The sequence below is a fragment of the Callithrix jacchus genome, chromosome 3, assembly GCF_049354715.1.
Source record: "Callithrix jacchus isolate 240 chromosome 3, calJac240_pri, whole genome shotgun sequence".
Lineage (NCBI taxonomy): Eukaryota > Metazoa > Chordata > Mammalia > Primates > Cebidae > Callithrix > Callithrix jacchus.
Genome location: NC_133504.1, coordinates 178,023,543 through 178,125,436, shown reverse-complemented (window position 1 = coordinate 178,125,436; position 101,894 = coordinate 178,023,543). Strand labels below are relative to the sequence as shown.

Here is a 101,894-nt window from a genome sequence, read left to right as displayed (position 1 = left end):
CAGAGATGGTCTTACCTGGCTAGTCCCATGAAGCACTCAGCTAGAGGAGAGTTTTTCTTTCTCATTTTCAATAATGTGGTTTATGATGAAAGACGTGCACAGCAATGGCAAGTCTGGGAGTGATAGGTGTTTGAAAAAACATTGAGCTACTATTTTGTGGTACCAGCCACACTCAGGAAGTAACACTCAACCACATTTTCTTGACCTGAGTGGAGATTAGTTGAGAATGTGTTTGATAGGTTAACAAATGTTGAGAAACATCCTGACATAGGACGTGTTACATATAACTCGTTTTGTGAAGATGATGCTCTTACTGGGTGTGTATCTTTTCTGAATGACTCAGGCCATCATCATGGGCTTGGGTTATTGTAACACCCAGCAGGTATATTGGGCTGTGGAGAGCTGTTAAGGGTGAGGTTTGGAGCACTAGTCACGTTTCTATGTGCACTGCACAGCTGTGCAGTGGCCAGTCAGATCTCTTTCCAAGATGCTCATCTGCTGGGGCTCAGGATGCACCCCCTCAAACGTACCATGGGAGACAAGATGCCACCCCAAAATACACTTCTTGGTGTTGTTCAGGTAAACTGCAGACACAGGAGTATCTCTGAAAAGCTGCCCCTTTAAAAGAAATTTATGTCTATTGTAAACTGAAATTTATGTTTCTTGTTAAAGAAATCTACATTAGTAGAACTATCTATATCAGGAAGAGTGCTGTTCCTAGACAACTTTTATGACTTTAGATACTTTATTTGCATAAAAGACAAACTTGTATTCACCTTGTATTTCCTCCCTCCCCTTCTCATAGCTTGTCTCTACCACCCCCAAGAAGCCCTGGGCTTCTCCTATTCCTTTCTGCAGCTCAGGCTGCTGTATCAGCTTCAATCATCTGGTCCTTCTTCAACTCATATTTTTGTGGTACCCCTGTGCCAACGTATGCAGTTAAACATTTTTTTTCTTGTTAATCTGTTATATGTCGATTTAATTTATAACACTGCTGAAGAACCCAGAAGGGTGGAGGAAGATCATCTGCTTCTCCCTTGCACGAACCGCAATGTATTTTTGTGGGCCCAAGGACAAATACCAGTTCCACTGTCCTAGTCCTGTGACCTTGGCTGAACAGAATGACTATTCTCCTGTCTATAAAGAGAACAAAAGCACATACCTCCCAGACTATTTTGAACAGTCATCACCCTGTTAAAGAAAACTTCTCCTCAATCCTATTGAGAAACATTAAATTTACCTGCCCCCATGGCTCCCTTGTGGAAGTTACTTTTAGTTTGTAATTAGTGGTAGGTGGGTAACAGCTGCCTACCTGGTATATGCCTGAGTTATGTGCATATGTAGAACACCTGTGTATTAATAAGAATCACCTGTCAAAGAGCAAATAAATACGTGGATGAATCTCTGCTCAGGGCCTTCAGTCCTATAGAGCTGTAAGCTTCACAGGCTCTCAGGCTGTTGGTCCCCAGGACAGATCCACTCTGTTGGCTACTGGGTGTCTGCCTCTCAATACCTTCAGCCCACCTGGGTGGGAGTCTCCTAGCTGAGCTGGTTCTTGGTACAGTCTCACTCCCTCTCCACCACTCCTTTCCATTAATAGTACAGAGAATCCTTTATAGGGAATTTCTTAAACATTAAATGTTTAATGTTTTAAAAACCCAATAACATCAGCATTTTTAATAACAATTGTTATTGTAAATTGACAATTTATAATTGTGTATATTTCCGGAGAATAAACTGATGTTATAATTTATAAATATAATGTACAATAATTAAATTAAGCTAGTTAACATATCCATCACCTCAAATACTTAGCATTTTTTCAACTTTTATTTTAGTTTCAGGGGCTACATGGGCAGGTTTGTTATACAGAAAAATTGTAGATCACTGAGGTTTGGTATACTAATGATCTCATCACCCTGGTAGTGAGCATAGTGCCTGATAGCTGGTTTTTCAGCCCTCCCTCCCCTCCTACCTTCTCCCCTCTAGTAGTCACCAGTGTTGATGATTTCCATCTTTATGTTCATGCATAACTCAATGTTTAGCTTTCACTTATAAGTGAGAACATGTGGTATTTGATTTTTTTTCCTGCGTCAATATGTTTAGGATAATGGCTTCCATTATCCTAAGCCATCATCCTCAGCTGCATCTTTTGCAGCTATATCCATGTTGCTGCAAAAGATGTGGATCTTTTGCATCCACAAAAAGGAATGAAATCATATCCTTAGCATTTTTTTTGTCATGAGCACATTTGATATTTACTCTCTTAGCAATTTGGTAATGTACAGTACTGTGTTATTAACTGTATTCACCGCACTGTGCGATAGATCTCAAACAAACACCCCTATTCCTCCTGAGATTTTTGTACCTTGTTCATCATCTCCCTAATACCCTCACCCTCCAGCCTCTAACTACCAGTGTATTCTCTGGTTCTATGAGTTTGATTGTTTTACATTCTTCATATAAGTGAGAATATGCAGTATTATTTAAGATCAATTAATTAAGTTTTAGTTTGTATAAAGCATTTGGTATCAATGCCTACTTCTATAAAATGGAGCAGAACAAAATGATTCCCACCTGAGCCACAACCTGCATGCTGGTGTTGTCTTCACTGCAGGTGGATCATGGAGCTGTGGCCTACACAGCTCAGTGCCTTTGGTAGGGAATGATGGCTAAGAGTCAATGCTTGGAATCAAGTGGACAAGGATCAAGTCCCATTTCCACCACATATATCTGTGTGTCCTCAATTCTTAGGTACCTATATCAAAACTATCTCCTGGCACATATCACAAAATATTAGGAAGCTCCAGCATTTCAGGGATGGGGAAGGACCAAGGAAAGAGCCCAGAATAACATCCAGATTATATCACTGGTCCACTATGAAGCCCACTACCCAGATTTCTGAGCAAAAGAACATGGATATGCTGCTCAAGGTCTGACTGATAGAACTCCCAGCAGTGGTACCTCTGAAAATGCTGTGTTCACCACACTGTTTTCAAATCTGTAAAACAGGTATAGTGAGAATATTTACTTCATTTTGAAGATTTGATAACACTGTGTGCAGCAATACCCCAGTATGGCATTTGGCACTTAGTAAATGCTCAGTTAATGTTTCCTCTTCATTTACTCCTTCATGTTCTTCTACCTTAACTTCTCCTTTATCTTCTTTTCTTTTTACTTACCTTCTTCTTTCTCCTCCTCCTTTCTTCTCACTTCTTCACTTCTCTTCTGTCCCCTTTCTTCTTCCTCATTCCTTCCTTCTCTTCCTAAGAGTTGATAAGAGGCAGAGTATGACTAGTTCTGCCAACGGAAACAATTTTCCCTGTTTCTAGGACAGGAGGTGTCATGGCATAGAGTGCCAAAGAGCTACTATTTAGTTGGATAGTATCATAAATTAATAAACGCTTAATACCCCTCTTACTCCTTTTTTCCCCCCCTCTACCCTCAGTGGCATCAAATCTGGAATGGGCTATCTTCATGTCAGATCCAGGAAAAATGGAGGGGAGATGCACTAGAGAATATAAACCCCATATGAGGAAGGATTTTGTTTAACATCTTTTTTTGCGATCTAATTTACATACATCAAGTTTACACTGAAGTATATGATACAGTAGTTTTTAGTATATCCAGTTTTGTGACTATCACAGAAGTTTAGAATACTTCTCTTAGCCCCAAGGAAACCCCATCCCTATTGGGGTGTCACTCCTCATTCCCCCGACATCCAGCCCTAGGGAATTTCTAATCTACTTTGTGTCTCTATGGATTTGCCTATTCTGGATATATCATGTCAATGGAATTACACAGTATGTTACTTCTTGTGACTAGCTTCTTACACTTAGCATGTTTTCAAGGTACATCCATGTTGTGGTATGTGTCAGCACTTCATTCTGTTTTCTGGCTCAATAATATTCCACTGTGTAAGCATATCACAGTTTGTTTATCCATTCACTAATTAAGGACATTTGGGTTGTTTCTGTTTTTCAATTACTATGATAATGCCTTTATGAACCTTCATGTACATTTCTGTGTGAACATATGTTTTCATATTTATTGGGTTGATATCCAGGAATGGAATTTCCAGGTCATGTTAATTCTGTTTAACATTTTGAGGAATTGCCAGATTATTTTCCAAAGTAGCTGAGGGCAGGGATTTTTATCTTGTTTGTTCATTGCTGATCCAGTGCTGACATATGGTAAACTTACAAGTATTTATTAAATAAATGGAATATATGAATTAATAGTTGTCTGGTAAAGATATAATTTTTCCGTATATATATATAAACATGAATAAATAAATATATACATCTGTAATATATGCATTATAGATGTATGTAGTGTCTCTCTCTTTTACTAGATAGGATCTCTGTTTTACCCAGGCTGGAGTGCAGTGGTATGATCTTGGCTCACTGTAGTTTCCACCTCCTGGGCTCAGGTGATCCTCCTACTTCAACCTCCTGAGTAGCTGGGGCCACAGGTGTGCACCACCATGGCTAGCTATTTGTTTTTGCATTTTTAGTAGAGATGGGGTTTCATCATGTTGTCCAGGCTACTCTCAAATTCCTGAGTAATCTGCCTGCATTGGCCTCTCAAAGTGCTGGGATTACAGGTGTGACCCCTGTACCCAGCCAACATATTTTTGTTTAAACATTACATATGGCATATGGCTTTTTAGAGTGGCAATTGATGTTTGTTAAGAAATGGAGTTTTAAAATTCTACTCTAGCTGTGCAGTCCTGGAAAAGAGTTTTTTTTTTTTGTGTGTGTGTGTTGTCCTCTGTGCCATTTTATAACTCAGAAAGAAAAAGAAATTAACTGAGCATGAAACTTAAGTGAGATAAAATTCTATGTGGCAATACACGTATACAATCATATAGGGAACATGTTAAAGTGCTAAAAAATAAGAAAGTAGTTTCTTTATTTTATCTTCCAGTCCGTTGCTAGCTCAGTAGCTAGAAGATGAAGGTTTAGGACATAAAATATGAGAAAATAATGCATGAATGACAATCTGGATGAAGTTGTAATTTTAGTTAATTTGCCATTCTCTCACTTTTGTCACCATATTTCTGTGGTTGAGCTTGCATGGTGGTGTGCATAGTGATCAGTTATGTTTATGTGATAGGAATTCTTTCTCCTGGATGGAATATACACACGCACAGAACAGACACCTTGTCTTGAAGATCTTTAAATTCCTGGAATCCAGCCCACAGTCAGGTAAATAGCAGAGGTTCAACACAGGTTTTGAGTGTAAGCAAATAAATGAGTGAGCATTTTTTACATGATTTTTATGTTTATGTGCTTTTTTAGATGGTTTTAATAATTTAAAACCATGCATACATAGGTGTGTATGTATGTATACAACTCTCGTTTATACACACACACACACACACACACATATATACACACACACACAAATAGAAGAATAAGTATAAACATGGTTTTCTTTAGGTACTATGATTATGAGTGGTTGTTATTATCTTGTTTATAATTGTGTATATTTTCTTATATTTAAAGTTTATTTTATTTTAAAATATTTAATTAAAAATAAGGATCGAATATATTCAAGGCATACAAGGTTATAGGAATCAAATTGACACATCCATCACCACCCACGTTGTATATTACGTTCTCTGAACTTACCTTATATCTGAAAGTTCATACTCTTTGACCATTTCCCCATTTCTGTCACTGCCAAGCCCCTGACAATTAACATTTTACTTGCTGCTATGAGTTTGGTTTTTTTAGAGTCCACATATAAGTTCAATCATACAGTATTTGTCTTTCTGTGTCAGGCTTATTTAGTTTAACATAATGTCCTTCAGGTTCATCCAAATTGTCACAAATGGTAGGATTTCCTTCTTTATTTATGGCTGAGTAAATTCTACTGTATCTATGTACCACAATTTCTTTATCTTTCATTCATTGGTGAATACTTAGGTTGATTTCTTGTCTTGGCTATTGTCATGAACTGAGATTATTTTCTTATTTCTTTGCAAAAAAACATGTATTGCACCACGAGTCAGGAAATATGTAATAAATGCATTTTAGAAAGGAAAAATAATTTATAGGTGCTTGATGATGTTTTTGACAATAAAGAGCTGAGTTACTTTGTTTGTATATGAGTTTTAAAGATCATAGCTTTAGAATATGTTTTAAAATGAAATAAATAAAAATACTATTTTAGAAGAATATTTATCCATGTATGTATAGAGGAGGAAAAAAATTAAAAAGGATGAAAATTTAAAGATAAGCTAAAATATGTATCATACAATATGGAGTTAAAATCTTAGGATATAAATTCTGGGAAAAATGTATACATAACACACAAAATATTAATATTAATTCTATTTATTTCTGAATTTTGAAGTTACAAATAGTTTCATTTTTTCTCTGTACTCTTATTTTTCAAAATTATATGTAGCCACACAATTGTTATTACAACCTGAAAAATTATTTGTAGAGCTTATTACTTTTTATGAAGGAATGTCTTTCTGAAATATACATTTGAACTTTGCTTTGATTACTATTTAGTAAAATATTAATAGGCAGAATTTTGCAATTTGTTAGAGTGAGAAAATTTACTCTCAGAAAACAAAACAAAATAACCAAGACATTCTTCCATTGGTAAATAGATAAATTATGTTACATCCAGACAAATGAATGCTATTCAGTGCTAAAAAGAAATGAGTTATCAGGCTGTGAAAAGACATGGAGGAATCTTAAATGCATATTGCTAGGTGAATGAATCCAATCTGAGTCTGAGGTTGCAGAGAGGAAGAGATGAATGAGCAGTTAAACTGTTCTGTATAATACTATAATGGTGTGTGGACATCACTCTACCTTTGTCAAAACCTCTAGAATGTACAACATCAAGAGTGAGCACTAATGTAAACTACGGGCTTTGGGTGATAATGACATGTCCATGTTGGCTCATTGTTATTAACAAATGTATCCCTCTGGGTGGGATGTGGATAGTGGGGGAGACTGTGCATGTGTAGGGAGAAGGGAGCATATGAGAACACTCTGTATTTTCTGCTGGATTTTGCTGTAAACGTAAAGCTTCTCTAAAAAATAAAGTAAGATTAAAAAAATCAGTGAATGATATTTAGCATTCCTACTTTCAATGAATTATATTTGGGCTTTCTTTTGGAATTTTTGTTTGCTTTTGTTTTTAGCTGGCTCTGAAAAATGCTGCATTGAGAAAGCATTTCACAGCTGCTTCTTAAATATTCAAGAATGTGTTCCTCCCCTCAGCTGAGATATTTGACCTTCAGCCTCTTTGTGTTAGAGTATAAGAATGGAAAGTATAATTGTCGCAGGGAATCAAGTAAACATCTTATTAGAAAATCTGTTGAGAAAATGTTGGCACAAGTTGGTGTTCTGGGTGTGTTTGAAATGCATATAAGGATTGGCTCATATATAAACTTTGTCCATGTATGATGGGCTAAATTTGGTATCAGAATAGGTTTTAAGATATATATATATATATATATTTTTTTTTTCCCAGCATCTATTTGTCCTGTTTCTGGTGATGACACCCTGAGTTTCCTCTGGAGAGCTGCCCATTGCTTTACTCTCACCCATATGGGGCTCCACTCCCAAGATCAGGCCCGCAGAAAGTGACTCAGACCCATTCTAATCAGAGCACCAACAGTGCTCAGACCCATTGTAATCAGAGCACCCACAGTGACTGGCTCACAAATGGGCTCAATGAGGACCTAGGGCAAGGAATTTCTTAAGTGACTAGAATGAGGTGGGGAGTGAGTGTGTGTGTGCGTGTGTGTGTGTGTGTGTGTGTGTTTTGCAAAGTGAGCATGAATTCCAGAGTCTCATTGCTTAGGCTTGAATCCCAGTTCTCCACTTCCACCACCAACCAGCTAGGTAAACTTGGAAAAGTCACTCTTCCTCTCTGGGCCTCAGGCCTCAGTCTCTTTCCTGTAAGATGGTGTCAAGAATACCACCTACCTCATGGTGGGGGTTCTTATGAGGATCGAATAAGTTAACTTTTGTGGGGTGTGGTATGGTGTTTGTCTCAACATTTTCACTTAGACACGTAACAGGCATCTTAAGCTCAACATACCCCAAATGAATTCTCCTCTCATAGTCTTTCTCTACTCTGTAAATGACAAGTTGCTCAAGCCAAAAATCGTGGAGTTATTTCTGACCGCTCTCATTATCTCTTTACTCCATCGGCAAATCCTGTCTGCTGTATCTTTAAAATATATTTAGAATTTAATTGCATCTGCTGATGCCAACCTAGTTTAAGGCACCATCATCTCTTGTCTGGAATATGGCACCATGGCTTCCAAAATGGCCTCATTGTTTCTATCCGCACCCACTTCCATTTCCATTCAACACACAGCCAGAGTGAGCCTGATAAAACATGTCAGGAGATGTCACTTCTCTATACTAGTGTCCAGCTATCTCTGGGTCCCTGAGGCACATACAATTAATTACATCTCTATTTTCATCTCCCACTTATTTGCTCCTTATTCTTCCTGTACCATGGACCTCTGCTGTTCTCTGAACACACCAGGCTTGCTTCTGCCTTAGGGCCTTTGCAATCGCTCTTCTCTGTCTGGAGCCCTGTTCCTCCAGCTTTCACCTCACCTTATGCAGACTCTTACCCAAGTGCCACCCTCTGTGTGAGACCTTCCTTGGTCCTTTGTTCAGAATTCCAGCCCTCCCCACAGTCCCAATCCTATTGCTTGCTGAGTTCCACCTCACATGAGCTGTGGTTTACTTACCTTGTCTATTATACATCTATTTCACTTTAAAATATAAACTTCTGGGGACTGAATTTGCTTAACTGCTATAAAGCCAGAACCTAAAACAGCTCAGTAAATATTTAATGCATGAATGGATGAATAAGAGGATGGAAGTAAAAAGAATTGCATTAAAGTGTGATGCTCATCAACAAATAGTTATACAGTGCCTTCTAAGCACCAGGGACTTACTAGCCACTGAGGATGCACCTGAGACTAAGATTGTTTGGTTTCCTTCTACAATCTAATAGGGGATGGAGATGGGGTGGCAAAATTGTACCAAAAAATCAGAAAGTATAGAATGCATATGGTTGTCCATGATATGAGCTTGTAATTCAGATGTGAAGGCCTGTAAAACATGTCTCAGATTTGGAGTGTCTAAGCTGTTACCTGAAGGTTAAGGAATAGTAACTGGGTGAAAGAGGCGGGGCAGTGGGAGAGCTAAAAAGTCACCAGATCTGTTAAGCTGCGGTCAGACCTAAGGGAGGATGTGGCTGAGAAGTTGACTTCTCATGAGCTCCTATCTTTACTCCGATTTTACTTAAATGAATATATATATATTTTTTTCCACTGAAAATATGTATATTTTCCATGAATATATATATGTATTTTTTCCATTTAAGTAAAGATATATTTTTCTATACTATTCTTTCTACTTCACCATGTACACATGGTTCCTGCCAGGCCATATCTCGTCTCCCAAATCGCCAGAGCCCAGACTCCAATACCAGCTCTCCACCCCCACTAGCTCTTTGAGCCTGAGCATCTTATGTAATCTCCCTGTGGCTCAGGCTTGCTGCAAGACATGTGAGTGTACATCAAGCCAAAAGCAGCCAATTTCCCTGGGAAAGCCTCTAGACATGAGGGTGCCGTCTGTCTTCAGTTCCCCCACCAGGTCAGCTCCATGTCCACAGGGCAATTGCTTGCTTTTGTTCACCAGAAATACCAAGTTCTCTGTCCCTAGCACCAGAGCCATGCCCAGCATGTGGCTGGCACTCAAGCGATGCCTGCAGAATAAACAACTGCCTCTCCCATGGTTCGAACTCAGCAACAACAGGCTGGACATTCACCAACAGATCCAGGGTCTTCATCGGATTCACCAGATAAAATCACCTGTCAACAAGCCAACAGCATCTTTTGCGCGTTTGCTGAGGAATAAGGGAGAAAAGAGAGATGCTACAATTCATTACCTAATTCTTGTTTTTTTCTTTCAGCAATAATTGCTAACATTTTTGAGTGTCAGGTCCTTTGTGAACAATACCCTCACAACACTGCCATCATGTAAACGTGATGATTTTCATACTGTAAATGTGGAAACAAAGGCTTACAGTTCTCAAAGGGGCTTTAGGGTCTGTAGCGGGAACTTCTGGAAACATGCTCTTGGGTGCAGGTCTGTGGCAGCTGTCAGGGAGCCTTTTTTTTTTTTCCCTAAGCCAAACTGTGTTTAGCTTTGTTAAAGATACTGTCTATCAACAGTCATGGTATTTCAACAGGACATGGGTAGACAATCATTAACAGTCTACAACAACTTTCGAACTTTCTTCTTCCATAAACTGCCAAAAATCAGGAAGCCACTGTAAAACCCATGAAATCTTCGACTGATGCTCTGAACAGGGAAAGTTTAGAGTGAAAGTTGACATTTCACATTTAGCGTGCTCTTTAACAACTTTTCACGAGCCAACCCTGACTTTCAGGAAGTGAAATAAAAATGGCAGAATTTATCTGAAGATCCACAATCTAGAATTGAATGGAACTGCTGCTCCTTTGAGGGGCACCATCTCAGAGGCCTCACTGGAAAGTCCAGACTGCCTGACACACTGGTAACCATTATTAGGGGTCAGGTCCCAACAGGTGTCTGGGGTTAAGGGAGTTAAGGCTATGCTGAAAGATGGAAAGGAAGAGGACGTAAAAATGAATGAATTTGTTTTTCCATACCATAAGGCTTTCGTGCCAAGGTGACCATGTGGTCAAAGTCAGGGAATCCCTCCTCCTGGGAACCAAGTGGAAGTCTTTCCAAAATAGAAGGGGGCTGGGCATGGTGGCTCATGCCTGTAATCCCAACGCTTTGGGAGGCCGAGGTGGGCAGATCATTCGAGGTCAGGAGCTCGAGACCAGCCTGGCCAATATGGTGAAACTCCGTCTCTACTAAAAAGAAAAATAAAAAAAATTAAAAACTAGAAGGGAAAGGTGTTTTCCCCACATCAGTCCAGTTTCAGAGACATTCTATTACTGACATATGCTCCTTCCTCCAAAAACAACAACAAAGTGTTCTGTGTACTAACAACATAGCTTTAAAAAGAGTAAAACAAAATTCTGATTTTCAGAACTTGATAAAAAGTAGTATTTCAAATTGTACAGCCACCAGAAGTACACAGTTTTCAAAAATGCACACACTCCCCTCAGCATCCCCAGCAGCTTCAGCTTCCTGTGCCTGGTCTGTTCAAGCATCTCCGTTTTCTGCAGGGTTAGCCCCTCCTTGCCAGCATCAGCTTTTCCCTTTTTTCCCTTTGGGTACCTTCTCTCCCTTCTTTGCAGGGGCCTTTTTAGGCTTCGGCTCTGGCTTTGGAGGGGCATGGTTGGCAGACAACTTGCAGATCTGCCATGCGGTTCATCCTTCACCTTGGTCTTATCTTCTTCAGCATCCCCTTCAGCCATTCTCTCGGGCTTGCTGGCACCGGCGGTGGGACGTAGGCATTGGGTGCGGGATGCAGCAGCTTGTGGGCTTTGGTTGGTCCAGGGATTGTTCTCTCCTTTTCTACACACTGCTCCTCTCACAAGGCTTTGAGAGTCACCAGGAAGCTCAGAATTGACCTGTTTTCTTCAGGGAGATCTTTGTCTCCTTCGTATATTTTGTGCCTCCTCAAGTCAAAATATCATCACAAAAAAGAATGGATAAATGCTGAATATCAAAAACAAAAGAAAAGCATGCTCATTGATGCCACACAGATCACACCTGTGACCTACTTCTTTCTAACAGATTCATGTAAGACAGCTGCATGATTTCTCCTCCCACATCATAAACCAAGCAAGGCTGCAGCTTGTATTTACTACTCTTTCTGTATTTCTTTTTTTTTATTTTGAGATGGAGTTTTGCTCTTGTTGCCCAGGCTGGAGTGCAGTGGTGCGATACCTCACCCAGGTAATTTTTGTATTTTTAGTAGAGACAGGGTTTCACCATGTTGGTCAAGATGGTCTCAATCTCTTGGCCTTGTTATCTGCCTGCCTTGAGCTCCCAAAGTGCTGGGATTACAGGCGTGAGCCACCATGCCTGGCCCTCTTTCTGTATTTTTAATGAAATAAGTATAAATAGAACTTGGCAGGATGCCTCAAAATGCTTTTAATTCACTCGGGTTCCTGCTCTTCCTTCTAGGCTTCCTTGTTTATTTAATCAGAGTAAAGATAGGGGTTCATGAGAAGTCAACTTCTCAGCCACATCCTCCCTTAGGTCTGACTGAAGCTCAACAGATCTCACCTTTTAGCTCTCCTGCTGCCCCACCTCCTTCACCCAGTTACTATTCCTTAACCTTCAGATGACAGCTTAGACACTCCAAATTCAAGACATCTTTTACAGGCCTTCATGTCTGCCTTACAAGCTCATATCATGGATAACCATATGCATCCTATACTTTCTGATTTTGGGGACAGTTTTGCTACCTCACCTCCATCCCCTACTAGACTGTAGAAGGAAACCAATCTTTGTATCAGGTACGTCCTTAAGTCTCTGTTACTTAGAGGGCACTGCACAACTATTTGTTGATGAGTATCACACTTTGACGCAATTCTTTTTACTTCCATCCCCTTATTCATCCATTCATACACTAAATATTTACTGAGCACCATGCACTGTTTTAGGTACTGGATATACAGCAGTTAAGCAAATTCAGTCCCCAGAAGCTTATGTTTTAAAGGGGAATAGACATATAATAGACAAGATAAGTAAACCATAGCACACGTGAGGTGATGGGGGGTAAGAAAGGAACTCAGCAGGGAGCAGGAAAAGGACTAGGGGGAGGGTCGCAATTTTGGATAAAGAACCAAGGAAGGTCTCACTCAATATTCGATCCCTGGACTAAAATATGAAAAGGAAATATATATTTAATTATATATTTCCTTATATATATCTAGAAAATGAATATAATATTTTGTAATCATTTTTAAAGCTATCAAAGATTAGGCTAAAAAGGAAAGATACCACCAAAATGTCAATGGTAGTTGGGCTATGAGGGGGAGCATTTTTCTTCTTTTCTCTATTTCCACTTTTTAAAATGTTTTTGCTGTTTTGTTTTGTGTTTTTAGACAGTCTCCCTCTGTCACCCAGCTGAAGTGCAGAGGGGCAGTTTCAGTTTATTGCAACCTCCACCTCCCAAGCTCAAGTGATTCTCCTGCTTCAGCCTCCCGAGTAGCTGGGGTTATAGCTACTTTTGTATTTTCAGTAGAGTCCTGATTTCACCATGTGGGCCAGGCTAGTCCCCAACTCTTGACCTCAAGTGATCTACCCACCTCAGCCTCTCAAAGTGCTGGGATTACAGGCATGACCCACCAAGCATGACTAAAATGTGATTTTTTAAAAAATTGAATGATTTTAAAACGACTAATGAAGTTGGCCAAAAAAAGAACACGTGTAATATTTATTCTAGAACCAGTGTATTTACTAACCAGCTCTGTGATCTGGAGATAGTCATGCCTCTTGTCCCCAGGTGTCCCCAAATCCACCCTGTTTTTCTCCCTAAAGTTCTGCTTAAATGCTGTTCCTCCTTTTTGCAAACCTTGCTTGCCCTTAACACCGTGCTGTAGTGTCACCGTCTTTTCAAAGCCTTCCTAAAAACTACTCCAATTCATGTGATTCCCCCTGTTTGCTACATCACCACTACAGTATTAGTGCTTATTTGTTGAGTACTTGCTAGGGGCCAGGCATTCAGCTAAGTTCTCTGTATACATTACCTGATTCAACTCTCAAAGGATTCAATAACAACGCCCACAGATATTTTTCAGCCTGTTCGACAGATGAGGAACTTGTTCTTCAGAGAATCTTTATTATTTGACCAAATAGTAAAGCCCACCCTGGCCCACCTGACCGCAAAGTGCCCTTAAGTGCTGTGCTATACAGGGATTCCTTAAAACCCATTTATTCTGTGCCCTCCATACTCAATACAGTACCTGGCCCATGGTGGGTCCTTAATATTTGTGGCATGAATGAATGTCAGAATATGCTGTTTTTCAAGCCTCAGTGCAGTATAACTATGCACAAATAAATCTGCAATCACGATATTACCATATGTTGAGTGTCTAGCCTGTTCTAGGTGTGTATATTATCTCAATTAATCCCCACTGCAACCCGATGAGTAGACATTGCACTGTACCCATTTTACAGATGAGAAAATAGAAATTCTAAAATGTTAGTAACTTGCCCTAAATCATATCACAGCAACAGGGTGTGGTAGGAAGACCTGGGTAGTTTCTTGTGCAGGTGTTATCTTCTTCCCTTCAAATATACCAGAGTGCTAGATGTTTGTAGCCAAGCATCTGACCTGCAGAAAGATAAGGTGAAAAATGAGAATGTTCACAACGAAGTGATGTAGCAGAAGTAAAGGTCTATGGATTTCCTTGAGGTTTTATTCACTCAGGTGTTCGCTACATTGCACAGGAAGAGGAACTAAATCTGAAGTTGCCCCAAATCCCTGATGATTAGTAATCAGAAATGAACACAAACAAACTTGAAACTGTAACTGTGTGAGTGTTGAAAAACCCACATTCTCAGGCACTGTCCCTCACAACTGGCATCATCCCTTTTGTTGGCAATATCTTCCAAAATTTTAAGTGCTTATACTTTTTGACCCAGGAAGTCTACGTTTAGGAGTGTATGTACTTGAACACCTAAAAATATATGCTACAAGAATATTTGTGGTAGCATCATGTGCCCATTTATATAGGTCTAGTTAAGTAAACTCTAGCATAATATACAATAGAATTCTAGGGGTCACCTAAAAGAATTTCGTAAGCAACATGTGCTGATATTTAATGTCTTCAACATATATTATATGTGAAGAAAGCCAGGTACACAACAGGGTATATCTGATGCTGTAATTTTTATGAAACAACAAAGATCTCTCTCTCTCTCTCTCTCTCTGTGTGTGTGTGTGTGTGTGTGTATGCTGCTTGTTCATTAAAATGGGAAGAGAGGAGTTCAGGGAAGAAGAAATAATTGTTTTCTGAATCTAGCACTTTGATCTATTTGACGTTTATTCCATGTATGTTTATCATATTTATTGTCAGAAACAAATAGCCTTTTCAAAGGGGTGTGTTTTACAGCAGGTCTTAGGTGTTTCATTTCACAAGCTAGAAAGTTATAAATTTCGTAAGATGGAAAGCTGAACTATAAAGTTCAGTTTTGTAAAGAACAGGTGGCAAAACTTCCTGCATGGTAACTGATTTTGAACCTTGTGCTATATATAGGCCTATAGCCCTCATGAAAGAAAGCACATGCCCAGAACGAGGAGGTAGAAGAAGGCAGGGAACCAGCAAGGTCAGAAATGACAGAATTGAATCCAGAGGCAAAACCCACATTTCTCAGTCATTCACAAACCAGTTTGTTCCGCCAGCATTTATAGACATCAACTTGATTCCAGGGTACTAAAAGAATAAATTTCAATTGCTGTCAACCTAGCCTTGTGCAAACTTCCGGTCTCCTGAGGAGGAAACACCTCAAAAAAAATTCTCAGAGTGTGCATTCCTGGGCTAGGTGGTCTAGACCAGAGCCTCTGAGATAGGCATTGTCTCAGGAGATCTGCTGGCATCTATGTTATTCAGCGAGAAGTGTGTACAACAAATTGCAGATAGAACCTAGCTTGGGAGCTGAGTGGGGTTAGAAAAAGCTTCCTGAGGATGTTGCATTAGAGCTGAGACACGAAGGGGCAGTAGGAATAAGCAGGGTGAGGGCATGACATCTGTGAAGGCCCAGAGGAAGAGGAGAGCTTGGGCTGGTTGGGGGCAGAGAGAAGGCCAGCAAGAGTGAAGACGCATAGGAGTTGTCGGGGACAGAGGTTCTCATGGCAGCTGGAGAAGCAGACCCAGGCTGACCGACAGGCTACTTGCCAGAGCAAGAGGGGAGGGAGCCAGAATTATGTTGTAAAATTTATGTCTTTAAAAGGGGTAGCTTGGAAAAAAAAAAAACCCCACCAGCCTGGCTGTGGTGTAGACAATACATGGAGGAAGGTGGAAAGAGTGGATTGGGGAGGATGGCGGGGAAGCTCTTCCTGAGTGAGAGAGGAGGTGAACTTTCTCTTGGACTAAGTTGGTGGTAGTGGAGATGAAGAAAATGGTTATTTAATGAATAATTTTCAGGCAGTAGGAACCAATGTCTATGTGGATATGTGGGATAAGGGGGAGGGAAGAGTGAAAGACTGAAATTTCTAGCTTGAGTAACTGAGGGAGATGTTGGCTCTTTTCATGGAAATGCCAAAGACCAGAAGAGGAGCTGGTTTGACAGAAAGATCAACAGTTCAGTTTTGAACACAGTGAGTCTGCATTGCCTATGAAAGCACTCAAGTACAAATGTTATCTTCTTGTATCAACTCTTTGGTCCCTTCAGGACCTTCCAGCCATGAGCTCTCCCATCTTTTCGTGATCTCTCACCCTCCTTTTGCCCTCACTTCAGTTTCTGTGGGACTTAGATGCAATGGATCATTATTAAAATCTCATCCTTGAGGAGAGTGAATGGCTTGAATCCAGGAGTTTGAAATCAGCCTGGACAACATGGTAAAACCCCATCTCTATGAAAAAATACAAAAAGTTAGCCAGGTGTAGTGGTGCATACCTGTAGTCCCAGCTACTTGGGGGAATGAGGCAGTAGGATCACTTGAGCCCAGGAGTTTGAGGCTGCAGTGAGCCATGATCTCAGCACTGCATCCAGAGCTTGGGTGACAGAGCAATACCCTGTCTCAAAAAAAAAACCCCAAAAAGCAACAACAAAACCCCACCAAAGAACAAAGAACAAAAAACAGAAACAAAGCAACCCACAAAACCCAAAACAAAACCCATCTTTGCTTAAAGTCTATACCTCCTTGATTTTTTTTCTCCATAATACTTACTGGTGTTAGAGGCTGAATGGTGTACCCCGCAAATTCGTATGTTGAAATCCTAACCCTCAGGACCTTAGAATATGACTGTATTTGAAGACAGGGTAATCGCTTGAAAGAGATAATTATGTTAAAATGAGGTCGTTAAAGTGAACCCAAATTCAGTATGACTGGTGTTCTTATAAAAAGAGGAAAATTGGACACACAGGAGTTCTGAGGGAAGACCACATGAAGACAGAGTGAGAAGACAGCCACTTACAAGCCAAGGGAAGAGGTCTCAGAAGAAATCAGTCTGATGACACCTGGATTTTGGACTTCCAGCCTCCAGGCCTGTGAGACGATATGTTTCTGTTGTTTAAGCCACCCAGTTGTGGCACTTTATTATGGTAATCCTAGAACACAAGTACATGCATCAAACTTCAACCCTGGCAAACCCAGCTCTTCTCACTTTCACCCTTTATTTAAGCAGTGGGGAAAAGAACACAACGTACTAACTGACCTTTAAAAAAAATTCCTGACCATTTGATGACACCCTGATAATCCACAGTCCATGTGCTCTCCTGGTCTCCTTCCAGGTTTACCAGCACCCACCCACTCTCAGAAGATGACTTTTTTTTTTCTCATTTCACTGAGAAGCAGCAGAAAAGGACATCCATATGTCATCATCACCAAATCCATGAACCTCCTAACCCTGAGAGCTGTGTTTTTCGTCTTTCTTCTGTGAGGTGGTGGAGCTCCTACCCACACTCTCACCTGTGCTTTGGATACCTCTCACCAATATATGAGTCCAGAAGTTCGAGACCAGCCTGGGCAACATGGCGAAACCCTGTTGCTACAAAATAAATAAATAAAAAACTAGCCAGGCCCACAGTGGTGCACACCTGTAGTCCCAGCTACTCGGGAGACCAAGGCAGGAGGATCTCTTGAGCTCAGCGGGCTGAGGGAAATTACTGGCACATTGTCAATTGTTGCTTGCCTACTTGGTCATCCCAGCATCCCACAAACACACTGTGATAATCTCACCTCAGAACAAAATACTCTCTCCTGACTGCCCAGCATCCTCTAGCCATGGCTTTATTTCTCTCTTCCATTTTACAGAAAAACTCTCCACATACACAAACTCCAGCTAACTTACTGATACCACCTCTCTTCTCACATAGTCTCCTGAACCTACTATAAATGGGCTTTGTCCTCATTGTTCCTCTAAAATGATTCCTCTTGTCAATATCATTAATAACTTTCAGGGTACCTTTTCTCTTGTCTCAGGGGTTACCCTCCCCCAGTTCTCTTTGATGAGGCTCTCTCATCTTTCTGGCCTCTGCTAGAGGACTGGCTCATGGCTGACACTCTGAAACTCTTCTTTTGTTTCTGCACACACTCTTCACAGGATTTTATGTATGCTCTTGGCTTTAAAAACTGTCCAAAGCTAAAGCCTCCCTCATTATTGCCCCCAGCATTAATACCTTGCCCAAACTCCAGATGCTTATACCCAAGTGGCTACTTGATGCCTCCTGTTCGGGGCTAATAGGCATCTCAAACTTAGCACATCAAAAACGGAATTCGTGATTTATTCCTCTTCCCAAGACCAAATCTACTTTACCTCCTGTTTTCCCATAGCTCCATAGTGCAGTGAGTTCTTTCCTTTGGTCAGTTACACATATAAAAAATCTTGGTATCATCTTTGACTCATCTCTTTCTTGCAAATACTACATCCAATTCATCAGCAAATCCAGCTGCTGCTACCTTCAAACTATATTCAGAATCCACCTTCTTTTTTCCTTTGCCATCTGTGTTACTGCTACTAGCTGTTCTCCATCCTTATCCTCCTACAATTTATTCTCAATACCAATGCCAGATTGAGCCTTTAAAATAATATACCAGATCAAGTCTTTTGGTGACCTTGAATGGGTTAAAAATAAAATATACATGAATGGGTTAAAAATAAAATACAAATACAGACACATAGACCAAAGAAACATAATAGAGATCTCAGAAATAAGACCTCACATCTACAACCATTCGATTTTTGACATACCTGACAAAAACAAGCAATGGGGAAAGGATTTCCTATTTAATAAATGGTGCTGGGAAAAATGGCTTAGCCATAGGCAGAAAATTGAAATTGGATCCCTTCCTTACACCTTATTTAGACATAATACTCAAGATGGATTAAAGATTTAAATGTAAAACCCAAAACTATAAAAGTCCTAGAAGAAAATCTAAGCAATACCATTCAGTACATAGGCATGGGCAAAGATTTCATAATGAAAATGTCAAAAGCAATTGCAATAAAAACAAAAATGACAAATGGGATCTAATTAAACTCAGGAACTTCTGCACAGCAAAAGAAACTATCATCAGAGTGAATAGACAATCTACAAAATGAGAATTTTCACATCTATCCATTTGACAAAGTTCTAATATCCAGAATCTTCAAGGAACTTAAACTAATGTATGAGAAAGAAACAAATGACCCCATTAAAAAGTGGGCAATGGACATGAACAGACATTTCTTAAAAGAAGACATTTATATGGCCAACAAACATGAAAAAAAGTTCAACACCACTGATCATTAGAAATAGGCAAACCAAAACCACAATGAGATACTATCTCATGCCAGTCAGAATGGCAATTATTAAAAGGTCAACAGATGCTGGTGAGGCTGTGGAGAAATAGGAACACTTACACTGTTGGTGGGAATGTAAATTAGATCAACCATTGTGGAAGACAGTGTGGGGTTTCCTCAAAGAACTAGAACCAAAAATATCATTTGACCCAGCAATCTCATTACTGGTTATATACCCAAAGGAATATAAATCATTCTATTATAAAGATACATGATGCATATGTTCATCGTAGCACTATTCACAATAGCAATGACATGGAGTCAACCCAAATGCTCATCAATGACAGATCAGATAAAGAAAGTGTGGTACATATACACCAGGGACTACTGTGCAGCCACAAAAAGGGACGAGATCACGTCCTTTGCAGGAACGTGGATGGAACTGGAAGTCATCATCCTTAGCAAACTAACACAGGGACAGAAAACCAAACACTACATGTTCTCACTTATAAGTGGGAGTTGAAGGATAAGAGAACACGTGGACGGACACAGGGAGGGGAACAACACACACTGGGGCCTGTTGAGGGAAGTGGAGGGAGGGAGAGCATTAGAAAGAATGGCTAAAACGTGTGGGGCTTAATATCAAAGTGAAGGATTGATAGGTGCAGCAAACCACCGTGGCACACATTTATTTACCTATGCATCAAACCTGCACATCCTGCTCATGTGTTCTAGAACTTTAAATTAAGTTACATTAAATAGATAAAAAGTAAATAAAATGCACAGTCCGAAAATGTCACCCTGTCCTACAGGGCCGTGGGTGATCTGGCCTCCTGCTACTTTCCAAACTTCTGATTTCCTCAACTCTCCAGCCTAACTACAGTTTGTCTCCTGCTGCTCCCGGAACAGGCCAAGGGCTTCTCTGCCTCAGTCTTTTCATCTGCCATTTCCAAATGTTTGCCCCAAAGGAGTTTGGTAATTTGATTGCTCACATTACTTAGGTCTGTTTGAATGTCACAGATGTTCTCTTAACCAAGAGGCAAGAAAAGCCACTTTATTATTTATTAAACTCCCACAAAGAGTGCAGTATTATTGTATGCCAGACCCTGCTTCAAACACATTCCACGGACTATAAAATTGCATCTCTGAGCAGCTCCATGGAGCTGGTAGTAACAACTTACATTTACTGGGTGATTGCCATGTGCCAGGTATTAAGCTAAACGTGTTGTAAACATTAACTCAATCCTCATAACAATCCCATGAAGTAGGTACTGCTATTATCCTGGCTTTACATCTGAAGCACAGAGAGGTTAAGTAACTTGCCCCATGTCATCCAGCAAGAACGAAATTTGAACCCAGAGCTTAGCTACTGCTGCCACTTGAGAGAAGGAGTCAGACTTGAGTCTTTGAAGGTGGTTGACCAGGCATTTGCCAGAGCTAAGAGGGAGAAGTAGGACACCCTTTTCAAGGCAGAGAGCATTGTGTGCACACAAGTATAGAAGCGGGCATTCCACCCTCATTCTTTCCAGGAAGCAAATGTGGCGCAGGTGTAAGGCGCACGTGGCTAAAGGGAGTTAACGGAGGGAGTATAAGGATGTACTGTCTGCCGCCTTAGGACACACCTGCAGAGGATTAAGGTGGCTGGTTCTCCGTGGAGGTGGAGTGGTTGGGTCACTGCACTGGAGCCTATAGTTGTTGGTCTTTTAAACTCTTATTGGTTTAACCAGCCACGGAACTCTGAGGCAAGGGGTTGGGGGTGGGAAGGGAAACAGAGAAAAGGCAAGTGAAAGAGAAGGGGAGGTGCAGTTTCAGAACCGGCCCGCCTTACCCCTGCTGCCTAGCCTCATCTTCGCCCAGCCGACCCCTCCTGGAGCCCTATGGCCAACTGTGAGTTCAGGCCGGTGTCTGGGGACAAACCCTGCTGCCGGCTCTCTAGGAAAGCCCAGCTCTGTCTTGGCGTCGGTCTCCTGTTCCTGACCCTCGTCGTGGTGGTCGCGGTGGTCGTCTCGAGGTGGCACCAGCAGTCCCAGCGCTCGCAGTGGGGAGGGCGGGGCACCACCGACCGCTTTCCCGAGATCATCCTGGAGCGATGCGTCGAGTACACTCAAACCCTCCTTCCTGAGATGAGGTGGGTCGGCGACTAAGGCGCACCGGTGGGCACCGTGGGGACAGGAGTGCCCCGCGCGCGGGGGAGCCTCCGGGATCGCCTGGAACCAGGCATCTACCGTGGCGGGTCAGCCGGAAGACCTCCGGGGGGGGGTGCCAAGTCGGGAGTCCCGGGCTTGGGGCTCCGCGAGCCGCTTGCAGGAGCAGCTGGCCTTGGCGCCCAGCGTGTCCACGGAGGGGGTGCTGCTCGGTGGCTCTGCTGCATAGCCAGTGAACACTTGGCACCGATTCCAGCCTTCTGGGCGAGGCGCCCAGAGCCCAGCCCCTCTCGGGGCTGCAGCCCACTCTCGGCGCGCTTAGCCCCGCTTCACCGCTTCGCGGACACAAAATAACTTGCAGGCGCAGGGGGTAGCTGGCATTTTCTTTCCTTCTTTTCCTCCTTTCCTTTCCTTTCCTTTCCTTTCCTTTCCTTTCCTTTCCTTTCCTTTCCTTTCCTTTCCTTTCCTTTCCTTTCCTTTCCTTTCCTTTCCTTCTTTTTTTCCCCTTTCCCCTTTCCCCTTTCCTTTTTCCCCTTTCCTTTCCTTTTTCCTCTCTCTCTCTCTCTCTCTCTCTCTCGTGACTGGCATTTTCATGGGGTTTCCGCTCGGTGTCTCTGACCAGAAAGTGCCCCAGACGGTTACAGAGGACGCTTGGTTACAGGGCTTGCAAAGCCTGTGGACAAGGAGGAGGGTGTGGAAGGGCCAAACCACGGAAGTTAGTTTTATTGATTTATGCAAAATAGCACTCCGATTCTTTTTGCGCGGCCTGAAATACATGTGACCAGAGAAGTAATTAACAAAACAACGTCAGTTTCTGAAAACTGAGAATATTACTTAGATGATAAGGCGCAGCAACGCGGTGAATCTGTACAAATCTTGGAAAAAACCACCACATGACTCTATGGGAGCTTCCAGGTTTCTCATGAGCCTTCTCAGCTACTAACCTCTCCTTAAGGGAACTGCTGTTTTGTCTTCGTTCCCAGGGCTCGCTTTCACCCGGAGGATTCATTTTCGTTGCCTGCGAAACGGAACAAGCGGGGAAGACAGGCAGGGAGAGCTGCTACTTTACGCTCTGTGCTTGCGATTGCAAAACCCCGCATTTAAACAACCCCAGGAAATGAGCGAAAAAGCTTCCCTCGCCTCCCCGTGCATACTCAACGGTTCTGGTTGCAAAAAAAAAAAAAAAAAAAAAAAAAAAAAAAAACCTTCACCTCTTGGGATTCCCAGTGTCCCGTTAGTCGTTTTGTTTACACATAATTAGATACGTAATGGAGAGAGAAACTAGAAGTTAAGGCGTTCCTTCAGGCTGCTCTGTAAAGTATGAAGTGAAATTCAAAGCAACCTCATGTTTATTTTCATCTTAATTTAGCAGTTAAAAAATGTTTTTTGGTTAATGTCCAATCATCTTTGGTAAATTCACGCTGTTAACTCCGTGAGCACACCCATAAGGCAAGCAAAATGCCACAGAAATCACATGACTTTTGATGCTTTTTATGTTTGTCAGGATGCGAGTTCAGTATTGAACACAGGTGTGTGCACACATATGCATATAGACATTTGTTCAACATATACATATGTATGTATGCATATTCAACTAAATATTAACAAATTAATACTTATTTAAACCAGAAGCCAGTTAAAATAGTTGACAGGATATATATTAGCCTGTTAATTTTTTGGTGAACTCATCTTTCCAAACATCTCATACTGTATACAGACACACACAACTCTCTCTCTCTCTCTCTCTCTCTCTCTCTATATATATATATATATATATATATATGTACATATAAATAGGTTAGTACTAATATGGTTTTTACTATGTGCCAGGCACTTAAAACTGTCAAATCATTTAGTCTTTTGACAACAATATGGCATAATTACTATTGATATTCCCATTTTACAGATAAGCAAACTAAGGTAGAGTTTCAGTAAATTGCCCAAGCTGGCACCAGAGACTGAACTCTTAGCCACTAAACTATACTATCTATATATGTTCCTATATAGGAACATATAGACTATATTGACTATAAAATGTACTGATTATGTCTAGAGAGTTTTGAAACAGAAAGGATGATAATAGAAAACAGCATCCGGGCACGGTGTCTCAAACATATAATCCTAGTGCTTTGGGAGGCTGGGACAGGTGGATCATTTGAGCTCAGGCATTCAAGACCAGCCTGGGCAATATGGTGAATTACTGTCTCTACTAAAAATACAAAAATTAGCCAGGCATGGTGCTGCACACCTGTAGTCTCAGCTACCTGGGGGACTGAGGCATGAGGATGGATTGAGCCCAGGAAGTTGAAGCTGCAGTGAGCTGAGATGGTGCCACTACACTTCAGCCTAGGTTACAGAGTGAGTCCCTATTTAAAGAAAAATAAAAGGAAAATAGGATTAATGAGTATGTTGAGACAACAGGTTTAAACCAAAACATATCCTTGGGTGCTTTAGGAGTATGAATGCTAGAGTCCCACTGCTTGGGTTTAAATCTTGGCTCCGTCACTGTGTGACCTTGGGCTAATTACTTAATTTATCTGAGCCACCCTGTTCTCAACTTTAACATGGAAGCATTAAATGTCGTACCAACCACGTAGGGAATTTATGAGAATTAAGAGGAATAATTTTAACATGTAACAAGTGCACAAAATGTTATTTTTTTGAAAACACTTTATCACAGATACTTTCCCACAGTCTTAAGTTTAGATGGAGACCAATCATTTAAAATGAATGCCTAGTATTATTTACTTAAATCATGATGCAGTAACTCAGTCCTCCAACAATGGAATTTATGTTGTTTCCACTTTTTTTTTTTACAATTATTCTTTTTTAAAATTATTTTGAGACAGGGTCCCACTCTGTCACCCAGGCTGGAGTGCAATGGTATGATCTCGGCTCACTGCAACCTCCGCCTCCTGGGTTCAAGCAGTTCTCCTGCTTCAGCCTTCCGAGTAGCTGGGATTATAGGCACATGCTACCATGTCCAGCTAATTTTTGTATTTTGGTACAGATGGGGTTTCTGCATATTGGCCAGGCTGGTCTGGAACTCCTGACCTCAAGCAATCTATCCACTTCGGCCACCCAAAGTGCTGGGATTACAGGTGTGAGCCACCACACCCGGCCTATTACTCTTTTCTTAACACTGGTCTTGAAGATCTTTCAATGTGAGTTCCTATAGATCTACCTCATTCCTTTTAACAGCTTGTAGTATTTCATGAACTAGATGTAACCATTTCCTACTGACAGGAAATTAGTTTATTTCCAACTTTTCAATCCCATTCATCCATCCAGCAGGTATCTGTTCAGCACCCACTATGTCCCAGGCAGTGATCTAGCTACTGAGGACACAAGAATGAACGACAAAGTTCTCACTCATGAAATTTTCACTTTAGTTGGGAGAAACATGATGCAACGAAAATCTTCATATATATATTGTGTGTACATGTGGGAGTATTTCTGTAGGATAGATTTCTAATGCTGAAATTGCTGAGTAAAGGGGGAGAATTGTGCATATTTAAAATTGGATTTTTCCAGATTCCAGGTATTCCAAATGCCCTCCGAAATAGTCGTGCCACTTTACTCTCCCATCATCAGTCTATCAGAGGGGATGCTTTCCCACAATCTCTTCATTGCTGAATATTTTCCACTTTTTTACTTAAGAGTAAAAGAGCATCTAATTGTTCCCTGAGTATAAGTGAGTCTAAGCATCTTGTATATGTTTATTTGTCATTTATTATTTTTTGTAATTTTCCTATCCAGATACTTGATACTTTATATTGAGCTGCTTATTTATTTCTTCTTATGGGAGCTTTTTATATATTTTAGACAACATGCATGTGCGCGTGCCCAAACACACACACACTCAGCCTTACAACCGCATCCCTGAAACCTTGACCTTGTGAACATGTCTTACTGGCAGCACCCCGCACTTGATCATTGCCTTAAGACTATTTCTTATTTTGATATTCTTTGGAAAGACTAGGAATGACAGTTTTATTTTCAAACCCAACAAATCCTCACATGGAAATGTTTGCTCTTGATTCTGCTTTTAAAAAATAAAGAATTCTTTTCTCTCCCTTTTTTTTTTTTTTTGAGACGGAGTTTTGCACTTGTTACCAAGGCTGGAGTGCAATGGCGTGATCTCGGCTCACTGCAACCTCCACCTCCTGGGTTCAGGCAATTCTCCTGCCTCAGCTTCCTGAGTAGCTGGGATTACAGGCATGCGCCACCATGCCCAGCTGATTTTCTGTATTTTTAGTAGAGATGGGGTTTCACCATGTTGACCAGAATGGTCTCGATCTGTTGACCTCGTGATCCACCTGCCTCGGCCTCCCAAAGCGCTGGGATTACAGGCATGAGCCACCGCGCCTGGCCCTCTTTTCTCTCTTTCTTTCTGTACCTTATCAGAAACAGCTAAAAGAAGTGAGTTGGGCCAGGCAGTGTGGCTCATGCCTGTAATTCCAGCAGTTTGGGAGGCTGAGGCAGGCGGTTCACTTAGTCAGGAGTATAAGACCAGATTGGCCAACAGGCTGAAACCCTGTCGCTACTAAAAATACAAAATTAGCCGGGTGTTGTGGCATACGCCTATAATACCAGCTATTCTGAAGGCCGAGGTGGGAGAATTGCTTGAATTTGGGAGGAGAAGATTACATGAGCTGAGCTTGCACCGCTGCTCTCCAGCCTGGGCAAGAGAGTGACACTTTGTCTCAAAAAACAAAACAAAACAAAACAGAACAGAAGTAAGAGTTGGCACTTTCAACATTCTGCCTGGAAATCTCCTTACCAAACCTACAAGTTCATTAAGTATATTTTCTACTCTCTGTATTGTGACAGGTGGCAATGTTACCAAACTTTCTACCAGGACGTAATACGGGCTGCCTTTCTTCTCATTGCCAACAACAATCTCCCCCAAGTCCATCTTGCCTGCACTAACAGCTTCCTTTATACCTCTCCTCTCCTGCCTGCCACACAGTCCTAGTACTAATGCCACAGCATAGTAGTCAGGGTCTCCAGAGAAACAAAATTACATAACATACTATAAATATATTACTGGAAAGAGATTTTGAGAAATTGGCTTATATCATTGTGGAGGCTGGCAAGTCCCAAATCTGCTGGACAGGCCAGCAGCCTGGAGACTCAGGGAAGAGTTGATGTTGCAGCTGGAGTTCGAAGGCAGTCTCTGGCAGAACTCCCTCTTACTCCTGGGACCTCCGTCTTTCTCTTAAGGCCTTCAACTGATTGGATGAGGCCCACCACATTATGAAGGGTAATGTGCTTCACACTGAGTCTCCTGATTTAAAATCTAAAAAACACCTTCACACCACAACCAGGTGTATTTGACCAAATATCTGGGTACCATGGCCTAGTCCAATTGACACTTAAAATTAATCATCACATACGTAGTTTAAGGTTTTGTTACGCAGCACCTCACTTCTTGGTATCAGTTTCTGTTTTGGTTATCAGTTGCTGCATAATCAACGACTACCCTAAAATTTAGTGACTTAAAACAACAATCATTTATTGTCTGTCATGATTCTGTGGTTTGACGGGGATCAGCTGAGTGGGCTGTTTCACTTGTTGTCAGCTGGGGGTGCAGGCATCTGCACAATTGTCTTGGCAGGAATGTCCAAAATGTCCCACTTACATTATGACACCTGGGCTCAGCTGGGCTGACTGGGCCTCCCTTCCTCTCTGCACTGCCACAGGGCCTCTCTCTATCCTTGTGGCCTCTCCACATGGTCTTTCCCTTGTGTAGGTGAATTTCTTCAAGGTTCTTAAACTTTTGAAAGTGGAGCCTGGCAGGCCCTCTCAAAGCTTCAGACCCACAAGTGGCACAGCTTCCCCCGCATGGATTCCATAGATTGAAACAATCACCAGACCAGCCCAGATTCAAAAGAAGGAGAAACAAACTCCAACTCTTTTTGGAGGAAGTAACAGAAATTTTGTAGACAGCTTCTATTCACATTTGGATGTGGTAGCATTTCTGTTTTCATTTTCTTCTGGTCTTTTGTCCTTCTATTGCACTTAGTGCTCTATTTTATTACCTTTTATCAATTCGCATATAAGATGATAATAATCTAATACATGCCTCCTGGAATGCCTTCTTGAGCCTAGGGACTTTTGTTTAGAGCTATATCTTGAGGATCTAGAATAGTGCCTGAAATCTAATAAGCATTACATATTCATTCGAAATAAATGAATGGTATCTAAGCCAGGGTATTAAAAATATATAATACAAACAAAGTCATAATAAATATACCTCCCCAGCGAACTATTTAATACCATTGCTCCTCAAACCCTCACTTCCTGTCTTGAGCATAGAAACTATTCATTTTTCCTTTGTGTAACAGCTCCTGAGTATTTCTTTATAGTTGTAGCACTTTATCTTCCTCACTGTCCCTTTCCTTGGTTTTCATTTTCAAAAAATCTCTCACCCTCACAAAACTCACTTTCTGCCAGTTTTTTAGAGCGGATAGGAGAGTACTGAAGCTTGTTCTTGGCATTACCAAGCTGATTATTTGAGTTGAACCAGAGGCATTACATGCAGAATATTCCTGAATAGATTACCCCTGGTTCTGCTGTCTCGAGGGCCACACACAGGAGCTACCTTCTGACCAAGATGGCTCTGGGCACATGAAGACACATGGTCAAGACTCAACAAAGCATATGCCGACTGCCAGCCCTGACAGCGTCTCGGTACTACGGGAGGGAGCCCAGTGTCTGGGTGATAGTCAGGACCTAGGTGATGTTAGGGATGGGGTGGGGCCTGCAGGAGGAAATGGAGAGCCAGCCCCTATGGGAAACTGGGCCTCTAGGAAGATATCCAGAGAGTGAAAGTTTAGTTCCACCAATCTCCTCGCCTTGGTGAAAACCAGCCCTCTCCATGGATGATGGTGATCGCGGGTACTGATGATAGCTGCATAGCTGCATCCCCAGGGATGGGAGCAGGCATTTCTGAGAACTCCCCTTATCCTTGCTCCAGGACAAGCTGGGGGCCCTGTGGGGAGGGACTATTTTATTCGCTTCTGCATTTCCAGTTGTCTAACACATTGCTCATCACCTTATAGTCTCTTAGGAGAAGCTTGCTAAAATGAGCTGCCTTCAGTCCACATCATGCTGGTTGAACATAAATAGAAATAGTGGGAGACTTAGAGAAAATCCTTCATCTGTCTTACCTTGTCTGCTAATGATCACTTCTGTGCCCACAATGACTACATTTTCTGATTCATGTTCATGTCAATTTCTTTTTTTTTTTTAATTTTCCTTCCTCTTCAAAATTTCTGGCAGGATTTCTCAGGAGCCAAGTCTCCATTTTTACTTCCCCATGCCTCTCATTTTAATGACCGTAGGATTTTCTTAGTGTCTACTCAGCAAAACTTGTTAGTACAAAGTATGTAAAATAGCAAATTTATGCAAACACTTAGCAAAGACTTAACTGTCTTCCTAGTGCTAGAGCGAGGCATGGGAGATTCACAAATGAAGAAACACAAGCATTGATTTCCAGGATCCTGCAGCGGGAGGTGCAGGAGGAACAGAGCAATGCAGCACCACATGTCCTGTAATGACAAAGAAGCCCGAACGCAGCCAAGAGGTCGCTGAGAAAGGAGCCATTGCTTCTGTGCTGTTAGCTCTGTGCTAGATTCTGCAGGGAGGTAAGAGATGTACCCCTATCAAACAAGAAAGACTATGTGAATTACTGAATATGTTAGCAGAGTGCCAGCACGATGCCACGGAGACACAGAAGCATCCCATGTGGTGGGGCAGAGTCATGAAGCACTTCATGAAAGAAATAGCATTTCAGGTTTTTCTTTAAAGGTAGAATTTCAAGAAGAGGGCACTCTGAAGAGTGTCTACTACCCTGTTGAGAGAATCCTGGGGATCAGATAAGATGCTACTGCCAGGGAAGATCAGCCAATTGATTGACCAAACCCTTAAACATTTAGGGATCTTGGGGAGGATTTTGTTGGTGAGAGGGTATGGACTTCATCTTGGCCGGTCCACACCTGGACCTTCTCAGCACACAAGAGAGTATGAGAGTGACCGTTTTGCAGAGGACAGAATCCTAGCATGATTTCCTCCTGGAGTGATGGGATGACCATCTGCTCAACAGCAGTGTCTCCGGTGAGACTGAGATTCTTTAGAGCGCCGGAAAGCATCATGCTCACCTGTATCTTCTCAATGCTTAGTGTTATGATTGAAGTCTTCCTTCAGTCCTACCTTTTGTTCTGGGGTTCTAAGAATCTTAGGTGCACCTGAGAGAGATTGAATGTGAAAGGGACAGTGAAACAAGCCTCCAGGGTGTGGAGCCTGGGTGCTGCTGTGGTTGTAAATGAGGAAGTGAGACCATAGGGCTGAGTTACCTATGCAAGGAAGGGTGGAGTGGAGTATTTATGCAAATTAGCTGATTGTGGAGGGCTTGGGGTGCTACCAGGATAGCAGGGAAAATATAGCCAGGGAATAGAATCTTCTGGAAGCAAAGGCTATTTGGAAGCCCCCAGAGTGGGTGAAAAGGCCAAGTGGGAGACAACAGATATACCAGGACAGGGAGAGGAAGAGACCTATTTCTGTGCCTTTTGGCCTCGTGTTTTGCTTCCACGTTACAGGTATGTCAGTGGAGCCCACTGCTCAAGACACATATTCACTCTTGTTCTGGTGCCATAATTAATAGGTGCAGGAAGTGGCGGGGTTTAGCCTGGAGAAAGTTTTTTTTTTTAACTACAGTGAACACTCCTGGCTTCTCCACTTCTTCCTTTCCTCTTTGTCTTCAAACTCTTGAAAAACAACTGACAAATGTCAGTTTAATTATTTTGGAGGGAAAAAAGTTGAGAATCAATGTTTTTGGGTTTCCTGCAATGTACTGGAAACTACATAGTTGGTTCTTGGTAAACTTTCTCTGAATTCTGTCAAGAAAGTCTCAGGATCCACATCTTAGTGTTGGAGAAAGGGACCCTGAGAGAGATTCAGTAATTTGGTGAGGTGCTATAGTCAGGCTGGCTATGTAATTTATAGTGCAGAATGAAGATGTGGGGCTCATTTTTCAAAAAGCAGGAAACAGCTTTTCCTTTCTTCCAGGGTCTCTCCCTCTACCTGCCATGGTGGAGTTTGGGTGCTATTTACTGTTGAACCCCATTGGGCACTTGCAGGACGGGGTGTCTCCTCCTTTTTCTGTAGACCTCACAGGTGAGTCCTGAGGCTGCAGGATCACTGGCTGCCTTTCAGGGAGCCACAACACCTTGTCTTTGTACTTCAGGAAAGATTATGAATCTCTGCAGGTAAAGCAGCAGAATGCCATGTCCTCTCCTGGTTGCCAGGACATGTTCTTTGTAGTTTGAGCTCACCTCTTCAACAATCACTTCTTAGAGCTGGGTCAGGAAGTATGCAGCATACGCTTGGCACTCCTAATACTGTGCCCATGGAGGGCATTGCTGATTGTTCAGAGTGTGTTGGATGAGCCTGATTCAGCCTCAGAGTCTTCCACCCAGCGCACCATGGAGATGCTACCAGTTTATTGGAGTTGTTCTGAGAGGCGACATTTTCTTGTGATTCTGCATTAGAATCACATTGTTTGTCAGTGTAAACAGGGAGACCTAAAATATTCTCCACCCCCAGGAAGAACCCATCATCACTCTCCGCAGTTTCAGTCCCAGGAGCTTATGTTCAAAAAAATGACTGACTCATGAGTGCAGGTCGGGGTGGCAGGATGAGGAGCCAGATGAAGAGGGTTGAGGGCTGAGGCTGCTTGGCTTCAACAAATCCGATGGGAAGTGGGGTGCATCCAAGCGTCCTCTGCTGATGAAGAACAGCCTTGTTGCAAGGGGGTAGGTGTGTGCTGTGTAAACACACATTGAATCAGAACCTGGAATAGTAAATAGGCAAGAATAACAGCTGGATTTGCCCAGCTCATCACCATTTAAAATCATTTTTCAAAAAGGTAAGAGCCTGGCTTTCATAGCATACAGAATCAACACACATCAAAGATTTATTTACTCATTTCTGAAGGAATCAGCAAAACAGTAAACTTAGGTCAAAGAACATTTTGAGGCACTGAGTAGACATAAAACTGATTAATGTTTCTCAGGGCAATAAAAAGCCATAAACTTTGGGGATTTCTTTTTTATGAGACAGAAATTATTTGTCTGCTTAACAGAAAAGATCTCCAAGCTGCCATCTAACTTCATAAAGTTTGAGTTATTAATTAATGGTAAATAGAAAAGACAAACAAAATATATGTTTTATCAGATAAATAATTCTTGGGAAACCTGGCAAACGGTGCCCCAGTGTGACTCTGAGAAGACATGCTACCCATCTTTTAGCCTTATTTTCACATTTTAGGTATTCTTGTAACATATTAATATGTTAATGAGTTAATGGATCAATGGGTTATCATTGGCATGAAATTGCAGGCTTTACAAGGAGGGAAAAGGGACTTGGGCTAGCACACTCACCCTCCTCACCGTGTGATGCCCTGTCCTGCCTCAAGACTCTGCAGAGTTCTTTTTTATTTAAAAAAAAAACAAAAACAAAAAAAAAAAAAGAAAGAAAAAGAGAAAGAAAGAGAAAGGAATGAAGAAGAGGAAAAAAGAGGAACAGGAGGAAGGAGAGAGAACGGGAGTGTTGCTTAATTGCCCAGGGTAGAATGCAGTCTAAAAATGGGTATTGGAAATCTCCCTTATACCATCAATTGTGCTTAATAATGGCCAACCAATATTTCATTTAAACCTGTGAGTAGGTATGATGTGGACTTGATAAGAGTGCATATCTTGTGTGTTTAAAGACTCTAAAGTTCTGATAAGCAAGAAGGCTGTCATCAGATGTACCCCCTAAACCTTGGACTTCTTAGCATCCATAACTGTAAGGAATTAATTCATTTTTAGAATAAATTACCCAGTTTCAGGTATTCTGCTATAAGCAACAGAAAGTGACTGAAACAGAAGGCTTTATTGGAAGGTGACATTTTAGCAAAGACCTAAGGAAAGAGGGAGAGCAAAACATAGAAACATCTGAGGAGAGCATCCTAGGTAAAAGGAATGATATGTGCAAAGGCCTTGAAAAGCAGCAAGCCAGCCAGTGTGTTCGGATCTTTCTCATGGAAAATTTCAAAGATATGTAAAACTAGGGTGAATAATACAGTTAACCCCTACTTACCCATTACCTGAGTTCAACAGCTATCAACATTCTGCTGTTCTTATTTCACCTATTTCCCACTTTAAAAAAAAAGTGTACTTTAAAGCAAATTCCAGGCTTTATATAATTTTGTCTGTAAATCTTTTAGTCTTTATCTCTAAATCTTTCAGTCTGTAAATCTTTCAGTCTGTATCCCTAAAAAGAACAGTAAAAAACACAACTATCATGCCATCATCCTACCTGATACAACTGAGTAATTTTCATACCATCCAATATTGACCATATGTTTAATTTTCCATGATTTTCTTTAAAATGTAGTTCAATAATTGATTTTTTTGAATTAAGATTTACAGATTGTTTTAAAAAGATATGTATCTTAAATTTCCTTTAATTTACAACCATTTACCTCCTCCATTTAAGAATGCGTATTAATTTATTCAACAGACTGGGCAATTCATCTTCTAGAATTTCCCACCTTCTGGGTTTGGACAGTTACATCCCTTTATCTGTTGACTGAGAGCTTGGCCAATGAGAATTACTTGAACTAGCTGATACATCCCCTTTTTCTGAAACGTTTTCTTTCCTTGAGTCTGTATACACTGTTGACTTCCAAATTTATGTCTCCAGCCCAGACCTCTCTCCAGTAGTGCTGCTTACCTTAGTATTGTGTTTTTATAACTTTCTGATCTTTTTAGTATCAAATGCTAGAAAATATATCCATTTTGAGAAAGAGACAAATTATGAGCTCATTGATAATTTCACTACAAAGTTTTTATTTAGCATTTTAATTTTATGCTTGTTTTTCTTTTACACTGAAAATCTTAGTTCCCAATGACATTAATATAATTATGTATTTACTTTATTTCCCATATATATGTTGTACCTAATTGTTTTTTATATATAAAACATTACATGTGTATATATATACATACATATATATGTATATATATACAATCGCTAATGAAATGTCTACTGATGATATCAGTTTTCTCTATGGTTCTTTTGGTCTTTGGGGTACAGGATTTATCCCACTAGTGATGTGTAGTCAAAATACTATGTACCACTTTCTGATGCCTTAATGAAAGAATCTCTCTGGCTGCTGCATTGAGAATAGATGGTAGCAGGACAAGGACATCAGCCTGGAAGCCACTTGTAAGCTCTTTAGTAATTCGGATAAGAGATGATTTTGGCTTGGATAGTAATGGATGATGTTGAAAAGTGGGTGGATTCTGGACATGTTTTGAAAGTAGATCCCATGTGATTTGCTATGGGCTTATATATGGAATGTGAGAAAAAAGAAGAAACAATAATGCTTCCAAAATTTTGGGGCAGAGGTACTGAAAAAATGAATTTCCATTTATCAGAGAGAGAATGACTGTGGTGAAGCAAGTAAGGAAGGAAGCAGCTGCTCGGCTTTGCGCATTCAATAACCCTCCCTTATCTAGGGTTTCACTTTCTGCAGTTTCACTTACCCATGGCCAGTCATGGTCTGAAAATATTAAATGGAATATTCCAGAAATAAACAACTCATGAGTTTTAAATTGAGCACTCTTCTGAGTAGCATGATGAAACCTCATGATGTCCTGCTCCCTCTGCCCTGGATGTGAATCATCCCTTTATCCAGCATATCCATGCTGCATATTTTACCTGCCTGTTACTTGCCTAAGCAAGTAGATGGCTGCTTGCTTAGTAGCCATCTCAGTTATCAGATTGAAAAAGCAGTACGTATACAAAGGGTTTAGGACTGTCTGCAGTTTCAGGCATCACTGGGGGACTTGGAACATAACCCTGGCAGGTAAGGGAGACCACTGTTTTAGTGGAGATGTTGACCAGAAGACTGGTTCATATGAGTATTGGGGTCCTGGAGAGAAGTCTGGGCTGGAGATACAAATTTGGAAGTCAACAGTGTATACAGACACAAGGGAAAAAAACATTTCAGAAAGAGTGGGTATAATCAGCTAGTTCAAGTGATTCTGATTGGCCAAGTAAGGTAAAGACTGGAAATTGACCAGTGGATTGGTGACTTGACAAGGTCAGTTTGGGAGGAGTGGTGTTGATGAAAGCCTATGTGAAACACATTCAAGAAAAAAACAAATGAGAAGAGAGAGGAATTGGAGACTGTTGCACATAAGCAACACTTGCAAGGGGTTTTGCTGGCCAGGAAAACAGAAACAGAAATGAAGTAGGGGCTGGAAGTTTTCCAAAACATGAAACTTAGTTTTCATAGAAAAAGTTTTTTTTTTTCTACTTATTCAATTTTGTGGACAATTAAATTATATAAGTAAAAGCAACAAACAGGAACATGTTTATAAATAGAAAAATAAAGTAGATAGAAACAAAAATTCTTGGGTGTGCAAAAGAGTAGTTTATTAGCTGTGTGGAAGACAATACTTGCTTTTATAGAGGAAATGAATAGTGCTGATTTAGTATAGTGAGTCAATTAAATAGTGAGTCAGTTAAATAGGTATCAGTTGAATTTTTTGAGGCATTAATTGCGTTTAGAATTGTCTAGGCATTATTCTTGCCATTAAAGGAAACTCTTAGAAATAGATCAGGTCAGGCCAGGCGCCTGTAATCCCAGCACTTTGGGAGGCCAAGGTGGGTGGATCACCTAGGTAAGGTCAGGAATTCAAGACCTGCCCTACTAACATGCTAAAACCCCATCTCTGCTAAAAATACAAAAATTAGCTGGGTGTGGCAGGCACCTGTAATCCCAGCTACTCGGAAGGCTGAGGCAGGAGAATGGCTTGAACCTGGGAGGTAGAGGTTGCAGTGAGCCGAGATCATGCCATCGCACTCCAGCCTGGGTGACAGAGAAAGACTCCATCTCAAAAAAAAAAAAGAAAAAGAAAAAGCAGAAGAAGAAGTAGATCAGGTCAGAAAACCACAAAGACAGTTTTCTGAAATAAGGGGGTGGTAAAAAATATGTATGTAAGATGCTGAGAAAAAAAAACAAAAAACTTAACGGTAGGTGAAAACAAGAATTAGTTTGTGTGTGTGTGTGTGTGTGTGTGTGTGTGTGTGTGTGTGCGCGTGTTTCACAGAAAGGGGCTGAAAGGGGAGGAATGGTAATATTCACAGTTTTATACTTGATCTTAATAGGGAGTAGGAGATTATAGTTTTTCAGCAAAATATTACAAGTAAATGTCTATTCTGGAAAAAGGGGATGATAAGAATCTTGTTTTTAAAGACCAAAAATGGTGAAAACTGAGGTCAGAAATGTAAAAAGTAAATGTAGCAAGAGGCTAACATTCTTTTTTCCTCTAATAACTCTTCTTTTTTTTTAATTATAAAAGTAAAACATGCCCATTATAGAACATTTAGATAAAAACAAAAATATAGAAAAGAATGTAAAATCACTTAAGCCCCAAAGTAGAATTCTAAATAGTGGAGAAAACTACAATTTAAAAAAATTAACAAGGAGATCCACAAAAGGAAGATATATACTTGCTTAAATGGACAGTCTCACCATAAGTATTCTTATAATTAAGTTTTTTCTATTATGTGATATTTTAAAAAATTGCTAAGCTCAATTGTGTGCTTCCTGCTAGAATGCATCTACCATGGTGCATCCACATTGTAGACAGTTATTCTACATTTTTGGTCTTTGGATGTTTTGAAGCAATTAGCCAAGTTTGATCTGAAGAGATGTTATCAATTTCCCAGGGCATATTTTTCCCTGGCCATGATCCATATTTGCCTCAATATTGTCCAAATGTTCATTTTCTCTTATGACTATCAAGCAAATATTTTAAAGTTATTTGTGAATTTGGCACTTCATAGATGAAATATTGTGAAATTCCTAATAAAATTGCCTCATTGATTATCTTGGTTCCTAGAAGAGAGAGTTTGAGTCAAATGGTCTGCAGCAGTGTCTAAGTTAGCAGTAATTAGATCTCCATGGGAATTCTTCAAGGGCAAAGAAGGACTGAAAACACCTTGTTGCAACTGAGAGAGACTTAAAACCACACACACACACACACAAAGCCATTTAAGATTTAGTTATTCACGTTTTGGGGACCTGCTTTTATGTGTTAATACTTCTATGTAACATTTTTTCAAAGGTACTTTTGAACCCCAGGATCTGAACATATCAATTTATCTCTGAAAACTGTACACTTTATATTCCCCAGGTCTGGCTTTCTTCATTTTTCCTGCTTGATGGAACTCCTTTTCCTCCTCCAATATCATCATATCCTCCTTCAGTATTTCTCCGTCAATCTCCTCTCAGTTTTTCCTTTTTAAAGTTGAAAATGTTAAATTATTAACATTTTAAACACACTGAAATGTTCATGGAATAGTAGTATAAATACCCATTTGCCCACCACATAGTTAACAGACAATAAAAATTTGCTGTATTTGTGTTAAATATTGTACATTGTTTCTAGTTTTTAAAGAAATAACATGTTACAAATAAAATCAAAATACCCCTTCCTCCAATTTCCTTTTCTCCTGTCTCAGAGGCAAATACTACTTCTTGTTTTTCTCATATCTTTTTAGAAATATTCTCTGCATATATCCACATATATCAGTATATTTTTTCCACACATAGTATCTCTTTTGTGTCTTACTTTCTTTTCATTCTACCATGTATGTTGATGATCAGTGTAGCTATGTTTCATTCTAATAATTGCATAGATTTTATTTTATGAATTGACTGTACTTTGGACTTATATCTATGAACTTTCAGATTGTTTTAAACCTTTGGCAACATTATAGACAATGCTGCAATGAAATCCTTCTGTATGTATACATGGGTGGATCTGTGTATAAGATAGAATTCTGGAAGTAGAATTGCTAAGTTAAAGCATATGCTACTTTGAATTTTGAAAACGTTGTCGAACTTCTCTTCACAAGGCAATTATCTTCTTGAGGCAATGAGAACTCCTATTTCCCCATACCCATACTACACAGAGTATCTTCAAATTTTCTGATTTTTATTTTTGCCAGTCTGATAAGGAGGGAATGTTACCTCAGTTTAATCTTTATTTGCATTTACTATGTGTTTTTGTCCTGTAGAGTGAACTTTGCTTTTCTAGCTAACAATATATTTTAGTGATTTTAATGACATCGCTTTTGAGATTTACCCATGCTAATATGTAAACTCTGGTTCATCAATTTTAAGTGCTACATAGTATCTTATTGAATGACCATACAACTCATTTATTTATTATTATCTATTTATTAATTAGTCTATTATCTTTTTGTCAGTTTTTGCTGGCATAAACAATGCTAAAACTACTTGTGCATATGATTTTTTTCTCAGTGTGTTTAACAGAAAGACTAAGGTGGAATGACTAAGGTTGTGAGGTGTGCCATCTTCACCTTACTGGGAGTGCTAGTGTGCTGCAGCTGCCATGGTAAAGTACAGCAAGCCGGGTGGCTTCAACAATAGCAGTGTACCATCTCACAGTTCTGCAGGCTGGAAGTCTAAAATCAAAGTGTCAGAAGAGTTGGTGCCTTCTGAAGGCTGTGGGAGAGAATCTGCTCCATGCCCTCCTCCAAGCTGCTAGTAACCTCAGGCATTCCTTGTCTTGCTGATGGTGTTGTCCCAATGTCTTCATATTGTCTTCTCTCTGTTTGTGTTTGTCTCTATGTCTAAGTTTCCTCTTTTTATAAGGACTCAGTCGTATGGGATTAAGTTCACCCTAATGACCTCAACTTAACTTGATCATCCGGAAAAGCTTATTTCCAAATAAGGTCATATTCTGAGGTACTGGGGGTTAGGATTTCAACATCTTTGGATGGGTAAAAGTCAACAAATAACAGCAGGTATACCAATTTAAGATACTTTTGGTTACAAGTCATAGAACACTCAACTGAAAAGATTTAAAGTATATTTTAAATTTTAAACAAATGTTTTATAGAGATGAGGTCTGACTTTGTTGCCCAGGCTGGTCTCAACCTCTTGGCCTCAAGCAATTCTCCCACCTTGATCTCCCAAAGTACTGGGATTACAGGCATGAGCCATAGTGGCTGGCCACTTTAAAATATATTTGACACATATAATAAGATATCCAAAAGTAGGGTGGTCAAAGGCTTGGTTCAGCAGCTCAGTGATGGCTAAGGCTCTTTCCTTCCACTCTTCCATTTTCCTGGGGTGGGTTTCAGCTTTTTTCACAAGGTTGCTGCATTATGTCCTCATATACCTGGAACAGAAGGCAGGGAGATGGGCAAGAATACACCCTCATTTCAAGTCTCTTTTCATCCCCAAATAACGTATTTCCTAGAAGCCCTCTTTCAATCCTCTCTAGGGTTCTCCTTAAATTTCCCTGGCCAGAACCAAGCCACATAATTATCCGAAACTCTAAAAGAGGCTTGAGAAATGAGACTTTGATATTTTGAATAATAATAGGAGATATACTTTCCCAATAGGGAAGAAGAGTAAAAGAAATCTTCTAGAGTAGGGAACCAACTGTGTCTGCCACATTGCATATGGCCAGATGGTCACCAAAATTGTTATATCACTTTATTTTCACAAAAGTGGTATAAAGTCCTCATTGCTATTCATTCTCCTCATCATTTGGAATTCTCAAATTTAAAAAAATTGCTCATTTCTTTGTTGTTTTATTTTTTTGCTTCTCTGATCATTAATACAAGTGATTATCTTTTTATGTATTTCTGGTTTCTTCTATAAAAAGCCTATTTTCTTTTCCTTTTTCTTATATTGAATTGTCTCTTTATACATTCAGGATTCCAATATTCTGTCACTTATGTGGATTGCAAATTTAGTCTCCCAGTCTATGGCTTAACTCTTGACTCTGTTGATCATGTTCCTTATCTTATTAAAGATTTAAATTTGATCAAATTTATGTTTTCTTTTATGGTTGTGCCTTTTGTATCTGATTTAAGCACTGATTATTGTGAGATCACAAAAGGGTCAAATATATTCTAAAAATGTTAAACTTTTGCTTTTCTTAGTTAGATCTTTTATCCACTTGGAATTTATCTTTGTGTGTAGTGAAATTAGGAAGCCCATTTCATTTCCCCCCAGATGGACAGTCAGTTGTGTGAGTGCTGTTTATCAAATAATCCATCCTTTATCAAGGGATTTATGATGCCACTTCTGTTGCATATTGGGTTTCTTTATGTATGTCAGTTTGTTTCTGTGCTATCTTATGTGTTTTATGGTCTGTCACTATACCACTGCCACGTTGTTTAGATTACTAATGCTTTGATACCAGTAGAGATGGTCTGCTTTCTATTACAGGAGACAAATTTATATTTTTAGGAAATTTATATAAATGGAATACATACTATGTACTCTTTTGTGTCTGACTTGTATGCCTTTGTCACGATGTTTTTGTGATTCATCCATGTTGTTGGATGTATTAATAGCTTGTCCCTCTTTATTACTGGGTCTATTGTGTGTATACATCACAATTTGTTCATCTATTTACCTGTTGATAGACACTTGGCTTGTATTCCCTTTTTGGATATGTGGAATATAGGTTCTATGAACATTAGTGTACAAGTTATTATATGGGTATACTGTCAGAGCAGGAGCACTGTCATCTTGGACAAACACCACCACTGTAAGTTCCAGCTCCCTTTCTAGCCTCATGTATTTCAAGGAAATCACTTCTCTTCTAACTACAAGCAGCCAAAAAGAGAAGACAGTAAAACACAGATAAAACAGCTTGGGCACAGAGGGAGGTGGAAGGAAAGTGTCTTGGGTAACTGGCAAACTTCACCATCATATAACGGGCCCCAGTAAAACAGTAGACCTTAATAAGCACATTCCTTTCCCTTCAGGTGCACTAAAATAGGGACGCTAAAAGCAGACCTCAGGGTGTATGCCTGCAGCTATAGAAAAAGGTGTAAAAACAGATACACAACTTTCCCTCCCAAATAAATACACACACACACACACAAATAAAAAAACCCACAAAAAGAGTCCAATCCTCTAATAAACTCCCACACTAAATCCTTAAAAACTCTTAGTCTGTAAGAGAATGTGCCTCCAACCTAACTTGGCCAAAAGCTCCTCTCAAGTTTGTTTTCTCTGAAATAAACTCATCTTAACTGGCAAGCCACCTTTCATGTTTCTTTCCTCTTTCTTTAATTCTTACACATACTGTTTTATTTCTCGTGAGTGAACACCCAGAAATAGAATAGCTGAGACATATGGTAGATAAGTTGATTAACTTTTTGAGAAATCACCAAACTGTTTTATAAAGCAGTTGTATAGTTTTACATGTATAGCATCAGTGTGTGAATATTCTAGTTGTTCTACACCCTTGTTAACATTTGGTATTGTCAGACTTTTAAATGTTAGCAATTTAAAAATTTGTAGTATTATTTTATGCTGGTTGTAGTTTGCATTTCCCCCATGACTAATCATGCTGAGGATCATTTCTTAGGCTTATTGAAGTATATGTTAAAATCTTTTGCCCTTCTTTAAAAATTAGGGGTTTTTTTTGTACGAATACTTGGAAAGCAAACAACATACTCCAGAATGACCAATGGGTCAACGATTAAATTAAGAAAAATTTTAAAAAACTTATTGTAAACATGTCTAATGAATAAAAATTGATACACAATATACCAAAATCTATGGAACACAGTAAAAGCAGTACTAGGGGAAAGTTCATAGTAATGATTGCCTATATCAAAAAAGTAGAAAGATTTAAAACAAACCACTTAACAGTGAATCTCAGGAAACTGCAAAAGCAAAACAACAAAACAAAACCCCCAAACTCCAAATTAGTAGAAGGAAGCAAATAATAAAGATCAGAACAGAAATAAATAAAATAGGTTGGAAAAGTGACATAAAAGGACAACAAAATGAAAAGTTGTTTAAAAAAAATGGACTAAGCATTACCTAGACTAAGAAAAAAGAAGGAAGACCCAAATAAATGAAAAAGGGGATGTTACAATTGATATGCAAAAATACAAAGGATCATAAGAGACTATTATGAACATCAATAAATTGGAAAACCCAGAGGAGATGGATAAATTTCTGGACACCTACAACCTACCAAGATTGAACCAGGAAAAAATACAAAATCTGAACCGACCAATAACAAGCTTTGATAAAAACAATAAAAAGTTTCCCAATTAAAAAAAAAACAACTTCAGGACTGGATGACTTTACTACTAAATTCTAGCAACTTTTAACACCATTTCTTCTCAAACTTTTCCAAAAAATTGAAGGGAAGAGAATTCTTCCAAACTTATTCTATAAGGCCAGAATTAGCCTGATACAAAAACCAAACAAGGACACAAAAACAACAAAAGAATACTGCAGGCCAGTATTCCTGATGAACGTAAATGGAAAGTTCCTTAACAGAATACTAGCAAAGTGAATCCAACAGCACAGTAAAAAGATTATTTACTATAGCCAGGAGGGATTTATTCCAGGGATGCAAGAGTGGTTCAACATATGCAAATCAATAAACATAATACATCCCATCAATAGAATGAGGACAAATACCATATGATCACCACAATAGATGCAGAAAAGCATTTGATAAGATTCAACATCCCTCCATGATAAAAACTCCCAAAAAATTAGGTTTAGAAGAAAGAACACATTTCATCTTAATAAAGGCCATATAGGCTGGGCGCGGTGGCTCAAGCCTGTAATCCCAGCACTTTGGGAGGCCGAGACAGGTGAATCACGAGGTCGAGACATCGAGACCATCCTGGTCAACATGGTGAAACCCCGTCTCTACTAAAAATACAAAAAATTAGCTGGACATGGTGGCCTGTGCCTGTAATCCCAGCTACTCGGAGGCTGAGGCAGGAGAATTGCCTGAACCTAGGAGGCAGAGGTTGCAGTGAGCTGAGATTGCGCCATTGCACTCCAGCCTGGGTAACAAGAGCGAAACTCCATCTCAAAAATAAATAAATAAATAAATAAATAAATAAATAAATAAATAAATAAAGGCCATATATGACAAATCCACAGCTAACATTGTACTGAACAGGATAATATTGGAAGTTTTTTCTCTGAAAACTGGAACGGGACAAGAATGCTCACTCTTGCTACCTTTATTCCCCAGTACTTAGTGCTGGAAGTTCTAACCAGAGCAATTAGGCAAGAGAAAGAAATAAAGGATATTCAGATTTGGAAGGAGTAAGTCAAATTGACCATGTTTGCAGATGACATTATCTTATATGTAGAAAAATCTAAAGACTCCACCAAAAAACTCTTAGAATTCATATACAAATTCAGTAAAGTTGTGAGATACAAAATCAACATATAAAAATCAGTAGCATTTCTATATACCAATAATAAACTATCTGTAAAAGAAATAAAGAATGGAACCCCACTTACAATAGCTATAAAAAAATAACCACCCACCTAGGAGTAAATTTAACCAAAGAGGTGAAAGATCTCTAGAATAAAAGCTACAGAACACTAATAAAATAAATTAAATAGGACATAAAAATTGGATAGATATCCCATGTTCATAGATTGGAAAAAAATTAATACTGTTAAGATTCTAGGCAACCCTAAGCAATCGACAGATTCAATGCAATCCCTATCGAATTTTCAATGACATTTTCACAGAAATAGAAAAAAATTATTAAATATGTTAGGAACCATAAAATACCCCAAATAGTCAAAGCAATTGTTTCATTTTATTTTATTTTTGAGACAGAATTTCCCTCTGTCACCCAGGCTGGAGTGCAGTAGCATGACCTCAGCTCACTGTAATCTTTGCCTCCTGGGTTCAAGTGAGTCTCCTGCTTCAGCCACCTCAGTAGCTGGAATTACAGGCATGCACTACCATGCCCTATTTTTAGCAGAGATAGGGTTTCACCATGTTGGCCAGGCTGGTCTCAAACTCCTGACCTCAAGTGATCCACCAGCCTCAGCCTCCCAAAGTGCTGGTATTACAGGCATGAGCCACTGCTCCTGGCCAAGCCAAAGCAGTTCTGAGCAAAAAGAACTAGAGGGATCACATTACCTTAAAATATACTATAAGGCCATAGTAAAACAGCTTTGTATTGGCATTAAAACAGACACATTAACCGCTGGAACAGAATAGAGAACCCAGAAATAAATTCAGATATTTATAGCCAACTGATTTTCTACAACAATACCAAAAACATAAACTGAGAAAAGGGCACCCTTTTCAATAAATGTTGTTGGGGAAACTGGATATTCATATATAGAAGAATGAAACTAGAGCCCCATCTATGATAATATACAAAAAGCAACTCAAAATGAGTCAAAGACTTGGACGTAAAACCCCAAATTATGAAATTACTAAGAGAAAACATAAGGGAGATGTTCTGAGCAAAGATTTTGTGGATAAGACCTCCAAAACATACGCAACAAAAGCAAAAATAGAGTAATGGAATTATATCAAACTAAAAATTTCTGTGCAGCAAAGGAAACAATCAACGGAGTGGTGTGACAAATTACAGAATGGGAGAAAATATTTGCAAATGGTTTCTCTGACAAAGAATTAATATCCGGAATATACAAGGTACTTAAACAACAGCAAAAAGCCAAATAATGTGACTTTTAAAATGGGCAATTGATCTGAACAGACATTTCTCAAAAGAAGACATCAAATGACCACTAAGTATTTGAAACAACGCTCTATGTGAGTCATGATTAGGGAAATGCAAATCAAAATCACAGTGAAATGTAATCTCACCCCAGCTAGAATGGCTATTATCAAAAAGGGGGAAAAAATAACAAACCTACCAAGGATGCAGATAAAAGGAAACTTAAAACAAATTTCAGCTTTTACTTTAGATTTGGAGGTTCATGTGCAGGTCTGTTACAAGGGTGTATTGCATGATGAAGAGGTTTTGGAGTATGATTGAACCTATCCCCCAAGTAGTGAGCATCGTATCCAACAGGTGGCTTTACAACCCTTCTAGTACCCAACAGGTGGTTTTGCAACCTTCCTTCCCTTCCCTCCCTCCTTTTGTACTCCCCACTGTCAATCATTCCCTTTCTTCATGTCCATGTATACCTAATGTTTAGCTCACACTTATAAGTGAGAAAATGTAGCATTTGGTTTTCTGTTTCTGTGTTAACTTGCTTAGAATAATGGCCTCCAGCTGCATTCATGTTGCTGCAAAAGACATGATTTCATTCTTCTTTTTAAGGTACATTCCATGGTGTATATGTACCCCCACATTTTCTTTATGCAGTCTACCGTTGATGGGCACCTGGGTCGATTCCATGTCTTTGCTGTTGTGAATAGTGCTGTAATCAACATGTAAGTGCATGTCTTTTTTTGGTAGAACAATTTATTTCCCTTTGAGCATATATCCAGTAGTGGGATTGCTAGGTTGAATGGTATTTCAGTTTTTATTAATAGTTCTTTTAGAAATCTCCAAACTGATTTTTCACAGTGGCTGAACTAATTTACATTCCCACCAACAGTGTATAAGTGACAAAGAAAATTCTCACACATTGTTGGTAGAAATGTAAATTAGCACAGCTATTATGGAAAGCAGTATGGAAGTTTCTTAACAGGCTAAAAATAGAACTACCATATGATCCAGTAATCTCATTAGTGGACTTATAGCCAAAGAAAATAAAATCATATGTCAAAGAGAGAACTGCACTCCCATCTTTACTGCAGTTTTATTTATAGTAACGCAGATATGGAATCCACCTAAGTGTCTATCAATAGATGAATAAAAAAAATGTGATATATATACACAATGGAATGCCCCTGTAAAAGAGAATAAAATCCTATCATTGGTGGCAACATGGATGAGCCTGGAAGACATTATGTTAAGTGAAATAAGCCAGGCACAGAAAGGCAAGTTTCATATATTCTCCCTTACATGTGGGAGCTAAAAAAGTCAATCTCAGAGAAGTAGAAAGTAGAACACTGGTTACTAGAACCTGAGAAGAGTAGGGAGTAAAGGGAGATAGAGATTGATTAATGAATATGAAATTATATATAGATAGGAAAAATAAATTTTAGTTATAGTGTTCTGTAGCATTGTAGGGTGACTACAGTGAACAATAATTTATTGTATATTTTCAAATACTGAGGAGAAAATTTTGTGCATTACCAGCACAAAGAAATGAAAAACTTTTGAGATGATGGATATGCCAATTACCTCAATCATTATGCATTGTATGCATGTATTGAAATGTCACCCTTCACCCCATAAATATGTGCAATTATATGTCATTTAAAAGTGATAAGAAAAAGTGCTCGCTTCAGCAGCACATATACTAAAATTGGAACAATGCAGAGAAGATTAGCATGGCCCCTGCGCAAGGATGACATGCAAATTCGTGAAGCGTTCCATATTTTTTTACAGAATCAATGCTATACCCATCAAGCTACCATCGACTTTCTTCACAGAACTGGAAAAAGCCACCATGAACTTCATATGGAACCAAAAGAGAGCCCACATAGCCAAGTAAATTCTAAGCAAAAAGAACACAGCGGGGGGCATCACACTACTGGATTTCAAACTATACTACAAGGCTACAGTAATCAAAACAGCATGGTACTGGTACCAAAACAGAGATATAGACCAATGGAACAGAACAGAGGCATTGGAGGCAACACAACATATCTACAACCATACAATCTTTGATAAACCTGACAAAAACAAGCAATGGGGAAAGGATTCCCTGTTCAACAAATGGTGTTGGGAAAACTGGCTAGCCATGTGCAGAAAGCAGAAACTGGACCCCTTCCTGACACCTTACACCAAAATTAACTCCAGATGGATTAAAGACTTAAACCTAAGACCTGGCACCATAAAAACCTTAGAGGAAAATCTAGGCAAAACCATCCAAGACATAGGAGTAGGCAAGGACTTCATGAACAAAACACCAAAAGCATTGGCAACAAAGGCCAAAATAGACAAATGGGACCTAATGAAACTCCACAGCTTCTGCACGGCAAAAGAAACAGTCACTAGAGTGGATCGGCAACCAACAGAATGGGAAAAAATTTTTCAGTTTACCCATCTGACAAAGGGCTGATATCCAGAATTTACAAAGAACTCAAACAGATTTACAGGAAAAAAACAAACAAGCCCATTCAAAAGTGGGCAAAGGATATGAACAGACACTTTATGAAAGAAGACATATATGAGGCCAACAATCATATGAAAAAATGCTCATCGTCACTGGTCATCAGAGAGATGCAAATCAAAACCACATTGAGATACCATCTCACGCCAGTTAGAATGGCGATCATTAAAAAATCTGGAGACAACAGATGCTGGAGAGGATGTGGAGAAAAAGGAACACTTTTACACTGTTGGTGGGAGTGTAAATTAGTCCAACCATTGTGGAAGACAGTGTGGCGATTCCTCAAGGCCTTAGAAATAGAAATTCCATTTGACTGAGCAATCCCATTACTGGGTATATATCCAAAGGACTATAAATCATTCTACTATAAGGACACATGCACACGAATGTTCATTGCAGCACTGTTTACAATAGCAAAGACCTGGAATCAACCAAAATGCCCATCGATGATAGACTGGATTGGAAAAATGTGGCACATATACACTATGGAATATTATGCAACAATCAGAAATGATGAGTTTGTGTCATTTGTAGGGACATGGATGAATCTGGAGAACATCATTCTCAGCAAACTGACACAAGAACAGAAAATGAAACACCGCATATTCTCACTCATAGGTGGGTGATGAAAAATGAGAACACATGGACACAGGGAGGGGAGTACTAAACACTGGGGTCTATTGGGGGGAAAAGGGGAGGGCCAGCGGGAAGGGGAGGAGGGGAGGGATAGCCTGGGGAGAAATGCCAAATGTGGGTGAAGGGGAGAAAGGAAGCAAAACACACTGCCATGTGTGTATCTATGCAACTGTCTTGCATGTTCTGCACATGTATCCCCAAACCTAAAATGCAATAAAAAATTTAAAAAAAAAGTGATAAGAAAAATTAGTTTTTTTGTTCTTATTATTGACTTGTAGGAACCTTATATATTCTGAAAACAAGTCCTTTTTCAGATGTATATTACAAATATTTTCTTTCATTTTGTGACTTACCTTTCCATTTTCTTTAATGGAAATGTTTAAAAAGCAAAGTTTAAAAAAAATCTAGTTAAGTTCCCATTTGTTATTTTTTTCTATGTGGCCTGTGCTTTACATCTCTGATCCATTTCTAGTTAATGTTGAGGGTAGAAGTAGGGGTTGATCTCATAGAATTAGTGAGTAGAAAGTACATTAAGCAGGGAGAGGTGATCAACTGTGCTGATTAATCATGTCTCTACCCAAAACCTTCCCCATTCTGGTTAATGGCAACTCCAACCTTCCAGTGTCTCAGGCATCAGACCTTGGGATTGTCTTGACTCTTTGTTTTCTGTAACATTTCCAAACCATTAGGAAATTCACAGTGAACCCAGAACTTGTTACTTGTCCCCATCTCTGCTGCTACCACCCTAGTCCAAATCACTGCACTTGCCCAGATAACACTGAAATCTCCATTTCTGCCTTTTCTCTCTGTCAGACTGCACTCAACAAAGCAGCCGGGGCAGTGCTATGAAACTTAAGTAATATCATGTACTTCTTGTGCTCAGAATCCTCTCTGGCTCCTCACTTCACCAGGAGTAGAAGCCAAATTCCTTAAATAGTTAATGAAGTCTCAGATCTGCCCTCTTTACCTTTCTGATCTCATTTCTGTCTATTACTACTTCCACTCATACTGGCTTCTTTGCTGTTTTTTTAAAATTTTTATTTCCATGTGGTTTTGGGGAACAGGTGGTGTTTGGTTACATGAGTAAGTGTTTGGTGGTGATTTGTGAAATTTTGGTGCAACCATCATCTGAGCAGTTACACTTTGTTGTCTTTTATCCCCAAATTACAGGCACTGGGATCTTTGTGATGCTTGTTCCTTCTGCCTAGAATGTTCCTGGGATGTTTGTGGACCTAAGTGTCTTGGCTTCCTTCAATTCTTTACTCAAATATGTCCACCCTATTTAATGCCACCCTATTTAATACCACTGACACCTCCTCTCCCATCACTCCTGATGCTCATTCTACTCTATTTTACCTTTTTTCCGTAGAACTTATAAATTTTTAGCATGCTTTATAACTTACATATTCATTATGTTTGTTGTTTATTGTAAGTCTTATTCCAGTAAAGTGTAAATTCCTAGAAGGACAGAGATCTTTGTTTTGTTCACTGATATACCCTACGTGCTCATAAGTGTTTCTAGCACCTAGCATGTGCTCAATAAATATTTTCTGGGTTGATGAATTAATGATTTCTAAGCTTTCCTTCAGTCTGAAGAGTAACTGATTTTAAGATTTTACTAAAATAATCCTAATTTCCTGTGGCTCTCACCAATCACTCACTTCTCCCACAAGGTGGCAGTCTTTACCTTAAACACAGGTTCTGGTAGCCTCAAATTTGAGACTTAATAGCCAAGTTAACCTGCTTGTTTTCTGTGAGCCCACACAGCCCACCCTATGGGACTTGACAGCTGTAAACTTCAAACAATGAGTGTAATTACCCCTCAAGATCTAAGTGCTTTTAGGCAAGAGGATTTAGGGTATGGGAATTTTCCCTGGAGAGAAGGTGAAAATTATGAAGGTGATGTTGCTTAGTTGACAGAGACTTTGAAACGTAGTTGCTCTTTGTGAGAATGGTATAGGTTTAGAAAGAGGTGCCAGCACAGAGGTATGACACCTGAAGTAGGCTGACAACCAACCAACTGGATTTAAACACCAAATATAGCTGTGTTTTCACCTCTTCCTGCCATGTGCCCTCTTACCTGATTCATTTTATCCCAGCACTTGGGAATAACTGTGCGCTAGTCTGGTCTTGAACCTGTTGTACCACCTGGGGAAGAAGAACTCTTCTCGGGCTCTGAGGTCCTCATTTCTCTTAAAGCCAATCCTGTTCTGCAGATAGGGCCATAGTTGTAAATTTCCTGCGGGAGGCAGCATTGTTAAGCAAAAAGAACAGAGTTTGGCAGGTAAGGCAGCTCTGCTACTTGGACAAGGTAATAAGCTTCTCTGGCTTTAGTCTCTTTATGTCTAAAACAGGGATGGTGCTAATACCTTGCCCGTGGACTAGTGTGAGATTTAAATGTAAAGTACTGGGCACACTGGCAGGTGGTGAAAGCTCTGTGGTGATCAGGCCTTTCCCTTTCTCCTGCTAGTGCTGCCTCCCTCTGAGCACCTGGAGTCAGTCTACCTTGGGTAGGTCAGAGAAGGTAGAAGGAAGTGGTGGGAGGTGAACTCGAGGGAGTGACACGCAGGGGGATAGGGTGAGTGAGAGGTCTGGGATCTGCTGGCAGGAGCAGAATTGTAGGAAAGGGGAGGTCATGCCATTGACCTTGATTCTTGGCATTCATGCCCAGTCTATGCTGTGTTGAGCCTCCAGGTCACCGTTTGAGGAGGCGAGCAGAAAACTGCTATCAGATCAAGGCTTCTCCAGCTTTCCAGGAAAACTTTCATCAGTAGGTTAGTTGTCTTGTTCAGAAGCTGATCACGGAGCTTCAGCCAAGCATAAACACTGATTATGGCAGCCTGATTGTCACAGTGCCTTTGATTTTTAGGAAATGGGACCTGAGATGTTCCCATTTCCTAAGACCCTCCAAGATTCTCCAACATTTGGTATAGTTGCTCAGGCAATTTAACAAGAAAATCAAAGTTTTATTATGACCCCTATTGTCATATATGCTTATCACAGAAAAAAATTGTGAATATAAGGAGGAGAATAGAAGGTCCCAAAACAACTGTACACTCCAACTGTCCACGGATGGCTATTCCTAAACATGGATTGAACAGTGTGGAGTAATTTCTCCAAGTTTTCTTTTGGAGAGACAATCACTGAGGATGCCCTGGTTTTAAAGTCTTAGGATGAAGGAATTATAGTTGAACAGTTCAAAACAATGTTATGAATTACTTTCAGATTTGTTTGCTTGATTGCATTAGCCTTGTCTGGGCCCTCTGGTAACTATTTGGTTCCACCATAGTGGCTGAGTCAGGTGGCTCTGAAAAAAGAGCAATTTAAGACAAGCTTCTCTTTCTCTATAAATATTGTAGAACAGCCCTCTGTTCTTAGAAGCGATGTTTGAGATGGCCTCTTGGGAGGCTGTCTGATGAAGTGGCTAAGGGTATGGGGTCTGGACTTGGGCAATGTAAGATGCAAATTCTAGCTGGGATATTCTAGTTGCAGAATTTTGGGGGAGTTATTTGGTCTTATGAGTTTATAGGTAAAATGGGGATAACAATAATAGGTTTGTGTGATCCAATGTGATGCCTGTAAAACACTTAGCCAGATGCCTGCGTGAAGAAAGTGCTTGCTAAATGCTAATTGTTGTGGTTGTTATAATTATTACAGTGATTACTCATTGCTGATTGTTGCCTAACTGGCTGTAAGAAATGAAAGTAAAGTAAGGCAGTAGCAGTGGAGGGAGGTGGTAGAAGGAATCAGGGGTCACTTGTGGCTTCTGGTTCTGCCTGAATTTAAGTGCCGAGGAAAACTCAGTTGAATAACTGGTGGTCTAACATTTAACTGCTGTGTGACCTTGAGCTAGTCACGTTTCCTTTATAAACTTTCATTTCCTCATTTGTGAAATGAAAGAGTTTTGTTAGATTACTTGTCGTCAACCCTCGTTGACCATTAGAATCACTTGTGAGACTTTTTTAGATATTCTAGGTTCTGGGGTCTTCCACTTTCCCCATTCTGACTTTGTGGGTCTGAAAGCCGGCACTGCATCTTTTCCAAAGCTCTTTGGGTGACCTTGAAGTGTGGCCAGAGCTGAGAACTTCTGAATAGGAGGATTTCCAACAGCACTTCGGGCTTAGGAAGGAGCAAATCACAGGCACAGAGTGAACTCTCAGGAACAGCTGCTGAGCCAACAATTGCTACACTCTGTCCCTGTCCCAACTGCAACACCTCTAGAACTCCCATGACTAAGGCTTCCAATTTTGGAACAGAAGAATCTTTGAAGAAAAATATTACTGAACTTTCAGAAATGACTCAGTCCTTCTCTGCTGCCTCTTTAGCTGGAAAGATCTGCCCCCATCCCTGTCTACTGCAGTTCCAATCCCTTTTTATTGCATCATACATATTTAAACCAACAAAAAAATCGACTTGCCCAACCAAGGTGAGGTGTTTGGTTTTAAGGATAAAACAAATAGCTTCATAAAACCTGCCCCCAATTTCTCATTGCCTCTCCTCATTTTCTCTTATATGTAGAGCACACTGAAAGCTCAGATTCTTGAGATGTAGAAAGGTCAGAGAGTGAAGTTACAAACTCTTCCAAGGTCTGTTTCAATTCTAATGCTCTATAGTTCTGCTCCATCTAAACAAGGAATTCTGTTAAATTTGAAACCTGGACTTTCTTGAATGCTGAGGTAATGTTTCTTGAAGTATGGTATATATATCTAAGAAGTATAAAAATAATTCTGGAGGTCTTTTAATTCTCTCTGGGATTCAATAAAAGTTTTGGTGTTTATATATGAAGACACTTATGAGAGCATCTGGTACCTGTAGCTGCTCTGCACATTAATCTCTCTTTCCTGCCAGACATTTTGTAGTGGAAAATTCTCTTGTTCTTCCATCTTCGTTTGCAAAGATGCTGCTAAGGAAAGACGTAGAAGAGTTTTGCGAGGGAGTTGGAGAAGTACCTGAGAAGGCCACTGCATTAATTAATGGAATTAAAACAAGATTCCTTAAAGTGAAATAGCTGCCAAATCTCTTTTCTCTAAAATGTCCACAATGGTGCCCCATAAATTTTGATTGACATTGAAGTGCATAATGTAATAAGCTTTCTTTCCTTAAATGTAATGTATGGAGAAAACCAGATTGATAATGGTTTCCTGGCATGGCTTCCAAAGGCAAGCGTGGATGAAGTGGAAATATGTTGCTCAGATATCGGAAAGAAACCACTGCTGAACTCTTCACTTTTTTGTGTATGACCCAATCATTCTCAAACCTAAACTTGCCTCAGAATTGCCTGGAGGGCTTATTAAAAGATGATCGTTGGATGCCACCCTCGCATTAATTAATTACACCTACAATTGTTCTATTTTTAAAAGGTCACATTTTAAGGTACTGGGGTGAGGACGTCAATCCTACTGAGTAGTAAGTGGTATCTCTTGGTTTTGATTTTCATTTCCCTAGTGGCTAATGATGTTGAGCATTTTTATATGTGTTTGTTAGCTATTTTTATATCCCTTATGAAAAAATGTGTATTAAAATACTTGGCCAATTTGTTAATTGAGTTGTCCTTTTATTATTTAATTATAAGAGCTCTTTATTATTCTGGATACAAGTCCTGAAACAGAAATAATATTTGCAAATATTTCAATCCATTCTGTGAATTTTGTTTTCACTTTCTTGTTGGTGTCCTTTGAAGGACATTATTTGCATTTCTCTAATGACCAGTGATCATGATCATAAGCTTTTTTTCACATGTTTGTTGGCCACATAAATGTCTTCTTTTGAGAAATGTCTGTTAATATCCTTCACTTATTTTTTTGATGGGGTTCTTTTATTTTTTTTCTTGTAAATTTGTTTAAGTTTCTTGTAGATTCTGGATATTAGACCTTTGTCAGATGGATAGACTGCAAATATTTTCTCCCATTCTGTAGGTTGTCTGTTCGCTCTGATGATAATTTCCTTTACTGTGCAGAGCTCTTTAGTTTAGATTCCATTTGTCAGTTTTGGCTTTTGCTGTACTTTTTTTTGGTGATTTAGTCATGAAGTCTTTGCTCATGACTATGTCCTGAGTGGTATTGCCTAAATTTTCTTCTACGGTTTTTATGGTTTTACATTTAAGTCTTTAATCCATTTGAGTTAATTTTTATATAAGATGTAAGGAAGGGGTCCAGTTTCTGTTTTCTGCATATGGCTAGCCAGATTTCCCAGCACCATTTATTAAATAGGGAATTCATTTACCATTGCTTGTTTTTATCAGGTTTGTCAAAGATCAGATGGTTGTAGATGTGTGGTGTTATTTCTGAGGCCTCTGTTCTGTTCCATTGGTCTACGTATCTGTTTTGGAACCAGTACCATGCTGTTTTGGTTACTGTAGCCTTGTAGTATAGTTTGTAGTCAGGTAGAGTCTTGGCTATACAGGCTCTTTTTTGGTCCCATATGAAATTTAAAGTAGTTTTTTCTAATTCTACAAAGATAGTCAATGGTAGCTTAATGGGAATAGTATTGAATCTATAAATTATTTCAGGAAGAATGGCCATTTTCATGACATTAATTCTTCCTATCCATAAGCATGGCATTATTTTCCATTTGTTTGTGTCCTCTCTTATTTCCTTAAGCAGTGGTTTGTAGTTCTCCTTGAAGAAGTCCTATACGTCTCTTGTACGTTGTATTCCTAGGTATTTTATTGTCTTAGTAGCAATTGTAAATGGGAATTAACTCATGATTTGGCTCTCTTCTTGTCTATTATTGGTGTCTAGGAATGCTTGTGATTTTTGCACATCGATTTTGTATCCTGAGACTTTGGTGAACTTGCTTATCAGCTTAAGGAGTTTTTTATGCTGAGACAATGGGGTTTTCTAAGTATACAAACATGTTGTCTGCACAGAGAGACAATTTAACTTTCTCTCTTCCTATATAAATATGCTTTATTACTTTATCTTGCCTGATTGCCCTGGTCAGAACATCCAATATTATGTTGAATAGGAGTGATGAGAGAGGGCATCCTTGTCTTGTGCCGGTTTTTGATGGGAATGATTTCAGCTTTTGCCCATTCAGTATGCTATTGGCTATGGATTTGTCTGAAATAGCTCTTATTTTGTGATATGTTCCATCAATACCTAGTTTATTGAAAATTTTTAGCATGAAGGGATGTTGAATTTTATCAAAGGACTTTTAGCATCTATTGAGATAATCATGTGGTTTTTGTCATTAGTTCTGTTTATTTGATGAGTTATGTTCATTGATCTGTGTGTGTTGAACCATCTTACATCCCAGAGATGAAGCTGACTTGATCATGGTGGACAAGGTTTTGATGTGCTGCTGGATTTGGTTTGCCAGTATTTTATTGAGGATTTTTGCATCTATGTTCATCAGGGATATTGGGATGAAATATTCTTTTTTTGTTGTGTCTCTGACAGGCTTTGGTATCAGAATGATGCTGGCCTCAGTTAGGGAGGAGTCCCTATTTTTCTATTGTTTGGAATATTTTCAGAAGGAATGGTACCAGCTCCTCTTTGTATCTCTTGTAGACCACATATTATATGGAATGATATGTATGGACTACCTGGCACATAATAGTTGTTTCCTAAATGAGATTCAAAAAAATAGTTATGTTCCAAAGATTTTTTTAACGTAATAATTCATGTTTTATTTTATTTTCTGTGTTTTATCTTACAGACATGTAGACTGTCAAAACATATGGGATGCATTTAAGGGTGCGTTTATTTCAAAACATCCTTGCAAAATCACAGAAGAAGACTATCAGCCACTACTGAAGTTGGGAAATCAGACCGTACCTTGCAACAAGGTAATTGGGGGCAAGCTATTGATTTTATAACTGGGGATAAAAACCAAAGGTAAAAATGCACAGGACCAATTATTTTTTATTTTTATTTTTGAGACAGAGTCTTGCTCTGTCACCAGACTGGACTGCAGTGGTGCGATCTCAGCTCACTACAGTCTCTGCTTCCTGCGTTCATGTGATTCTTGTGTGTCAGACCCCTGAGGAGCTGGGACTACAGGCATGCGCCAGCATATCCAGCTAATTTTCATATTTTTAGTAGAGGTGGGGTTTCACCATGTTGGCCAGGATGGTCTTGATCACTTGATCTTGTGATCTGCCTTGAGGCCTGCCTTGGCCTCCCAGAGTGTTGGGATTACAGCCGTGAGCCACTGTGCCCACCCAGTACCAAATTTTGATTAGAATGAGGAAGAGGAAAAATCCAGACATTATAGTGTGGGTGTGGTTGATAGGAATGGAATTTGCAGGCCACTGAGGGGCCATGATATAATCAAGATTTAGGACATCTGGAGAAAAGAGATAAGAGAGAGAAATGGGGACAGATAGATAGGAAAGGAGATTTAGCCAAAAATTAGGCAGAAAAAACCGAACATCAAACCCAACTCAAACAAACAAACAAATTAAACCAAACTATATAATTACAAAACTTTCCCCTGACCAATGATATTATTATTAGTAGTAATAATAATAGCAACAATGCTGAGTTACACTTGCAGAGTGCATTTTTTTTGCTTACAAAAGACTCTCCCAATCCTTATCTTCTTAGGCCTTCACAGCCATTCTGTGGAATGGGCAGGTCAGATGTCAGCATCCCCATTTCACCAGTGAGAAAACTGAGACTTGGTGTGTTTAGGTGACCAGTGTTGCCCAAATTTGGCAGGCTTGAAAGTGACCAGTTTAAATGTAAATGGTATGATACTTGGAGCCACAAAGGCCTGGATTCTAATATGTTGATTATATTGGAAAAGGTCTATCAGAGTGCACCTTTTCTGTAGCCAATGTTTAAGGCAAAATTCCATGTGCCTAAAATTATGTTTGTGAAGCCCTTAACTCCATCTACAAATTAAAGCCTCTCATTCCATTGTTGGTGAGCTGGAGTCATTGTGAAACTTCTCCATTCACCAGGCATGATGCCCTATGCAGAAAGTTGTCTGGAAAATGATAACCCAGGTTGACATTTGTCGAATAAGTGACTATGCAATGGATAGCATGCTAGGCAATTTACTTGCATTTATCTCAGTTAATCTCCCTAGCACCCCATGAGTTTATTTCAGTCATTATCATTACCATATTATAGGTGTAGAAAGTGGGGCTTAGTGATGTTTTGGTTGCTCAAGGTGAAACACCTAATAAGTGATGATAATGCTGGGCTTCAATAAGGACTGGAATCTTAGGGCCCATGCTTTAAACCAAAATCCTCCTCTGACTCCTATTAAGAATGAATGGGGGAAGGGGCAAGATGGCTGCATAGGAACAGCTCTAGTCTGCAGCTGCCAGTGAGACCGATGCAGAAGGTGGGTGGTTTCTGCATTTCCAACTGAGATCAGGAGATTCCCTCGTGTGTCTATACCACCAGGGCCCTGGGTTTCAAGCACAAAACTGAGCTGCTATTTGGGCAGACACCAAGCTAGCTGCAGGAGTTTTTTTCTTACCCCAGTGGCACCTGTAACCTCAGTGAGACAGAACTGTTCACTACCCCAGAAATGGGGCTGAAGCCAGGGAGCCAAGTGGGTTCACTCAGTAGGTCTCACTCCCATGGAGCCTAGCAAACTGAGAACCACTGGCTTGAAATTCTTGCTGCCAGTACAACAGTCTGAAGTCAACCTGAGATGATGGAGCTGTGTCGGGGATGGGTATCTGCATTACTGAAGCTTAAGGCGGTTTTCCCATGACAGTGCTAAGGAGGCTGGGAAGTCTGGGCTGGGTGTGGCAACATGGCTGGGGCCAGACTGCTTCTCTAGATTCCTTCTCACTGCCCAGGGCATCCCTGAAGGAAAGGTAACAGCCCTAGTCAGGGACCTACAGACAAAACCTCCGTGTCTCTGGGACAGAGCACCTGGAGGAAGGGGCAGCTGTGAGCGTAGTGTCAGTGGATTTAATAGTTTTTGTCTGCCAGCTCTGAAGACAGCAGCTGCTCCTGACAAGAGGAATTCTATCAGCACAGCACACCAGCTCTGCTAAGGGACAGACTGCCTCCTCAAGTGGGTTCCTCCTACCCCTGTGTCTCCTGACTGGGAGCACCCTCTCAACAGGGGTCAACAGACACCTCATACAGGAGAGCTTTGGCTGGCATCAGGCTGGTGCCCCTCTGGAATGAAGCTTCCAGAGGAAGGAACAGGCACTAATCTCTGCTGTTCTATAGCCTCCACTGGTGATACCCAGGCAAACAAGGTCTGGAGTGGACTTCCAGCAAGCTGCAGCAGCCCTGCAGAAGAGGTGCCTGGCTGTTAGAAGAAAAACTAATAAATAGAAAACAACAACATCAACATCAACAAAAAGAACCCCCCCACAAAAACCCCATCCAAAAGTTATCAACCTCAAAGATCGAAGGTAGATAAATCCACTAAGAGGAGGAAAAACCAGCACAAAAATGATGAAAATTCCAAAAACCAGAATGCCTGTTCTCCTTCAAATGATCACAGCTGCTCTCCAGGAAGGGCAGAAAACTCGACAGAAAATGAGATTGATGAATTGACAGAAGTAGGCTTCAGAAGGTGGGTAATAACAAACTCCTCTGAGCTAAAGGAACATGTTCTAACCCAATTCAAGGAAGCTAAGATCCTTGATAAAAGGTTATAGGAACTGCTAACTAGAATAACCAGTTTAGAAAGGAACACAAATGATCTGATGGAGCTGAAAAACACAGAATGAGAACTTTGTGAAGCATTAACAAGTATCAATAGCTGAACTGACCAAGTAAAAGAGAGGATATCAGAGATTGAAGAGCAACTTACTGATATAAGGTGTGAAGATGAGAATAGGAAAACAAAATGAAAAGGCATGAACAAAGCCTCCAAGAAATATACGACTCTGAAAAGACCAAACCTATGATTGATTGGTATACCTGAAAGTGACAGGGAGAATGGAACCAAGATGGAAAACACACTTCAGGTTATTATCCAGAAGAACTTCCCCAACCTAGCAAGACAGGCCAGCATTCAAATTCAGGAAATACAGAGGACACCACTAATATACTCCTTGAGAAGAACAACTCCAAGACAGATAATTTGATTCTTTAATGTTGAAATGAAGGAAAAAATGTTAAAGGCAGCCAGAGAGAAAGGTCAAGTTACCTACAAAGGGAAGTCAATCAGATTAATGGCAGATCTCTCTGCAGAAAGCCAGAAGAGAGTGGGAGCCAATATTGAACTTTTTTAAAGAAAGGAATTTTCAATCCAGAATTTTATGTCCAGCCAAACTAAGCTTCATAAGCAAAGGAGAAATAAAATGCTTCCTAGACAAGCAAATGCTGAGGGATTTTGTCACTACTGGGCCTGCATTACAAGAGCTCTGTAAGGAACCACTAAATATGTAAAGAAAAAATCAGTACCAGCCACTTCGAAAAGATACAAAAATATAAAGACCAATGACACTGTGAAGAAACTCCTTCAACTAATGTACAAAATAACCAGCTAGCATCATGATGACAGGGTCAAATCCACACAGAACAATATTAACCTTAAATGTAAATGGGCTAAATGCCCTGATTAAAAAACACAGACTGTCTAACTGGATAAAGAGTCAAGACCTATCAGTGTGCTGTATTCAAGAGAACCATCTTACTTGCAAAGACATAGATAGGCTCAAAATAAAGGGATGGAGAAATATTTACCAAGAAAAAAAAAACAGGGGTTCAATCCTAGTCTCTGACAAAATGGACTTTAAACCAACAAAGATCAAAAAAGACAAAGAAGGACATTACATAATGGTAAAGGGATCGATGCAACAAGAAGAGCTACCTATCTTAAATATGTATGCACCCAATACATGCACTCCCAGATTCATAAAACAAGTTCTTAGAGATTTACAAAAAGACTTAGACTCCACACAATAATAGTGGGAGAGTTTAACAGTCTAATATTGGTCAACATTGGACTGACCAATGAGACAGAAAATTAACAAGATATTCAGGACTTGAACTCAGCTCTGGACTAAGCAGACCTAATAGACATCTACAGAACTCTCCAACCCAAATCAACAGAATGTACATTCTTCTCACTGCCACATACACTTATTCTAATATGGACTACATAATTAGATGTAAAACACTCCTCAGCAAATGCAAAACAACAGAAATCATAACAGTCTCTCGGACCACAGTGCAATCGAATTAGAACTCAGGATTAAGAAACTCACTCTCAGCACTGCACAACTACGTGGAAATTGAACAACCTTCTCCTGAATGACTACTGAGTAAATAACAAAATTAAGGCAAAAATAAATAAGTTATTTGAAACCAATGAGAGCAAAGCGACAACGTACCAGAATCTCTGGGACACTGCTAAAGCGGAGTTAAGAGGGAAATTTATAGCACTAAATGCCCACATCAGAAAGCTGGAAAGATCTAAAATTGATACCCTAATATCACAATTAAATGAACTAGAGAAGCAAGAGCAAACAAATTGAAAAGCCAGCAGAAAACAAGAAATAACTAAGATGAGAGCAGGACTGAGGGAGATAGAGACATGAAAAACCCTTCGAAAACTCCACGAATCCAGGAGCTGGATTTTTGAAAAAATTAGTAAAATAGATAGACCACTAGCTAGACCCATAGAGAAGAAAAGAGAGAAGAATCAAATAGATACAATAAAAAATGATAAAGAGGATATCACTACTGATCCCACAGAAATGCACACTACCATCTCAGAATACTATAAACACCTCTATGTAAATAAACTAGAAAATCTAGAAGAAATGGATAAATTCTTGGACACATACACCATCCTAAAAAGAAACCAGGAAGAAGTCAAATCCCTGAGCAGACCAATAACAAGTTCTGATGTTGAATCAGTAATGAGTAGCCTACCAATCAAAAAAAGCTCAGGACCAGGTGGATTCACAGCCAAATTCTACCAGAGGTACAAAGAGGAGCTGGTACCATTCCTTCTGACAGTATTCCAAACAATAGAAAAAGAAGGACTCCTTTCTAACTGATTATGTAAGGCCAGTATCATCCTGAATACCAAAACTTTGCATAGACACAACAAAAATAGAATTGTCAGCCTGATATTCCTGATGAATATTGATGCAAAAATCCTAAATAAAATACTGGCAAAATAAAATCCATGTCCTTTGTAGGGACATGGATGAAGCCGGAAGTCATCATTCTCAGCAAGCTAACACAGGAACAGAAAACCAAACACTGCATATTCTCATAGGTGGGAGCTGAACAGTGAGAACACATGGACACAGGAAGGGGAACATCACACACTGGGACTGTTGGTGGGTAAGGTACAAAGGGAGGGAGAGCATTAGGACAAATACCTAATGCATTTGGGACTTGAAACCTAGATGATGGGTTGATAGGTACAGCAAACCACCATAGCACATGTATACCTATGTAATAAACCTGTATGTTCTGCACATGTATCTGAGAACGTAAAGAAAAAAAAAGATATAATAGATTCTGAGCAGCCAAGATGGCTGAATAAAAAAAGCTCTGGTCTGTGACTCCCCCTGAGAAGAATGAAAATGGTGAGTGAATTCTACATCTTCAATTGAGGTACCCAGGTTCTCTCATTGGGACTGAATAAATGATTGGTGCAACACATGGAGAGTGAGGAAAAGCAAGACGGGGCAATGGCTCATCAAGAGCCACATGGGGCAAAAGGTGCTCCCACCTGCAGCCAAGGAAGGGGGTGAGGGATTGTACTACCCTTCCCTAAAAATCACACTTTTCCCACAGATCCTTGCAATCTGTGGATCAGGAGGTCCCCTTGTAAGCCCATGCCGCCAGGGCCTACGGTCCCAAGCACAGAAGTGGTCAGACTCACAGTGGCTGGTGGGGTAGGGGACAGCTCAAGCAGGCACTGACACATAGGAGTTTTTGCATACTCTGGATCTGGGAACTCCAGTGAGGCAGGATATCCACCCAATTCAATGGGAACGGGGCTGAAGCCAGGGAGTCAAATGGCCTTACTCAGTGGTCCCCGCTTCCACAGAACCCCGCAAGCTGAAACCCACTGGCTTGGAATCCCCTTTGGCCAGTGCAGCAGGCTGGAGACTATCTAAGAATGAGTTCTGGTTGGGGAGGGAAAGCCTCCATCTCAGCAGCTCCAGTCTACCGTTTTCCTCTGCCGCCGGCACCAGAAAGACTTGGCAGTTTGGACTGGGAGCAGTTCCCCACAGCACAACACAATAGCTGTGACAGTTCATGGCCACACTGCTTCTTTAAGCAAGACTCCAATCTCTTCCCAGCCAGGGGTTTATGGACAGAACTCTGATCTCCCTCAGAGGAGCCCCTAGGAGGAGGGACAGCTGAAGTGTCATGGGTCAGTGGTCTTAGTATTTTCTGTCTACCAGCTCCGGAGCATTAGGGCAGCCAGGATGAGGGGGATTCCCTGGCACATCACACCTGCTCCACCAAGGACAACCAGACTGCTTATTTCAGTGGGTCCCTGATCCCATTCCTCCTGACTGGGTGAAGCCTCCAAAAAGGGGTCTCCAGACACCTCATATAGTGGCTTCTGGCCAATATGAGGTCAGTGCCTTTCTGGGACAGAGCCCCAGAGGAAGAAGCAGGCTGCCATCTTTGCTATTCTATAGCCTCCACTGGCGATACCTTCAGGTACAGGAGGAACCCAGGTGAATAGGGCCTGGAGTGAACCCCCAGCAAACTGCAGCAGCTTTATGGCAGAGGGGTCTGACTGCTAAAATAAAAACCAACAGAAAGCAACAACATCAATGAAAAAGATCCCACAAAAAACCATCCAAAGGTCAGAAGTCTCAAAGATAAAAAAGGTAGATAAACCCATGAAGATGAGAAAGAATCAGCACAAAAATGCTGAAAACTCAAAGAGCCAGTGTGCCTCTTCTCCTCCAAATTATCTTAACACGTCTCCAGCAAGGGCACAGAACTGGGCTGAGGCTGAGATGAATGGATTGACAGAATAAGCGTCAGAAGATGTGTAGTAATGCACTTCACTGAGCTAAAGGAGTATGTTCTAACCCACTGCAGAGAAGCTAAGAACCATGATAAAACATAGGAGCTATTAACCAGAATATCTAGTTTCGAGAGGAACATAAATGGCCTGATGGAGTGAAAAACACAACATGTTTGCTTCACAATATAAACATAAGTATCAATAACCTAATAGACCAAATGGAAGAAAGAATATCAGAGGTTGAAGACTATGTTGCTGAAATAAGACAGGCAGACAAGATTACAGAAAAAAGAATGAAAAGGAACAAACAAAACCTCTGAGAACTATGAGATTATGTAAAAAGAACTTATGACTAATTAGGGTACCTAAAGGAGACAGTAAGAATGAAACCAAATTGGAAAACACACTTCAGGATATCATCCAGGAGAACTTCCTCATCCTAGCAAGACAGGCCAACATTCAAATTCAGGATATCCAGAGAACCCCAGTAAGATATTCCATGAGAAGATCAACCCCAAGACATAATCATCAGATTCTCCAGGTCACTTACAAAGCGGAGACCATCAAACTAATAGCAGACCTCTCAGAAGAAACCCTACAAGCCAGAAGAGATTGGGGGCCAATATACAACATTCTTAAAGAAAAGAATCTTCAACCTCAAATTTCATATCCAGTCAAACTAAGCTTCATAAATGAGGGAGAAATAAAATCTTTTTCAAACAAGCAAATGCTGAGGGAATTCATCACCACAGGCCTGCCTTGCAAGAGCTCTTGAAGAAAACACTAAATACGGAAAGGAAAAACCATTATCAGCCACTACAGAAACACACTGAAGTACACAGACCAATGACACTGTGAAGCAACTACATAAACAAGTCTTCAAAATAACCAGCTAGCACCGTAATAACTGGATCAAACTCACACATAGCAATATTAACATTAAATGTAGATGGACTAAATTTCCCAATTAAAAGATATAGAATGGAAAGTTGGATGGAGTCAAGATCAATTGGTGTACTGTATACAAAAGACCCATCTCACATGCAAAGACACACATAGGCTCAAAATAAAGGGATGGAGGAACATTTACCAAGCAAATGGAAAACAGAAAAAAGCAGGGGTTGCAATCCTAGTTCATGACAAAACAGTCTTTAAACCAACGAAGATCAAAGAAGATAAAAAAGGTATTACATAATGATGAAGGGCTTAATTCAACAAGAAGAGCTAACTATTATAAATATATGTGCACCCAATACAGGAACACCAAATTCATAAAACAAGTTCTTAGAGACCTACAAAGAAACTTAGACATCCACACAATAATAGTAGGAGACTTTAACACCCCACTGTCAGTATTAGACAGATCATCAAGACAGAAAATTAACAAAGATATTCAGGACCTGAACTCAACTGAGGATCAAGTAGACCTGATAGATATCTACAGAACTCTCCATGCCAAATCAACAGTATATATATTCTTCTTGGCACCACATGCCATTTACTCTAAAATTGATCACACAATTGGAAGTAAATTACTCCTCAGCAAATGCAAAAGAACTAAAATCATAACAGTCTCACAGACCACAGCACAATCAAATTAGATCTCAAGATTAAGAAACTCACTCAAAAACACACAATCACATGGAAATTGAACAACCTGCTCCTGAATGACTCTTGGGTAAATAATAAAATTGAGCCAGAAATTAATGAGTTCTTTGAAACTGATAGTAACAAATAGACAACATATCAGAATATCTGAGTCACAGCTAAAGCTCTGTTAAGAGGGAAATTTATAGCACGAAATGCCCACATCAAAAAGCTAGGAAGAGATCAAACTGACATCCTAACATCACAATTAAAAGAACTGGTGAGCCAAGGAAAAAAAATCCCAAAGCTAGCAGAAGACAAGAAATAACCAAGCCCAGAGCAGAACTGAAGGAGATAGAGACACAAAAAGCCCTTCAAAAAATAAATGAATACAGGAGGTTGTTTTTTGAAAACAATTAATAAAATATATAGGCTGCTGGCTAGACTAATAAAAAGGAAAATACAGAAGAATCTGATAGATACAATAAGAAATGATAAAAGGGATATTACCATTGACTCCACAGAGGTACAACTGTCAGAGAATACTGTAAATAGCTCTATGCAAATAAACTAGAAAATCTAGAAGAAATGGATTAATTCCTGAACACATACAGCCTCCCAAGACTGAACCAGGAAGAAGCTGAATTTCTGGATAGACACGTAACAAGTTCTGTAATTGAGGTAGTAATACATAGTCTACCACCAAAAAAAAAAAAAAAAAAAAAGAAAGAAAAGAAAGGAAAAAGCTCAGGACCAGACAGATTTACAGCTGAACTCTACCAGAGGTACAAAGAGGAGCTGATACCTTTTCTTCTGAAACTATTCCAAAAAATTGAAAAGGAGGGACTCCTCCTTAACTCATTTTATGAGGCTAGCATCATCCTGATACCAAAACCTGGCAGAGATAAAACAAAAAAAAGAAAACTTAGGGCCAATATCCCTGATGAACATCAATGCAAAAATTTTCAATAAAATACTGGCAAATTGAATCCAGCAGCACATCAAAAAGCTTATCTACCATGATCAAGTTTGCTTCATCCCTGGAATGCAAGGCTGATTCAACATAAACACATCAAGAAACGTAATTCATTACATAAACAGAACTAAAGACCAAAACCACATGATTATCTAAATAGTTGCAGAAAAGGCCTTCAATAGAATTCAACATCTCTTCATGTTAAAGCTAGGTACTGATGGAACATATCTCAAAATAATAAGAGCCATTTATGACAAACCCACAGGCAATATTATACTGAATGGGTAAAAGCTGGAAGCATTCCCCTTGAAAACTGGCACAAGACAAGAAAGCCCTCTCTCATCATTCCTGTTCAACATAGTATTGGATGTTCTGGCTGGAGAAGCAGGCAAGAGAAAGAAAGAAAGTCTATTCAAATAGGAGGAAAGGAAGTCCAGTGGTCTTTGTTTACAGATGCCATGACTGAATATTTAGAAAACCCCATGTCTTAGCCCAAAAATTCCTTAAGGGGATAAGCAACCTCAGCAAAGTCCCAGGATACAAAATCACTGTGCACAAATCACAAACATTCCTATACACCAACAACAGGCAAGCAGAGAGCCAAATCATGAATGAACACCCATTCACAAAGGGAATAAAGAACCTGGAAATAGAGCTAACAGGGGAAATGAAGGACCTCTTCAAGGGCAATTACACTCCACTGTTCAAGGAAATCAGAGAGGACAAAAGCAAATCAAAAAGCATTCCATCCTCATAGGTAGGAAGAATCAATATTGTGAAAATGACCATACTGCCCAAAGTAATTTATAGATTCAACGCTATTCCCATTAAACTACCATTGACATTCTTCACAGAATTAGGAGAAACTAATTTAAAATTTATATGGAACCCAAAAGCTCATATGGCCAAGACAATCCTAAGCAAAAAGAACAAAGCTGAAGGCATCATGCTACCCAACTTCAAACTATACTACAAGGATACACCAAAATAGCACGGTACTGGTATGAAAATAGACAGACCAACAGAACAGAGTAAAGATCTCAGAAATAAAACTGCCCATCTACAGCAATCTGATCTTTGACAATCCTGACAAAAACAAGCAATGGGGAAAAGATTCCCTATTTAGTAACTGGTGCTTCAGAACTGCCTAGCCATACCCAGAAAATTGAAAAAGAAACTATAAAAAGGAAAAAGATCATATCCTTTGTAGGGACATAGTAGAGCTGGAAGCCATTATCCTCAGCAAACTAACACAGAAACAGAGAACCAAACACTGCATGTTCTCACTTATAAGTGGGAGCTGGAAAACGAATACACCGGGAGGGAAAAACACATACTGTGGCTTGTCGGGGTAGGGGTAGAGGGAGTGAGAACATTAGGAAAAATATCTAATGCATACTGGGCTTAATACCTAGGTGATAGGTTGATAGGTGCAGCAAACCACCATGCACACATTTACCTATGTAACAAACCTGCGCATCCTGCATATGTACCCCAGAACTTAAAATTAAAATTAAAAAAAAGAATGAATAGATTCATGAAATATAATTCTGAAATTTGACTCTCTGTACCTTTAAGATGGACCCTTAAATTTAAAAAAATCTATTGTATTTTTTTTTGATAGAAGTTAGGGAAATTGGAAGGGGTTATATAGTTCTTAAAGAATCAAAGAGTACATCTTCCTGAAAATAGCACATAGACAAAGTTTTTTTGGAAATAACCTTAGGAATATTGGAACTCTCTAATGCCACCTCCAGATGTGATCCCATGTTGATTATAAGGTTTTGATCAGTGGCTTTCAGACTTTTTTTGACTCCAACCTAGAATAATAAATTTACTTACAATGTGATCTAGAAAGCGTGCGTGCACACACACACACACACAGACACTCTCTCTCTCTTCCCCACTCTCCATCACACAGAAATCATTGATGCCTATAGTTCTTACTCTAAGTGTGATTTACTCTGATATGCTCGGTTTTCTTTCATTTACAAAACTGTGTATTTATTTATTGACATGCTAAACTGATCTTAGTAATAGATTGTATTTATTTTTTCTTAGACTCTTCTTTGGAGCAGAACAAAACATCTGGCCCATCAGTACACAGAGATCCAGCGGGACGTGTTCACCCTGGAGGACACACTGCTAGGCTACCTTGCTGATGACCTCACATGGTGTGGAGAATTCGAGACTTCTGGTGAGGCTCTGGGCCCTGTGTGATTGCCCAGGGATATGAAGGGTATACAGGGTGAGTTCTGCTAGGGGCCCTGAATGATCAGTGTGGAGGACAGCGCCACAGGCACCCACCCTGAAGCCATCAGTACTTGTCTTAGTCCATTTGTGTTTTTATAAAGGAATACCTGAGGCTGGGTCACTTACAAAGAAAAGAGGTTTATTTGGCTCACAGTTCTGCAGGCAGTACAAGAGTAGGGCACCAGCATCTGCTTCTGGTGAGGGCCCATGGCTGTTTCCACTCATTCAGAAGGGGAGGGGAGCTGACATGTGCAGAGATCACATGGTGAGGGAGGAAAGCCAAGAGAGGTTGGGGGAGGTGCCAGGCTCTTTGCAATGACCAGCTGTCCTGGAAACTAATAGAGCAAGAACTCACTCGTTACCACAAGTACAGCACCATGCCATTTGTGAGGAATTATGCTATTTATGAGGCCCCAGCTCCAACAATGGGGATCAAATCTCAACATAAGGTTTGGAGGGATCATATCCAAACTATTGCACTACCCTTAATGGCAACTCAGGCTGATATAAAATAGCATTCTCTGTTTTCTTGAAAAATTGACTTCAGAGTTTAGGATTGCTGATTCCCTTCTATTGAGTGCTCACATAGCCTGCTTCTGAATTCTTGGTATTTTGCTCTCTATAAGGGCATCACTCAGGCCCAAAGAATTCTAGAACAGGATGAGGTCTCAGTGGGATCTAGACCAAGGTCCTTGCTCTTCAGAATCATCACAGTAGCCATGGACTGGACTCTTCCATCTCAGGCACTGGTTTGCCATTATTTTTTCAGATGTAGCCTTATCCTGCCGGAAAGACTCAATACCTCACCATGGGAAGGGATTTCCTACAACCAAAACCCTATTGCAGTTTTAACTTCCTTTTTTCTCCTTTTGTTTATATGGTAGATATTTTTACTTTATATAGTTTTAGTCTTATTTTTACTACTTTTCATTGTTTTTAAAAGCTTGTCTTATTATAGCTTTTTCATCCCAGGTTTGCATTACTTTCAAATGCAAAAATAAAGTACAATTATTTGAAAAAAATACTGGTACATTACAGAAATGCATAAAAGCAAAAAGCAAATGTCACTTTGAATTTTCCCACCACCTCCTACCTCCACATCACTTCTCAAAGGATAACTATTGTCAATAATTTGATATAGATTTTTCCAGACTTTCGCCTATGCCAATGTAAACATATATATTTAAAATGTACACATACCATTGTGCAACTTGCTTTATTCATTTAAAATTAGTTGGTATAAAGATAGCTATATTCTTTTAAAAGGCTTTATCATTAAGAATCCTATTAATGGACATTTAGTTGCTTTAGTTTTTGTTGCTATCATACCACTATTGTAAAAAACACTTTAGTGTACACACACACACACACACACACACCCCTGCATACTTGAAGGATAAATTTTTATGAATGAAATTTCAGTGTTAAAGTATAAATTGTAAAAGAAACCAATAACATGTCATTTAAAATATGGTAACTATTTATACCCTTATCAAGAGAACATATGAGGCCAGGTGCACTGGCTCATGAGTGCAATCCCAGCACTTTGGAGGTCAAGGAAGGAGGATCACTTGAGCCCAGCAGACTGGCCTGGGCAACATAGTAAGACCCCATCTCAATTTTATACTAAAAAAAGAAAAAAAGAAGAATGCATATGAGATAATTTATTTGCCTATATCCTCATGAATACTTTAATATTTTTGGCCCATTTGAGAAGAAATTAATACCTCAATTTGGTTTGAACTTCTTTGATGGCAAGGCTATTATATATATATATATGAACAGTAGATTTTCTATTTCTTCTGTAAGCTGGTAGTTCATATATTTTAACCATCTGTAGGGGATATCTTATTATTTTCTTGTTGGTAGAAGTTTTCGATAAATTAATAAGAGTATATGTTGAGCACTTACAAAGTGCCAGCATTCCATGTGCTATGTAAGTAGTCACTCATTTAATCCTCTCCAGCCCCATGAGGTCATATGATGATCCCATTTTAGAGATGAGAAGTCTGAGGCATGGAATTAAATAACTTGCCAGCCAGTAAGCGGCAAAGCAAGAAGCAAACTCGAGATTGACTCGAGAAACTTTGCTCTTAACTGCCGTGTTTTTCTACCTGCTTTCTGGCTCAGGTAGGTGAGCCAGAAAATAGGTGGCAAACCTATTTTTCTTATTTTGAACTTTCATAGTGTTTACAGTCTGTCTTTTGCCACAAGAAATGCAGAAAACCTGTCCATTCTCTTCCTTATAGCTTCTGTGTTTCATATCTTCCTTAAAAATATTTTCTTAGATAAGGATTCTTCTGTATTTTCACCTACTGCTTTTACTTTCACAATGTTTAAAATATTTTTCCTATTTAAATCTGAGTCTTCCCACTTAGAATATGGTATGTAAATATGTTTCGTCATTAACTTTTAAAGATTTTATAGTTTTTTTCCATGTCCCATGTTTTCCTTTTTAAATTTCCCTTTTAATAATGACTGTTTTATTGGTCATTCATTTAACATTTTTAGCTTTTAAATGTAGTTCAGTAAACTTCTTTCCTTTGGTTTTATTTCTCAATTTGTTACTTCAATTTTTCTTGAAATAAAGTAGAGAAAATGAAATAATCTGTTTTTAAAAATGGATTTATTTACATTTCAGAGTTCTTTATTTTTGCCTTCTTTTAAACTGAATTATGTATATGTAGTTTTATTTATCTACATTCTAATACTTTGGCCTAAATTTCTAATTTCTTTATTTTATAGATTGTCTTTCAAGTTCCTGCCATATATATATTTATTTCATTTTTATCATAAGTTGACAATTCATAATTGTATATATTTGTGGGGTGCAAAATGAATTTATAAATACAATGTGGAATAATTAAATCAAGCTAATTAACATATCCACCACCTCAATTTTTTTTGTTTTTAAGACAGGGGTCTCACTCTGTCACCCAGGCTGGAGTGCAGTGGTGCAATCACGGTTCACTGCAACCTCAACCTCCTAGGCTCAGGTGGTCCTCCCACCTTAGCCTCCTAGGTAGTTGGGATTACAGGTGCATGCCACCACACTTGGTTAATTTTTTGCATTTTTTAAGAGACAGGGTTTTGCCATATTTCCCAGGCTGGTCTCAAACTCCTGGGCTCAAGTGATCCACCCTCTTCAGCCTCCCAAAGTGTTGAGATTACAGGTGTGAGCCACCATGTCCAGCCTCAAATACTTGTTTTTCATAGTGAGAATATTTGAAGTTTACTCTCTTAGCAATTTTGAACTGTACAACACACTATTATTAACTGCATTCACTATGATGTGCAATAAATATTTTTTAAAATCCTTTCTCTCTAACTGAGATTTCATTCTTTTTAACCATTATCTCCCCATTCCTTCCAACTTCTGGTGTCTGTATCCACCATTCTACTATCTACTTCTATGAACTTGATTGTTGTAGATTCTATGCATGTTAGGACACACAGCGTTTGTCTTTCTGTGGGTGGCTTATTTTGCTTAACATATTGTTCTCCAGTTCCATCTATATTGTCAAAAGTAACAGAATTTCTTTCTTTTTAAAGTCTGAATAGTATTACATTGTGTACATATACCACACGTTATTTATCCATTCATCTGTTGATGGACTCATGTTGATTCCATATCTTGGCTATTGTGAAGAGTGCTGCAATGAACATGGAGGAGCAGCTATCTCTGACAAACTTATTTGAAATCTTTTGGGCAGATACCTAGACGTAGGATTGCTGGATCATACGGTAATACCTATTTTTAGCTTGTTGAGGAACTTTCATCACGTTTTCCATAATGGGTTTACTAGTTTACTTTCCCAATAGTGTACAAATAATCCCCTTTCTTCACATTCTTGCCAACACTTGCTATCGTTCCTCTTTTTCATTATACCTTTCTGACAGGTATGATATGATGTCTCATTGTGGTTTTAATTTGTATTTCCCTAGTGATTAGGAAGGTTGAGCATTTTAAAATATATTCGTTGGACATTTGTATGTCTTTTGAAAAATGTCTATTCAGGTCCATTGCCTACCTTTAAATTGTTTTTTTTCCTTGTTTTTGAGTTGTTTGTGTTTCTTATGTATTTTGATTTTGTTTGTTTTTGTAATTTTTAGTTTTTATGGGTACATAGTAGGTGTATATATTTATGGGGTACATGAGATATTTTGATAGAAACATGCAATGCATAATAATTGCATCATGAAAAATGAGGTATCTTTCCCCACAAACATTTCTATTTTGTGTTACAAACAATTTAATTTTACTCTTTTAGTTATTTTAAAACAGGGGTGTTCAATTTTTTAGCTTCCCAGGGCCGCATTGGAAGAATTGTCTTGGGCCACACATAATATCCACTAATACTAATGATAACTGATGGGCTAAAATAAATTGCCAAGAAACTCCTAATTTATAAGAAAGTTTATGAATTTGTGTTGGGATGCATTCAGAGCTATGCTGGGCTGCATGAGACCTATGGGCCACAGATTGGACAAGCTTGTTTGAAAAAGTACAATGAAATTATTATTGACTACAGTTACCCTATTGTGCCATCAAATAATAGATCTTATTCATTCTATTTTTTGGTACCCATTAACCCTCCCAACCTCCACACAATGTCTCACTATGCTTCCCAGCCTCTTGTAACCATTCTTCTATTCTCTATGTCCATGAGATCAGTTGTTTTGATTTGTTAGATGCTACAAATAAGTGAGAACATGTTACGTTTGTCTTTCTGTGTCTTGCTTATTTTACTTAACATAATGACCTCCATTATGCAATGAGTTGCAAATGATAGGAACTCATTCTTTTTAATGGCTGAATAGTACTCCATTGTATATAAATACCACAGTTTCGTTTTCCATTTATCTATTGATAGACATTCAGCTTGCTTCTATATCTTGGCTATTGTGAACAGTGCTGCAATAAGCACGGGTGTGCAGATATCTCTTCTAGAGACGGATTTTCTTTATATACCCAGCAGTGGCATTGCTGGATCATAAAATAGCTCTATTTTTATTTTTGGAGAAACCTGAAAACTGTTCTCCATAGTGGTTGTACTAATTCACATTCCCACCAACGGTGTACGATGGTTCCCTTTTCTCCACATGCTCATCACTATTTCTTATTGCCTGACTTTTGGATGAAAGTAATTTTAACTGGGGTGAGATGATATCTCTTGACAGTTTTCATTCGCATTTCTCTGATGATCAGCGATTTGAGCACCTTTTCATATGCCTGTTCGCCATTTGTATATCTTCTTTTGAGAAATATCTACTCAAATATTTTGCCCATTTTTAATTGGATTATTAGACTTCTTTCCTATAGAGTTGTTTGAGTTACTTAAATATTCTGGTTTTAATGCCTTCTCAGATGTGTAGTTTGCAAATGTTTGCTCCCATTCTGTGGGTTTTCTCTTCACTTTGTTGATTGTTTCCTTTGCTGTGCAGAAACTTTTTAATTTGATGTGATCCCATTTGTTGATTTTCGCTTTGGTTGCCTGTGCTCGTGGAGTATTGATCAATAATTTTTTGCCCAGACAAATGTCCTGGAGAGTTTCCCCAGTGGTTTCTTGTAATAGTTTCATAGTTTGAGGTCTTAAATCTAAATATTTAATCTATTTTGGTTTTATTTTTGTATGTGATTTGAATTAGGGGTCCAGTTTCATCTTTATCCATTCAGCCACTCTGTGCCTTCTGATTGGAAAGTTTAGTCCATTTATATTTGATGTAAATGTTATTATTTATAAATAAGGACTTACTCCTGCTATTTTGTTATTTGTTTTCTGTTTGGTTTGTGGTTTTGCTTTGGTTGCCTGTGCTCACAGGGTACTGCTCAATAATTTTTTGCCCAGACAAATGGCAAAAAATTCTCTTTCTTCTTTCTTTCCTTTCTCTTTTCCTTTTATGAAGGTGATTTTTTTTTTCAGTTTTCTGCTTTTTATTTCTTGTGTAACTTTTGTTGTATGTTTTTGGGGTTGAAGTTACCATGAGGCTTACAAATGGTATCTTATAACCCATTATTTTAAGTTGATAACAACACAGTTTGCGTAAAGAAACAAACAAGCAACAAACAGAAAGCTAATGAAAACTCAGTATCTTAACTTCATTCTTCCACTTTAAAACTTTTGTTGTTTCTATTTATATCTTATTGTACTGTATATGTCTTGAAAAGTTATTATAGTTATTATTTCTGATTGGCTCATCCTTTAGTTTTTCTACTTAAGACAAGAGTAGTTTACATACCATAGTTACAGTGTTAAAACATCCTGTGTTTTTCTGTGTACTTACTATTGCCAGTAAGTTTTGTATCTTCAGATGATTTCTTATTGCTCATCAACATCCTTTTCTTTCTAATTGAAGTACTCCCTTTGGCATTTCTTCTAGGACAGGTCTTGTGTTGATTAAATCCCTCAGCTTTTGTTTGTCTGGAAAAGTCTTTATTTCTCCTTCATGTCTGAAGGATATTTTCACTAGATATACTATTCTAGGGTAAAAACTTGGTTTTTTTTCTTTCGGCAGTTTAAACATGTCATGCACTCTCATCTGCTCTATAAGATTTCCACTGAAAAGTCTGCAGATGTATTGGAACTCGATTCAATGTTATTTGTTCTTTTTTCTTGCTGGTTTTAGGATTTTTTCTTTATTCTGGGTCTTTGGGAGTTTGATTATTAAGTGCCTTGGGGCAGTCTTCTTGGGTTAAATCTGCTTGGTGTTCTATAACCTTCTTGTACTTGGATATTGATGTCTTTCTCTAGATTTGCAAAGTTCTCTGTTATTATCACTTTAAATAAACTTTCTACCTGTATCTCTTTTTCTACTTCCTCTTTGAGGCTAATAACTCTTAGATTTGCCCTTTTAAGGCAGTTTCCTAGATCCTGTCAGTGTGCCTCATTGTTTTTTATTCTTTTTTCTTTTGGCTTTTCTGTCTTTGTGTTTTCAAGTAGGCTGTCGTCAAGTTCATTCATTCTTTCTTTTGCTTGATCAGTTCTGCTTTTAAAAGACTCTGGTGCATTCTTCAGTGTGTCATTTGCACTTTAGAACTCCAGAATTCTACTTGATTCTTTCTAATTATTTTCTTCTCTTTGTTAAATTTATCTGATAGAATTCTGAATTCTCTCTCTGTATTATCTTGAATTTCTTTAAGTTTCCTAAACACCTCTGTTTTGAATTATTTGCCTCACATATCTCTGTTTCTTCAGGACTGATCTCCGATGTCTTATTTAATTCATTTGGTGAGGTCATGTGTTCCCGGATTGTCTTGACACTTGTAGATGTTTGTCTGTGTCTAGGCATTGTATTTACTGTAGTCTTTACAGTCTGGGCTTGTTTATACCTGACCTTGGAAAGGCTTTCCAGATATTCTAAAGGACTCAGATATTGTGATCTATGCTGTATCTGCTGTAGGGGGCCCTGCAAGCCTAGTAATGCTGTGGGTCTTGCACACACTCATAGAGGTACCACCTTGATGGTCTTGGACAAGATCTGGAAGAATTCTCTGGATTACCAGGTAGAGACCCTTTTTATATTCCCTTTACTTTCTCCCAAACAGAGTCTCTCTCTTTTTGTTCTGACCCACATAAAGCTGGGAATGGAGTGATACACTTCACCACAACTAGGACTTTGCTGGGCTAGACCTGAAGCCACTACAGCTTCAGGTTGAAGCCACCTGAACTCCTGAGCAGATGTCCAGCCTTGAACCTTATAGCTAGCAGAATAATGAGTCTACAGCACTGGGTCTTGCCCAAAGTCTGCTGTAACTATTTCCTGGCTACCATCTATATTTGCTCAAGGCTCTGGGCTCTACAATCAGTAGGTGACAAATCCAGCCAGACCTGTATTCTCTTCAGGATGGCAAGTTCCCCCAGGCCCTGGGCTGGTCCAGAGGTGCCATCCAGGAGCCGGGGACTAGAGTCAAAAACCTAAGAAGTCTACCTACTATTCTATTGTACTGTGGCTAAGCTGGCATTCAAACCCCAAGACACAGTCCTTCCCATGCTGTCTTCCCCTTTCCTAAGGCAGAGGAGCCTCACCTCATGGCTACCACCAACACAGGCCCACAGGGAGTACTGCCAGTATTCTGCGAATATTCCAAGGCTCAAGGGCTCTTTAGTCAGCTGTGGTAATCCTTCCTGGCCTGGGACTCACCCTTCAAGGGAGGCAGCTCCCCTCTGGCCCAAGGCTGGCCCAGAAATGCTATCAAAGAGCCACATCCTGGAATCAGGACCCCCAAGACCAGTTGGTGTTCTACCTCTCTCTGTACCTGAAGCCAGCAAATCTCAGAGTATCACCCAAGGACCATGACATATGAATTAGGTATCACTTCTGTTTTTTCAGGACCCAAGGGCTCTTCAGTTAGCAGGTGATGAATCCTGCTAAGACTGGGTGCTTCACTTCAAGACAGCAGGTTCTCTTCTGGCCTAGGGTGTGCTTAGAAATGCCATCTGGGAGACAGAGCCTTTCCAGATGGCTTTGTAACTCTCACCAGTGCCTTATCCTGTGGCTGAGCTGGTATCCAAGGATGCATGACAAAGTCCTCCCCACTCATCTGTCTCCTCTTCTCAAGCAGAAGGAAGGGGCCTTTTTTGGATACATGAGCTGTGCAGCCTGGGGTTAGGGGAGGAGTGATGCCAGCACTCCCTTGGCTACCCTGGCTGGTGTCTCAGTAGGTCACATGTGCCACTGGCTTTGAGCTCAGTTCAGCATTATGACTCGCTTAGGAGTTGCAGTCCTGTGGCCTTGACTGCCCTTTAAGTTTATTTAGAGCCCCAGGACACTTTAGTCTGCAGTAGTGAGGCTTGTGAAAACTCAGGTTTCTAATGCTGGGGTTGACAGTTCCCTTCTGGCTAGGGCTGATTTAAATGTTCCCTCTGGGGATAGGCATCAGTTTGGTCTGGTATTGCTTTCTGCTGTGACAGGGAACCACCGAGTTCAACGCTTCACATTTGCTATGCTCTTCCTCTCCCTAGCACACAGAATCCCTCTCCACACCAAGCAGCTATTGCTGGGGGATGGGAGAGGGGTGGCACTGGTGATTTAAGACCATTCTGTCTACCTCTTCAGTGCCTCTTACAGTGACATGAAGTTAAACCCAGGTACTATAAGTGTTCCCCTTGATTCTTGGTTCTTATGAAGGCACTTTTCTTGTATAGATAGTTGTTAAATTGGTGTCTTGTAAAGGGCACGTTTGGTGGAGCCTTCTATTCCTCCATCTTGTTCCACTCTCAAGTCTGAGTTCCTTATATATTTTGGATATTGACCCCTTATCAGATGTATGGTTTGCCAATATGATCTCTCTATCCATAAATCAAGTTTGTCTTTTTTATGCTGTTAATTATTTCTTTTGCTGTAGAGAAGCAATTTAGTTTGATGTAATCCCATTTGCTAATTTTGCTTGTGTTGCCTGCATTTTAGAGATCAAATGCAAAAAAATTATTGCCAAGACAATTTTTTTTGTAGTGTTTTTCCTATGGTTTTGCTGAAGTTTAGATATTTGATCCTTTAGACTTAATGTTGATATTTGATCCCCAATGTGAGGAGGTGAGGCCTAATGGGAAGTGTCTGGGTCATTGGGGCAAATCCCTCACAAATGGCTTGAAGGGCTTGTGCTGTCCTTGTGGTAATCACTGAGTTCTCACTCTCTTGGTTCCCATGAGAGCTGGTTGTTTAAAAGAGCTTGACACCTCCCCTGTCTTCTGCTTCCTCTTGCACCATGCGATCTCTGCACACACTGATTCATTTTCATCTTCTGCCACGAGTAGAAGCCGCTTGAACTCCTGAGCAGATGCCCAGCCTTGAACCTTATAGCTAGCAGAATAATGAGTCAAATAAACCTTTTTTTTAAATAAATTACCCAATTCTGGGTATTCCTTTATAGTAACATAACAGACTAACAAAGTTTTTTTCTAGTAGTATTGCAGTTTCTGGTCTTACATTTAATTGCTTAATTTACTTAAATCAATTTTAAATTTAAAGTTTATATAAACTTTTTGGTTGACTTTTGCATATGATATGAGATAAAGGTTCAATTTTATTGTTCTGTGTGCTGGTATTCAGTTTTCACAGTACCGTTTATTGAAGAAATTTTTCTTTTCTCATTGTATATTCTTAGCACCTTTGTAAAAAAAAATCAATTGACCATTCATTTATGAGTTTATTTTGGGGTTCTCTATTCTGTTCCATTGGTAAACATATGTGTTTGTATGGCCAGTTAAAACACCATGCTGTTTTGATTACTATACCTATAGTTTGAAATCAGGTAGTGTAATGCCTTCAGCTTTGTTCCCTTTGCTCATGATTACTTTGGCTGTTTTGTGTGTGTGTCAGTGGGTTCACGTGTATTTTTTAATTGCTTTTTCTATTTCTGTGAAAAGTGATATTGGAATTTAGACAGAGATTGCATTGAATCTGTAGATCTCTTTGGGTAACATGGACATTTCAGCAGTATGAATTCTTCCCATCTATGAGCATGGAATATTTTTCCATTTATGTGTGTCTTTTTCAATTTCTTTCATCAGCGTTTTGTAGTTTTTGGTATACAGATCTTTTACTTCCTTGGTTAAATTTATTCCTAAGTAATTGGGTTTTTTGTAGCTATTGAAATGGGATTATTCTCTTTATTTCTTTTTCAGATAGTTTGTTGCTAATGTACAGAAATGCTATTGATTTCTGTGTGTTGATTTTGCATGCTTCAACTTTACTACATCCATCAGTTCTAATAGTTTTTTGCTGGAGTCTTTAGTGGGCTTTTTAAATATGTATAATTATGGCATCAATGAAGAGTGGCAATTTCACTTTTTTTGTTGGATGCCTTTTATTTCTTTCTCTCACATAATTGCTCAACGAGGACTTCTCCATTATTATGTTAAATAGTAATGACAAAAGTGGGCATCCTGACTTCTTCTAGGTATCAGAGAAAGGGCTTTTGATTTTTTGCTATTGAATATAAGGTTGCTGTGGGCTTCTCATATATGACCTTTATTTTATTGGGGTTCATTCCTTGTATACCTAATTTGGCGAAGGTTTTTATTATAAAAAGAATGCTGAATTTTTCAAATGGTTCTTCTGAATCTAATGAGATGATCACATGCTTTTTGTCCTTCATTATGTTAATGTGTTATATTACATTCATTAAAATCTGTGTATGTTATTAAAATAAGCATCCTTGCATCCCGGGGACAGATCCCACTTGATCATGGTGGGTGATTCTTTCAGCATATTGCTGAATTCAGTTTGCTAGTGTTTTGTTCAGCATCTTTGCATCTATGTTCACCAAGGATCTTGGCCTGTCATTTTCTTTTCTTGCAGTGTCCTTGTCTGGCTTTGGTATCAGGGTAATGCTGGCTTCATGAAAAGAGTTCGGAAGTATTTTCTCCTCTTCATTTTTTTGTAAGACTTTGAGGAGGATTGGATTTAGCTCTTTAAATGTTTGATATCATAGCACTCAGCAGTGAATTCATCATGTCCTGGGCTTTCCTCTGATGGCTTTTAAATGACTGATTCAATCTTCTTACTCATTATTCCTGTTCAGATTTTTCATTGCCTCATGATTCAGTCCTGGTAGGTTGTATGTGTCTAGAAGTTTATCCATTTCCTTTATGCTATTTAACTTGTTGGCATATATTAATAATTGTTTTAGTGTCTCTTATGACCCTCTGTATTTGTGTAGTATCCATTGTAATATCTTCTTTTTATATTTCTGATGTTATTTGAGTCTTCTCTTTTTTCTTAGTAAAGTTAGCTGAATATTTGTTAATTTTATGTATCTTTTCAAAAAAAACCAATTCCGTTTGTTAATCTCTTGTGTTGTTTTCTTAGTCTCTATTTTATTTCTTTTATAATCTTTATTGTTTCCTTCCATAATGTTAAATGTTTTTGTTCTTTTGAGATCTCTCTTCTTTCTTGATGTAGGTATTTATTACTATAGCTTTTCTCTTAGAACTGCTTTTGCTGCACCCCCTATGTTTTGGGTATATGGTATTTACATTTTCATGTCTCAACATATTTTTAAATTTTCCTTTTCTTTATTGACTCATTGTTTATTCAGGAACATGCTGTTTAATTTCCATATATTTGTGAATTTTCCAATATTTCTTCTTTTATTGATTTCTAGTTTTCTACCATTGTGGTCAGAAAAGATACTTAATATGACTTTAACCTTCTTAAATTTGCTAAGGCTTGTTTTTTGTGTCCTAATATGTGCCCTGCCCTAGAAAATATTCTGTGTGTGCTCGAAAGGAGTGTGTATTACGTTACTGTCAGATAGTGTCGATGCTGATGTATATGTCTGTTAGGTTCATTTTGCCTAAAGCATTGTTCAAGTTCATTGTCTCCTTATTAGTTTTCTGTTTAAATGATCTGTTTATTGTTGAAAGTGGGTATTGAAGTTTCCTACTATTATTGCCTTACATTATGTCTCTCCTTTCAGATACTTAAATATTTGTTATTTATATTTAGGTTCTCTAATGTTGGGTGCGTGGATATTTACGATTTTACAAATTTTATAAATTATTACAATATTACACATTTACAATATCTTCTTAATTGACCCCTTTATCACTATAAAATGTTGTTTGTTTCTTTTTACAGTTTTTGACTTAAAGTCTATTTTGTCTGAAAGAAGTGTAGTTACTTCTGATCTCTTTTAGTTTCCATTCACATGGAATATGTTTTTCCATTCCTTCACTTTCAGTTTATATGTGTTCTTAAAAGTAAGGTGAGTTTCTTGTTGTCAGTGTGTAGTTGGATCTTAAAAAAAATCTATTCATTCGCTCTGTTTTTTTGTTGAAAAATTAATCCTTTTACATTCAACATAATTATTGATAGGTAAAGACTTGCTACTGCCATTTTATTAATTGTTTTCTTTTTTTAAAGATACTTTGTTTCTTTCTTCCTCTCATTGTCTTTCTTGTGGTTTCATTGTTTTACACTGCTGGGTACTGTGATGGCTTCTTATCATGTCATTTATAGGATGTATTTCCTGGCCAGGCAATTATGATATTTGGTATCTGAAGTTTAGCAGCATTTCAGGTCAGGCTCCAAGGTTAGGTGGACAGGCAAGATCAGAGGCTATGCTCCTTAGAAATGCACAATTGAAGATCACCTTTGTGAGAATGGAGCCATGGGTTGACTTTTGGCTGAAGTGAGCAGCTATTTGACCTTCCTGGTCAACTGGGACTGTTTTTGATTCTTCTTCAAAATGCACTGAGGTAGAAGATTCCCTGCCTGGGTAGGTTGTTGGCAGGCATTTTGGCTGAGTGGAGCCACTGCTTGACTTTCTGGATCAATTAAATCTAGCTTTTATCTTTCTCTAGGATGGGCAAAGATAGTCATCTACCTGCCTGGGTTGGGTCATTGGGGTGGTCTCTGAGGCCAGGAGTCGAATCTAGCTATCTAGGAACTTAAGCTAGATTGTACTTCCCAAAGTGGTTCTGAAGGAGACTAGCTCAGCTTCATAGCTTTTGGGTCATGAAACTGGCTGGTATTTCTTATAGGAGGCCATGGCTGGCAGAAGCACAGAGGTACCATCAAGATCCATGTGCTGGTCACTATGACTTCTGCCTCCTTTCTTTGTTTCTACCTAATCTGGTGCAATCTAGTTGTCCTCCTATCCTCAACATTCCCTGTGAAATGAGACTGGAGTCAGCTTTCCTGGAAAGCATCTTGGAATGCTAGGGAAGACGGATAATTACCTCTGGTTCTCTTTCCCCCTATAGAAACCATGGCCCAGGAAATCTTCTCCATCTGGCTTTGTGTCCTTCTTAGGGGGAGGAAAAGGCGTACCATAGTCAAAGTGAGATCGTTCTTCTTACCCATCCCATTTGGTTTTCATTCAGTTCTGTGGACCACATGGGTGTCTCAAGCTTGTTTTCAAGTATTGGAGCCTTCAAAAAGACATCCTGGTCTGTGGATAATTGCTAGTTGAACTTTCTATAGAGTTAAGTCTGAGACTTTCTATCCTGCCATCTTGCTGATGTCACTCCTCTAGGCATGAAGTATTTAGTTCTGGAGGCTGAGAAGGCCAAGATCAAGGCACTGAAAAAGTCATTGTCTGTCTGGTGAAGACTTGTTCTCTGCTTGTTGCTACGTCCTCACAGGGCAGAAGGTGGAAGAGTAAAAAGGCCTAATTGTTATATTTTAATTTTTTGGCTTATTTTGGCTTATTTTTTTTCTCAACATTTTAACCTGATTTAGTTTTGCCTTGTTTATTTGTTTTACTATTTTTTATTCTTTCTTTCTTTCTCCTCCTCATTCTTTTTCTTCCTCTTCTTCTTTCAGAAACAGTCTGTCTCTCTCACTCAGATTGTGGCACAATCTCAGCTCACTGCAGCTTCAACCTCCTGTGCTCAAGCAATCCTCCTGTTTTAGCCTCTTGAGTAGCTGGGACTATAGGCATGTGCTACCATGCCCAGTTAATTTTGGTATGTTTTGTAGAGACAGAGTTTACCATGTTGCCCATGTTAGTCTCCAACTCCTGGGCTCAAGAGATCCACCTGCTGGCCTCCCAAAGTGCTGAAAATACAGGTGTGAGCCATTGTATCCAGCCTGTTTGTTTTAATATGAAGTTCTTAATTTATGTCACAACTTTCTAACCTCCTTTTTTCTCTTGCCTTTTTTGTATTCTTAAGTTTATTTCTGTTCCTTGCTAAATTTTCTTCTTTTTCTTTTTATTCCTAACTTTAAATTTTTATTTTATGTTATGTTTATGTTTTCATAATGGCAGGCAGCAATGGAGAAGAATCCTATTGGGAGAGGAAAGATGACAACTGAGAGTCTCTTTAGATGTGATTGTGAAGATCAAAGAGGTTTACATTCATGAAAACATATATGCTTTAAAGCAGTTTACAAAATGTATGTCTGTTTCACTGTCAACCTTTTTACCTCTCAGGAGGATAATTCCTTTTGACTCCACAATAATTATTTACATCTGTACATGGGAATGTTTCTTTTTTATTTGTGTGGTTTTGGTTTTAAAGCATTTAATCATTATGAGACTCCTAGAATTACTGTATCATGTACCCTCTGAAGGCAAGGTTCCCATCTAATTTATCTTTCTAAGACCTAAAATTCAATAAATGTGCATTAAGGCAGATTTCTTTGGGAGAAGTGACACAAAAACTATGTATTCATGCTCTATATCTATTGTGCTTTACTCAAGGCTAAGACTGCCTTGATGAGGGCAAGTGCAGGAAGATTCTGAGCCCGTCTGAGAGTAAGTGGTGAAGATTTAAGAAGGTGGGGCAGGAAACTCAGACAGAGAGAACTGTCAGGAAGCAGAAAAGTGGTTGGCAAAAGCAACCACTGAAGGACTGATCTCACCTCTAATTCTTCCTGGACTGGGGATAATGTAGAGGGCTTATCTCTATCAAATGAACTTTTGCTAGCATTTCCCAGAATCGTGACTTGCCACTGTGTTCCCATCTGGGATCTGGAATTTGGAAGATAAGGTAAGAACTTTGGAAGGAATTCAGGGGACACTTAGTTAAATTGGGTCAAAATGTGTCCATTCTCCAGCCTCTGTCTTGGCAGTGACACGTTGGAAAATGGTTCCATTATGATTCAACAGCCAGGGAAGAGTGGAGCTTATTTATATTCATTCTTTTCCACTTTATTTTCTATAATCTGTGTCTTTTAGAAATAAACTATCGATCTTGCCCAGACTGGAGAAAAGACTGCAGCAGCAACCCTGTTTCAGTATTCTGGAAAACAGTTTCCCGCAGGGTAAGTACCAAGCAGTGAAATTCTAGAGCTTTGGAGACCACAGAACTTAAGATGTCATCCAGTCAGCGCTTGTTTTAACACTTTTGGATTACAGATCCTTTTAGGAATGAAAATATAGGATTCATCCCTGAGAAAAAGGTTCAGAAGCACATGCCAGAAAATGTACACATTCAATTTTAGAACATTCATAGATGTCCATGGCCTCCAGTTGCAGAATCTTGGCTCTTACACACTCTTTGACTTTGGCTACCAGGAGCCTGGGGTTTAATTCTCTGATTCAGGTATTAATCAGTCGTAGTTTCCTGAGCAGTTGTAACAATCTACATACATGGACCACTTACTATGTGCCAGATACAGTCCTCAGCTCTTGTGTGTGTGTGTGTGTGATGAAGTCTCGCTTTGTCGTCCAGAATGTAGTGCAGCATCACGATCTCAGCTCACTGCAACCTCTGCTTCCTGGGTTCAAGCAATTTTAGTGCCTCAGCCTCCCAAGTAGCTGGGATTACAGGTATACACCACAACACCTGGCTAATTTTTGTATTTTTTTTCCTGAGAGAGTATTGCTCCATCACCCAGGCTGGAGTGCAGTGGCACAATTGGCTCACTGCAACCTCTGCATCCCAGGTTCAAACAATTCTCCTGCGTCAGCCTCCAGAGTAGCTGGGATTACAGGCACCCACTACCACACCCAGCTAATTTTTGTATTTTTAGTAGAGATGGGGGTTTCACCATGTTCTTCAGGCTGGTCTCGAACTCCTGATCTCATGATCCACCTGCCTCAGCCTCCCAAAGTGCTGGGTTTATAGGTGTGAGCCATCACGCCTGGCCAGTCCTCAGCTCTTTATGTGAACTAAAAACTTACATCTTCACCAGAGCCCTGTGAGGCAGGTACTGTGAGTATTGTACTCATTTAACACATAAAAATGTGAAGGTACAAGTAAATAAGGAATCTACTGAATGTACAGACATAGTAAGTGGCATATGTGGGAGTTTATCCCGAGATGTCTGACTCTAGATTCAAAATCTAGGCTGGGAAATACACCATGGCACCCTCTACCTATTTTTTAAATTGATACATAATAATTTAACATATTTATTGGATATATAGTGATGTAATACATGTAAGGTATAGTGATGCGATCAGGGTAATTAGCATATTTATCATCTCAAACATTTATCATTTCTTTGTGTTGGGAGCATTCAACTTCCCCCTCCTGGCTAGTTGAAACTATTTAATATATTATTAACTATAGTCATCCTACAGTGCTATCGAGCAACAGAATTTATTCCTCCTATCTAACTATAATTTTGTATTCTATAACAAATCTCTACCTATCCCCTCTCCTCCTACTTTTCTCAGATTCTAGTGGCCTCTGTTCTGACTTTTACCTCTGTAAAATCAGCTTATTTTTAGCTTCCATATATGAATGAGAACATGCAGTATTTAAGCATCTGGGACTACAGGCATGGGCCACCATGCCTTGCTAATTTTTGTATTTTTAGTAGAGAGGGGGTTTTACTACGTTGGCCAGCTTGGTCACAAACTCCTAACCTCAGGTGATCTACCTGCCTTGGCCTCCCAAAGTGCTGTGATTACAGGGATGAGTCACTGTACCTGGCCAGGAATACATTTTTTAATGCCTGAATACAATTCCATTGTGCACATATACCCCCATCTATTTATGACTTTACTCAAAGCTGACTGTGTATATTTATTTATCTTGTAAATTGCTTCACTGTAAGTGGACAAGGAAACATTCCTTTTCAAGTGTATTAGGAAAAAAAGAGAAAGAAAGGAGGAAACCAATGAAAAAAGAAGGTGGAAGTAACAATGTACTAATTATAATTCTTCAAAATTAAACTTGGACATCTGAGGAGTTGGGCCAGGTGGAAATGTGTTTGTTAAGTGCATATGTCTTAGTCCATTTGTGCTTCTGTCACAAATTACCTGAGACTTGGTAATTTTTTTAAAAGCAGGAATTTTATTTTCTCATTGTTCTGGATACTTGGGAAATCAAGGATTAAGGTGCCAGCAGATTGGATGTCTGGTGAGGCTGCTTTCTGCTTCCAAAATGCCTTCTTGCTGTGGCCTCACATGGCAGAGGCAGAGGGGCTAAAGGAACCTACCTAATTCCCCAGAGCCCTTTTATAAGGGCATTAATCCCCTTAGGGCCCAATTTTCTCCTAAAAGACCCACCGCTTATTACCATCACACTGGTCTTAGGTTTCAGTATAAGAAACATTCAAATGCGCGTACATTCAAATCATAGCAGCATGTCTGTGACAAGCCTTGAGGAACATTCCTGTGTCATTCCCACTGAGTCATCCCCATAGGTGGTGTGACAAATCCCCACATTAAAGGCGAAGAAACTAAGCCTCAGAAGTTAAGTGACTCATCCAGGTTCCCTGGGATAATAAGCGGCAGAGCCAAGAGCCCAACCTTGGTCTTCCTGATTCCAAAGCCATGCTCTTCAATTTTGTTCTTTGAATCTGCTTATTAATTCTATCTTTTAAATAACAGTTTGATTTTAACTCTGGGTTGTGCCTAGCTAAACCTCTGTCTTAGGGGGATTCATGTAAATCCTACTATGATGGAGACAGGGAAACAGGCCGAAAGTTGACATAAGGAGACTGTGTTTAAACTTGGGGCAGATTCTTTTACTCATTCTGATCTTCAGATTCCTCATTTGGCAAATGGAAATCAAAATATGCCTGTTCCATTGGGTCACTGCAATGTTTAAAATGAGATACCACTATCCTGTAACGTAACTCACAATCCACCCACTTTGAAAATAATGTATATTCCACCTGCCCCAGCACCTCCAATGTCTAAGTTTAATTTTGAAGCATTATAATTAGTACATTGTTACTCCCACTTTCTTCTTTCATTTCTTTCTTCCTTCCTTTCTGTTTTTTTCCTAATACACTTGAAAAGAAGTGCTTCCTTGTCCACTTACACTAAAATTGTAAGTTGCTTACTCTGAAGCAACTTACAAGATAAATAAATATACACAAACTGAGTGCTTACTATGGACAGTGAGCGATCATTGGCACTTTATAGTTTTTGCTTGTTTGCTTTTTCTGAGAAGTTTGTTTCACCACTCTATGGTATATTTTAGGGCAGTGCTGTCGCTCAGAACTTTTAAAACCAAGTCACATTTTATATGTATCAAGAACATTCTTGTGTTCTCCACTCAGTCCTTGGCACTGGGAGTAGAGAAGTACTCAGGGTTGAAGGCATCCTACCCCGTGAGCTACCGGCACCTTTATCTTTGCCATTCACGCACGGACCTATGTGGATGCCCTTCTTTTTTCAGACTTGATCCTTTCTTTTTCTGATAACAGAGGCAGTGTTTTTTTTTTTTAATTTTTAATTTTTGTGGGTAGGTTAAACTCATCATGATAATACGATACAGTTGGATAATGTGGAAGGAATGTAGGATGCTGTCAGAGTCAGTGAAGGGGACCTGAGCTAGTTCCAGGGGGTTGGGGAGGCCTCCTGGAGGGAGCATATAGGCCACTTTATTTTGTTCATTTTTTCCAAAGCCTAACAAAGATTCCTGCTGAAGGTTTGTTGCATGAAGAAATAAGACACTTTGCTCAAGCATATCTATTCATTCATTTATTCAGTCCTCCTTTCTCTCTGTGCCTTTCCAGGCCTGAGGGTAACCTCTTCTCTCCTCGGTTTCCCCTTTTGTGGTGTTCCCATTTCCCTTGTCTCTGAATCATCCACCTGCTCCCACTAAACAAGTGTAATGTCTACAGTGAATGACACTGAGAAAGCACTTTCATCTTTCTCCTCTAGACATTCCTCTTACTCATCTGGACTTCTAACTTCTGAACCACTGAATTCAGCAGCTCTGTAAACTACAACAATGAACATTGTTCACTTATAGATTGGAGCAACTGCTTCAAGAATTCTGATATGAAGCATAATCCGTCCAGTGGCTTGGAATGAAAATTATGTAGATCTGACATTCCAGTGCTTAAACCATATAGAACATCTTTGATTAACAACTGTCGCTAAGTGTTGTTCTGAATGAAACTGCTAGAGCATGATGATTAAGTTTGCACGATGAATGGTGGACATTTCTTTTTTTTTAAGTTTGCAGAATCTGCTTGTGGTGTGGTCCATGTGATGCTCAATGGGTCCTGCAGTAATATCTTTGACAAAAAGAGGTACACATTCATTTTGCCTCCTGTTTGCAAGTATAGTGTTGCGAATTTCACAGTGGATGTTTCATCCCTAGAAAGAATATGCTTTTCATGTTTCAGGTCAGTTCTGAAGATCTGAGCCAAAAAAGGTAAACATTTTGAATTCTATGGAGAAAGTTGTCTCCTACGTCAATGCTTTTGTCTGATTTCTTCTTTGCCGAAAATCCTCTACCAGGTTCTAATGGCCACTGCACTATATCTATCCCCTGCTCTTAACTTCTCCAGATATGGGGTAATTTTCTTAGCTTTCTCTCCCGTTATATTTCACCCTACCCATTGATCACCGTTGTTCACACTGTTCACATACGACCTGCCTCCCCTGTTCCCTTCTGTCTAAATCCTCACCATCCATGAAGACCCGCTTTACCTCCCCTTTCCTCCAGGAAGAGTGTAGTAATCTCAGTTCAGTAGTATCCCAAATCAGTAGTAAAACTATTACTGGGAACATTGGGAACTGTGCTGGGCTCTTGGGAAACTATTACTGGGAACATTGGGAACTTCACTGTCTTTTTGCAGACATTGTCAGCAATGTATTTGTATTGCAGTGGTTAAAAGCAGGTACTGGAGGTCATTACATATTATCTGTGTGACCTTACGTGGGGCACTCAACCTCTGTAAGCCCCTGTATAAGTACCTGAAGAGGTGATGGTGATGGGAAGATTAACTGAGACAATGGATGGAAAGTGCTGAGCTCTGTGCCTGACCACGGAGAAAGTGCTCAGTAAGAATCAGCTATCATTCTCATTTGATGATCCTCACCAGTGAATCTGGCCACACCTGTGCCTTCTTGTCTGATCTCCTACACTTACAGTTTTTGCTACATCAATTGCCTTTTTGGTCTTTGCTCTCTAATTTTTGTTCTCTAATCCCACATAAGGCTGACTGAAAGGAGGAAGCACACATTAATCTGCCTTGGAAACTCTAGGTGCTCCACATAACTTTTCTTCTCTCCTGTTTTGATATTTACTTATACAAGGAAGCATTTGTCCTTTTGTCTTCTGATCCCAATTTTTTGGGTGAAAGCATTAACATTTCAGAAGTTTACGATCTGATATTATGATTTAAGTACTGGAGTGTCAGTTGCCAGAGACTAACAGGAAAGAGTTTAGGAATGGGATTAAGGCAGGCCACTATGGACTTTCCAAGCACTGCCTCTCAAACTTTGCTGAGCATGTGAATCACTTTGGGATCACTCAACTGCAGATCCTTTCAGCAGGTGGTGGTGGCTGAAGTTCTACGTTTCTAATGACATCACCTGTTCATTAGGTTGGTCTAAGGACCACTCTTCAAATAGCAAGTATTTAAGGAATCAATATAATTGCACAATTTAAGAATTTTATTTTGAGAATCTTGTTAATCGAGGGTCATGCTGAATAAGATGTTATTGATTTGCAATTTGATGGGTCAACTCCAAAGGATAGGTCCTAGCCAGTGCCATCCTGCCTGCTGGTTTTTAAGGGGGCGTGGATGCTTTAGTTTGGGGTTGATGGTGTTCTTTTCTTCTTCTATTTTAGCACTTTTGGGAGTGTGGAAGTCCATAATTTGCAACCAGAGAAGGTTCACACACTAGAGGCCTGGGTGATGCACGATGGAAGAGGAGATTCCAGGTATATCTTACTACTTGGTACCCAAGGGATATTTCATGAATCAGTTCATGAAAGCATCCACAGTCACAAGAACTTGTTGGGAGCAAACTGATTCAGAAGATGAATGTACATGAATCTCATCCCAACAGCCTCTTAACTTCATTTCTGCAAAGGATATTTACCTGCTTCACACTTCAACTCTCCTGCTGACCCAGGAGCTCTTAGACACTGGGCTTCTGCTTTGCCTCTTAATCTAAGGGTCTTGCCCAGGGCCTGCTACAAAAACAAAGAGACTCAAAATGTGTTTGTGAGGTCTTGTAATATCCTACTTTCTTCTTTCTTCCCCAGAGACTTATGCCAGGATCCCTCCATAAAAGAGCTGGAATTGATTATAAGCAAAAGGAATATTACATTTTCCTGCAAGAATATCTACAGGTAATTGATTTCTTCTTGAAGAAAAAAAAATGACTATCTTGCCATCTGTAGAATTTCCTTTTATCCTTAGCCTCCTCTGAGCTTGGAGGGCTGTGGGAATCTTTCCTGGGGCTTGATGATGATCTCAGATGGCAACATATGGTGATCTCTGTCCCTCCTTCCAAGCCTAGTCCAGAAGATATTCCTAGCTAGTGGCCTTCACTTGGCCACCTTTCCCCAACCTTCTCTACTGGTCCCAAGTAGGACTTACCTCTAAAGCTGACACAACCTTTGACAGCATATGTACTGGTTCCCAGTGTGAGTGGCCCAGCCCAGGGTTCACTGGCCCACTAGTTTCAGGAGAGCAAGGGAATGATTTGCTAAGCCCTTTCTCCCAAGCTGTAAAATCCTTGTGACTTGACATCATTTTGCATGTGAAGCTTCCTTAGTTGGATCTCAGTACAAATGCCTAACATGGGATAAGGTGTCATATGGCAGTCTACCAAGATTTTTTTTAATAAAAAAATAAAATATTTTAAAACTTTTACTAATAATTTGTATTTACTAGAAGACAGTTTAAAATTACAGATAGATATATATTTTTAAAGTCACCTATAATTCTAGTTTCAAAACTAAGACCCCCTCACTCATTTTTAAGCAGTTGTGACCAATCGTGTAGATAGGGACTCACTGGTAGAAGCATCTTTGGAGATTTTCCCACACGTAATAGCTTGGAACAAGATTGATGCAGAAAGGAAAAGCTATTCAAAGAAGGTAGAAGCTGAGATGCTAGAATATTGTTTCTGTCAACTGCCATTACCGTCTCCCATTAACCACATCAGAAAAGTAGAAGGATAGATTTAAGGGATTCTTCTGATAGCTTTAGTTTCTCACATGACCTGAATTCCTCATCGGTCAGCTTGCTTCTCTCTGGAAACTCCTAGAAAAGGACATGAGTATTCTACAGCAGTTATACAGGAAAACAGAAAGAATGAATGAAGGAGCCACTGTAAAAAAATCTTGCAGATATCTGACCAGTCTAAGCTGTTCAAAGACATGTTGCATAAAGAAAATAGAATAGTAGCAACCTGGGTAAAGACTGGGAAATAAAGATGCCCTTATTCCCAATACTCTTTATTTTTTTCTCATTTTAAATATTAACCTTTTTTTCATAAATGACCAGAGGGCCTTTATATTACAGTTCATCAAACTCCTCATTTGTGTCTGCTCTAGGATCCAAGTGAGCTCACTCATTCTTCATCTGGAAAAAAATATGGGCATGGCTTCCATTTGGACTTGTACAGACAGTGGGAAGCAGGTCATTTATAAGCCAACACTTATTATTCAGAGCATCAGATCATGCGACTTTAAACTTGGGGATTGTCTTGAAATCACTGTTCATTTCCTCCAACCAGGAAGCTGTAATATATTCAGTATGACTCTTTGAATGACTGGATTGGCAGGACCCCCTTGTTGTGTCTAACTGTTGTGTGGCTTTAAAGAACAGTTGTTTGTCTCTAGGGGAGCCCAAGGTGAATGTCGTGGATACAGACATAGACTGTAGTTTAAATCTCTCCATTCCAAACATACATTTTCATTTTAGCAAACTTCTGTCTAGCTCTTTTGGTGTTACTATTTAATAATCAAACACCTCTTCCTTCCAGAAGTATAATTATATACATACATGCATATGTATATATTAGACCTATACAAATTAGACTTCCTGATGACTCTAATATTAATCTCTTAATAAATCTCATCACTCAGAGACAAACACTATTAACATGTATATTTCCAAGCCTCTTTTTTTTAATACATACACTCATGGTCCTGATAAAATGTATATGGAATTTCTTAACATAGGTTTATATGTTTTAACCAGTGGAATGAACAGTGGATATCATAAAATTAGCAGTCAGCATGATTTATCTGGCTAGGCCCTCTAGTGGCATGTAAAAAAAAAAACCCTAAAGGGTACATTAATTCCTGTATGTTGCTTCAAAACATCAAAATGTTCTCTCTCCATCAAAATGTTATTCTCTCCATCAAAATGTTATTCGACAGATGAAAAGTCATGTCCATTCTATGGGGACATTGGATATGAATACTTACATATTCCTGGAGAGGGATCATCTTAACAGCATAGGCGCTACTACTTTTTCAAAACTGAATTCCCAATTTGAAACTGGAATTCATAAACATAGTCATATTCTCCTCATTTAATGTAAAGCAAAGGTAGCTTCAAAAATCCTAAATAGTCTTGGAAAGATTTCTTTTCCATCGCAGCATTTCCTTAATAAAGAGGATAATTTGTTTTCCCAGAATGTCTTCATGAGGGGATCCCAGGTTACCATATTGGTGAGGATGGAGTGACTCTATATTTAGAGCTGCTGCACCCAGTTGGTCATGACAGTTGACTGGGGGTGAGCCTGAGGTGACCCATCACAAGGGCAGGTTCTGACACCTCTTCCTTCCAGAAGCCCAGGGGTGTTGGCAGCTGCTTCTGAGGATCTCCCTCTTCCTTGGCTCATATTTAGCAAAATCAAATTTAAAGAATCTCCTTCCTCGCTGTCTACCATCCCCCTATTCATGTGCCAGCCACTCCCATTGGGTCCTGTTGCTTTAACTAATTTTTGTGAAAATAATAGTCATTCACTTGTTAGATGCTTATCTAAGGTTTTTTCAGTGCAAAGGAAGTTTGGTCTCCTTGCTGAGGGTCTCCAGCCTTTCCCAGAGGATCTATAACCTCTGCTTTTTACCCTAGATCCAACACTCCCTCAGGAAGCTTCCCTCAGGAAGAAAATGAATGTTCAAGTTTTCAGAAAGCATTACATTTCCAAATGAATGACGTGTCGCATGATACATTTCTGTGCCCTTCTTTTCCCCCTGTAGTTCTAACGTGGGTATCTTTGCCATCTCTGGTCCAAGGACTTCCTGACCTACATGTATAAATATTCCCTCACTATGTATAATACTCCCTCAGGAGAAGAAAGCAAATTAGCCACAGAAACTATGGGGGTCCCTGGCCTTGGTTGCTGCTCCTGCTGTATTTTGATCATCAGCTGACAGGGACAGCTCCTCTCCTGACGTGTCACTGCAGGAGATGAATTTGTATGGATGCTAAGTGGTCTGTGCATATTGTTATAGCTAAAAAGCGGGTTTACCCCCATGTCTACTAAAAATACAAAAAATTAGCTGGGCATGGTGGCGCATGCCTGTAATCCCAGCTACTCAGGAGGCTGAGGCAGGAGAATTGCCTGAACCCAGGAGGTGGAGGTTGCGGTGAGCCGAGATCCCGCCATTGCACTCCAGCCTGGGTAACAAGAGCGAAACTCCGTCTCAAAAAAAAAAAAAAAAGGGGGGGTTTCCTCCATTAGCAAATTGGACCACAGATGTATTCTATGGCTTCTTGATTTCCTTTTTTGCTTTCTTGTCATAGACCTGACAAGTTTCTTCAGTGTGCGAAAACTCCTGAGGACTCATCTTGCATATCTAAGATCTGAGCCAGTCGCTGTGGTGTTTTACCTCCTTGATTCCTTGTGGTTTATGTCAACATACATGACTCAGCGGACTTGCTGGTGCAGAGCCGAAGATTCTGGAGGGTCCTCCACAATAAGGTCAACACCAGAGATAGAAGCCTTTTCCCCCAAAGTCTTAAAATAACTTACATTATCAGCATAACTTTTATTGTGATCTATCAATAGTCAAGAAAAATGATTGCATAAAATTAAAATGAAAGTTTTACATTAATCCTTTCTACTGAAAAATGACCACACCAAACCTCTCTTATTAGAACAGGCAAGTGAAGAAAATGAATGCTCACGTTTTCAGAAAGCATTACATTTCCAAATGAATGACCTTGTCGCATGATACATTTCTGTGCCCTTCTTTTCCCCCTGTAGTTCTAACGTGGGTATCTTTGCCATCTCTGGCCCAAGGACTTCCTGACCTACATGTATAAATATTCCCTCACCATGTATAGTACTCTCTTATAAATGACTTCTCTACCGGATTACTGGTTGCTCATAAACCTCATATTTTGGCCAGGCGCAGTGGCTCACACCTGTAATCCCAGCACTTTGGGAGGCCGAGAAGGGTGGATCACGAGGTCAAGAGATCCAGAGCATCCTGGTCAACATGGTGAAACCCCGTCTCTACTAAAAATACAAAAAATTAGCTGGGCATGGTGGTGCGTGCCTGTAATCCCAGCTATTCAGGAGGCTGAGGCAGGAGAATTGCCTGAACCCAGGAGGCGGAGGTTGCGGTGAGCCGAGATTGCGCCGTTGCACTCCAGCCTGGGTAACAAGAGCGAAACTCCATCTAAAAACAAAAAACAAAAAACAAAACCCTTATATTTTACTCGTAAATGTGTTACTACTCCCTGTCTCCCTACTCCACTCTCATTTGCTGTAAAAATTTCTCTTACCATCCCAACTTTCACTCCCCATCGTGCTTACCTGAAGGTCGTGGGAATGACCTGGGCTTTAATGCCCCTTTTCTAACCTCCCAAGGCTCACCGTTTTCCTATTGTAATGGTTCTTCATCTTATAATGTTTGAGGCACATTTTCAAATATAGTCATTTGATTTTAGACTGAATACTTGAAAGGACATACACACACACACACACACACACAAATATATGTAAGTGCATATAACTGCATACACACACACACATGCCTGTATACAGTCATATGATACATATGCACACACACACGCCTATATACATAATATGCCACTTAACAATGGGAATGTGTTCTGAGAAATGCATCATTAGCTGATTTTGACATTGTGTGAACATCATAGATTGTATTTACACAAACCTAGATGGTATAGCCTCCTACACACTTGGGCTACACGGTATAACCTTTTGTTCCTAGGCTACAAACCTGTATAGCATGTGACTATACTGAATATGGCAGGCAATTTTAACACAATGATGAATGTTGGTATATCTAAACATAGAAAACGTGAACGTGCAGTATGATAATCTTATGAGACCACCATCATATATGTGTTCCATCATTTGGTCCATTGTTGGCTGAAAAGTATTTATGAGGCACATGATTGTGTATATCCTTTCCTGTTACAAAAACAGTGTCTCTCAGTCCACAGTAATTACGGCATTCAGTAGGTCTTACTTAAGCCCTGAGTCACCATTTGTGTCAACCTGTTTGGTGCCACGTCCAAATCTCTTACATAACCAGCAGACAAAGCTAGCAAATAATTTGGCAAAACGTCTTGTTTATTTGGCTTTGTCTTTGCAACTTTCTGTGCCTTTCATAGCTCTTGTTTGGAGGAAGCCCCACCCATGTCTGCACACTGTGATACAAAGGGGACAGCATCAACTTGCTTCTTGGTGCCTTATTCTTCCTTAGAACAATTCCTAAATCTGTAACTTAAGTTTCTCAGGAAGATTCCATACTGCACAGAAAAACTGCTTTTATGAGTTTTTAAAAGGCAAATTGTTATATGTGCTGGATAATTTTTATGTATGACAGATAAAAATTGTATAAAGTAAAATATTAAAGTACACCTAGAAAACTGTATAACTTTAAGTCATTTTATAAACACATTGCTATTTTCTCACAGTTTTTCTTAGAATAATAAAGCAATTAATTTACTTATACTATGAAGAGTCATCATTTTAATATATATTTTAAGCAATCCACCAAGAACTCAGTAGCCAGCTGAGAGGTGGTGTCTAGAGAGGTGGTGCTTAGCTGGGCCTTAGCTCACACACACAAAGCACAACAGGCTTTGAACTATCCCCCAACAGGGCATTTATCCTTGAACTTGATTCAGAGAGACACACATTACCATTCTCTAATTGGAATGCAAGTAGCACAAGGCAGTGAAAACTATGGAATTAAGAGGCAGTGACACATTGGGCAAGTTTATTAACATCTGTGACTCTCTAGTTTGAAATATATTTGTAACAGACAAAAATGAATCATACAAACAATAAAATCATAATGAAGAGCTGTGTTGAATAATTATTTTAAAAAGAGTTGTTTCCGGGTTTGAAAGAATTAAGGGACAGGTTAAGTGGGTGGTACACCGCAGACAACAGGACCTCCCACCTACTGCACCCCATGATTGAGTGAGTTAGGTAGCTGGGAAAGGATAGGTCACTGTCCTGGTGTGTCTCATTAGTGGAATAAGTGGGAATAGATGCCAACAAGAGTCCATGCTGCTGTCTACAAAGACCTGAGAGTCCTTACTCACACCTCTTTATCCTTTGACACATCGAAGAAGAAAGAATGATGTTTTTCAGTAGGAGTCTCACATTTAAGAATCACATCATGACACACCTTTTGTTCTCTATTAACAAGAGTCACCTTGAGACCCAGCAGGATTTAATGTAATGACAACGAACTGTGTGATTCTTTTTTTTTTTTTTTAACTTTTATTTTAAGTTCAGGCATACATGTGCATGCTTGTTACATAGATAAACTTGTGTCATGGGGGTTTGTTGTACAGATTTTTTATAGTTTTTGAGATGGTGTCTCGCTTTGTTGCCAGGCTGGAGTGCAGTAGTGCAATCTGAGCTCACTGCAACTTCCACCTCCCAGGTTGAAGTGATTCTCTAAGCCTCCCGAGTAGCTGGGATTACAGGCGGTGCCACCATGCCCAGCTAATTTTTTTCAGATTTTTAGTAGAGATGGGGTTTCAACCTGTTGGCCAGGATGGTCTCAATCTCCTGACCTCATGATCCAACTGCCTTGGCCTCCCAAAGTGCTGGAATTATAGGTTTGAGCCACCACACCCGGCCAAGAAAACCAATGTTTATTCTACAGGGCACTTCACATATTGTATCAGCCTGTGATCTCAGCTGTGACAACAGAACACCACTCTGGCTGTGTGTTAGTCAGGGTTCACTAGAGGGACAGAACTAATGGGATAGATGTATTATGAAAGGGAGTTTATTAAGGCGTATTGACTCACACAGTCACAAGGTGAAGTCCCACAATAAGCCATCTACAAGCTGAGGGGTAAAGGAAACCAGTCTGAGTCCCAAAATCTCAAAAGTAGGGGAGCCAACAGTGCAGCCTTTAGTCTGTGGCCAAAGGCCCAAGAGCCCCTGCCAAACCACTGGTTTAGGCCCAAGAGTCCAAAAGCTGAAGAACTTGGAGTCCGATGTGCGAGGGCAGGAAGCATTCAACGTGGGAGAAAGATGGAGGCCAGAAGACTCAGCCAGTATAGTCCTCTTATGTTCTTCTGCCTTCTTTTATCCTTGCTGCACTGGTAGCTGATTAGATGGTGCTCACCTAGATTGAGGGAGGGTCTGCCTCTCCTACTCACTGACTTAAATGTTAATGTCCTTTGGCAACACCCCCACAGACATACCCAGGAACAATAGTTTGCAGCCTTTAATTCAATCAAATTGACAATATTAACCATCACAGGCTGAAAATGAATTTTCCAAAAACAATCAAGAGCTTATAGATTCTCTAGGAAGGCAAGAAAATAGTTTGAAGCTACCTAGTCAAGAATAACACTCCAGATTACTCCACTGGGTTGTCAGGTTGAAAAGTTGCCACTTGCCCTGTGGACACTTGGCGGTCTCTCTGTCACTGCCAGAACACAGATGTGGCTATTTCTGGGAATAGAACTAACTAAAGAAAATGGTAGACAGTGCATGGTGCCTGCTTTCCTTCCTCACCGGCCACAGAATGATGGCCGACAGATCTGTTTGGTGTGTAAGGCCTAATACAGGTAAAATGCTTAGGACAGAGCTCAGTTTTTCTGTCTGTAAAATGGGAGTGATAAAAGTGTCTACCTTTTTGGGTTGTTTTGAGCATTAAGGTGATATGTGCTAAATTCTTAGAATAATGCTTAAAACATACGAAGAACTGTATCAATGTTAGTTAGCTCTTTTTTTTTTGAGCATGTTTTTATTCTGGAGGAAATTCCTTGACCAGTCTAACTAGTTTAGCCGCTGAGACCCTGAGACTCTGGGAGCAATGGAGAAGAGGGTAGAGAAGGGCTCTCCTGCCAACCAAGACTAGAGGATCAGCTAAAGTCTCTCACAAGCTTTGAATCATCCTAGATGGTTAGAACTTTCCCACCTAAAAGAGAAATAGACCAGATACTTTTCACTAAGAGCTGACCCATTCCAAGCTGCATTGACAAAATGCAGCGATAGACTCCACTGCTCACAAATCTAAGAAGTTCACACGTACAAATTTCATCCTTCAAGCTGATCAAGAGTTCAACAATCCCCTTTGGCATTGCCAATTCAGGACTCTTCTCTTCTGACTAGGTACTTACTGCTTTGATGATGGTTGAAATGTGCAGCCTTCCTTGGTGCAATGAAGCCAGAAGACAAGATGTGCTGGGAGTAGAAATTTTCTCCCTCTGGAATCAGAGAACTGAAAGAACATTGAGAGAGCAGAAGAGCTAAGAAGAAATGGGACAGCTGGCCCTGACCTTCTGCACAAGAACAAATCTCCCATTGTGAATAATATGTAATAATCATTCAGTTTTCCGAGGTTGCCTTCCAGGGAATTTTCCTGCACTGGTGGAATAATCAGATACAAGCTGGGGAGACAGAGAGAGAGAAAGAGAGAGAGAGAGAGAGAGAGAGAGAGAGAGAGAGAGAGAGAGAGAGAGAGAGAGAGAGAGAGAGAGAGAGATGCCCTGTGGGAGCTGCTGCTAAGTCCCAGATTCTTCTTCGACACTTCAGAATTGGATGACTTTGGCACTGGGCCACAGAAGTCATGAGCTTCTCTAGCCACAGCTTGTTTGGCCTGGTGCTGTGAGAGGAAGGAAGCAAGGTGGGATCTCATCAGACCTTTCCGCTATCAGCCTTTTAGAACACAGGTGAGTCTGTGCTATCAGATGGGATTATTTTTAAAGTGTGTTGTTTTGTCTAGGCATGGTAGCTCATGCCTGTATTCCAGCACTTTGAGAGGCTGAGGTGGGCATATCACGAGACCATCCTGGCCAACATGGTGAAACCCATCTCTACTGAAAATACAAAAATTAATTGGGCACAGGGGTGCACGCCTATAGTCCCAGCTACTTGGGAGGCTGAGGCAGGAGAATCACTTGAACCCTGGAGATGGAGGAGGTTGTGGTGAGCCGAGATAGTGCCAATGCACTCCAGCCTTGTGGCAGAGTAAGACTTTACAAAAGTCACAAGCATTCCTATACAACAATAACAGACTTAAAGAGAGCCAAATTATGAGTGAACTCCCATTCACAATTGCTACAAAGAGAATAAAATACCTAGGAATACAACTTACAAGAAATGTGAAGGACCTCTTCAAGAACTACAAACCACTGCTCAAGGAAATAAGAGAGGACACAAACAAATGGAAAAATATTCCATGCTCATGGTTAGGAAGAATGAATATTGTGAAAATGGCCTTACTGCCCAAAGTAATTAATAGATTCAATGCTATCCCCATCAATCTAAAAAAAAAAAATGGTTACCAGCAAATCAGCAAATAATTTGTGGTCTCTTGAAATATGCAGAGGGCTGCAATCTGATTGCCTTCTACTTCCTTCACAGGACTTCAAGAACAAGCCATTTTGTCCCATCTGTGATTAGTCCATGAGGAATAAATATTTTTTCTAAATCATCAGTGTAACAGTTAAATATAGAAAACCAGCCAGGTGTGGTGGCTCACACCTGTAATTCCAGCACTTTGGGAGGCTGAAGTGGGAGGATCACCCAAGGTCAGGGGTTTGAGATTAGCCTGGCCAACATGGTGAAACTCTGTCTCTACTAGAAATACAAAAATTAGCCAGGTGTGGTGGTGAGTGGCTGTAATCCCAGCCACTTAGGAGGTTGAGGCAGGAGAATCACTTGAACCTAGGAGACAGAGGTTGCATTGAGCCAAGACCGTGCCATTGTGCTTCAGCCTGGGCAATAGAGTGAGACTCCATCTCAAAAAGAAAGAAAAAAAAAAGGGAGAAAAAAGAAAACCAGTCTAGGTCATAACCTGGTTCAAATCACTAATCATGATGTGCAGCTGTGGGCCTCCATGAAGAAACTGTCTTAAAAGAGGGGCATGAAAGGGTACCTTTACTTAGGTATTTGAAATTCCCATGTTTTAAACGGTGGTTGGATGACAAGACCATCTTGCAGCAGCCCATGTGATCCCTTAGCTAGAGTTGTCTGGTAGAAGGAGCACTGCTCTTCTGGTCTTGAACAGACAACGGCCTACTTGCCCCAGTTTGCACCCCCAGAACTGTCCCAGTTTTTGCACTGAAAGTCTCACATCTGGGAAATCTTCAATGTTTCGGGCAAGTGGGATGACTTGTCATCCTGACCTGGAGTCAGAGACATAAGCTAGTTGTGGGACTTTGCGACTTTGAGCCACTTTTCCATAAACTAATTCTGGGGCTTTGAGCACATCACTTCATTTATCAGAGTTTTTTGCCTCATGCATAAAATAGAAATGGTGGCACCTCTGTCCCAGGCCTGTTGGGGAGATCTCATGTGAAAATGGCGCCTGGGACTCAGGAGAAGCTCAAGAATTCATGGTTAAGTTTACATTTATTATCAGCTTCTGGTATCAAGGCAATAATCCCTCCCAGTGACTGTACTGGTCTGCTATTCAGTGAAATGGGATCCTCAGATACTTGTAACTCAAGCAGGCCTTTCCCTTAATAACAAAAGAAAATTCTGAGCCTTGGTAGATGAAGCTATCACCCAAGCTGAGGCCTGACGTCTGATTATGGTGGTAAATGCATCTTGTGTTGGTTTCAAGGCTGTAGTATATCTTCAAGTTTTTGAAGTATTCAATGTCATATCAGGGAGATTTATAAGACAAACCATCAATGTTTAATTTCATTTGCAGAAAACCATGTTTTTGAGTTACAATATGGGTGTCACCTGATTTTCAAGAAAATCAGGAGAAGCAAGGCCAAGTTTCAACTTGAAAAAGGGATCTAGGCTTTTCCATTTTCTGTGTCATTAAGGGCCCTGACCTTGGCTCATTAAAGACATATAACCTGGAAGCTCGCTACTGGATGTGCTGCAAATATTATGGATTGATATAGAAGGGCAGTTGACCAGTTTTTCTGCATAGTGTTTTAAAATTTCATTTCTTTGCTGAAGACTAATGATTATTTTTCAGCAAGAGCCAGATAGGAGGCCACAGGACGGGTTGAGTCATGAGTCCTGGGTCCGGATGGAGTCAGTTGGTGCCCAGAATGCAAAAGTCTGACAAACATCTCAAAAGACCAAACTTAAGTTCTACAATAGTGATGTTATCTACAGGAGCAGTTGGGGAAGTCACAAATCTTGTGCCTTCTGGCTCCATGACTCCTGAACAGCAAGAGATTATAAAAAAGTAAGATGCGGGATGACGGCTAGTTATCATTTAGCTACACCTACATTTTAAGAGGATCCATGTCCCTCTTATAATCCTAATATTGTGGTTTTTCATTCATCTTAAAAAGGCAGTTTTTGTCTCTGAGAAAGGAGGGGGTTCATTTCAGGGAGGCCCTAGTATCATCCTTGCTTCCAAAGTCAAACTAGAAGCTAAATTCCTCCCGTAGTTAGCTTGGCCTGTGCTCAAGAATGGGCATGGACAGCCAGCCTGGGAGGCTAAAGGCAAGATTAGAGTCGGCCATGCTAGGCCTCTCTCACTGTCATCAACTTTGCAAAAGTGGTTTCAAGACCAAAGGAGCACAGAGATGATGTATTTATGAAAGGGGGAAAGATGAGGAAAACAGTGTAGTGTTAGATTTAAATCAGTGGGGTCACCATGTACTCATATATTTTCAGATGCAAAATCACTTAGCTACATTGCTATTTTGCCATATTTAATTCCTCTGACATTTATTTTAATTCCTCTGTTGAGTGCTTACTGTATTCCAGACACTATAGTGAGTACTCGACATGAAATATTTCATTTAATCTGCCCCACTGTGCCTTGCAATATACAAGACTGGTATTTAAAAGGCGAGGAACTTGCTATAGGTCTCATAGCTGTTAGAGGCAAAGCCCGACCGAGACCAGATTTGGTCTGACCCCAGAATTGTGTTCATAATGACAGGGATAAATAAAGTGAGCAAATGAAAAACGTTTAAGGGCTGTATGCATTTGTGACGCTAAACTTGATCTGACTCCTAAAGTGAACAAGCTGTACTGGGCAACAAAAGACCTTTGGGATCCCCTAGCTCATCAATATAAGTGTTTGTGCTCATTTGCCATGGAGCGTATCCTCAGGTACCAGGGAGGCGAGAACTGGGGTTTTAGAGCCAGCTTGGCCAATCCCAGCTACACCGCCCTGTGCAAGAACACTGGACCTCTCTGGGCCTCTGATTCCTCATTTCTAAGTGAAAACAGCTGCACAACTGGAGGAGTCACAGGCTCCAATGTCTATAGGGGTTGGCAGGTAACACAAGTGAGTAAAATGGCCCTGTGACCTAGGTCCTATCTATAGTGGCTTCAACTCAGTGTCACTAGGCAGATGTGAAGGCCTCAGGTCACCGGATCTTCCAGCCACTCCAGAAAAGTCAGGAATCTAGACTTTTACATGACATCTTTCAAATCTTAAATTAATTTTTAAAAATTGCATGAGGGAAAAGAAAAACCTCCAAACCTCATAGCATACCCATATGTGGCCCTCAGGCCAACACTGTGATTCTATTTTATTTTATTTATTTTATTTTACTTTAAGCTCTGGGATACATGTGCAGAACATGCAGGTTTGTTACATAGAGTATACATGTGACGTGGTGGTTTGCTGCACCTATCAACCCTTCACCTAGGTTTTAAGCCTTGCATGCATCCTAATCCTCTCCCTTCCTGCCCTCCACTCCCCAACAGGCCCAGGTGTGTGACGTTCCCCTCTCTGTGTCCACATATTTTCATTGTTCAACTCTCACTTATGAGAGAAAACGTGGTGTTTGGTTTTCTGTTTTCTGTGTTAGTTTGCTGAGAATGATGGCTCCCACCTTCATCCATGTCCCCACAAAGGACATGAATTCATTCCTTTTTATGGCTGCATA

General features: G+C 39.7%; 1 protein-coding gene, 1 long non-coding RNA gene and 1 other non-coding gene across 3 annotated transcripts; 2 read left to right on the top strand and 1 right to left on the bottom strand.

Annotated features, from left to right (window-relative positions):
- Window positions 1-7,148: 7,148 nt before the first annotated feature.
- Window positions 7,149-11,604, bottom strand: LOC108590982 (uncharacterized). Its single transcript, XR_001910738.4, has 3 exons — window positions 11,277-11,604; window positions 10,697-10,906; window positions 7,149-9,909 (listed from the first exon to the last, which is right to left on the bottom strand). It is a non-coding gene; the product is annotated as an uncharacterized LOC108590982 (long non-coding RNA).
- A 9,600-nt stretch (window positions 11,605-21,204) lies between these two features.
- CD38 (CD38 molecule) lies at window positions 21,205-94,899 on the top strand. The gene is made up of 8 exons (XM_002745965.6): window positions 21,205-21,530; window positions 54,950-55,079; window positions 66,801-66,936; window positions 82,621-82,706; window positions 86,812-86,885; window positions 88,436-88,528; window positions 88,856-88,942; window positions 92,361-94,899. Exons 1-8 carry the CDS (start codon window positions 21,280-21,282, stop codon window positions 92,422-92,424), a joined length of 921 nt encoding a protein of 306 aa, XP_002746011.1. The 5' UTR covers window positions 21,205-21,279; the 3' UTR covers window positions 92,425-94,899.
- Window positions 45,815-45,921, top strand: LOC118152468 (U6 spliceosomal RNA). Its single transcript, XR_004741230.1, has one exon. It is a non-coding gene; the product is annotated as a U6 spliceosomal RNA (small nuclear RNA).
- Window positions 94,900-101,894: the final 6,995 nt, after the last annotated feature.

Excerpts from the sequence above, each read along its gene's own strand:
- CD38 (XM_002745965.6), top strand. The coding sequence starts at position 21,280 with ATGGCCAACTGTGAGTTCAGGCCGGTGTCTGGGGACAAACCCTGCTGC. Across the intron at positions 66,937-82,620 it reads TGGAGAATTCGAGACTTCTG|AAATAAACTATCGATCTTGC; the intron begins GTGAGGCTCTGG and ends TGTGTCTTTTAG. Across the intron at positions 88,943-92,360 it reads TCCTGCAAGAATATCTACAG|ACCTGACAAGTTTCTTCAGT; the intron begins GTAATTGATTTC and ends TTCTTGTCATAG.